Here is a 143,167-nt window from a genome sequence, read left to right on the forward strand (position 1 = left end):
TTAAATAAGCATGTAATATAAGAAAGAAAGAAATTAAATGAAATAAATAGAAAACTCATCTTATCGCATTGATGAAATTATCGAATTAACTTAATTTTATAACATTTTTATCATGTTTCGTTATTCGAAGAAAAGTGTCGTTCTTTATATTTGCCCAATCAAACTAATTAAATTGATTTGAATTTTTAGTCCAATTAGATTCAATTTCAAACCAAACTAAATTAACCAATATTTTAAGTTGACGTAATGTAACTCAGTCACAATAAAAATATACTGTTTTCATTTTGGAGTAAATGATCAAGCATATATATATATATATATATATATATATATATATATATATATTTTAATTGTATATTTTCGCAGAACATTAAATTTTGATTGAATTGATTTAGCTTAGATTGTGTACAGAGAATTGATGAATTGGGACGAGAATAGATCCGGCCCGGCCCGGCCCATGAAGTGATATTTAAATATATTCGGGCAGTGGCAGTGAAAGAGATTACTCTACATCCAACTGAGGGCGCAATCGCTCCGCAGAATTCTTTCTTCAGACAAAACAACAAAAAATAAAATACACATCAAATCCCAATTTCCCAAACCCTAACCCTACCTCTTCCACCGCCATGGCCAAGAAACGAAAGCTTCGATCCTCAGACCCTGAGCCCGCCAAACCCATCGAGCCACAGCAACAAGACCAAGAATCAGAAGAACAACTCGACCAGCAAGAGCAACCCAATCCCGAACCAACCTTGGAAGACCCCAACACTATGGCCGTCGACGAACCAACAGAGGAACAGCAGCAAGAACAGCAAATCGCCGAAGGTGAAGAAGAGGAAGAGGAATCAGAGGAGCAACAGGAGCAGGAGCCAGAAACCCTAGAAGAGCAACACGAGCCGGAAGCTCTGGAAGCTGCGAACCACGCCGAAGCAAACGGTGCTGGCGAAGAAGAGAACAACGAAGAGGAAGATGAGGATCTCAGTCTCGAAGACGAGCCCGTGGAGAAACTTCTTGAACCATTCACGAAGGAGCAGCTGCATGCTCTTGTGAAGCAGGCCGTGGAGAGGTTCCCTGAATTCGTCGAGAGCGTTCGCCAGCTCGCCGATGTGGATCCCGCACACCGGAAGATCTTCGTCCACGGCCTCGGCTGGGACGCCACTGCCGAAACCCTAACTTCCGTGTTTGGGAAATACGGTGAGATCGAGGACTGCAAGGCCGTCACCGACAAAGTCTCTGGCAAATCGAAGGGTTACGCTTTCATCCTTTTCAAGCACAGGGATGATGCTCGCAAGGCGCTGAAAAATCCCCAGAAGAAAATTGGTAACCGTACCACTTCTTGTCAGCTGGCCTCTGCTGGCCCTGTTCCGGCGCCCCCGCCGAACGCCAATCCGGTTTCTGAGTATACGCAGAGGAAGATATTTGTGAGCAACGTGAGTGCTGAGATTGATCCCCAAAAACTGCTTGAATTCTTCAAGCAATTTGGGGAGGTTGAGGATGGTCCTCTTGGGCTCGACAAGAACACTGGGAAACCTAAGGGTTTTGCTCTGTTTGTTTATAAGTCTGTGGAGAGTGCTAAAAAGGCTTTGGAAGAACCTCACAAGAACTTTGAAGGCCATACTTTGTATTGTCAGAAGGCTGTTGATGGTCCCAAGGGGAACAAAGGGTATCATCAGTATCACCATCAGCAGCATTCCCATCATCATCACCATCACCATCATCAGCCTCATTATCAGAGAAAGGAAAAGAACAAGTATTCCTCTGGGGGAGGTGGTCCGTCCCATGGCAGTGGTCATTTGATGGCCCCCTCGGCATCTGCTGTGGGGGGTTTCAACCCGGGCGTGCCGGCTCAAGGGTTGAATCCTGCTCTTGGACAGGCGCTAACGGCTTTGCTCACTAACCAGGGAGCTGGATTGGGTCTTGGAAATCTGCTTGGAGGGCTTGGTGGTGCCCCCGTTAACCAGGCAGGGCCACCTGCCCCGTATGGGAATCAGCCTGCTATGGGATATGGGAACCAGCCAGCAATGCAACAGGGATACCAGAATCCTCAAATGGGTCAGAGCAGTGCTGTCAGACCCCACCCTGGTGCTGGCGCTCCTTACATGGGTCATTAGGTGAGTGCATCCCTTTGCTTCTTGATAATGCTTTTGCTGCCAAATGGGTGACATGGTTTATAGGATAGCATGCCTGTTGTTAAATTTGAAGGCTCCTTGTTAGAAATTAGGAAATGAACGATTTGGCGGTATTGAGATTAGTTAACTCATATTCAGGATGACATGAAATTAGCCTGATTCAATCAGGCTTCCTTCTCTCGTAAGTGAGATCACGTGTTATGCCAGTTTTATTTGGATGCATTGCACGTGAATAATTTACGTTTTCTATATATTTTGTTTTGCAGTTATGCTCCTGTCAATATCTTGGTTGACGAACTACTTTTGACATGTGTTTTTTATTGTTTCAAATATCGTAACACTTAAACATGATGAATGCTCATGCTTTGCTGTTTTATATATTGGGACTGCATACTTGCTCGTGTTGAACTGTTCTGAATTAATTGTCATTATTGACTAATTATGTTTTATGTTGTAATGGAAAATGAACATGAAAATTCTAATTCATAACTGTTTATTTATTCTGAGCTCCATATATATATATGTATGTATGTATGTATGTATGTATTTCTTGATCTATTCATCTTCTTTGAGTGAACTTTATCGGGGTTTGCATATAACTCTTCTATTGTCTGCTCTGCCCATTTTGTTTTTTATTGTAAAAACAATGACTTTGGTAGCAACTTTTTTGAATTTTAATAAAATATAACTCTTGAAAAACCAGTTTTGCAGTACAAGAGGTATGGCTTTTTATTATTTCATTTTTGTTCAGTTTCCTGTAGAGATATTGAGTTTGGATTTAGTTTTTTTACTCATTGTATTCAATGTGCAGATACCCTCATAAGATGCATCAATCATTTAGTTTTGGACTCCGCTGATTCTTCTGAAGTACCAGGCACTATTCAAATGCATCTTTTAATTTGTAATTTTAGTTACTATTTGATTACTAAAGAATCAGATTCTGAAACCTGTATTTTTTTACTTCTTATCTTAGTAGGTTTCCCCCTGACATGTTTTTCAAATCTTATTATACCTCAGATTCCTTTATTGGAGTATTGAGGAACCGTGAATTTTGGGGCAGAGAAAACTGTTATAATAATTTTCAAGTGTGTTGTGGACCTTTTTTTATTTACCTTTGGGAAGCATAACTGTCACGAGTACAACTAACTTGTTTTAATTGTCTTGTGGCATTCAGCCTTGATTTGTGGACCCTCTGCATTCTTTTTAAGAAATATAAAGTTCCTATCCTTAAAAGGGAAATATACTATGGGATTTGATGAAACTTACGTTGTCATTTTTAATGGTTATATTGTTATGATTGAGTTGCTTATTAATTCTTGTGTATCATTTTGAATATCATTTGTTTCTTCTGGATTCTTTCCCCAAACTATTTTTTTCATAGGATTTTCAAGGGCTTGAAAGTGAACAAAATATGATGAGAATAACATTAAACAAGGTGTTGATTTTTTCATGGATTGTCTTTTGAACATTCTTCCCCCACGACTTGTCCCCTGTATGCAATTTTCTATATTCAAAGATCTTGATTGTGAAAACCATTGTTCTTTCCCCCTTCCTCAATGAAGGATTGAACAGCTTAAGTGAACTGTTGTCCTTCGCCTTCCGTCATCTTTTTACCCCGTTTCTTCTGGAAATAAGCCCTCAGTTTTTTGGGTGTACAGTAGTTTGTTTTCTACATCTACTTTATTATTATTACTAGTGGATTTTTTTTTTTTTTTTTGTTTAATTTATCTTGACAACTGATCTAGGCTTGTCATACCATACACTATTTGCTTGAGGGTTGGCTTGCTGACATATAGGTCCTTGCCACAAACGAATGCTTGAATCTGTTTCTAACTTGTGTCATCTGCATCCACTAATGGAGCTTGCAACCTTCCATTCACTTCTTTGGCAAGAAATGGCCACACTTGGTGGGTGGGTTGGCTCTCACTGTATTCAAGTGTACCGGGGTTTGGAGTGAATGTCAGAGAAGATCAGATGGGTGCGATGGTGTTATCATCTTTGCAGTTATCCATGGGTATGATCTTTTCTTTTTGCTATAGATTGCCTTGGAAAGTTAAGTTCGGACACCTTCCTTCTTTTTCACTTACGGAAGCTTTTATTTCCAAGTTGGGCTTCTGGATTTCGCCTGGGATTTTCAAATTATTTTTACGTACAGCCTTCTTGGTAAAAGACCCACTTTGATATATTTTTCGTCTTTGGCGAAGGTTAATAATATCTTGTGAAGTTGCGAAAAGGAAGCATTTCATAAAATTTTAACACCAATTTAAATTGTTTTGCAAAAATAAATTTTGAAAATGTTTTTTTTTTTCGTTTTTGGCGAAGGTTAATATCTTGTGAAGTTGCAAAAGAGAAGTATTTCATAAACTTTAACACCAATTTGAGTTGTTTTTCGAAGATTTGGAAAATGTTGTAGTAAGTAACATTTGCTTAAGCGCTAATGCAATAACAAAACTGGGCAAAGGTTACATTGGAGTAACATTTGCTTTATGTTTTTATCTGCGCGAGAATGAAAACATTTTTCTCCTAAAGAACTAATTTTATGGATGATGCTTGACTTTCTGGATGTTATAATGAAAGCATACTGATATTGATCACACAGCTTGACAAGGCAATTGGCACAAGCGAGAACTGCACATCTGACTGAAACAACCGGAGGTATTATATGGCAATCAAGAAGATTAGTGATAATATTTTGAAAACAAAATACTTAATGTGTTGTTACATCTTGTTAGAGCTCCGATAAATTTTGGGTGGTTGATCTTGGACGAGGTGTAACATTTGTTTTACTGGGAAATTTGAAGTTTCGTCCAACATTTGGTCTAACCATTCTCCTAAAGTAGGTATAAAGATACATAACTCCTGGATGATCGACCAAAATATGCAGATTTTTTCACGCACTTCTGTAGCTATTTGGTATATGAACAATTTGCGTAACACTTTTCGTTTGTGTGTTTTTACTTGTATAATTTGTCACTGACTGAAGTGTAACAGTTTAAATTCAACTTTCGATATCGATATGCTAAAATTTGCAAGTGGTCACGGCGGTAATATCGTTATAACATGTTCATATTACTGAGTGAGAGTTTGAAAAATCCCTACTGGGTCAGAATAAAAGTAATTTTGGGTAGGGTTTGAGAAGTACTTTATCTGGTGAGCATGTTTGTGCTAACTGTTACAATTTGTAGTAGCTGTTACTGAAAACTATGAGTAAATTATCTTATACTTAGTTTTTATGTCTTTTTAATCTTGTGTCGTATTTAATAGACATCAAATTATTAATCTTTTGTGATCAAGATAAGTTGACTTTGAGTTTGAGTGTTTATGTGTATTGTCGAAAACTGAGTTTGAGTTTGGTAGAGGGAATGGAAAAAGAAGGAAATGAAGAAAAAGATAATGGAAACTAACATAGATTAGATTAAGGGGAAAATAGTGAAAGGGTAAGAAAAATGAAAAAAAAAATTATAAGACATCGTAGATGATTAAATTAATATATTTAAGCGTAATTTAAAAATTGATTAAATAAAAAAAAACAAACAAAATTATGTTAAAATTTACATTCTATGTAACCGATGGAGGTGGAGGAGAAATTCATCCAACCTTTTTTCTTTTTGAAATATTGCTCGCGAAAATAAGATTATATAAAATATGATTAGAGGTAAAATGAAAAAAAGTTATTATGTGTTTTCACGATGTAAATTGTTATAGATTAATAAAAACACCAAATGGCACTTTTGTGAGTTCGAGTTTGCTTATGCTATTTTAATTTAATATTATACCAATTTTAAATTTGTGTAGTTTTTTGAAAATATGTATTTGTTACGTTATTATATAATGTGAAAGTAATGTGTACTTAATAACATACCTTCGTTTTCTTTTTTCCAGTTTATTTAGTTGTTTTCATAATGGTTGTTATCAGCTATGAGTAGAAATACTTGAAGACTGGTATTTGTTTTCGTATGAAGTTCAAATAAAATTACAAAATTAATGTAATGATTTAAGTAATACAACATATATCACATAAAATGTGTTAAGGTAAATAATTTATTTAATTATATTAGATATTCATTAGTTCATCTTAGTTGTATTTGAACTCGAAATCACACAAATTGAATTTCAAACAATTTTTTTTATTAAAATATATTAACATAATAAATTTAAGATCTGAACTTTAAATAAGACATTATATGTATATATATGAGATTTAAAAAATATACATAGAAAACTTAAAAAGTAAAACGCATCTTATATATTATGATTTAAAAAACATATAATTAATTGTTTTTATATTGTTTAGTTAAAAAATGTTAATTTTCAATACATACAGTTAAATTGTATGAAAATTTTCAATTGATTCACATTCTATAATCTGTCTTTTCTCTTTTTTTAATGATATAATTTCCTTTAATAATTTCTTACCTTTTCGTCAAAACAACTTCTAAAACTGTCTATATCTCCATGGTTTCAAAGTATTCATTTTTTTTTGTAATTTTTATAATACTTCTCGTCATTTTAATCATTTATGAAAATTTAAAAGTCAAACTCTATCTTCATTCACACTGATTCATTACATAAAATTTATTCTCATATATAAAACCAAAATGAAAAAAATAAATAAATAAGAATCTATGTTAGTAAATTTTACATTAACTTTCTTGGTTTTTTATTGTGAAAGTCTAACACTAACAAGTCTTTTATCCTAATCATTAGAGTCCTTATGTGATTTCACATTTTTAAGAATTATAAAAACAACAAAAACATGAGACTTTATTAAGCAAAAATGGGCAATTTCTGACGGCAAAGTGGACATGAAATGTTTCCATTGTTCACCCAAGAATTAATGCACACGGAATGAAATACATGAACACATACTCCAAATGGTTGAACGAAGTCTCCATTCTTAAACTCTTCCAAACAAATACAACAATCAGATTGAGATTCTTTCCTTTGATCCTCACGAAAGCATTTACTGGGAGGCAGGGTTATCGTGACTTTATTGATAACGCAAACTTTGATTTCTGAAAGCTCCATTCTTGTTTCGGGAGTCTCACTATTTCCAACTTCTTCATCATCATCATTATCATCAATTGATGTAAACATTTCTCTACAACGACAAAAGAACGATAGCAATATATTACACCAAATAAGAAATCCTACCATGCAACTCAACACCACCTCTGTTCGAGATGCAGTTACATCATACAATATGGAGACTAAAACATAATAAGACACAAATGATGCCAATAAAAGAGGCATCACCAATCCCATAATAAGAATCATAATATGAGAATGTGAACTTTGAGAATAAACAGAGAAATAACCGAATATACTAATTAAGAAACTCACTCACTTTTGATTCATTTATATAAGGTCAATTAAGTTCTCAATCTTTTTATACATGTACTTATCTTTATCTATTATGATTTTTTTATTTATTTATTAATATCTTTATATTTTATGGTTATATTATGTAATATAAATATATTTCTTTGAAATATATAATATCATGAGGGAAATATTATTTCTTATCTTTTAATATCTCGTGTAACATTTTTCTAAGTATTGGATTTGAGCATTCCATTTCAAAGAAAATAATCGAAAAAATAATTATCCATTTCTTAATAGTTTACACTACATATAACTTTTTATTATCTATTTTTTTACTTCTTCAGATTTTTGTATGACTGTTTTTCTATTTATCAAAATATCTATAAAAAATCTACAAAAATATAAAATAAAATATATTTATTAAACTGGACGACTTGTAGGAACTATTTTTAGAATTGTTTAATAGAGCCATTGTTATCCCTTTGATATATTTAATTATCTTAACAAGATATCTCTTTCAGTTTATCATCTGTTTATACTTTAAATTAAAAGTTAATTTAAAAAAAAAAGTGATGAGAAAGTTAAATATAATTTTTATGACGATTCTATAATTCTTCTCAAATTCGAATCATATTTTACATCTCCTATAAGAATTTTTTAAGATATATCTTTAAAGTATTCACACTATATTAATTTATAAAAATGATTTGTGATAAATGATTTATATTTCACTAACGATTTATATAAATGATTATAAACACTTGTTTTTTCATGAAACAACTTTTTTTTTTTATATTTTTAATATTCAATTTATACCATAAAAAAATTATCAATAATATTATAAGAATTGTAAGTATTTAAGTATTTACTTAAATATTGTGTTATTTAAATATATATTATAAACAATGTCTCGTTTATTTATTTTTCTGAAAATCATACTACTTAAAAAACAAGTAATTCAAATTTTATCATAAGTTACATACTTAACTGCGTAAATATTACTCAACATATTGCATTTAAAAAAAGTCAAGACAAATTTGTAGTTTTCCTATAATTTGAAAAAAAAAATTATAATGATTTAACTATCGCAACTTAAAATAGATTATAGGTATAAAATACACTTAAGCAAATTTAATATCATTACCTAAATATACGGATTTACAAAATCGTATACATATGAAATTATAAATCCCAATATACACTCGATTATAATAGTACATTTTAATTTTTCCTACTATCACATGTAATGTGACAACACAAATTCTATTATTACTCATCTATACGTGTATATTAATTATATTAAAGTTGATTTTTCTTAAATTTTTTTTAAACTAAAAACCGAAAGAGAAATCATTCGAAATCATATATTAATTGTACAATTATTTGGATTTTTATGAATGATGATAAGATATACTAATAAAAATAGTAAATAATCATTTTTATTTTAAGAAATATCTTTTAATACCTATACTTCCATTTGAAAGACAACGAAAGCAAATATTTATTATTCTGAATTTTTCTGTTGTTATCTTTAAATGTTTATTTATATTTTATTAAATTTCGTTTGACATTTGACAAAAAAATTTGAATTAATTAAAAAAAAAACTTTCGAAATGAGTGTTTTTTTTAATCTTAAAACTTAAAAGATATAAAGAAAATGCTATTTAAAAAAAATAAAATCGGGTTAATTTTTAAAATATTTTGAAAGTAATTACAAAAGATAACTCCAAACAACCGTGCTTTAGAATTTTTCTAATGGAGATTAGATGATATTTTATTTTAAATAAAAGTTGGTACAGCTTAAAACAAATTTCCAATTTATTAAAAGCACATTTATTACCATAAAAAAACACTCACAAGAAAAAAAATGCAAAATAATTGGGTTTCCTGAAAATTAAAGAAAAAAAAATACATTAAATCATTTTGGTTTTTTATTCATAAAATATTTCTTTTTTTAATAATATTATATTTTACTTAAAGATATTATGAGTATATTTTCAAAAGAAAAAAATATTTTATGAAATATTAGTTACTGCCATTATCACATCAATTAATGATAGAGATATATAGTTAAGATTTGACAGGGTGCTTCCAATGGAACAAAATAAGCCAATCAGAATGTTGATGATATGTGTGTATATGTCCCTGTACATATATATAAATGTATGTATATGTGTGTATATGTGTACACACAACACACTAAAACGTTGTCCCTCGCTTTTCATCTGTTACCCTCGCAACTTTGTTGGCGTCTGTTAACATTGTGGTGCTGTCTCCAAACACACTCACAACACATAACAAACTCATTCCATCAACTCACTGTCCAAAACCCTAATCTTTCACTGTTCTCCTGTTGTCACGCTGACCCAACACTTTTTTCACTTGAACTTCAGGAAAGGAACCCTTTTTACCACACCCACATGAAATCATCGTCCATTCAGGTCTGGGTTCGTTTGCTCAATATCACTGATTCATTTGGCAAGTAAAGGTTCAATCTTTTTGTGTCTTTGTGTTTTTGTTGAATCTTTTAGCATCCATCAGGTTGATAGTTTAGGGAGTTGTGTGTTTGGGCAAGTGGGGTTTAGAAGGGGAAATCTTGGGAGTTGGGTGGATTGGTGAGAGAAAAAGGCAGTTATGGTGACTGCTGAGACTGAGATTGGTGGGGATCAGAAGGGGATTGCTGCTCCTAAGTCTCCTTGGAAGACTCCTGCTGGTGATGGGAAGGGAAGTGATGTGTCTGTGATGATGGGCACTGAGTCTTGGCCAGCTCTCTCTGATGCACAAAGACCACCCAAAAATGTTGAGATTGCTGCTGCTTCTGTGGCAAATGTTGGTGAGGTTGCTCCTAGACCTCCTTCTATGCAGGTTAGTATGCTCTCTGTGGTGTAATTGCGATACAGAAAATGCCGTGCATATATTATTTGAAATATATTATGGTATTGAATTTGTATCTATCTTTTCTGTTGTCTTATATTGTTATAGAGTTTACTGGACTTTGTGATTATGACATGTAAAATGTAATGCGTAGGTTCATAAAAATGTAATATGTAATTTAGTTTGTATATATGATTTTGCTGTCTTCTATTTTACTTGAGTTTGTGATTACGACATGGAAACTGTAATGCATAGATTCATAAAATGTGATGTTATTGAGTTTGTCTCTATATTTTTTCTGTCTTTTATTGTTAGAGAGTTTACTTGAGTTTGTGATTATGACATGATAATTTTAATGCATACATTCATAAAAATGTAACATGTCATTTAGTTTGTATACTACTTTTGCTGTCTTGTATTTTTTTTTTTTTAAATTTATTTGTTCATGATAGAAATTTGTGTCTAATTATGATTTTCACGATTTGCGGAAATTTTGCTAGCATGAATTTGTGGTTATTGATTAACATTGGATGATATGTAAATAAAAGGTAAATTTGATTGCGTTCCTATGGTTTAACAGATAGCTTAGGTGTTTATTGTTTTTTACCCATTAATGCTTAATAAAGCTTGTATGCTTAATGCGATAAAAGTTTTGTTTTTTGGAATGTAATATATATTTTTTATCTGTGTGTTGTTGTTTTGATTTAATAGAAGGTGAATGGTTCTGGAAATACTAACCCGGTACATAAGCTGCCATCATCCCGTCATCCAAAGCCGGGTGCTAAGCGAAACTCAAGTGGTGCGCCTCCCTTTCCTGCTCCACTGCCTTATCTTCAGCCAGTTCCTCCAATTTTTTATCCTATGGTACCGCCTCCACATGTTGCTGTTCCTGGTTATGCTTTTCCACCTGGTCCAGGACATTTTCCGGGTGTAGAAACTCCTTTGGGGAAGCCGGTATCCCAGCCACCACCAGGACAAGCTTTTGCTCCGCCTGCTCATGCTGCTGATCCCAAAAGCACTCAGTCGCCAGTGCAAGGGGAGCCAAATGCTTATGCTGCTAATTTTTCTAATGGAAGACCAAACATCCAAGAACAAGGTGACCATCTAAATCCTGCCTGGCATCATCAGAGACCTTTTCCTTCCAGAGCTAACATTCCTATGCAACATGGCTTTGGACCAAGGCCATTTATACGGCCTCCATTTTATGGTCCGCCTCCGGGGTACATTGTTGGTCCAGGCTTCCCAGGTAAAAATTAAATACAGTCCTCTATTTATGTTTATGTATCTATTATTACAAGGACACACATATACTTCCTTTTTGTGTTTTGGATTTCTCAACTTGAATGCTATTTGAGGATTTTTCTTTAATTTCTTCATTCTCCATCAATTAGTTCTTTAATCCAATTTTAATTTTCTGGATAGGATCTGCCCCATATTGGGGTGTCACTATGCCACCTCCTGGCTCCATTAGAGGACCCCATCCTCGGCAATTTGTTCCATATCATGTCAACCCTACCCCTCAGCCACCGCCTCCAGACACTGCATCTTTGAGGACTAGTATTGTCAAACAGATAGACTATTACTTTAGGTATGTACTTTCGTTGTTTTGGGTGACTTTATATTATATTTGGTGTTAATTGTTGACCACAGTTAAATATATGTCTTTGAAGACCTGATATGATAAACCTTTTTGTGGAAGTTCTTTTTATCCCGCATCATCTGAATGATGTTTCTGACTTTCAATTGATGACATTGTTCTGTTATTTTGTATGTTTTTATTGTGAAAGTGCTGTACATGTACATTCATTGATGCCAAGCCTGTATCTCTTATATTTTGACAATTGCGTAAGTTTAACATTTAGATGGTATTGTTGAAGAATTATTGACAGACATGACAAAGTGGAAATGATTTTTACTGTTTGGAGTTTGGAGAGCTAGCTAATGAACATCAGGAATTTCTTTGGAAATTCTATGATAATATCTGTTTATTCCAATTTTTTTTTTCAAGTTAACGAAAGTAATTCATATGATAGAGTAGTTCATTGAGCAAACTGCTGACTCCCAAGCCATCTTTTGGCAGTGACGAAAATCTGCAGCATGACCATTACCTTATTTCCTTGATGGATGACCAAGGATGGGTTCCCATATTCACTATTGCTGGTTTTAAAAGGGTATGTCCAAAGTATATTTTACCTCCCAAATCTACTATAGCGTTCAGATGTTTTGTTTACTTCTGGTGAATTCCTTGTTATTTCCCCTTTATCTTGCCTTAAATGATTTGAATTATCTTGTTAGGTCAAGAGGATGAGCTCAGACATACCTTTCATCCTTGATGCACTTCAGAGCTCTAATAATGTGGAAATTAAGGTTATTTTGCTATTCTGGTTTCCTCTTTTACTGCATATGCTTTTCATTAACTCTAGAATCTAGTTTGTTGCTTTGATTACTTTTTCTCCTGAGCAAATTTATTTTATGGTACTCTATTTTTTTCTTGGGAGTTGGTAATTTCAGATGTTTATGTCAGGAGTATAGATTTTCTTAAGAAATATTTTAAAAGTAATGCTATGTGGCTTTATGTTTGTAGGTAGTTTTAAACTCTACATCTTTTTTAAGTAATGAGTTTTTTCTTTCCACACAGACATGGACCGACCTTAATCAGCCGAATTCCTGAGCCCTTTTAATTTGGTCAACTGATTATTTATATACTATAGATTATTTTTCAAAAATAATAGTCACATACATTTTTAAAATCAGATTATAGTGTTTTTTGTATTTAACATAAATCAATTATGATTTCAGAATATTCAGTCTCTATTTTCTTATTTATCTTCCCTAACCTATATGTATAGACTTTCACTATAATTAGTTTATTATAAGGCGGATCTGGTACAATGGCAATATAACCTTGCCATTGTGCCAACACTCACCCTCCAATACTGTTTCACTATATTTCTGAAGAAATTCTGTTTTGAAATATTGCATACATATACATTAACTCATAGTAGTCAATAGCACAATTGAGTGGGACATTGGAGTGGTTTTTTAAAAGTGGATGAGTGCAATAGTTGGCTTTTCATGCCCTGAAATTGTGTGCTACCATGTAGGCTTCAAAACCCCTTATTTACTCCTCGAACATCAATGTTTGGGTTGTTTTTAGATAAGATATTCCACAAAAGGTTACTTATATTCCCTTGCACATTATAAAACTTTTTTATTGTGTATTCCATTCTTTCTTCTTTAGACTTGCCAGTTCACATTTTACTATTTTATCTATTCTTTTTTCTTTTCTATTAATTTAATCGTCATTCGTTTGTTTTGTCTTCCCTTAATAAGCTCTCATCGCTCCGAAATTGATGTGATAGTGTGTACACCAAGAGTTATTATTTTCCATCAATTGTTTCAATTTTGGGTTTTATTTATATAGTATAAATTATTTAGCTTTTATTGCAAAGTCAGTTGCTGTTCACTGTTCTGCTACATAATAATTCTTGAGTCCAATGCATTTGTAACATCTGTAGTATAGATGTGCTGAGTTTATGAAAATTGCATCGAGCTAGTTTTTTATTCAAGAGGACATCTTTGTTTGGGATCGTTTCTATATTTTTTTTCCAACTTTTCCTTCATTATCTTAGTTGCCTCACTTGTAATTTGCTTTATTTTTATAGGGTTACAAAATAAGGAAATGTGATAATTGGTCAAAATGGATTCGAATTTCTTCAGGAAATTCAGGATCATCTACAGCTCAGATTGAGCAGAACCAACTTATAGATGGTGCTATCAATTCCCTTGAGAATAGTGATGCTGCTGGAGATAACACAATAGAGACATCTGAGGCAAATCCTAAAGATGTTGTTCATAACTCAATTTTGGCGGAACACAATCAACTCAATGAAGATAAGTTGCAAGTTTCACATGAAAACCAAGGAAACAATACGGAGAACCATTATTCCAATGGTAAACCGATTGTGGCAAGTGGTGAAAGTGTCAAATTGTGTGACTTTGACACAATTAGTAGTAATTTACGTGATCTACAAGAAACTGAGCCCAAAATATTTGACAATAATGAGACTAGAAACCTGGATGCATTGAATGATATGGATGTCCAGGACCTTACAAATGATTTTGGCAATACCTTTATGCTCGATGAAGAGATAGAGCTTGAGCAGAAGATGATAAAGAAGAGTGAACTTTCTTCTAGTGGAAGGTACTTCACAGTTCTGTTCTACCGTATTGATATATAGTGGAATATGCAACAAGTATTTTTCATAGACTGACAATTGTTGCATATGCCACTCTCTTTATGCTAAAGACGATTTTCTTTTTTTTCTTTGTAATAATAAATTCAAAGATTCTTTTCTTTTCACCCTTGACAAAACAATGTGTTTATATTCTGTTTGAGATGTTAAAATACTTCTCTTTATTTTTCTGGTCTGATGCAGAGAATAGTATTAAGAGATTTTTGTGCCATGTTTTGCATATTCTCTCCTTTTTGTTTAAACATTCATGTGGTAGAGTTTTTTTGCCTAAAAGGATTGAGGATGAAGATGATGAGATGGCTGTCATTGAACAGGATGTTCAGAGACTAGTAATTGTCACCCAGGTATCGATATTGCTAATTTATTTGAAAATAAGTTCAAATGTTTATTCATTCCTCTAAAGTGGGTTATCATTCAAATTAGGTTTCAATTTTATAGTCAAATTACCCAAACAATCATGCTGATGGAAATTAAAAAACAAATTAAGGGTCTTCTGATTTGATGGATGTCAGAGGCTGGAACTACATAACTATAATGCATTGTACACTGCTTACTTATAAATTATAACTAAAAGACTACGTAATTCCTATTTTTTTGGTTTTAATGAACAAGTTGGAAACTGATTTAACCATATCATGTTAAAATGTTTAATTACTGTGAACTGATTATTTAATAATTTTTGTATTTTGATGTACAGAATGCTGATCCTAAACAAGGATATAGAGGTGGTGGCAAAGAATCAAAATCCATTTCCAATGAGCTTGCTTCTGCAATAAACGATGGGCTTTACTTCTATGAGCAGGTAAAGTCACCATTCTTTTATGTTGCCAATTGTGATTTATTTTTCATTTTATCATCATCTTTAGCAAGTTTTGGTTGCCTCACCTAATGATCAACAGGAGCTGAAACATAGGCGGTCTAATCGTAGTAGAAAGAATAACTCTGATAGTAGAGATCGGAATATCAAATCTCCTAGCCATAATTCGGGTGTGTCAAATCTAAAGGCAGTTGAGAATATTGGTGCAAACAGTGTTGAAGAGTCTGGAAGCAATACTTCTCGAAGGAAACAGAAAGTATTTCACAAGCAACCATCTTCCCTTAAGCAGCGGTTTTTCTCAAGTAATTTTAGAAATCATGGAACTAGTCGTAATTCTCATGGAATCATATCTGAAAGTCCACCTAGTAATTCAGTCGGATTTTTCTTTGCTTCTACGCCTCCTGAAAATCATGGGTCAGTTCAAAAGTTCCCAGTGCTAATTACTGTGATATGGCTTTTCATAGCCTTGTTTTTCAATGAGCATGAGATGACATGATTGTTTTATTTGACAAATGAAAAGCCATTTCACTAACTATCTTAATTTTGCAGTTTCAAGCCTTCCAAATTGAGTAGTTCACCTCATGGGGGCCTTTCTGGTAGTCCACATGGGGGATTTTCGGGCAGTCCACATGGAGGTTTTTCGGGCAGTCCTCATGGGGGGTTCTCTGGTAGTCCACCTGTGGGTTCCATGCCAAAGTCTTTTCCACCGTTTCAGCATCCGAGTCACCAACTCTTGGAAGAAAACGGTTTCAAACAGCAGAAGTAAGTGATAATGCTGGTGTGCACAAGCAGTAATGGGATATATCTGTATTGTTTGTATTTTCAAAATTCTTCATATGATTGTTCTTCATTTCAGGTACTTGAAGTATCATAAACGGTGTTTGAATGATAGAAAGAAACTTGGAATTGGTTGCAGTGAGGTGAACATCATTTCTTAATTTTTTCAAGAAATAATATATGAAAAGGTGAAATAAATGCTTTGTTGTGTCCACATTGGTAGTATAAAGATTGAAATCACTATCACAAGTACTAATGCTTCATTATGTTCACTTCTATTTTGCAATTTGTACTTATGGTTTGATCTATTTCCCACCTTTTTATTACTTAATTGTATGAATTATATTGCATGCATTGATATATTTTTGGCATTTTTTATATTAATTTGCAGTACTCAGCTCTTTCTCTTTGACTTAAATTAAATCCCATCATTAGCAAAATCTGTCTATCAAAATGAGATTGGCTGCAGTTCTATAATCTTCAATTTTGCATTTTATTTTTCATCATGCACTGGCTTATTCTGCTAAATTCTTTTTGTATGTCTATGCAGGAAATGAATACATTATACAGGTTCTGGTCTTATTTTCTTCGGGACATGTTTGTGCCTTCTATGTATAATGAATTTAAGAAATTAGCTAAGGAAGATGCTGCTGCTAATTATAATTATGGCATAGAGTGTCTTTTCAGATTCTACAGGTATCCATTTCAAATTTTTGTTGGGTATAGTAATTTGCGAATTCTCATGTTTTCTGAATTTTCATCTACTGTTTCTTTCAAGAGGCTGATATAAGTTGCTTTATTTCCCTTGTGAGACATCACGCTCAGTTGTTCTGATCTTTGAATAATTTCTTGTTCAGTTATGGTTTGGAGAAGGAATTTAGAGATGATTTATACAGGGATTTTGAACATCTCACTCTGGATTTCTACCATAAGGGCAACCTGTATGGCCTGGAAAAATATTGGTAAAACTGATTTACTCTTATTATTTTTTTCAACTGCACATTAAGTTCAGTTCATGCAAGATTGGTCGTAGTGAAAGAAGTAAATCATATCGATTGCCAATGCAATTATAAACTAAAAAAAATGTTCATTGGTCTATGAAGTTTATTTACATAACCAGTTAGGTATATTTGATAATTTCCTGTTCTAACTGACCACAACATTGAACTGTGCTTTAGCTAATCCAAATTAAATCACCATATTAGTAATATATATGTTAGTTTCCCTCTAACAATGCTACCCTGTTTTTAAATAGCACTGCATTTCTATAATTTGGGAAGTGGAGGTGCCACAATCCAAAAATTGATTGTCTTCTTAACATCATCATCATCATACTCCAGTCCAGGACTCATGCTATGTTCTTTACATATGGCATTGGCAGGGCATTTCACCATTACCGGAAGATCCGTGACCACAAAGAACCTTTGAATAAACACCCTGATCTGGACAGGTTGCTCCGGGAAGAGTATAGGGGTTTGGAGGATTTTCGTGCCAGAGAAAAGACTGTAGTGAAAGAAGATTTGAATTAAGTTGAGTGATATGCCTGGTAAATAGACATGGCATAGAGTTTTGATGGCATTCCCAATTTTGATGAGAAGTCTTGACAACATAACAATAGAGTTGTTGTGAAGTAACCGGCCTGCATTTTGGTTTGAATGGAAAAAAGAGAGGAAGATTGTTTGTTTGTTCTCTATATTTGGTGAGAAATCTCATCAAGAGGATTGCTGATTGCCTAGTGTTTTCAGATTTCTTTGATGATGATGATGATTGTATATGGTATACACCACTGCATCCTTTCTTTGGTGGATCTTGCAGACTTTGGGAGACACATTTTCTTGTCTCCAAAAATGTTGTACATAAAGATGATAGAGACTAGAAGTTGTGACATTACAGCATAAGAAAAAGAGGTTCTTGTTTTTATTTTTGGTGGGGGGATGAAAAAGGGGAAAAGGGTTGTACTTATATCTTGCCAAACTTGAACAATAAGAGTGAGAATCTTCTTACTGTACTTTGTCTTCCTCATTTCATTTATCTGACAATTCTTCTCTCACCAAATTGGTATGCTTTCAAAATTATGACATTTTTGGTACAACTAAAATGGAACATGTTCTTTCCTTTGATTTTGGGAATTACTTTTTGTTAGCCTTTTGTCTATGAATAAGAGTAAATTGTGCCAATATTCCTTGATTTTGTGAAATAAAAGAAAATCTTAGTATTTTTATTTATTGACATATAACGTGCTTGGTTAATATGGTTTAATTGTGAAAGAAGAAACACTGCAGAAAAAGTTCTTCTAAATGTTAGCAACAGTGAGAATTAGTATAATTTGGTCCAAACATTGAGAGATGTTATGAAAGTAGGTAACGGTGTATACAAACTTCGTATTAGACATACGTTTTCTTTAGATATAAACTAGTAGATAACTGTGTATATCCAAAAAAAAAATGTATTACAAAAACATATTAATATAATAACAGTGTTTTATTTCATATATTAATTATTATAATTATTGAAGTTTATAAGTAAAAAGGAACATAAATAAATTTAAACAATTTTTACTTCATTAAATATAATAATAGTATAATTTCTGTGTTAGAATATTAAGATTTGTTAGCGACAACTTTACTTTAATAAAATATCACTTTCTTCTTAAGTATGATCAATTTTAAAAATATTATTTTGAACATCTTGTAATTTGAATATATATATTTTTTGAAGGAACATAAATACATTTCTAAAAATATAAAATATTTAATATTCAATTACTATTGAAAAAGGAATCTTACATGAAGGAAAAAAAGAAAGAGAGAAGATCATCAAGGAACACTACTTTTGCCTAAATAAAGTATAAAGAAACCATGTTGGTACGAAACTGATCAAATCTTATTTGTTAATACCATAAACATTTCCTTCAAAATCACTAGTAGTAGAAGGTAGAAAAGGCAAGATTATCAACAAGACTGTCTCTTTATGCTCTTTGATTTGGAATAGCATGCATTGTGAAATATGATCAAAAGGCACCCACCAAACAACCAAGAATGAACGTTTTCATCAGTAACAACAGAATAACAAAGAACAATTTTTTATGTCTTTTTATTCAGGATCACATTTTAGAACCCACGATCAATGACTACAATTCTCCATTAAAACACAAACAACAACTGTAGCAATTGAAGGTCTAACAGTCCCTTGCAAAAAGGTATTAATGACTAACAGTTAGGACCCTGAAGATCTGTTACGGCTCCTTGTGTTGCTCTCAACGTCAAGGTTGGTAACAAAGCCACAGCCTCACCATCAATGACAATAAGTTCACCATTCTTCAAGCACCTTGTCTTAAATTTTGCACTGAACATCGATAAACACTCATTTAGAAACTTTAATCAGTCTCTGCTTAAAAAAGAATGTATAAAAATACCAAGAGGACTAAACTTACAGATATCGATTTCTATTTGCTCTAAGATTAGTTGCTTGCACTTCAACAATAATCTGATCTCCAATATAGACCGGGAACTTAAAATTCAAGTTTTGAGATACATACACAGCTCCAGGCTGCAGTTATCCATGATAATAGAAAAGTCAAGGGGCCAGGGAAGAATAGGAGTTTCAGAAAGTTATCACAAAGAATCAGAGGGATTGAATAAATAGCTTCATATTATTGTCTTAATTCTTATAATTTGTCAAGCACTTTACAAAGTCTATTATTCAAGTTAACCAAACCCAATGACAGGTATCAATGTTCACCCTAATAAAAAAACTTAGTTTTTTGAGATGAGAGAGTTAAATTCCATTGTCTTCTATTTCCACGGGAAGCATTAAAAGTTTGAAGAGAGGGATAGATTTAAACTTACAAAATGTGTGGAGATGATATGGGGAAAGAGAGAAGACACAAGCATCCCGTGTACCACTGGACCTTCAAATCCAGCGTCTTTGGCAGCAGCAGAGTCAAGGTGCAAAGGATTACAATCAAAACTCACCTTGGAGTACTGGAGAACATCTTCCTCGGTAAAAGCCCTTGCTTTTCTCAACACATCCCCAGGCTTAAGTACTTCTTGAGGAGTTACCGATGCAAAACCCCTTAGGTTCAGACACTGAAGTTTGCTAAATTGTAAACTCCGCAGGAGCATTCTTGCAAGAATTTTTCAATTCAACAAAACAAATCCTTGACGTCCTCCACTGACTGAAATTCAAGTGAAATGCACTTTAGTATACCCACAACTAAAGACCAACTATTCTTTTAAAGAAAAATAAACAAGACAAGAAAAGTTCATCAACTAATGTTAAATTAAGGCACCCATTTTCTTTTGTTTGATGTGGCAACTAAAGTTTTAAAAGAGAGCCAAACTGATTATAAACTACAGTGTACTTAAGTACCGCAAAAAGAACACGCAGAACAGATAAGCAATTTTTCTTTTGGTTAAAGCATTTTAACAAACAGCTTCCCTGCATGCCAATAATTGAATATTTGTCACGACAACAAACTAAATGTAACATGAATCGGATTTCATCCAAAACAAAAGTCTACTAAACTGCGATAACAAGACAGCCTTCTATAAACGGACCTTGGCAAGTTTGGACTTTTTTTTGTGCCCCTCCTATTATTTATATAGTATATAAGCCGTTTTAGTAGGTTGTATAAATTTTTGCATAAATAATAATTATTTTTAACATTTAGAATAAAAAAAATTGTCTTCTAAAAAGTGTGTGTGTGTGTGTATATATATATATATATATATATATAATGAAGAAATGTGACTATGTTGACACAGGATAATAAGGATTGAATAGAGATGACAATAGAACATATTATTCCACATATGTCTATTAAAAAAATACCTATTAGGTTGAAATAAGTTCAGATATTTTGAAATGTTGGATCTTGAACCATTCAAAACTTTTTCGAGCCTAACATGACGTTTTTTTTTTTATTTAAAGACGAATAGAAACTTTTATGTGTATTAATACTATAATTTGTCCATATAAATTGAAAACGGGTCAGGATATTTACGTTAACTCACGCATTTTACGATGTTAAAATTGAAAACGCATATTATGTATTCACAAATATTTCAAATTTTAAAAATTTATTTGAATAGTTAAATATTGTAATTAGAACAGTTACAATCTATTTAATTTAAGAGAAGTTGGAAAATAAGGTCGAATAAAAATAGTGATCGAATAAAGACAAGATTGAATATCCATATTCTTTATTATTTTATATTTTATACTATTTTATTTATTACATATTAGACAATTAATTACACGGTTTCTTGTTAAAGTCACACACTATAAAAAAAAACTTTGATTACTTATAAACTAGCATTTCAAACATTTATAACAAATTTGTTTAACCGACCAAAAAATGAGTTATTTTCCCTCGTATTTTCCATATATATTACTAAATTTCTTTTATGTTTGGAATTTTTAAATTCTTCACATTAGTGTATTTTGGATTTGTAAAACTCAAAACTATAAAGTAAACCAGCTTTATGATGTAATTACAGAAATTTTGCAAATACAGCTGCTTTTGAATTCAAATCTTCATCTAACGATTTATATAAAATTGGATAGTTAATTATTTAAAGTAAAACATCTATGTAAGAATTTCCGTATAAAAGAGTTTATAGATTTGTAAAAACTGAAGAAAACACGTAAGAATTATAAACAAAAAACTCAAAGTCAATGAGGAAACTAAGTTCAACTACTAAAACAAAAGAATATAAGAAATTACAATAAAGTAAATGAGGAAACTAAGTTCAAAAAGCATGAACCTCCTAAAAAACTTGGATTAAACAAAATTGAGACATTATGCTTTTCCAGTTTAAAATATCAACCATAAAGCAAAGGTAGGACACCAAAATGCTTTCATATGAACAGTAATACACATTTAACCTTTTGAAAAACAAGGATATTTTCCAATAAAGCAGGGGTCTTTCATAGTGCACATTCGAATACTAAGATATTAACAACCTATCATCAAAATGTGTGGAAGTACTTGATTATAATAGACAAATAGTAAAAGATTAAACACATGTAAACGCAAGAGCAAAATGCTTTAACATGTGCAGTAATCTTTCAAAATCCTAAAGCGCAGCCGTGCGCCAAGTCTAGTCCAATTGTCTTCCCAGTTATAGTCAACTAAAGGGCATAAAAGTTCATCCCTGTTTCCTTTCTAAAGCAGCATTAGGATTTCTTCAGCAAAAGAACATAGAACTAGAGACATTATCATTCAATTTAGGCAACTGAGGGACAGGGTGAGCACCACTATGACTAGAAGCTGTTTCCGATCTTTCCTCAAATTTCATAAACTGCCCCATCTGAGTAGCAGCCAAGTGAGCATAGCAGATTGGAGCAACTGCAGAAGTTTATTCACCAAATTAGGCAAACTTACAACCACAAAAAATAAACAAATAAAGCAAAAAATAATCGAGTGACAAATTACCAACAGATATGGCAGTGGTGCTCCTCTGATACCTGTTTTCACAAGTAAAAAAAGCTTATTCCGACGACTCTAGATGCCAAGAGATTAAATAATAATATATTAAAACAGCAACTTACACGTATGATAATGAGTGCACAAGTTCCTGCAGATCATCAGCTGAAAACCCAATCTCATCTAAGAGAACATGATAATGTGTAGGCCTACTAGTACCCTGAATAGTACGTATTCAAAATAATTAAACATGTTAACAGAAGTTGTGACAAAAACATTTATGAAATTGCACGTCGCGACGACAGCAAACATTTGAATAACAAAAGAAACAGGCACATGATGCGGTCATAATAAAATGTGCACTAAACCAAGATTCAACCACGATTTACAAGTTCTGTAATTTGTGAAATCAGACACAAATATGAATAAAAACGTGCAAAATAAACACTAAAGAAATAAGTAAACGAATGAATCAATAATTATGCATATGTGAATTCACTATCACAGTAAAAAAGGTCAAATTCATAACTAATAAAACCACGTTAAAAATAGCAGTGATAAAAAGTTAACAAAAAACGTCGAATACTCACAATCATTCCAGCATGTGCACACATGTAAAAGTCATAGTTACGAGGATGACAAATTTTGTTATCAATCACAGTTCCTGCACCAAGAAAAAAGATCAAATAACAAAACAACTGAATATTATTGACTCTTGCAAAACTTCCAAAAAGGTAAACTTACCAGGAGGAACATTGTCGGGAGCATCTGCTTGAAAGAATTTGGTATGGTGGTTCTTTTGAGCCACAATAACCAAAAATTTAGGATTCCACTTCTCATCTAAAAACTTGCAAGCCTGATTTAAAAAAGTAAATATTAACCAGAATAAACAAATGCATAGTTAAAATATTGTTTGATCAAGCCATCGAATGCACACCTCTATAATTTGATCGAGCTCGATATTTAAAACTTGATTGAACTGGGACTCACTGACTCCATCCCTAAATAGAGAAAAAAATATAGAAAGTACTAAAAGAATAAAATCTAATCCAATAAAAGAACAATAACTAAATACAACAAATCTGAAGTCTGAGGAAGACGTAAAAAAGCAATAAATATGTATACAACAACAAAAAATTATGTACTACGGCAGAATACGATACGTATGAGTCAACAAAATACAATTTTTTACAAATATTCACGAAATTATAAAAACCAACAGCTACAAAATAAAGGTTTGCAGAGCCCATCACATAGTTTCATAGCATAATTCTGAAATAAATCATTCAATTAAAAAAGGGAGATAGTTTAATGAAGCCATACATAGACCTAGAACGAATAATTTAATCAAACATCAAAACAATAAAAATTAGTACAAACGCAATTTAAAATTTGGGAAAATGTTAACCTGAATATGATTATATTCTCAGGCTTTTTATTCCCAGAACTTCTGTAGAAGTCAAGAAGTAACTCCCTGCAAATATAAAATAGAAAAATAAATGTATACCTCCATATAACACATACCTTGTTAAAAGCATAATACGAAACCTTGTTTTCCAATAGCGTCATAATATATTGCAAGAAATACTTCTATAGCTACGGATGAACTTAGAAAAGTATCGACAAGTGTATTAAAGTTAATAAAATCTGCAAACATATATAGCTACAATGGCTATAAAAAAAAAAAAAACTGTATCTATTACGTCTATGAATAAACCAAATTTTAATAAAATCGATGTCATAATAAATAGACAAATTCACGAACTACATTGCAAGAAATACTTCTGTAGCTACGGATGAACTTAGAAAAGTAACGACAAGTGTATTAAAGATAATAAAAAACTGCAAACATATAGCTACAATGGCTATAAAAAACTATATCTAATACGTTTATCAATAAACCAAATTTTAATAAAATCGATGTCATTAATAGACAAATTCACGAACTACAAACAAATATAGGCTTACCTAATTATGCCTTCATCCACCCCATCGGAGACTTTCTTAAACAAATTGTCAATCATTTCAACCTTCGGAGACTGGGTTCGTACACATGCTCTATACTTTGATATTAGAGGCCACTCCAGAGAGCTAACCACCTAAACATAAAGATATTACTTGTGCAATGTTAAAGAATTATAGATTTTAAATAAATACGCATCACAACACAACACACGACCCCTAAAAAATTACCGCTGCAATTGAAGGAATATCGGTTTGCCCTGGGGAGCCATGAGACACGTCCATGCCAATAACAATGGTGGGAGCTCTGGAAACAACTGGGATAGAAGGAGCATGTTCAGCTCCTAAAATAGAATTCAAGCCTCCAAGCTGCACAATGAATAAAATTCAGTGATAAAAAACGAAATGCAAGCAGAGCATAAATACAAGCAAGAGCAAAATATCAAACCTTGGCATTGATCTTCAGTAAAACATTGGTCAAATACTGATCATTGACCCTTTGAGGTGCTATACACTGTGTAACAATCCCAAAATCAGCAAGATTCCTCTTCTTCCACGGACCTTCGAGGTTCAATTAATTTTAATTAATCAATAACGAAACTTAACCAATTACATATGCAATGCAGTAAAATAGAACGAATCATATACGTTACCATATAGTTCAGAATTTTATGCAAAGCAGTAAAAATACAGTTAAGGATGAATCATATATGTTACCATATAGTTCAGAATTTTTCCTATCAGGAAGAAGACAAAGAAGAAATTGTGGAGGCCCTGGGAGTTTAGATTGCACAAACTCAAGCATTTTCTCCACTCTGACCAGAGGCGGGGATCGTTTATTGCGAAAATCTTCTTCAAAGACTTCAAAAGGTTGTTCAATTGTCTGTCAAAAACAAATAAAAAGTGTAGTCAGAATGTTTATTATGCTTCCAAGTGAACATTTAAATGAACACTTACAATTCCTTTCATTTGACCGCACTTTATGAGATCCCTGACAAGTCCTCGTACATCACATCGGGCAGAAAAGTTAACCACAGCCCATTTTTCAATTTTTACCGGCCTAACTAATTTCTGGAGAAAAAAAATCCAATCAACAAATATTCACAACAGTTAACTAAGAACAAAAAAATGTAGATGAGAAGTTTAATTAAATACCTTTTGATTGAAGTTCCACCTCCCATTTCTTGGATTGAAATCCTCGCCGTTTCCAAACTTTAACTGAACATAATGTTTAACTATTAGTTTCAGATTCAACAAACATTGATAATCAATAAATCAAAGTCTACAATTTGTCTTAGACAGCACATAAATATTGATCATATGAACATCAAAAGTGGTATTATCTAATATCTAAATACATAAAACAAAAACGATACCCACAAAAGAAAGTCATCATTTACATTAACTGAATAAACCAAACAAAAGGGGAATGCCATACACATTTCAAAGTACTAGCATAATTATAAAACCATTAAAAAATTTACCCTTGGAGCTTGTAAAACACGACCTTCAACTTCAGTAAAGCCAGAGTTGATAGAAATACCACAATTACGAAGCATGGGTTCAGAGCCATAATTGCTTCGACTCAAAGCCTGAAATAATAGAAATAACATTAGCTTCATCGGTAAATGTTTGCACCATAGCAATTGGTCAAAATAAATTACAAAGAGACTTACATCTGTCAACACTCTCATCCTCTCCGGAGGCTTCTGTCTAGATTTCTCCACCAATGAGGATCTTTGGAGTGTGGTTAGAGCTTTAGTATAGCGTTGAAGGGATACCAAAGAGCAAAGCTAAGCAAAAAATAAGTAAAATATTTTAATCAGTGATCTCAATTTCAATTTCATATTGACTCCGAAACAAAAACAAATCAACACATTATACCTCAAGGGGAATATATGTTGGCCGCTTCGGCTTTCCGACATTAATACATGGTAGATCACCTGAGTAGCGAAGATCTATGTTTCGACGATTAACAAAATAATCATACACGGTCACCTCCTCAGTATCATCACCTTCTCCACCCTTTCTCTTTAATGTAAACCTAAAATATCCACACCAATAAAATCCTAACTTGCAAGATACAATATAACTCTACCAAGAGCAATAACAGAAATCAGGAAAATTAATGAACAATGACAAAAAAGGATAATGAAATACAGCTGGTCTTTGCACGGGAGGTCACTAAGCCCAGTAATTTTATACTCTTGATTGGATGGACTTGCTTTAATCCTCAAATTTTTCAGAGTTCTCTTGGCCTGTTCAAAATAGTTAAATAAAAATGTTATTTCTGAAAATAAAAATCAATGAAACAACAGTGTAGATTTGTCAGAGAATTTGCTTACCTTTACCCAGTCCAGAGAAAACGGATCTTTTACATTCTGATTGGAAATGAGGAAGTCCACCACAGGCCCAGGGGTAACTATCATAGTGGTTGAGACATCTGGAATTATTTTGAATAAGTTAAACCCAATTATGAAGAATCAATTCCCTGCAAAAGTAATCACCACAAGCAAGCAAGTCCAACCAACAGACGATACCTATGTTAAGTGACAAGCCACTCTGGGTGGTTCTAAAACTAGAATGAAATCCCCGACAGCCAAGAACACCTCCTCCTACATCAGCAAAATTCTTGGGATCATTATGGAAGAATGACTGGCGCACAAGCAAACAGCCTCTGCAGATAAAAATTATTGTTAATAAATAATAACAGGCACTATTATCAAAATTCAATAATGATATATATTTATGGAATAGTAAGAATTTGGTATAAATCACACACTGTTTAGCCGCGTGCTGCCTCAGAATGATATCAAGAACTCTTATTGCTTCCTGGTAATTATCAGAATCCTGTCCACGGAGAGCATTGACAATGGCTTGCAGTGGAATCTTTGAAGCAAAATTAATCTCAACTTTAAAAGTTTTAGCTCTATTTGGGCGCCTCATTCTCTTCTTGTCGTTCTCACTGATTTCTCCATGTCCATCAGGGCTGGCATTTCCATTATTTCTATCCATACATGTTCACAGAATTTTAGAAAAAGTTACACAGTAAAACATTTGCAAATAAGCCTGTATTAAAAATGAGAAAACAAAGCATGTCAACCTGCCAGCAGAGACAACGTCCTCGAGAACGACAGTGAACTCAAGACGATTACGAGCAAGAGAGCCAAGGGTAAAAAGGGTTTTCTCGCCATCATAGGCAAAATCCTTCCCATTTAATTCAGAATTATAGGTCTCCTGAACCCTGTCAAGGACCTTTCTTCCCACGCCCTTACCCTCTACAGGGCGTCCATCTTCATAAGAAAGAGATACCTGCTCAAACATAAACAGTAAATACACCATCCAAACAGACAGAAAATTAATAATACAAATTAATAAGACAGAAGAAACAAAAGAAACAAAAGGACATACACTGTACTGAAAAAAGTGACCGTCAGTGTTTCCAACATTCACTCTAAAGTGATTAGTGAGAAGTCGCAACTTCATCCCTTTAGAAGCAAGGCCACGCCTGGCCATTGGAAGCCTTAAGACCTTCTTTTTCTCCGGCTCCATTTTGATAGGCACTACATCTGATGGGATAGCAGGTGGTGGCGGAGGCAGAGAATCCTCAGTGCCATTTGTCCCAAACGAAGACATCTCCTGCATAAACATTATATGGCATTATATGGTCAGATACATAGAATAATGTCTATATTTTCAGATTTCACAGAAAACTAATTAAATTTTCAGACATTACCCACATGCAACATTAACAATTTGCAAAACCCTACAGTATAACGTATTTCTGTAACAAAAAATAATAGATATACTATAAATAATATAGTAAAATAAACCAAATTTAAAAGAGGAAAAATGGATAATGTAGCATATAGTTTCTTTAAAAAAAAAACACAAAAATTCATCGCATAAATAACAGTGAAACAAAATATTAAAATGCCAATGTGTGGAATAGACATACCACCCTAGAAATTCAATTTATTAAAATCATAATACCTCAAAAACTTTAGCAAACTCAGAAAACTTAAACAAAATGTTCAAAAATCAATAAGTGCATTTATTTTCAAAATAACTACAAAATTACAAGATCAAGGCACATGCAGTAGATAAAAACGAAAGGAAGCCACACTTGCACCATACACAACACCAAAATAACCATAAACAGGGAAAAAATGATAAATAAAACAATGAAAATGAAATAAGCCAAAGAAAACAGTCCAGAAACAGAGAACGCAACTTGTTAAATGGAAATATAGCAGCGCAAACAAGGAAGAAAGTTAAGGAAAAGCCAAATTGTTAAAATAGGAGGTTGTTCTTCACTCACCAGAACAGCGCGCAAGCACAAACTCTAATAATTAAAAAACTAGTTAAATCCTCAGATATTAGCGACATGCAACAATAAAAATGTGCAAAATCCTACAGTATAACATGTTTCTGTACAACAAAAAATAACAAATATACAAAATAAACAGCTTAAAAGAGGAAAAACAGATAATATAGCATATAGTTTTTTATTTAAGTTTAAAAAAAAAATAAACCGTATCAAATAGTGAAATGTTAATGCTAAATATTAGAATGAGTAGAATAGACATAACTTCAGAAAAACAAACAAAACTCAGAAAACAAAATGTTCAAGAGTCAGTAAGTGCATTTGTTTTCAAAATAAATACAAAAAAAAAAACAACGATCAAGCTTCATACACATTACAAAAACGAGAAGAAACAACATTTGCACCATACAAAACCCTAAAAAAATCATAAACACCGAAAAAATGGCAAATGAAACAACGAAAGAGAAACAAACCGAAGAAACAGGCCAGAAACAGAAAATGCGGCTTCTTAACTGGAGAACAGAAAATGCAGCTTGTTAACCGGAGATATAGCAGAGGAAAGTTAACGAAAAGGCAAATTGGTAAAATAGAGAGGTTGTTCTTCACTCACCGGAGAAGAGTGTATGCAGAAACCCTAATAATCTTCCAGGCGTCGTTGTACCCCCACTCCTCTTCTTATAGCAGTGGAATGGAGAGAATTATAAACACCTGTTCATCTCCTCGAACTTAAAAAGGAAACGAAAAAGAGCTGACTCCTCTCACACGTTGATCATCTGATAGGCTGACGTGGAGGGCCCTGATCTAAACACATTTTAATGACGGTTACTATACCGTCAGAGGACCCCACTTCTCATTTTAATAATAATTAAAACATTGTCCTTTCAATAAATAAAATAATTATTTTCCCATTCAGTTTTGTTTGTAGATTTGGGTGGGATATAATTCTGTTGTTCAGAATAAAAAAATTAACGTGGATAATCATCAAAGTAAGAAACAAATAAAAATAATAATTACTGCAAGTACATTTTTTATTTGGTCATCAAAGACAATACAGATGAATCAAGTACAAGTTAATATATATATATAGAGAGAAATATCAAAATATACATATAGTTAATTAGATATAACTAAAATAAATAAATGAATTACTGTTAAAAAAAGGTAAAGTGTGACTATGACAGCATGAAAGACCCACTCCTCTCAACATTTATTCTTATTTACTAATAAATTAAAAATTAATTATTACAAAATAAAATAAAACTTGTTCAAATTAGTGGTATGGTTGTTGATAGGAAAAACGTGATCAACCTAATCTAAACTGAAAATTGAATCAAATAATTGTAAATAGCTGAAGGGCGGTTGAGTTCGATTAAAAAATTAATAGAAATATGTTGTGATTTTTTAAAATAATTATTATATTTACCGCTTTAACTTACATCGTATCTATAAACAAACTCTATAATTTATCATTAAAAGTTAGATTTTGTACTTATAATAACATATTTTATTTCTGTAAATAAATATACTAATAACAAAATAATTTAAAAAGCAATAATAATTAAGTCAATTGAAAAGAAAAACAAAAAAATTACGTACCTAACCTGTAGTGTTGACTGCACAATCAAAGTTTCAGCCACATACACATAACTCTTAGTGGGGAAATCCAATATCCAAAAATAATTTAACTAAAAGACATGTATTATATTCTCCCATATTTACACTCTAAAGATTCACCGAAAATATAAACCAAAACAATCACAACCATAGAAAATAAGTGTTACTATTTTTTTTATACATCACTTAAAAGTTATTTTTAGGCAAACACAATAAAACATCAAAATCATCATTCTATCTAACTCAGATTTAGTTAATACAGTAAAATTAAATAATTAAGTGGAGATAAACACCAATATAAGTAAGAGAAAGTAATTTTTGAATACATATTATTTGTGATTCATACACATATTTTCGGTAATATTAATATTAAATTTACTTGATATGTAGTGTTAGATTCATGATGTTAAGAATTTAAATATGGGTATAGTTATCATATTGAATAAAAATGAGAAAATAAAATATTATATAAAAATAAAAAAATATTGTGTTAAATTTTTTGATAGAAATTAATGTTAATCCGTGATTAGGTTTATATCTCATTTAAAAAACACTTGAAAGAAGATGGTTGGGATCCAAGTGTATTTTATTAAATTAAATTTTATATATTTTTTCATAATATTATTTAAATTTATTTTAAAAGTATATAATTTTTTTTTAATATTTACATATATTTTTCAAATTGGTATTCACATTGTGAGAATTTTCATTTTGCAAATCAAAATGCAGATAGACACTGTTCGATCTTAATCCAAATATCAAAATTAACTAATATTTCTTCCTTTAATTAAGTTTGTATATAACTTTGGATACATGTAATTTAGAGAATTTTCTTTGCTCTAATTATCTTTCAAAAACTTTATTTAATTTGTAAGCGCGGATTTATATTTTAATTTTAATATTTAATTTAATTTTAATATATAGTTATATTTGAATTTTAAATTAAAATTTATTTAAATTATAAGTATTTGATTTTGTTGTAATGCATAGATGAGTTTTTTTTATTGTGGATTCTTTATATCTAAATAAAACAGATGTTAATGTTACGGTTATAATCTTAATCTGAATTAATAACAATTATTGTTGAAATCTTCAAACAGATGTTAATGATTATAACGTGCTTCTAAGCATTAACATTTTTAAGTGTGTGGCTAATTTTTTTTATTCCTATCATCTAAAACCCTTTCATTTAAAACCTCTTTTCTGAGAATAATTTATAGCTACAAGAGTCGAGCTTAAAAAAAAATGTGTAAAATCATCATAAGAAGTTAAATGAATAATAGTTAATTTTTAAAATTTCCTTTATCTAAAAAACATTATTCAATTGTTTCAATTGTATATTATAATAATTAATATAAGTTAAAATATTTTCAGACATTTTTTACTATTTTTTATCTTTCATTTTAATAAAAGAATGTATAAATTATGTTATTATATAAATATAATGTTATCAAATTAACAAAAAAGTTATTTTTGTTATTACTTTTGTAAGTGTAATGTTCTATAATTTCAATGCAAAATTTAGTAATATTTTTTTAATTAACTTTATTATAATAGCTAGGTATTAATTACCTTTAAATTTTAAGTATATAATTAGTTTAAATAGAATCAATCTTAAAAGTAATTTATAAATTTAGAAACTCAATTATGTACATTGAAAATATAAATGATTGACTTTCTAAATTTACAAAAGATTAAATATGTGAAAAAATAAAATAGACTCTGTAAAAATATATAAAAAAAATGTATAAATTTGTAAATTTGACTTGTTAAAAATTTATAAAAAAAATTAATATAATATTATTAAACTTGTTTAATTAATATATTTATAAATTTATTAGATGTGTATTATTAGGTGATTTAATCAATATATAAACCTACTTAACTAACAGCCATGATGTAACTATTTTTATTTGATAATGGAGCATTTGAAGATTATGATTTAACCTATCAAAACACTTTTAAATTCATAAGATATTTTATCACAAAAAAAGGTAATCAAGATATATTGTTATGATCATTTATCATTGCAAACTCATATAAAATATTAAAAAACGAAGGCAAAAAAAATATTCACATATAACAAAAAAATAAAAATAAACAAAAAAATCAACTTACTTAAATTAAAATCGATTCAAATTAAATATAATGTTATGATAATTAATTTATTTCTTGATTGTTTATCAGACAAACAAACGAGTAAGAAAATAGAAAAATAAAACAAAAACTTTAAAAAATAACAAAAAATTATGAATTTTATTTTAAAATCTTGTTATTTATGTAATTTTTTTCAATATTAAAATAATTAAGACTTATTATTTTTAAATTATCTTTAATTTTAAATTATTATTTTCTAGATCCTTGTATTTATTATAAATAAATATTTTTTTCTATTTTATTTTTGAAGATATTTTAATGTTACATTATAAAATTTTCCCCTGCAAAATATCAATATAAACAAAATAAAGAAAGTAAAAGTATCACCTCTTTTAATTATTTTTTATTAAATAAAAAAATTCATTTTGTGTATTATATCAATTTCTCTCATGTTGTACCTAACTGTCTAAACATTTCTTGCATGCTGTAATTAATTTGGGTGGTTTTCATTGTTGTTTTCCGAACATTTCTACCAAGAGTATAAAAAAAATCTATTTACTTTTTTTTTTCTCAATTACCTGCCTTATTTTCAAGTTACTAAAATGTTGATTTTTTTTATAGAATATAACATTAAACCAAAACATGGTAAATGATGATGAATTTCCCTTTTACATATATGAATTTCCCTTATATTATTGAGCTTCAATTTGGTAATGGTTACTTAATCTAAAACTCAAAGCTGATCCTTGAATACTTTTTATAGTTTTTTTAAAAAAATCTAATTTTTTATAGTGGGTTTTTTCTTTTTCTATACAGTTTTTCCATCTTAAACTCCTTTTTTTCTCACTTTTGTTACATATGTAGATGTATAAACTATAGTTGTAAAGAACTTATTTTAATCTATTATTTTTAGTTTTGCTTCTAAAATTAAGTATTTTAAATAAAATATTATGCTTCATACCAATATTATGAAGAAATTAATTAATTTAAGATAGTAAATGGTATGTACATGACATATTTTTTGTTTTACAAGGGTGTTAAAAAAATGTTTAATATTTAATTATTATATAATATTTTGAAATTTAGTAAAACTCCGTACGATTTATAATTATTTTTTTATAAAGTTGTGTTTCATGACCTATTGAAACATTCTATTTTAATATTATAAGACTATTAAAATAAAAATATTACATATATGATGATAAAATCATTGGATAAAAAAAACTTATAAAAATGTTATTTATATGTGTAGAACTATTTGATTTCTCATTTGTTTCACCTTCATTTATCGTTGGAACATTTAAAAAGATTGTCTCTTTAAGCTCACACTATTTAGGTGGTCATCATAAAAGAGAAAATAGTACATAGACAAGCAACACACAAGCAAGTGTAAACTAAAATACAAACAATTAATGACATACTGAAACATGTTAAGCATTATACACATGATACACATATCACACCAACCAACCAAATTGATTATACATGATAATACTTTGACTGAACTATCCGAACTTAGCATGAACATCGAACTATGGCGGGTTGTGCACTTGTGGTGGTCACTACTGCTTTGCAAAGCCCTTGCCAATTGGGTTTCACCCTACCACACATCACACGGTTAGTCCTCAAACGCTTTTTTACCAAATGGAGAAAGGACCCTTAGGCTTATTCTCACCACATGCGTCAAATGTAAGACCTGAGAAATTTAGAGTTTATAAATAAATTTTGAGTTATGTTTTATTAAAATTTACATGAGTTCACAAGGTGTTGTGGACTTCAGTTGGTGTGCAAGTCTTGAATAAAACATAAAATTCCATGTTTTATCGATATAAGTGTAACAATGTTATTGTATGGTTGTTAAATGTGTGATATGTTATATTTTAATGTGATGTGTTAACTTGTTGGTAGAGATGATGAGTTTAAATCCTAAAGAAAGGTTTATGTGAAATATTTGTTTGATTTTATTTATAATTTTTTTAAAGGCAAAAATGTCTTTTCATTTTTGTAATTGAGGTGTAGAAATTATAAATAAGGATGTAGAAAATAAAGAAAGGTACTTTAAATAATACAAGTTGAAAATTAGAAAAAAAAAATTAGAATGTTATGTTTTTTTTTTAAAAAAAAAACACTTGAAATATTATAGGGAACACTACCTAGGTGGTTTCTTTTAATTATAATATGATTTATTTAAAAATAAAATAAAATAAAAGGAGGTTATTAAATGACAAATGAAAGGAGAGAATTTTTCTAAGAATTGAGAGAAAGAGAACAAAGAGGATTGTAAGACATAAATTTTCTTTAAAGAAGTGAAATTTCTTTTAGAAGATATAACAAAAGTGTGAAAACCTATTATTGATTGATGTTCTATAATCATGATCAAGGTATGGGAAGCTTATTTTTTATTTATTGTATGATGATTGTGGATATTTTCTCGAGTATCTTTAATGATCTTGAAACGTTACCTTTGCATTTAAATGATAGTTAGTTTAATTGAATGTTTAATACCATGATTGAATGATTCTGGTGTGGTGAGATGATTTTTGAATTTTTGGATGATAAATCATAAATAAATGGCATTGATTATTGCATGTTATTATAATGTTAATATCCATTGGAATTTAAAGCAGTAAGTGAATTCTGATACATAATTGAATTTTGTATCAGAATTTTTTTGTCAGGAGAGATTAAGGTTTTTTTTTTTAGGATATAATAAAGTAGGGTTTTATTGAATGACAATTGCAATAAAAAAGGGTTTTGGGTTATTTTAATTTGGGATTCAACCTTTTCCTTTTTCAAAATAAGAAAACCCATTTTAAGGTCTATTGCTCATCAAAAGCTTCAAGCTTCTTTCTTCTCTCATTCTCTCTTGTGGACAACCAAACCTTAGGACTCTGCATCTCGAGCAAGACACAACCTCACAACGAGAAGGGGCGGCACTATGCGAGGCGCGGTGAGGGCGTCCTGCAGCGTTGGCATTTTTGTAAGGGTTCCATATTCAACGTCTTTGTGATGCAAGAAACCTTGTTTAATGGCGACATTGTGGAGGAGAAGAGCGGGATTGCGTTTGCGATGTGGTGGCCTCTGTTTGGTGGAGCGAGAAAACCCTACTTTATTATATCCTAAAAAGAAGAAAACCTTAATCTCTCGTGACTAAGAATTCTACGTGATCAATTCAATTATAGAATTCAATTGTAGAATTCAATTACATTAACATTATAGTAATACGCAATAATCAATGTCATTTATTTAAGATTTATCATCCAAAAATTCAAAGATCATCTTACCACACCAAAATTATCCAATCACGGTATTAAACATTCAATTAAATTAACTACCGTTTAAATGCAAAGGTAACGTTTCATGATCATTAAAGATACTTAAGAAAATATCCACAATCATCATACAATAAAAAAGAAAGTAAGTTTCTCATACATTAACCAATAATAGGTATTCACACTTGTGTTATATCTTCTAAAAGAAAATTTCTCTTCTCTTCCTCTCAATTCTTAATGTGAACTCTCCTTTCATTTGTCATTTAATAACCTCCTTTTATTTTATTTTATTTTCAAATAAATTATATTATAATTAAAAGAAACCACCTAGGTAATGTTCCCTATAATATCTCAAGTGGTTTTTTAAAAAAACATAATGTTCTATTTTTTTTCTCTAATTTTCAACTTATATTATTTAAAGTGCCTTTCTTTATTTTCTACACCCTTATTTATAATTTCTACACCTCAATTACAAAAATGAAAAGGACATTATTGCCTTTAAGAAATTTATAAATAAAATCAAACAAATGTTTCACAAAAACCTTTCTTTAGGATTTGAACTCATCATCTCTATACCAACAACCTAACACATCATATTAAAATATAAAATATCACACATTTAACAACCATACAATAACATTGTTAGACTTATATCGACAAAACATAGAATTTTGTTTTATTCAAGACTTGCACACCAACTGAGTCTCACAACACCTTGTGAACTCATACAGATTTTAATAAAACATAACTCAAAATTTATTTATAAGCTTTAAATTTATCAGGTCTTACATCAAACCTCTCTATTTGAGAATGTATGACCATTAGAGTGTCAGGATAACCCCCAATACTGAACTTCATACATTCATACAACACATTTGAAACCACCACTGAGAAGTTCCTCTTTGGAACTCTCTTCCATTTCTTTGAAACCATTGATATCACTTCACATTCACATATTATGCCAATACATGCGACTACTGATCGTACATCAAAGAAATAGAAACAACCATAGAAGTCATCAAAAATCACCCAATAACATAATTTATTCATGGCATCTTGATACTCATATTTAGGTAAAGAAAACGACTCTGAAACCTTCACCAATAGTTTTAGATGGGTCCAAAACCTCCAAAACGGACATCCAGGACCCTGAAAACTCCCAAAAAATGTTGTAGTGTTGTCAAGTGGCGCCCAATGCCATGACAGTAGCAAAACCACTTTGAATTGGACCTTGGAGACCCTACTTTCAACTTCTAAAGACCCCTAGGACCCTCCAGAACTTGAGAAAACATAGAGAACCCTGCTATCACTCAATTTGATACTTGAAAACTCACTTTTCACTCCTATAAGTTATCCAACTTCATTTCTATCCTTTAAAACCCTCAAACTAGTTCGCAACCTCCATAAACAAGTTCAATTGCACTTGCTATAACTCTCCAAAACCATTGAATACTCCCAAAAGTCCTACTTCTCATTTTCACCCTTTAAAACCCCTAAAATGGGCTAAAAACTCAACATATGAAGCCATTTTTCATTTTAAAACAGATTTCACTGGTTTAGTCATCTAGACAAGTCTCAATAGGTGTGGTAACACACCTCTAACCTTCCAAAATAATGCAACACACTAACCTTAACATTTCATTACTCAACACCTTCTTTTTACACCAAAAACACTTGAAAACAGTCCCCTTATACCACCCTTTTTAATTTACACAGTTTTTAACCATCTAACCCTCCTAACAAGTTTCAACTTACCTCATGACAGTACCAAAACAGTTCTCATAACATTCTCGTACATATTTCTAAATTTCACTACCAAGACCCCTCCTTTTAAGCTAAAATTATGAGTAACTTGGTTAATACTCTTGCAACCACTTGAATTTTGTTTCAAACAATACAATATCCTTATCACACCCATTTAAAACAGTATATAACAACAATCATATCATCATACTAACTACAATAACACCATATCATCAAAACACTAATTTAACATACGTTAATTTACCCAAACACTAATTTTTACTAAAACGTATAAAATTTACAGAATTATTAAATTTACTCTACAAACACAATCAAGACAAGGTCTAGTTTCCCTTACCTCAAAACCAACTACCAAACTTTTCAAAACGCTCCACCAATTACTTGAACCGCAAGAAATACCTAGACGAACCTACGAAACACCATATTGGAAACAGACAGAGTCCTTGGAACTCTAGGTGAATTAAGAACGTGCAGGAGATGCGTGATTACACATGCAACAACACAAGATTCCTCTAAAACAGATTTGAGAACGCAAAGGAGAAAAATGAGTCAAAACTACTTGCTCTATTGAAAAAATTGATTGGGTAGAAACATAATTCTTGTTGTTGTGGTTGATTAGGTACCTCTTGATGGTTAAAAAGATGACTCAGGAGTTAAAACTCTTAGAGAAAAGGTAGAAAACTCTAGAAAAGTGGTTTCTAGAGAGATTATACGTTTTAAACTAATGAAACCCATTTATAACAAAACCATTTATAATAAAATCGTTTAATATGAAAATAATCGAGTCTCACTATGTTTAGACTACCATCACTTCTAAAAATACTATTTTATGAGATTTTAAATATATTATTTTATTATTTTTATTGTCTTTTTAAATCATGTTTAGTAGCATATTCTTTGATTTTTTATTTTTTTTTTAACCACACTTGGTTTAAAATTTGCTATAGTCGCACGTTTTTACTTTGGTAAGTACATATAATTAAAAAAAATCATAGTTTTTAATCATGATTACCTTTACCCTGATCTCAATAACAACTAAAAGATGATCCTACAATTAAAAACGTCTTAAAAGATAAATATCAGCTATGACAATGATAACAATAAAAAAAAGAGACAACATAGTATGGAGGAAAAGAAATACATGTATATGACTTGATTTCACAAAAATCTATATCAAGTCTAATATAAACAATATTAACTAAATTGTTTTACAATATTTTTAAATTATTCAATTATAATAAACCTGATTAAAAGAATAATAACTTACCACTATTTTTAAAGAATCGTTCAAAAAGAAATACGATGTATTGCAAATACTCAAATACAGAAACACATTATACTTGTATATATCAACACAAAATAATATAAAAAAAATAGACATGACAAATACTTTTCCAAATATTTTTTATCTTAACGACATATTTTATCATGAAGCATTTTAATTTGTTTTATAAAAATAAATTATATTTTAAAATTTTTCCATTCAAACACATTATAATAATGTTTTTTTTAATTACCTCACATTTCCAAGTTTACAATATGTAAAAAAAAAAATTAACATTTTTCAAAAATCTAATATTACCAACTTTTAAGTATTAGATGTTTTCGTTCATAAGTACACATTGCTTATTAAAATATATAGTATAATCTCATGTTTTAAAGTACGATTCTTAAAAAAATTGATTTTGTTATAGATATAATTTAGATGATTATTAAATTTTAAAATATGAAGAAAGACGATAATATCTATCATCATTTTTTTTACCTGCTCACTGTTCTGAAAATAAGTTGTCAATATCATATTCAATGGAAGGCTTAAAATTTCAATTTCAGTATTTTATTATTTACGTTCTTAATTATTTAAATCTGAAAAATTTATCAATTATTTTTGAACTATATCAATTTTGACAAAAATAAAAAATACAATTCACTTTAATAGAAATATTTTTTTTATAATGATTATTATCAAAACAAAATTATAAAATAATATGAAAGAAAAAAAAAATCACACAGTATAATTATTTATATTGGTAAATATATAATTAAAAATTTTAGTTTTAACTTAATTATTGGTGGGTTCAATAATTTTAGAAAATAAAAAACAATATGTTAGATATGCATAATTTATTTTATAATTATAATTATATTAAAATATGTATTTATTTTTGTTTTATTGATTATGGTATAAAATATATAAATTTTGAATATATTATTTTGTTTATTTTGAAATTAGTGACTAAGATATGATATTATGTATATAGATAATACTATTATGAACATTTATAAATCTTTTAAGTATCATGTCTACTATTTTGTCTTTCGTTATATTTTTTCTTTTTTTATAAATATTGTTCTTAATAATAATAAATATATCAAAGAGCAAGTTTCTTAAACTTTACCATCCATTATGAAGTTGTCCAAACCTATATTTAATTTGACTATATTCACATACTATAATTAAATTTTGACACTTTAGTATGTTAGTTATTGTACTTCTTGTGTAAGTATTATTTCAATAGAAACATAGCCTGTAAAACAGATTGATCATATAAATAGAGCTAATATTTTCTAAATGTTATTCACTATCTTATAAATACTTATATTCATTGTACACATAAAGATCCTAAATCTCTTAGTGGCTTGAGTGTGGGAGAGTATTTTGCAGGTGGATCTTCTCAATATAATAGACATATTAAAGAGCATAGTCTAATGAAGCTCTTCAAGCCTCTCCATTATGAAACAATTTAATCATACTTTAATTTGACCATATCCATATTTTATGGCTAAATTTCAATAGTTTTGTATGTTAGTTATTACTTCTCATATGAGTATTATTTCAATAGGAACATGGGTCATGACCCATGTTTATCTTATAAATACAACTAGCATTATCTAAGGAATATTCACTTTCTCATAAACACTTACACTCGATTTACACATAATTCCTAACTATCTTACTGACTTGGGCGTGTGATAGCCTATTATTGGTGGATCTTTCTCCCTTCAACAACCTGCCATCAAACCTCAAGGCTAACGATCTCGAATAACATAGTTGGAACTTTACCTTTATTCGTTAGCTCTCACCGACCTTAGTAAACAAGCTGGCCATGATGCCGAACCTAGCCTTTACTTTGGCCACCTTTTACTTCCTTCAACAAATAAGCGAATTAAAAAGAAGAAGACAAAATATGCGAGGACAAGTTAAAAGAGGGCTAAAAATAGTGGGGATTACTTGAAGTGAAATAAAATTATAGAAAACAAGTTAAAATCATCATCAACTTGACCAAACCTGCCCAAAACGACAACACTCATTAAAGTTGCCCGCATAAAAAAAGAAGTCTGCATAAAGTTAGTCGTGTGAAAACATAGTTTTCCTAAAGTCGACCACATTAAAAGAGAAGCCCACATAAAGTTGGTCATGTCAAAACGAAGTCTCCTTAAAATCAAAGCATTTAAGCACTACTTAAGGTTGGCAACACTAAGCAGAGGCTGCATGAAGTTCACAACACCTAGCAGAGCTTAACCAAGCCAGTAACCTAGCATAAAGCTTTACCAAAGTCTGCAACACAAGTTGAAAGGGTTATTCCTACACAACAACTTTTGAATGAGCTTTGTAAGAGGGCTAACACACATGCAAGCTCAACTGGAAGGCTAAAACGCATACAATCTCAGTCAGGGGGTGAAATTGCATACAAGCTCGGGTAGAGGGCCAATCCATCGCGAAGCTCGAACAAAGGGCCAATCCACCTGTATAACTTGTCTAAAGGGTCAATCCACAAATAAGCTCGAGTGAAACGTCAATCCACCCAAAACTATAACAAGTTGGCAAAAGCCCTACCAAAAGATAACACACAATCACATACACCAAACTAAATTTTCGATACCGGAAGGACTTATGTTCCTATCCGACCCAATAGACATATTAAAGAGCATGACCAATAAGACTTTTCAAGCCTCTTCATTATGGAACAACCCAAACCTATATCTAATCGGGCCATATCCTTTAAATATCGAGAGTTTGATGTGTTGATATTATTTACCATTATGTTATTATACTCTCGAAGTTATTATTATTCAAATTGGAACATATGTCCATGATCTATGCTAATCCTATATATACAAATAGTATTCCCCAAGAAATATTCACTTCCTCATAAACACTTATACTCATTTTATACATAAAAATCATAACTTTCTTAATAACATTAGCGTTAGAGAGTCTTTTGTAGGTGAATCTCTCTCCTCTTAACAACAAGGAATCCAGTCCCAAACCATACTAAAATATCACTGCTTATTTCCAAATCCACACTTAAACTTCAATAAGATGAAATATAAAATTTATTTTTTTTAATAACTAAAGTTTAAAAGTTAGTAATTATTAATAAAAAACATTTTTCTTTGTATATTTCTAATGCAATAAACACTTCTTACCCATTATTTTATCTATCTATACCATTTTAACCTATATATTGAGAAATAAAAGTGGCAGTTGGAGAATATCAGAAGATGACGATCCTTGTAACAAATATAGTGAATTGATCCGTTGACGAAAGTCACGATGTGCAGCACCACAGCCATAAATTATTAAACCAATTTGGATCCTCCCAACCACTTTAGGTGGTGTCAATAATGGTGGTTGCACAGACTTGGCATTATCACACAGAATACGCCACTCACCATTACACCACTTACCATTTCATTTTTCACCACTTTCTTTTTTCTACAACCATCGACTTCCTCTTTCACACATTTTTAGATGAATTTATTCATCTGCATTGTAAATATTTCCAGCTTAAGTAAATATTTATCGTAATTAAATAAAGAAGAAAATTTACGTTTTAATGTATAAAATTAAGAGAATTTCCTCTTCTTTTTATCGTTTCGTTATGTGTTTTTAGAGAAACCATTATTGTTTCCCTCTCTTCAGTGCGTGACATCCGCTAATGACTAAGTACCGAAAATTGTCCATAAAGGGAACATCAAAAGTCAACAAAGAAACAGAAGAAAAAACCAAAGATAGTGTGAAAATAGAGAGCAAAAGAAAATAAACTTTAATTAAAATAGTAATCTTTTTACACCACCAGTTAATTATATATATAAATAATTATACAAGTAAGTGGCAAAACAACGAAACCTTTATTACAAGTTGTTGTAAATGGTAAATTTATTGTTTTTATAATAAAAGTAGAATAAGGAATTTCAATTATTAATGAGGGAATTCTTATTATTAATAATTCATAATGTTTCGAAAAACCATATTTAACTTATAAGAAGTATATCAAGAATTTTAATTTTTTACTAATTTTTTTAATCTATCAAAAATAATATATTTTAAAAGTAATGCAAAGGAAAACACCATAGAGTTCATCAGAAAAACTAGATCAGTAAAAGACTGGCTTTAAATCTCAGAAAAAAAAGAAGGAAAAAATAAAAATAAAAATTAAAACATATTTTAAAAAAAATTAAATTTGTAATACATTTTAAACTGATTTGAAAAACTAAAACTATATAGTATATTATAAAATCGAAGCTCGGCATGTTTTACTGCTCCGTGTTATTCCCAAAGCCGATACTTCCTTTTCAAGTCTTTTCTCTTTCTCTCTCACAAGATTCTTCCCTCTTCCTTCCTCTCTCTCTGTCTCTTTCTCTCTCTAGAACTTCGTCCTTTGCTTTCGTTCTTCTTTGCGCGGTCGTTGCGAACCGACGAATAAGAGCGATAACCCTAACACGGCAGTAGAGGTGTACGGTTGAAGCTCAGATCAGCCATGGCAGCAGCAACCTGCACTTCCATGCGGTTCCTACTCTCCGTTTCCCTAACCCTAACTCTGCTCCGCCTCGGCGCCTCCAATTCCGAAGGCGATGCGCTCTACACGCTCAAACGGAGCCTGTCGGACCCGGACAACGTCCTTCAGAGTTGGGATCCCACGCTCGTGAGTCCTTGTACTTGGTTCCACGTCACCTGCAACCAGGACAACCGAGTCACTCGAGTGTATTCTCTCTCTATCCCTCTCTGTTTTGTTTGTTTCTGCGTTGTTAAGATTTTTTAGTTCCGTTTCGGTGCTCGATTCTGCTTAATAGTTGGCATTTGTTGCGTTAATCAACACTTCTGCTGCTACCTGTTTTATCACGCGGTGTTGATTTTTGATTTTTGTTATTTTGTTAATTGTTTTATAAAATTGAAGGATCCTCCGCGAGGTTGCAGGATTCACTGGTTGCGGTTGGATTCGTTTGTTTTTATATTCAATGAAACAAACAAAGCCGCGTTTTCGTCAAATTACTTCCTGTTAATAGTTAGATTTCCATATTAACTTACCTGTTTCTTGTGGTGTTTATGTGGTTGGAATTCTTTTTATATAGTTTAATTATATGCTTTTCTTTGCTGTTTTACATTTTGGGGGTGGGATTATTGTTGCCTATGTTGCATAAATATTATACACAATGCATGTATAAGTTCGTAGTTGAATAAATAATCCATGTATTGAATGTTAAATTTGGCGTCGACCAATAGCAAATAGAAAAGTTTGTTAACTATTATAATAATTAGCTTAAAAGGTTATATTAGCGATGATTTGTGATTGAATATGGTGTTGACTTATAACATACGTAAAGTGCGCATTTAGATGTGAACAAATTCATAAAACTTAATAAATATGCATTGATATTCATGCTCCTATGTATCGTATGTAGCTGTATTAAATTAAATTTTATTGTCTTTTATTAGTAGTTTTGACATTTCTTCTTTCACTTATACGAATTAATAGAGTATAGACATGTATTGGATAAGATACGAGAACAAAAGGAAAACATTGTTCTTCATAGATGGTTGCTATTATAACTGGTAATATCGGAAATCCAACTAAAATGTGTTGGTTTGACTGAATCTGTTGATATTCTCTCCACATTTATGGTGATAATTATGTTGCTTTCTACAGGGATCTTGGTAACTCTAACCTATCTGGACATTTGGTACCGGAACTTGGGAAGCTGGAGCATCTGCAGTATCTGTATGTTTTCTAAAATTTGGCTAATATTTTTTGCCTAGTGTCACTTAAGTCGTTTAGATGTGCTCGTATGATAAATACAATATATGTATTAGATATGATACATATTTGATATTAGATTCGGTGATATAATTATTCTTAAAAGTATTGGCCATGCATGTGAGATACTTGTCAACAACATAAATGTAATGAATTATTGTCATCATAAATCGTGTTCTATTGTCAAATGGGAAAAAGAGAGGACTTTAAGTCTATTTAATGTGCTCTTATGATGTATAGATATAATAAATGTATCAGATATATTTATAAAAGGCATCCTGTAATACTAATATTCTATAAATGTATCTAGTATGTCTGAAACATGTCTAGATATGTATAAAAAATATAAAAAAAATAGATAATAAATATATTATTGCAATTATGCAAATCCAAATTAAGAAAACTTTTAGGACATTACTATGAACAAAATAAAAAATAAATTATTGTAATCATAAATTATTTCCTTTTATCTTCAAGTAGGAAGGATCATCTATAAAGTGAACAATTTCCATTTTTTGGTTCATTAAGGAACACTATATATGATAGGTAGCTATAACAGTCACAAAAAATATCATACATTGTTCATATATATGTTATGTGGCTATATTAGATTTTCATAACTTTTATAAAAGGCTTGTGTGCTTCATAGATATATTTCATATTGTACTCATATTATTACTACAATGATTGATCTATTGGCATTTGCTGTGAACTAAAGCACCTCATATTTGTGTGTTTCGTGTTCTTTTTCTTAATTGGATGCAGTGAGTTGTACAAAAACAACATTCAAGGAACTATTCCTCCAGAACTTGGAAACCTAAAAAGTCTAGTTAGCTTGGACCTGTACAACAACAACATATCAGGCACCATTCCGTCTTCATTGGGGAAATTGAAGAATCTTGTCTTTTTGTAAGTCTGCAATAGCATATTAAGCATGACTGGACTGATCTGTGGCCTTTGCTTCCGCTATCCTTTCATTTGAATTTCTCACAAGAGTTTGAATGATGCAGGAGAATTACAAGAACATTTGGATAGCTACTCATGGACTTTGGTGTTTTTCAATTATACATTTTATGTAAAGTTTGGGCATGGACAATTGTGGGCTTTGTGGTTGATGTTAAGATGTTGAGCAATAGTGCATATATTTGATGTTAAGACATCTGAAATATGACAGTATACATGAAATGAATTGCTTCCAAAATTCACATGCTCATATCCAAACTTAAACCTCACTCATGGGAGAAATATTAACTGAGTGTTTAGTTCAAAGGAAGGGAGGGAAGGGAAAATAAAATATTTTACTATATTATCCTTAAAATAGACAAATAAAGCCATTAAGTAAGCATACTTGAGTTTAATCAGTGTTAAGAAACAAAATCTCCCCCTTTAAAAAGAAGGGAAGAGACTCTAGTATGACTAATTCTGATTAGATTGAGATGATTTCAGTCCCAACATTCAGTGGTGTGATTCAATCTATAAACAATGTAAGCAACTTAAAGGATTCCTATGTAGTATGAAGGTGTCCAATCTATAAGTTTTGATGGACCATGTCTGGGCAACATCAGAATCCTTCATGAGTCAAACTACATGTAGTGAATGAATGACCTATTGAAAAATGCTTGCATTCCCAGAGCCTGAAATTTATTCAACCAACACCAGGAAGCTAAGTTCAAATCTAAAATAAGTAGCAATCTTATTTAGTAGTTCCGTTTTTGAAGTGTTGGAAGCTGTTAGTCTATAAATATGAAATAGTTTAACTTACCGGATTCTTAACTGGTAAAGCCTTTGATTATTATTTTGTGGAATAAAATATTCCGTACTCGCATGTTCTCATAAATGTTTTCTTTCAGACGACTAAATGACAACCGACTTACTGGCCCTATCCCCAAGGATCTTGCTGCTGTTTCAAGCCTTAAAGTAGTGTAAGTAAAAATGTTGTCTATATAAGATAATCATGATAGGATTATTTGGTATATGATGAAGACGTGGGCTTTTGGAGAGACTAAACATTAGCTTATTTTCAGGGATGTCTCCAACAATGATTTATGCGGTACAATTCCTACCTCTGGGCCATTCGAGCATATTCCATTGAATAAGTAGGTCTCACTAAATCTCTCCTGAACTTTTTATTTATATTTTTATGTTGGGGTGAGGGAAGGGGAGCAACAATGAGAAACCTAGTAACCTTTCTGCCATGCACTGCTATATTTATCACTTGCAATTTTTTCTGCTTTATGAGTATGGTGTTAAAGATGTCTTGTTCACATTCTGTTCCCGAAGGTCCTTTTAAACTGTTATTCACATTCTATTTATCGAACTGTTAAATTGTGATGGTAATATTAAGTTGTTATTTATTGTTGTGTGTGATAATGATATAGCTGCATGTGGTAGACGTTCTCCAATCGTTTCATGAGATGTTAAGAATGCAAAATTTTGATTCAACTAAATCCGCTGCCCTGTACCAATGTATTTGGGAATAGTGATTGCGGTGAGTTTGATTGCATCTTATCTGTCCTATACAGTAATTATACTCAGCCTTCCTGCATTTTTCTGGTGCACTGATTCTGAAATAATTCCAAAGTTTGAACTCTAGATTATTAGCAGTAGAACATGTTTTCTGCTATCTGGTTATCATTCCTGTTACCTGTTGAATAAACTTTTTTTTTTTTTTTCAATGCTGTAGCTTTGAGAATAACCCTCGTTTGGAAGGTCCAGAGTTGTTGGGTCTTGTAAGTTACGATACAAACTGCTCGTGAATAAGGTGATGTGGTAGGATCTCTATATATATTCTAAAATTCAAGTGTATTACCTCATAGTGTAATGGGCAGTGGTAAATGTAATCTCTGGTATATGTAAATTTACATACTGAAGAGCATTGGCATTTGTAACAATGTTATGATCTGACAATGATGTTGAGACTTGAATATCTATTTTATGTAATACTAGAAAAATTCGACTTGGTTACTCTGAAATTATTTGAAACTCATTCCTTAGTACTGTAAATTAATACTTTTTTGCCAGTTCTTATTGCAAGCCCCGTTATTGTTTCTTTGTCGCCGTGGCATTCACTTCACATATATAACTTTTGCTGGCTGTGAGTGAATATATCTTGGGCAAGGAGAAAATCTTTCTTCAAAGATGGTTTACTTTCAAAGGTGGATCATGGTACTTGAAATATTCTCTGGCTTTGCTTTTCTTTCAAAGGTGACGCTTATGAGGCAAAGATGGAAATGGTAAACAAGACCAGCAAATAGGGTCTTTATGCTATTAGATGGTTCGAGTTAACGACTCAACTTTAAATATAATTTAGATGGCAAAAATGAAATTGCGCGCAGATAGAAGGGACAATTTAATTTAGGGAGTGATTTACAGGATTTTAAATAAATAGCACTTTCCTTCGGTTGCTTACATTGGATTGAATTGGTAATTAATTAAGACACGTCGATTCGAGAACAGGGAACGTTTAGCATGCTGTAGTCAATGACGTTGATAAAGAATTCACGGCAAGCGCTGGTAATGAATTACAATGCAACAACAACTCAATTGTCATAACGTATTGTTTGTTTACGTTATGCATTTTTTTGAGTTCTTCCAATAGCTTCATGCACGACTTAAAAAATTGTATAATAAATTGAAATATGCCGGCCTCCTTTTTTATTCCCTGCTTCTCTTATAAATTATGTTTGCTATAGCTGCATTCAGAATTTTCGTTTTGTGCTTAAAAAAGAACAAGCGAATTTATGAAAGTTTTCTATAGAACTAGTATCGCAGCACAATTCCACGGAAGCACTTTTAGAAGGTCGGATTCTAACATTTTCATTATACTATTCTACTCATGTGTCTCCGCTCGCACAAAAAAATTCCATCAGGTTTGAAGTGTGCTTTAGTATATAAATACTTTAGTATGTGCAGAACAATCAGCAACAAGTCAGGATGGCCGAGTGGTCTAAGGCGCCAGACTCAAGTTCTGGTCTTCGAAAGAGGGCGTGGGTTCAAATCCCACTTCTGACAAGTATTTTAGCACACAAATATTGATGGGTAATAAATTTTTGTTTTAAACCCTTTTAATGAGAGAAAGATTAGTTAGGATAAAAATGTAAACCAGATTGCATTCAGCAAATTGTGTTGGGAATCAATGGCCATTTTCCATACCCCGCTATCAGAGCTCATGTTTCAATTTATATCATATTAAGCTGAAGTTAATTTTTTTTTTAAAATATAATATTGAACTTTTACCAAGTTGATCTGACTTTTTCATATTTTTCAGAGGTTTTTTGCACCATTTTGATACATTTGAAAGAAAATTGCATCATTTTTTATAAATTTGAAAGAAAATTGCACCATTTTCGGCATAGACGGGATAAAATGACGTGAAATAATATAATGGCCTTATTTGTATAGAATTTAATAATGCCATGAGATTAAAAATAACTAATAAAAAGTTCGAAAGTATTTTGAGAAATATATTGTTCCCTTGAGAATTAAATATCTGTCTACAAATTAAAAACTTCAAAAAACTATAAAAACTATAATTATGTTTGAATGCAAATTACAATTTAACCATACTATTAATTTCAGTAACGTTTTTTTACTTATGTAATAAAATTAAAATAAAACAATAGTTTTTAATTTTTAGGAAATAATTTAAGACTATTCAAGAGCTCACGGTAAGTAAATATATTAAATTTGTGAAAATTTATTCAATAAAAAAATCAGTAAAGCACCCGTACGTTGGGACAGTAAAAAGTAAAAATGGCGATTTTTTTAGGTTGAATAGAGATTTGAAGAGATGAATGCTGGAATAAACTCATGTAAAATGTGAAAGAGTATTATATTTTTAAAATTTTTGTTTTTAAATTATATTTTTTTTTTATAAGTTATTTACCTTTAAAGAGTATTATTTTTAAATATACCAATAATTTATTCTTTCAAGGAGAATATAAATAAATATAAACACATCTAGAGTTAAAATTCAAAATTTATGAAAGATTCCTAGCAAAACTGAGAAGATGAGGAGGGAAGTTACACCAACCAAAACAAAATTATATATATGGCCTTTTAATAAAATATATTTTTGTAATTTTAATTAACACTTTTAATTTTATTTTAATATAAATTTTATTAATATCACATTTATCTTTAAGAATAAAATACTAATTATTTAATTTTATTCATTAAAAAATTTAGTCTATCTTACACAAGCTTTTATCTTAAATTCACTCAAATCATACATTTTTTTTCTTTAATTTAAACAACCATACTTTCACTTCATTTTCTTTTCAAATTTATTCTTTCAAATTCAAACACACAATAGTTGATATTGAATTATTATTGTAAATTTAGAAGTATGTACTACTCCTTTGCTAAATAAACTTGCAACGAACGTGTTTATAGTAAGAAACAATCACATTTTTTTCATAATAAAAGTAAAATAGTAAATACATATTTACTTTTACTTTTGTTACATCTTTATTTTATTTATATCTATTATGTTTTTATTTTTTTTCTAAATTTATTTTCTTTACATCATATATTTCCGAAAGGTTTAATTGCTTCTTTTGTCCCAAGTTTGATTGAAGTGTGTCAAATTCGTTCTCCTTTTAAAAAAAATGTCAATTTTGTCCTTATATAGAAAAAATTTGTGTCAATCAAGTCATATCCGTTAAAAATCATTGCTTTCAAAACTCACCTTATCCACTGCAATATCAGAGATCGGACCCATGAAGTGGTTATTATTCAAAACTCACTTTAAGTTTTTAACACCATTAGTTTGTATTTAACGGAGATGACTTGATTGACACAAATTTTTTCTACATGGGGACGAAATTGACATTTTTCCAAAAGGGAGACGAATTTGACACACTTCAACCAAACTAGGGACAAAAGAAGCGATTAAACCATTTCCGAAATTTACAATTTCCATTCTTTCTAAATTTTCTTCCGAGTTTAAATTAAGGAGCTGATAAATATTTACGTATGCATAAATCAGTTTTCAACTTTATTTCGAACAGAATCTATTAAAGTACATCTATAGGCTCTTTCTATATATTCAAAGCTACATGCTATGGCTTAAAGCGCAAGTTATGTAGTTGATGAATAAGTAAGTTGTAATAGATATCTGAGAAATTTGGTAGTGGTGTGGGTGTACGAGGAAAAGCAACAACATAATAATGAGCTTAATAACGTTGTGGTGTGTTTGGTTGTGTTTGTGGGAAGTATCATGGGGAGCTGTAAAACAGTACAAGTTTGATGTAGAGTACATGTATGGTGAACCAGATTGCGTGGAGCAAGTTGTGATCGGAATCAATGGTCATTTTCCTGGCCCGACCATAACAGCAGAAGAAGGAGACACCCTTCATATTATTCTCACCAACAACCTATTCAGAGAAGGAACAGTTCTTCACTGGCATGGAATTAGACAGGTTTTTATACACTACTTTTTCATTTTCTTTTTCTTCGTTTCGAATAAATTTTTCTATTTAAAATATCAAAATATCATTTCTTAATAGAAAATGTAAAAACGATTTTTTGGATGTTTTGTGTTGCAGTATGGAACGCCATGGGCAGATGGAACTGCTTCCATTTCTCAGTGTGCGATAGCCCCAGGACAAACTTTTCATTACAGGTTCACAGTTGATAGGGTACGTATTTTGTAACACTTTTTTGATTGAATAAATGATTTTTGTATGGAAAAAACTTAGATGTTACATTTTTGCATGTTTTTATGTGTTTTGCATATGATGTTTGAATGATCAAAGTATGAGAATTTGGTGGTGAAAATATGGTGCAGGCAGGTACATACTTGTACCATGGACACTATGGTTTGCAGAGAACAGCAGGATTGTATGGTTCTCTGATAGTGAATTTAGCAAAGGGAAAGAAAGAAGCATTTGACTATGATGGTGAGCTCAACCTTCTCTTGAGTGACTGGTGGCACAAAACAACACTAGAACAAGAGGTTGGTCTCTCCTCCATCCCATTCAAATGGGTGAATGAACCTCAGGTAAATCATAACATATACATATATATTTTATGGATGATGATATTTTGATAACTTTTTTTACAACGGAACACGTGTCATCATTTTATTGGTCTATTTAAATTTATGTTTAAAAAATATTTAAAACGGATCAATCATAAGCTGCCACGTATGCGTTGTCAAAAAGTTGTTAAAAAAGTGTTGTGAAAAGAAGTTTTTCCATATTTTATTTTGGAAAAAGTTTCTTTAACAACCCTTTTCTTGATAACTTTTTGACAACACATACATGGTAATTTATGATTAATTCGTTTTAAATATTTTTTTTAAAATAAATTTAAACCGACAAATGAAATGATAACACATGTCGTCTTATCAAAAAATTGTTAAAAAATGTTGTTAAAATATCATAATCCTTTTACTTTTTAAGATGATATAATTGAATTAAAATAAATTTAAAGTATATTAAAAAATAAACTTAAAATTTTATTCCATTTTACAAATGAAGTTTATATTCACTTCTATATTTATTTTAAGTGACTGGTTCATATAAAACTTTTAACAAAATACACTTTTATACAGAAAGGATAACCATTTAGAGACTTATGTTAATAAAATGCATTATTTGTTAAAATGTTAACATTGATTGTTGAGTTATTATCAAATCAATGATAAATATCTAGTAATAAATTTAAAATTTAAGATGTGCATATATTAATACATTAATATGAGAAATAAGTGTTAGAAAGGACACACCTATTATTATAAAATAAGTGAACAATCAATATATTTAATTAAACATTTGTCTCTAAATAATGGAAGAAAATGAATAAATTAATATTTATGAATAAAATGAAAATAAATTTAATGTAAATTTGATGGTTACTTGTAAGTATGATCTAGAGTTTGTAATTATGATTACCAAAACTTAAATTAATTGTGAGAGATACAGAAAGGAGAAACTAATAGTGCCCTGGTTATTCAAATACCTTCGTTTTGATGAAGTGGTCCAAGATTAAAAATATCTTCTACTTTTTAATATTTAATTGAGTACATATAGATTTCAAGGTGTGGTTAACTCTAGAAGTAGACGAAAAAAAAAGTATACCCACACTACTTAATTAATTTATGAATTTCAGCTTATAAAAACCATTTAAAATATTAAGAAATAGATTTTAAGTTTATTTTAATTATACAAATTTAATTTATAAAAAGAAATTTATATTTATATCTTTAATGGATATAAAAGTTGAAACAGTCTCTGCTTATAAATGGAAGAGGACAATACAACTGTTCGTTGGCAGCTAATGTTATGAAGACGTCCTTGTCTGAGTGCAAGTTCAAAGGCAATGAAGAATGTGCATCCCAAACTTTTGATGTTCATCCAAACAAGACCTATAGAATTAGAATTGCCAGTGCCACTTCCTTAGCATCTCTCAACTTGGCCATTGGGGTAACTTTTTCTTATTGCTCTATCCAATTTTTTTTTATCGATAATGATATTTTAGCAATATTTTGACGGTAGAATACGTATTATTATTTTATTAATATTTTCGAATTTGTTTTTAAAAAAATATTTAAAATAAATTATAATATATACATGGTAAAAAAGTTGTTAAATAATTGAAAAAAAAAGTTGTGAAAGAAACTTTTTTTCATTTTTTATATATGTATCTTCACGTTAGTTGTAAGTATATTTTAATCAATATTTTTAAGAAAAAAAGCATATGTTTTATTCGTATGTATTTTTACTTTTTTATTATAACAAAAAAAAGTTATAATTATAATAGTAAATGTAAATAACTTCTATGATAAAAAATAATTTTATTCATTTTATAGGTAATTTTTTTGTTATAAACCGTTATTTTAGTTTTGAAAAAGATCATTATATAATTAATAAGTTAATTATTTTAATTTTAAAAAAAATTACTTACTAAAGAGTAAAACAAGAAAAATAAGGTGGATATCAGAATGAATCCTTTTTATATAAATTTTTGCTAGTGATAATGAAAAATATAAGTTGTACAATTTTACGATCAACTAAATTTATCCAATAATATCATTTAAAAAAAAATACGCTCACATATAAATTTTGTTTTTTCTGTTCTTGTGTGGTTTTGGGTGATATCTAAAGTTCCCTTAAGCTGATTTTTTTGATTGACTTGAATTTACATATTTTCGAAAACACAATATTTTATATTGATATATAATTTTTTTTTGAAATATTAATTTCATAATTATATTTGTAAAATAATATATCTAACAATATTTAATTATATTAATATATATTTTTTGAAATATTCAACAAAATAATAATAATAACTTGAAATACCTAATAGTTAAATTTATATATTTCAGTTACATCATCCCAATCATTTATTTGGATTAAATAATTTAGAAAACTAATCCAACAAAAAATTTAAAAAATGTTGGAAAAAATATTTACATCAAATTAATGGAGAAAGATAGTAACATCATGGTATACAATAGATTATTCGTTAATCCCATTGATTACTACTCATAGTTTTAGAGTTCACATAATATGATTTTTACCTACAAATTTGACAAAAATATCTACTTGAATAATTTGGTTCTAATATTTGATTTTGTTTTGGTTGAAGAAGCACAAATTGGTGGTGGTGGAAGCCGATGGAAACTACGTGAAACCATTTACTGTTGATGACATAGACATATATTCAGGTGAAACCTATTCAGTTCTCCTCAGAACAAATCAAGATCCAAAGAAGAATTATTGGATTTCAATTGGTGTTAGGGGAAGAAAACCTAACACCCCACAAGGATTAACTATCCTAAATTACAAAACAAACTCTGCCACAGTTCTTCCCACTTCTCCACCACCAATAACACCACAATGGGATGATTACAATCGTAGCAAGACATTCACATACAATATTTTTGGCCTCAAGGGAACCCAAAAACCTCCTAAGTATTATGATCGTAGACTTCTCCTTCTCAACACACAAAACCTCGTTCGTGGTTACACTAAGTGGGCCATCAACAATGTCTCCTTAACATTGCCATCAATTCCTTACCTAGCCTCTGTTATGTTTAACGTTAATGGCTCCTTTGACACTAAAATCCCTCCAAACACATTCTCAGAGGGTTATGACATCTACAACCCTCCCCTGAACCCTAATGCAAACACTGGTAGTGGGGTTTACATGTTCCAGTTAAACCAAGTGGTAGATGTGATACTGCAAAATGCCAATGTAATGAAGGGGCAAAACAGTGAGATTCACCCTTGGCATTTGCATGGGCATGACTTTTGGGTTTTGGGGTATGGAGATGGCAAATTTCAACAGAGCGATGAGAGAAAATTCAACTTGAAGAACCCACCATTGAGGAACAATGTAGTGGTATTCCCATATGGTTGGACTGCTTTGAGGTTTAGGGCAGATAACCCTGGAGTTTGGGCCTTCCATTGTCACATTCAGCCTCATTTATACATGGGAATGGGTGTCGTTTTTGCTGAGGCTCTTTCAAATGTTAAGCGAATACCCAATCAGGCTCTAGCATGTGGCCTTCTTAGGAATGTGTCAATACATAAGAAACATAACTAAACCTAGTACTTCCCTCTCATGTTTGTCGTTAGTTAGTTCAGTTTGTGTTTCTTTTGTATTTTAGTTTTTTTGCTCATCATTCTATTGGTGTATGTTGAGCTTTTAAGGGTTAGAACATTGAAATTTGTGGATAAGTTATCTGTAGTTATTGTTAATCAAATATAATGAACTCCTTATGGCATGTTGTTTGAGTTCAGTTATTACATTTTTTAACACAAAACTAGATGCAACATAGTTTGAACATATTCAAGTCAGACATGGTTAGAGTGATGTTAAACAATAAAAATAGTCTTTAAAACAATTTTCTATAAAAGGAGACTAATTTAAAAATTTGTAACAGGGGGCAATACACAATATATAGTGTTGAACAATTAAACCAATAAATAGTAATAATTACAAAATTTAACTTGTTTTGTTGGAAATAACTTAAGAGTATGTCATGCACATTGTGTTTATAAAAATTATTTATTTTAATTTTTTTAAATGATTTTTATACCCCCAAAAAAAAATCAGCTGAGTGAAAATGCAGTGCTATCTCTGCAGCATAATTACAATCCTCCATGACACTTTTACTTGGTGGCCTGTGCAATTACTTTACTCAATGAACTCGATTCCATTTTGGCAGTTTCCACTAAATCCTCCTACACCACAAAATTATAATTTTTGAAACATTAAGGTGCAACTTCTCAAGTATATTTAGTGTCATTCTCTAATTATTGAAGTAAAACTGTCTGTGATCAATGAACTACTTTGCATGCATGTAATTTTTTTCTGCAATACAATATATAAGCAATTGAGAGTAGAATGATTGCTTTATAATGTTACCTGTGCAGCTATTAGTCTCAGAGTTTTTCTTTTGCTAGTCTCTTGCATGGCTCCAGCAAGCAAAATTTCATCCAATATAAAATATGCCTGCAAGGATCAAGCTCAATTTTAACCTCTGATGCAATACTAAGATTAAACAACATTACCATTCTTACTTATACAGGACTTTCAAATTTGTTTCAGAAAAACACAAACAATCACCAAGTAACTGCAAACTTGTGAGGGATCCTAGTCTCATTTATCACAGAAGCTATCTTGTTTAATATGACAGCAGATCACCGATTTTTATGTCTGAGAGGATATTCAAATAGAACTGTGTGCATTATTAGAATGAATAATAACTAAAGAATATAGTTTGTAAGAAAATGAATTACCTTATGAAAATTAAAGATTAAATCCAACTCACAAACCTGGTAAGAGAAGCAAGAGAGAAACAAATTCAGGTGGTTTTGAAACATGTGTAAAATATATTAAGAACTTCATATTTTAGCATTTATGGTACTAACACTGCCAAAATAGCGATCCAAAGTCTCAACATAATGATGAATAATGGTTAGAGTCTCCAATTCATTGTCTTCCTCATCATTACACATGCAGAAGTAGAGGCTAGCATATCTGAACAATAATTACCAAAATCAAGAGTCTCTCAATTATTGTAGTTCAATATACAAAGAAATTTCTTAGTCACTTAACAAATTTTTCACACCTTTTGTAAACAACTGTGAATCCCCTCCACTCTACGAAGTTGCACAACTTTGGTGCTCGAGAGATAATTAGCCCATTTAATTCTCGAATTATCTTCCAAAAAAAGTAGATTAATCAATGTTTATGCATAATTCAGGCATAAGAAAACAAAAAAAATAAGCAAAATTATTGCCAAATGGTAACTGAACACTTTGAATATGTTCCAGTGCCTATACCTATCAGGATATATAAAACATTAACGCTTGATATACAAATATTGGATGTTTATGAAATATGCCCAATTGTAAACTAATTTTTTTTAGTTCCAAAAAATCACATCCTTAATAAAACATGGAGACAAATATCAAACAAGTGATATGCATAATAAATAAACTCATTAACTAATATGTAAGACATTGTAAATCCAATTACCACGATTCTATGCATTGAGCTAACATTAGAGACAAGTACCTGGGATCTCTCCTTTTGAGAGTATGGTGAATACCATTTTGTGAGTCTCACTTTTCCTTGTCGACTAATGAGAATCACAAACTGAATCTGTAATAGAAAAAGAATGATTTTTTGAAACCATTGAATGATAATATATATATATATATATATATACACACACAAATGTGCAAACACATGATCTGCATAATTTCAAATCGTATCCATATGAGATGTAAAGGATTAAGCTAACATCACAAATATGGTGACAATAGAGGCAGAATGGGTTAATGAGGAAAACACATAATTCTATACAAATATATATGTAACATTTTCACAAATTGAAAGAACAAAAGAGAAAATAATTGAAAAAGGAAAAACAGGTACCATTATGTATTGAGATGAATTTTCTGAGAACGAGCACAGATAAATTTGTCAGAAACTGCTTTTCATCTTAAAAATGAAACAAAGGTAATTCTAATAAGAAAAACAAAATATTTTAACACAATTTTTTTATAATATTTTTACACTATATTTTTTAATTGATTCTTTATTTGTTATTGTGCTAACATATTTTAAATTCAATGAAAAAAATGACATATATAATGTACCAAAATGTTTGTATTAATATATCATTCTCCTTCTCACAATCTATACTTTTGTATAAAACAAATATATTATTTAGTAATTTTATTTGGTATCATCTTTTAATAGGATAAATTTTATCTTTTAAAGAGTAAAATATAATTTAATAAAATAATAAAATAATTTTGTATTTCAAACAATTCAATATTTTTTTGAATAGCTGCTGTATAATTTTTTAATAATATTTTTTCAATTAATTATTCATAAAAATAATAAAATTACTATTAAAGGGTTTTTCTAGAATACATGTTTAGGTTGAATGTTAAAGGGAAAAGATATAAGAAGATCTTTTAATAAAAATTCTAATTAATATTTTGTAAAATAAAAATATAATTATAAATCAACATATATGTAATAATTTAATTTTAATAAATAGTCTATGTATACTCAAAAAAAATTATATTTTTTATTAATGAAAATTATGATAAAAGTTTAATAATTATTCTAAAAGTTACTGTAACAAATTCGAATCCATACAGTTTTTTTTTTTTTCTTTAATTTATTTTGAAAGAACATAAGGTTATTTCTTAATACTTTATTTTTTGTAATATTATATAAATATCTTCTCTTAATTTTAAAATAAAACGTCATCATTATTGTCCTAACCATATTTTCAAGGATCAACATTATCAACAAAATCCAGTCCATAAATATAAAACCCATGATCCACATGCTTAATGCGTTTTTAAGTTTCTTTTTTTTTTTATAAATAGTTAAATTGTATTCCAAAGTGTATCTTGATGATAGTTTAATTTTTTTAATTCAGGAAAATATGAAATTAATAGTGAAAATAAAAAGTTGTTAACAAAATTATCTTACAATTAGATTTTATTAACATGTAGTTATAACATTTTGAATTATTGTTAAGAACAATAATAACACATTTTTACGTTCATTTTACACAAAGTATAAAAGTAAAATAGTTATAAAAGTGTAAATTTTTGTATTTTTTTAAAAAAAAGAAGAAGTAAAAAGTAAAAAAAAAAATAATATGAAATGAATGTAAAAAAGTTAGGTGTGTTAAAATATTATTTCTTTTTTTAAAGTATTTTTAGATTAAAAATATAAAGGATCCTTTATTTAAAAGTATTATTTAATATATATTTTAAACAAAGTTTATGTAATGTCTACTAATGGGCCTGGGCCGGATTTGAAATCGTGATCCAAAAACTTACATCATCAATTTGTATTATGAAGATAAGGGAAAACATTATTAAGTTTCTTCTCATCCTTCTCCTTTTACCATGATTACGACCTATCATATTTTATTATTATTATTACTATTATTTTAATTAAAAATATCTTACAGTATTTTTATTATTATTTTATTAGTATCCTTTTGACTAGGACATTGATGATAATATGCTAACAGTGAATATATGATAGAGACGTGACTCAATGTTCTAATTTTGACTTTTAGGTTTCAATTATAAGTATATTATACAATGCTCAGAATCAAGACAGTAATTATTATATTAATTAAATAGCACATGTTTTGTATATTTTATTGCACAATGTGTGTTTACTTCACCACATTAGCTGGCATATTATTTAATCCAATTATTTAAATTTTATTTTATACTCTTTTTTCTCTCTCTTGCATTATTATAATTTTTTATAAATAGTATTTTTATTGTTTGAGTTTTCTTCATCAACATTGAAAAAGCATAGGTCTAGAAGCTTATTCTCTTTTATTCTTTATTATAATTATTATACCTAACTATCTTTTCAACTTTTTATTTAAAAAAATTCTCTTCAACTTCTTCATATTCAAGATACCTTTCAGTTTCAATAGAATAATTGATAAAACTAGGCTACCTTAGGGAGAGTTGGTAGGTTGCATCTGAAATTATTTAGCAGTTCATATTTTCTTTTAATATTTTATATAAATGTCTATTCCAATTCTCACATCACTGAATAAATTAAAATAAATCATTATTAATCATTCCACACATTCATTATGGTGGCTTCAGAACAAAGTTCATATCCTTTTGGGTATTAGGTATTTGTTCCATACTTACAAGATACATCAAATTAAGTGTTATTAAATAAATATTTAAAGTATTTTTTGTACTGTAGGACCGGACTGACAAGTTACTAAGAATGCTCGTCTATCACGTCCGGTGCGGTTGCAACATCCTTTCATCGGTAACATATTAATTTTGTCTTTATTTGTCCAATTTTATCGAATGTTTCCGAATAGACGCCTGTTCACTGTGTTCGGTGTGACCGCAACATCCTCCTTCTGATAAAATAAACATGGATGGACGTCTATTCGAGAATATCTGATAAAATTGATGCAAACAAAGTTAACATATTATCGGTGGAAGGATGTTACAACCACGCCGAACGCAGTGGACGAGTGTCCTTAGTGACTTGTCACATGCTGCTAGTCCCTACAATACAATTTTAAATTTGAATTTGTGTTTATTTATTCTATCTAATTGATGTTTATAAAAAATAATTGTAAAGACCAAATTGATGATTTAATAATAAAAGTTAGATAAGAATGGATAATTGAAAAGATGGTAGAAGTGTGGAAAAAAGAAAAAGATGAAAATTACATGAAAGCTTTTGAACTGGGATTTATCTCCTTTCCTTAAAATCAATTTGATAAGAGGTCCCTCTAGAAAAGTGACACTTTTGGAATCTCCACATGATATTTTGAAGTGTGTATGAATTTAATTTAATATATAGTTTAGATTAAAAAAGAGATAGTTTATATATGAAAAGGAGGTTTGGCATGAGCATCTATGATGATATTGGGAAAGGTGGGGTGCATGAGTGCTTAATCTACAATGTCACATCTTTAATTTCTTTATGCTAAAGTGTTTTTCATGCCTCCAATAATTGACTCCACACCTTTACCATCATTTTTTCGATTCTTTCATCTACCTCCATACATTATATCGTAACACTATTTACATGTACCATTTCATAATTCACTTTTTAAACTATTTTCATCACTTTTATATTCGTATAAAAATTAGAAAGTAAAATAGTTATAAGAATTTAAAAAATAAAATATTAAAGTTATAATTGTTTTATAATGAATATTTTAATATTAAAATAATTTAATAATATAAATACAATTTCATATGTAAACTGAGTTTTAAGATCTATTTTCTGGTCATTTAAAACTTGTTTGGACGTTGCGTTAGTATAAATGTCATAGAAATGGTTGGTAGTCAATATATAAATGGTTTTTTAGATGATTTTTAATTCATTTTAGAGGTTTTAACTAGTGAAATTATAAAGTATAGGGTTTGTGCCAAAGTGAAGGGCTTGGAATATGTTGTTAAGTCATATTTTATTTGTTTAAATTCTAAATGGTCAAGTTTTATGTTAGAAAAGATGAAATTGAGTTATGGTCTATAAAATGGTGTTTTAATTAAAATAAGTGTAATAGGATCTGAGTTGATTAAGAAATACTTGAATAGGTTCAATCGAGTTGTGAAATATTAAATGGAAGTAATAGATACATGAGGAAGTATGAGAGTTTGAAAATGTGAGAATATGAGTATAAATTCTCCAGAAAACCAAGAAACCACTTCTCACACCAATCAAATTCTTCAGAAAACTACTATAATCTTTATAATTATTTATATTTATATTCCATATATTCTAAATGTAATTAAGATAATAAATTATTTGTCATTAGTTATTTTTCTTGTTACATATCTAATACATCAATTATGGGAAAGTATTTTTATAATAAAGAATTCTCTTCAACTTGTTCTCCAATATTTGTACTTGAATTTTTATGACTGGTATAAACATTAAAGTATGATTTGCAGAAAATGTTTTATTGGGTATTAAAATATATTGAGTTTGATGTAAGAAGAGAGCAGAAAGTAGAAATGCAGCTGTGTTTCTTTCCATTTAAGACAAAGCAAAACCATGAAAAAGCAGTGGCTGGGAATACCTTGCTTCCCCACATAACATTCAGATCATTACTAGCCACACATCCTTTCACCTTTCACTCATTACTTATATTTTACAACACATCATGGTCAACTCTTTCTATAAATAAATTATAGGAAGCAAAAATCTTCCCTTTTAAAGTTCTACATCTCCACATCAAAAAATAAATAAATAATAAATGTGTTTTCTTTTTTAAATTTAATTTTAGAAAAAAATTATTTATTCATTTTCTCATATGCATGTATGTATATGTTGCAGCATGTTTTCCAAGTTTGATGTTTATAGTTTATAGTTTACCATGTATGTGTAGGATAAAAGAAGAAAACATCTCTACCTAAGAATATATTAAAGGAAATGTATTAAAGAAAATGGTTGTATTTCGAACAACTAGGGTTGAGAAACTTTGCATAGCCTTTTACATTAAAAACTAGTCGGTCGTTTTTTTTTTATTTGTATTAAAAAATTAATATGATTATTATTATATTAAATAAATAACTTATTTTGTAATTACATAAGTGTTGTAGTAATGAATAATTATAAATATAATATTTAAATACAGAATTTGATAATATAAAAAATTAAATAATTAATTATGGGTTTTTATAACCAATTAAGTAAAAGTAATAATATTATTTTAATATTTTTTTTTTTTATAAACATAGAAAGTATAACTAATAACCCAATAATAATAATAGTAATGGATTATAATAAATAATATTTGCATATGAATATATTTATTTATTTTAAATTATAAAATTGACATAATAATTTATTATGGTGCGTAGTAAAGTAATATTGTTATATAATTAAAATTTTGAATTAAATATTATATTAAAATGAAATGTGTATGCAAGAATTTTTAAAGTAAAATGTAGACTTATTATGAAATATGGTTTGTACAAAATAAATATGACACAAATTAATGTTAAAATTTTTTTATTTGAGTGACTCATGCAAATATTACATTATTAGATGAAAATTTCATTTCTTTCAAATTCAATTAGTCGTTTAAAGTTTTTTCTAACACAATATTGTTCGTCATATTTCTTGTAGTTACCATGTATGTTTATGCGTGTTCACTCAAGTCCATAATAGGTACCAAAATATTTTTGCAAGACCAATTAAGTACTATTAACTCGAAAGTGATTTAATTCCTAACTTTCGGTTTGATGTTTTTTCTACTCTCTCCACAATTGCCTAAATGGTTTGATCACTCCAATATTAAATGTGGAAATCAATGTCCTGAACTTCCTTAATTGGACCTTCTATATATACAAATTATATTTCACTTGTCTAAAACTTAATCATGAATCAACCACACTTTAATTCTAAAGATGATTTGTGTTAATCTTTGTAGATGTTTTTAATCGCGCTATAGATCAGTTCGTAACTCAAACAACTAATCAAATTCTTTTATAAGACAATGTTACTTTATTTATCTCACCAACTTTTCAGTTCAATCAGTTTGATAATCTTATTTCAGAATTAACATAACAAGTCTATGTTAAACATAATATGTAATATAAAAAAAACATATTTTAAATAAAATTTTCGATCATATAAATAATTTATATGAAGTGTACATAAAAAATGTATGTATTTAAGTCTTTGGCACCCTTACATTAAAAGTTTTAAAAATAATATGACATGTTAAAATAAAACTTCATTATTATATTACATTCTAGATTGTGTAATATTCCTAAATTGCTTGGATTTTCCAATGTTCACACCTTTCAACACACTACACTTAGTTATACTCTCCTTTCAAACAATTAGGTGATTATTAATAATGCTCTCCATATACTTTGGGAAACTCTGAACTAAAACAAGGGGGGAAGAGGTGGGTGCAAATTAGCTAACATTCCTAAATTTCCATCAACTTGTATAAAATCTACAAAAAATAATTATAATTGTTTTTAAATATTCCATTAGACTTAAAAATGTTAAATTCTCTACACGTCTTTTTATAACTTTAAAGTTTTCCAAAATATCACCATAAATTTTGTCTAAAAACCTACTATTTTAATAGGTGCCAAAATAAATTTTATTAGTTTAAGAAACTACTTAAATATATTAATGTAATTTTTTATTTGTTTTAGCTTTTATATATATTTTTTTATTCAATTAAATCTAATTAAATAAATCTATTATGATCCATTTCATTAAATTACCATTAATAAAAAAAGTTCTACAGAACCATGCAGATGATGAACACTTAGTGCAATTAGTGATGCCACCCTTTCAGATCTTTTGGTTAACCTCACTAAATTTGGTGACAATCATGTAACTGAAGACGATGTTTAGCAACAAAAACCACTGATATGAACGAAATGAAGGTGCTTTGCAAAACATTAATGTGGCATTGGCACGTAAACTAAGCAAGAACAGGGACAGAAGCTTAACAGTGTGAAGTGATATGATCCTATCCCTGTCTCACAAATAGGCAATTTCCCTTTCAGCACTGTGAGTGAAGAAGAGGAACCATTGCAATGCACGCCTAAGGATTTGACTGGCGACTGCTAAAAAACAAAGACAACGTGTCCCTATGAAAAGACCCCACCACACATTCAACTCCATCACGCAATTGAAAAGCCTCAGCCATCTAAATTGGCATCTGCCAAACAATCCCTGATGGGACCATTTTAACTGTGCAATGTTGAAAAGAAAAGCATATTGAGATGAGAAAGATGCACTGTTCTCATCCCACCTAACTAACTTTTGTTCCCATCATAGTTCTCACCCATATATTCAGATTCCTTAACTATGAATGCCGAGCATTGAAACTGAATAAAAAACTTTATTTAGATAACAGTCGTACTTTGAGTAGCATAGTAGGGCTATTACATAAAAACACACATAAAAGAGTTACATTATGGGAAACACCCCCTGATGTTTTTTATCCATAACACCACCTGATAAAGATCTGAGAAAGCATATAAATATCTGGACCTAAACATTCAATTACATATATGAAGTAAAAATGCAGTAACTGCATCTGGGTCAAGAGATTTTTGTGTAACCGTTTCACACAATGAAAGTCCTAGGAATACTTGTTTCCTCTTCTCATTTTCACTCGAACCAAATTGAAACCTCTTGCTGCTGTCTGTGACCGGTATCCATTCCTCCCCCTTGTATATCCTTAAAATCAAAAGACGACAAATCACACTGGGGGCTAAACAACATGTGGTTGGTGTCAAAAGGGGCGTTCATGTTCATGGCTTTGAACCTCTCAAATTGTCCTTCCTCACGTGCAAAGAAATTTCCTTCTGTCATCATTCCTTGGCCAGTGAAATAATTGTCACGACGACTGTCCTGTTGCTGTTGCTGTAACATGGTCTGAGAAAAGTTTTGATTTTCTGCGGCTACAAAGTTGTTGGAACTTAAGTTATTGTTTCCTATAATATTTGTGTCATATATTGTCATGAGGTCATTTATCATTTTTTGCCCATCTTCCGGAACTCCAAGCCCAGATACAGCAAATGAAGGTTGAACCACATTTGCAGCCTGGGATGTAGTGTTGGGTTGAACAAAAGACTGAGGGAATATGACTGGCTTAACCTCAGAATCATGGAAGTTGGAACCACCACCATAATCTGAAGAACTGTTTCTGTATGGACAGTTCAGTTGATGATTGTCCCTAGCCGACCTGTCAGGGAAACCAAGGCGAGGTTCATTGTAAGGGCATTGAGGATGCTCACAAGTATAGATTTTGGGATCCATCATGAGGTTGAAGTCACCAGGAATCTTCCTCTTCCGGATGAAATCAAGGTTTGTCACAACATCTCCCTTAAATGGATGAGAAATTTGTAGTGGTAGTCTTCCGGTGATTCTCTCCATCCCAAGATTAGATGGATGAAGAGGATCTGGCTTCCGGTCCTCCACATCAAAGTTTGGTTCTTCCTCAGCCCCATCAACATCATACTCACTGCAATCGTTGATGACCATGGAGCCATTACCTGCACCAGAGGAAAATGGGGGGCAATAATCAGGATAAAGCTCTCGAGCCAAGGCTTCCTCTTGGTTGATGATGGCAAGCCATGTTGCACTCTCCTTTGCTGTCATTTTGTCCTGAAGGCATTTAGACTGTCTCACGAGCTTCCGAATCTTGGCTATATCAGGAGACATGTGCTTGATGACAGCAGTAAGAACACCTACCTTCCATGCCTTCTTGAGGTCATGAGGTTTCTTGTAAGGTGGAGGGCCTTGATCTTTGGGAAGACCAATTTGAGGCCACCATACTTCATTCCCAGTGGGCCACCATGGTGGAGGAACACCCTTCTCTAATGGGAACCTTCTCTGAGGAGGATCACAGTGCTGCATAAGTGCTGACAGAAGAGAACCCAGTGTTGTGTCCTGTAACTCCTGCAATGTGTGTGGAGTTGGACCAATGGAATTGCAACCATCATTCTTCCCTGGAATTGCATTATCAGCCTGATACTTTGCTATTGCAGCAGGGCCATTCCGATCAAACCTCACCTTGTCCTTCCACCATTCGCGAAGATTGTCTGATGCTCCAGTCACTGGCTTCCCTTTCTCAGGAATTATGCCATAAACAAACCCTTGTGCTTTGCAGACCTCCATCATCTTCAGCATGTACTTTAGTATCCCATCCTGAGCTCTTGACATCTTTTTCCTCCTAGCTTGCTCTTGGGATTGCCTTTGCTTCACTGCATCTGTCCCTTCCTTTGCCTTCTGTTGTTCTTTCAATCGTTTGTGCCGCACTTTGTCCCTCCACATACGTTTCTCCAGCTCATCCACATCAATTTCTTCATCACTGTAATCATCCTCAACCACAGGATCTGGATCTGTGTGTCTCACAGCAACAACATCCTCGTCCCCAAGGGGACAACTCAACAAATCCAAATCGCCACAAAACCCAATGTCCTCGAACATCATCATCTTTTCTCAGAAAAAGAAAAAAAAAAACAGCCCAAAGATAGACCAAGTCTCCAGGAAAAGGGGTTCAATTCAACCCACCAGCTTCAGATGAAGTGAATAACAAACCGACTTTACGACTGTAGAAAACCAAAAACAAGGAATAATTGTCAATTGAGGCGGTGCAAAGATCAAATGATACTTTCCAGATATCTAAAGCATAAAATCTGTAGCAATATCTTACAAGATTCATTAAGCATGTATTTTGACCGCAAAATTCTTCTCTCATTCTCATCCACTATATTTTTTATATAAGCAAAAATTCCAAAGTCGATTTCTCACCTATGTTGAATTGATACGACTATTGAGTTCGTTTCACATCTAGGTCATCAGTTCTATAGTATTCACCAATAAAATAAATACAAAAAATTCAATTGAAACAATCAAAAGCCATTCAATTATAAAGTAACTTTCTTGGATCATTACTTTTTTCCATGGGGATTCAATACAGAGGTGTGATAAAACTATGTTTTAATAATAAGAATATATAAGTACTTATACTTTAATAATATAAAATCCAAAAAATTAAATACGTAAAAAAACTATTAATATATTAAAAATATAAAAGTAAACAAGAATTTAGATGAATAAAAAAGAGAGATCAAAAGTAAAAAAAGTTGACACCCTGCAACTATGGGAGAGTCTGGGACGTGTCTTACTGGATTTGAAAGAAGGAGGAGAGTAATGAATTTAAAAAATTCCTACTATTTTGGAGGAATTTCAAACAGAGCATGTTCCTGAATAAATTTGAATCCCCTAAAAAATTAAACTCCTCTATTAGAGTGCTTCATCCAAAATACGAGTTAAATGCAATATCAAAATTATGGTTTATATTAAAAACCTAATTCATCAAGAATAGATACTAGATCAGGGATATCCTGATTGAACAGATCCAAATCAACCGCGAAATAAGAATGAAAATATAAACACCAAAAACACATAGCATAGTTCAAAAATGATTTAGAAAAGAAAAAAAAAAACAAAGCACTCGTCAACTATAATCAAACAGAGACTATTGACATGTTATATAAAAACATATTACTCACCCAAACCATAAGAGGAAGCAATCAAACCAGTCATGAACACGGGATCTAAGGCCAAACTAATAGCCAGGAAACCCCTCAACACCTTAATTAGCAACAGTAAACACAGAACAGAACATGATATATATGTATACATATATATATTTCCAAAGATCAGAAATCATGAAAATACTAAAACTTAACAAATCAATAGTCTAAAAACAGTACCCAAAAAGAAAAGGGAAAAGTAGAATAAGAAAGACCCAGAAATTTATTGACAAAGCAGAGATCAAGAAGGAAGTGAATTGTGAAAAAAAGAGAATTTTTTTCATGAGAGGAACCTTACCAGTTGCAGAAGAGGGTGTAGTTGTAAGATGAACAGGGGTCAATTTGTAAAGAAAAAAAAAGAGAATTTTTATAGACTAAAAGCAGAAAGAGGAGGAAGAAGAAGAAGAAGAAGAAGAAGAAGAGTGTAGGAAGATGAAAGGTGAGAGAAAACGGTGAGTAAGAAAAAGGGACAGAGTTGTGAGCATTATCTTGGTTTTATTTATTATTGCTGATGGTGGTGCCATTGGTGAATGTGAAGTGGGGTGTCATTCATTATTGGTAAGATTAAAACATTGATAAAAAAGCCTCAATTGGAGGAGAAAGTGAACTTCCACATACATTTATAACAGAGGTTAGGTTAATCCCATCCCAACCTCCCATTAATTTTTTTATTAATATTTATTAATTCATTTATTGTCATATAATGTGTGAATATGATTAATGATGCTTCTGTTTTATTTTTCATTTTATTGTTCTGTTTTATTTTCTTTTATATGTGTGGTATCCGTGTATGATAACTTTAAAAACTACCTAATTTTATTTATTTTTTAAACACAATAAACAAAATACAAATACAATTTTTCTTTATTTTAGTAAAATTATATAACATTTTTTTCAACTTCTCATCTCTTCCTTTTTTAAATTAAACAATATGTTAATTGAAATAACAACCAAACAGAATATACTTTCTAGGATTTTAGATGTTTAAATTTTTATCATCAATTCATTGTCAAATTATTTGTGATTTTCAATTTCAATTTATCTCAACTTTAGAGTAATTATTCTCTTTCATTTCAAGTTCAAGCTGCATGTATTTCTTTATGTAAAAAAACATGTGCACTTCTTAATTTTTATATTTCTATTTTTTTAAATTCATTTATTTTAAATTATTTTATATTTTAAAGTAAAAGTATTATGTTGTTAGTGTTGAATAGATGTTGAATAAAAATTGAGATGTCTATCTATCGTTATCCTTTTCTTTTTATTTCTCAAAAAAAAAATGGAACAATTTATTATAGTTTTCTTAACATAATCATCAAAGAGACAAGACTATCTAATATTGAATAATGATTAAAAATGTTAATATTGTTATCATTAAACTCTGATTTTTATATTAATTAAATCCAAATATAATTACTTTTGTTGATTTGATAGTTCATTTATTTCATTATAAAATGGGATCAATTATTTTAAAGTTATTAAAAAGATATAAAGTTTTATGAATATTGTTATATATAATAATTAATAGTTTAGTCCTCTCACACGAATTTATAAACATTGGGATGTTTCTTTATATTTGTTTTTATATATATATTAAAATACATGTTTTATTAAGAAAAATAATTTTTGAAGTCAAAACAAAATAAACATTTCATATTTCCTTAATTTAGAAACTGATTGTGTGAAAACATTAAATAAAGAAAGATTAACTTACCTTTTCCAGTTTGTCTTGTGAGTTAAATTAATACAAGTAACCTATTTTGGCTGGTTTTGTAAATAAAATTGGAACAAGTAATCTTTCAATCCACTGATTAATTCCATAATATTTTCTCTATTTAAAAGAAAAATAAATTAATTTTTTAACTACACTTACAAGAAACTTGGAATCCCTTCCAATCTTTCAAGTGAATATTAATTTATTTTACCGTTACAGTATCCTTTTCAATCTTTTGAAAAAAAATATATTTAATAAGATGATTATTCATACTCTATAATATTAATTATTGAAATAAAAGCATATTGATTGAGAATTAAAACTAAATGTAAAGTATCTAAAATTTATGATTATCCTTTCATATAGATTTTTATTTTGCTCTGGTTGTACTTAAAGTTACTTAAATGGAAAATGATATTACTAAAATATTTAATATGAATTCGCATTTGGATGCAAATGTTTAATGTCAATAAATGTCCGACTTATTATTAAAAAAAACATGATATTATGATATTATTATTTGAACACATTTATTTAGGACTAAAAACTATTTATTTAAATTATTTTTTTGTTAATCTTTGTCCTAAATTTTTTTCCACCTTGATAATGATATTAAAATGAAAGATTAAACAACACATAAGGGTATAATTAACATATATTTTTTAACTTTGCAAATAGCAAACATATGATAAAAAAATTAAATGAATTGGTATATCTGGTAAAAGTTTTAAGATATTAATTACAACCCTGAATGAAATATTATGAATTATCATTCCCATAAATGTTGTATATTTATGATATATAAACTATTGGGATTCCTCTTTCAATTAATGAAGTTTTTATTAGAAAGAGTTATTTTTAATGAATGAAAAGTCACATCTCTTGATAAGAAATAACATGCATTTATGAATGAAGCCTCATTTCTATATCTTTATGTACCAAGAGTTACATCTCTTCTTAAAAATTCACTTCTTCTTTTTCATGGATTACTGATTTTTATATATAATTGTTATCATATATATATATATATATATATATATATATATATATATATATATATATATATATAACTAGGATTTACTCTTTAAAAAAACTAAAAAAAAAGGTAATCAATTTTCGGTTGTAGTTTGTGAACAATTGAACACAATATAAAATTTCAGTTGAAATAAAATAATAATAAAGTCTTTTGACTAGGTATACTTTGGTCCATGAATTATATGCACTTTATAGTTAATATTAAAAAATAAAAAAAAACATGTATGATTTGATCACTTCTATCCTTAGTTTTTACTTTGTAGCCTGGGCGATTATATTGCTCAATGAACTTGCTTCCATTTTAGCAACTTCTACCAAATCCTCCTGCAATACATTATCATCAAAAAAATGATAAAATAAAATAAAATAAAATAAAATTTATAAAACAAAAAATAGAAGAGGATTTTTTTGTTGTAATATTATATACTTGTGCAGTTATCAGTCTCAAAGTTGTTCTCTTGCTAGTCTCCTGCATGGCTCCAGCTATCAAAATTTCGTCCAATATAAAATATGCCTACCAACATCAACTTCAATTTTAATCATTCATGCAAGATAAACATGTTGTAAATTGTTAAGTATATAATTCCAAATTATACTGCACTTTCAATTTTATATTGAAAAAACATTATGATTCATAATGGAACAAAACATTAAGTTGACAAACAACCAGGTTGAAAAGATTAAGGATATATCTGACAAATATAATAAAATCCGAATGATAGTTTGGTAAAGGAACTTTAAAATATAGGCCACATATGATCACACCATAGTAAATGAAGAAGAGATTGACAAATTGTTTTCATTAGTGATCTTGTTTAATTATTTCACTCCATAAAATAACATTAGATAATTGTATTGGAAAATATTAAAGATTATTTTGAAAAATATTTTAAAATCTTACATATATAACAATATAAAAGAATTTAAAGTATGGATGGAACAAAGAATGTGTATTAAAGTTTCTTCTCTAAACATCACTCCGATATAAGAATTAAATGAAACTATATGTAAGTGTAAAAATAGCAAAAGAGAAGGAAAAAAACTAATAATAATAATCAATTTAAAAAACAAAGTGAATTCTTGTTCAAACAATTTGATATTCAAATTATGACTTTTTCTTATGAGAATGTCGAGACAATTATCTTTCCTTTTTTAAGTTCTTATTTGTTAAATAAATGGGAAACAATCTGAGTAATTGTAAAATCTCTTAAGTTTTGTTCACTTGAATGAATTTGGAAGAGTGATTGAATGGATTTAAAATGATTTGAAGATAATCTTTTTGTTGTTGTTTATTTGAATGGATTTAGAAGTAAGTGAGAGTGGATTTGGAAGTAAATTTTTTTAATAATCTCCAGAAACTTTACTTCCAAATTCACTCTCACTTACCTCCAAATTCACTCAAATAAACAACAAAAAATTTACTTTCAAATCATCTCAAATTCATTCAACCACTCTCTCTCAAACCCATTCAAGTCAACAAGACATTAATTTTAGGAACTGCGGAACTCAAATAATATATTAATTGCTTAAGCAGACAATAATGAGTTATTCAAAAGTTAAATGTTATATCTATATGTACATGATTAGATTACATTATATATTATAGATTTTTTTTTTTAGAAATTATATGAATGATTTGCATGGAGTTATGCAATGATTTGATTAAAATGAAGAAAGATAGATATTTGAGAGTGTTTGATTGAGTTGTAGTTTTTTGTTTTGAGTAAAAAACTTATTAAAGAAGGAAGCTTGTTATTAAGGTAAATTACATCGATCTAAGATTATAAGTAAAAAAAAAATTAAAGAAGTTTATTGCATAACTTTTATAGAATGAGTCAAATGTGTTTTTAATTATACATATTTATACCATATTTCTAAAAGATGTAGAAATATAACGAAACAATTTTATTTAGATAGTAACGAGTCATAAATAATTTCATAATTAGTGTAGTTACTTAGATTTTATAATAATAAGGAGATAATATTTAACATGACATTAGATTATAAGATTTAATGTTCTTTAGGAACATGCAAATATAGTTTAACTATGGGTAACATAGTTTAAGAGGAAACAAATTACCTTATGAAAATTAAAAATCAAATCCAGCTCACAAACCTGATAAGAGAAATTAGAGATAAACATATTCAGGTCATGAGTAAAAATTATGAAAAATTTTATAATTCAAGAGTATTTGATACTAACACTGCCAAAATAACGATCTAATGTTTCGACAAAGTGATGAATAATGGCCAAGGTCTCTAATTCGTTGTCTTCTTCATCATTGCAAATGCAGAAGTAAAGACTAGCATATCTAATCAATAACCAAAACTAAGACATTGTCAATTTTTACAGTTCAATGTATTTTGTTAACCATACGCATTCAAAACAATAAAGTTAACCTTTTATAAACAACTTTGAATCCCTTCCACTCCACAAAGTTGCACAGTTTCGGAGCTCTAGAGATAATTAATCCACATAATTCTCTAATTATCTTCCAAAATATAAAGAAAAAGATCAAATAAAATAAGAATCGGGTTCAGCAATAATGTTGTATACACCTAATTTTAATACAAGAAAAACTACATTTATGACTTAATCTGAATATTCGAGTTGTGACCGAACTTCCAAGGGATATAACATTATCAAGCCAACCATCAGATTTGGATGGTTGGTTTGGTGATCGACCTGGATAATCAATATGGTGATCGACTTAAATAGTCACTTTAGGTGATTGATTTGGTAATCAGTTTGATGATACCAAATCCTTTGGAAGTTCAACCATAAAGTACACGAATAATTATAATTATTATGAGTTATCGTTGTAATTGATGACAGATACCTTGGATCTCTCCTTTTGAGAGTATGGTGAATACCATTTTGTGAGTCTTACTTTTCCTTGTCGACTGATAAGAAGCACAAAATGGATCTGTAAAAAAAAATGTATTACTTTTTACATCATTAAATTATAATATACATAAACATATAATCATGATTTACATCACTTGAAATCAAAATCAAACCCCTATGCACAATAATTAAATGTGTTAGATATTAAGCCAACACCGTATCAAACCCAAATAAGTCTAAATCTCAGAATGTGTTTTCTTCAAATATGTAACATGATTTCCCTGATTCAACAAAAATAATTTTACAAATAAGTAAACATCATAATTGAAAAGAAAAACATTTACCATTGATGGTTGATTTTGAGATAAAAAAGAAAACTACTTGAAATTGTTATTTTTCACTTTTCAGACAAGAAGGTATATTTCGAGTTTTATGTGTTTAAATTTTAGTTATTTAGTCCTAGTCTCATTGCTAAAATTGTGGATCGAAGTTAATTAAGCTTTTGATTAAATTTTGTAGAATCTAAATTGTATATCTAACTTTTTTTTTTTAAAGGGAAAATAAAATTTTCAAATAAGGATTAATCATTTTCTGAAAATAATGAATTGTTAGTTAGACGTCCTATGCAAGCCTAACTATGATTTGTTTGATTGTAGGATATTTTGTGTGTAACTCTTTTCTGGTTTCTCCTTAATGATGTTATATCACAACATAAGAAAACGTGATTAATTATGCAACCATGCATATTATAAGATTAAATTTTCATCCTCTAACATATTAATGAAATACTAATTCTATTTGAAATTTTATAACTTTGGTTAATTGAACAAGTTCTTGCACATGACGGAAATTGAATAGAATTTTTGTATGACATAGATCATTCCTTACAAGATGTGAGTATTGTTGGAAGTCTCACATCGACTAGAGATAAGACCAATTTATAATATATAACTGCGGTGCAGACCTCACCTTACAAACCGGTTTTATGGGATTGAGTTAGGCCTAAAACTCATTTCTAACATGATATCAGAGCTATGGTTAGAGTTTATCCTAACGACAAGTATAAATTGTTTGATTCATTAAACAAAATCTTTTAAAAAATCTATTGATGTATTGACGTGTACTAAACTTGCCACCTAAATGGTTGGCCAACAAAACATGCCACCACACGTTTTATTTTAATTTTAATCGGGTAATTATAATCGAAAAAAAAAGTACGAATAAGAAAAAAAATGAATAAAATTAGTTCAAAAAAAAATGGTAATTTTTTTAATAAGATTAACTCTAATCAATATTCCATGTAAATCATAATATAAATAAATAATAAACCTGTATTTGAAAAGACTGCGATATCAAAATAATAATATTAAATATTTTTTTGTGTTTAATTTGTTTTAAAAATTGTACTGATGAAAATTATGTAAAATATTTTTCAGTTATTTAAATGTAGAGATTATATAACTAAAACTTTATTTATCATATAAAAAATATTTTATATGTCATTTATTAAAAATGAAATTTTATATTAAATATAGATAAAGTGGCTATAGAATTTAATTAAGGATGAAATAAAAATTTGAATACAATTTAAAGGAAAAAATATATATTTAATCTATAATAATAAATAAATAAAAGAACTATTAGTGGAATTATTATTAAGTAAACACAGGAAAATCGATACTGATTGATACTGGAAAGATGTATAAACAAATGATTAAAAAATATAAATATTAATTATAATAACACTAAATTAATGGATAATAATAATTGATTCTTTTGGTTTGGTCAGAGTTTTATTGTCTCTAGGTTGAGTTAGGAACATTTATAAGTTCGAAAGTTTTTTGGAGTCTAAAGCTGTATAGAGCAGTTCAAAAGTGAGAAAAGCTAATTCTTGCATTATATAGTTTGTGTTTTTATTTAAATAGTTGACTTTGATTTCATATGTTATGAACTTAGTTCGAGAATTTTTATTTTGGGTTGGAATCGCAATGAACTTTGTTTGTTGAATTTGTCATATAACATATAACTAAATTATGCTAAATTGTGTTGTTTGATTTGTTCTTTGGTTTTGGTATATTGTAAATGGAAGAATTTTGGATTGAGAAATTCGTTAAATTAGTGTTATTTAATAAGTGTTTGGCAATAACTATAAAGTAAAAAAGGGTTAGAAGTGTCAATTTGAGCAAGTGAACAAGCTAAATTTTGTCAATTCATAATTTTGTTGTCATGGTGTTAAGTCGTAGCATTGTGGCATTGAACGTCAGTTTTAAAAAAGTCAAAGAGTTCCAATGGCTCTAATGTTGAATGTTGGTTTTCACTGTTGAGCGCTCTCAAGTCAGAAAGTTCTAGATGTTGTTAGTGTTAAGCGTCAGTTTGTGCAGCAAGTGCTTCTTTAACAACGAATTTCTGTAAGTTTCAACGTTGAGCGCGCCTTGTTACTGTTGAAGCCAGTTCTGCTGTGTGTTCTAACACATTGTTTGTTGTATTTTTATTTTGGTGGTTCTAATATTTGATATTATTGTTGTTCGTGGTTTTAATGGTGGATATAACTAATGGTGGGAAAGTTGTATTAGATACATGAGTTTATGAAATTAAAAGGAATTCCATTGGAAAAAAAAATCATATATTTGTCTTATTTATGTAGTGTATGCATTGTCGTATGAATTCAAACAAGGAGATATTGTGGCATTCTAATAAGGTTTAAACCCTCTAATCGTCCCTATTTTTGGAGCATTTTCCCAATTTCATCCCCTTCTTATTAAAACTCCCAATTAGGTCCTCTTAATAGCTAAATTCAATCAATTTAGTCCTTTCCGTTAATTAAATTTAACGGAGTTAACTTTTTATACAGCACGGAGGATGACATGTTATTTTTGTAAAAATGGTTAAAAACGTGGCATGGACTAGAGATGAAACGTGGCATACTGGAGTTCATCACGCTCCATCACTGCTAGCGATGCTCGTCTCCTCCACCACCTCGCCACCGGAAGGAAAAGCATCGTGAGTTTCATTAGAACCACCGTCAAATCTCGAAACTTGTAGTGTAAAAACTCCAAAATCACAGCGTCACCAAGAGCATCACCGCGAAACGAAGCTCCTCGCTTCATCTCCTTTATCACGAAACACTTTCTTGTAACCTGCAAAATCTGAAACACAGAAAGCCCCAAATCTCTACACACCAAAAACCCTAAATTGCGATTTTCGCTCATTTTCCAACCACCAAGACAGAGCCATCATCTTCGCAAACCTTTAATCCCAAACTGATTGAATCCCAAATTCAGTTTTATTAAATCCTAAATCCCTTTTCAGAAACCTTTGGAGGGGATCCACCACAAGCGTGAGGTCGGAGAAGAGATTCTCGTCAAGGGGCTGCGATGTTGTCAGCGCATCACTACCATTGTAATTGTCTTGTCGGACCTCTGCTTCAACTCCAATTTCAATATCGGCAGCAGGGTTAAACAGTACCATCCCGTCAAACAGCGAATCCATATCATCGCTTTTCTTCCCATCTGAAGCCATCGTCTCACTTCTTACATCCCCAATCTCCTCCCCTCTGATTGCAGAATCTTCCTAAATTAACTCCCTTTATATCCTTAGCTCTAATCCCATTCTATATGCATGAAAAACATCATCGGCTTTCTGCGTTTTTTTTTTATTTGGGAAGGAAAAATAGGATGAAGATACTGTCTCTGTGCAATAATACACATTCACCATCACACCCAACCACAAGAACAAAATGTCTCTATGCAACCTTTATTTGGTTCAGTTTCAGAGGGGAGCGAGGAAGCAAAGCCAAAGGTTGGTCTGCCACAAGCGGCAGTGACGCTTCCGTCGCAGGCAGCACAGCCGACGATGACCCTTGACTGACCAAACGGAGGTGTGGCGGCGCCAGTCGAAACTGCTATTCGGAGAAGAGACAAGGAAGGAGAAATCTGTGTATGCATGGAGAGGAANCTGGTGCCTCTCTAAGGTCCCTTTTCTGCAAAGGAGGCTCTGTGCTCTTTGCTCAAGTGGAGGAGGCAGAAACCTAATTGGTTTCTGGTTTGAAAAAAAAAATATTTTAAATTATTAAATTTTGCTAAATGCCACGTGTTTCATCCACGTTACATAAATAAACACCTCATCCATCCCATTGTACAAAACTTCACGGTGTTAACACTTTTTTAACGGAAAGGACTAAATTGATTGAAATTAACTCTTATAAGGACTCAATTGGGAGTTTTAATAAGAAGGGGATGAAATTGGGAAAACGCTCCAAAAATAGGGACGATTAAAGGGTTTAAACCTTCTAATAATCATTTACATTCATATAGAATATAATGGATTATCTTATGAGTGCAACAAAATGTCTTAGTCTGAATGGAGGATAATGGTCCATTACTTGAAAGAGATTAACTTTCTGAGTGATAAGGTGAATCCCATTAGCAATCACCACAAGTGGATGTCTCAAATTATCCTGACATTAAATGCACGTATCCAAATAATTAAGTTTAGATAAGTTATTAATTATATGATTTATATTTATATGATTGTTTAGAGTGCATTGTATTGTGATACAATATGTTTTATTAATATATAATTTTCCTTTCTTTAAATTAGTTCACTCTCTTACACTTGTTTGTCTTGTGTTTTTACAATGATTACTTGATTAGTGACATGTAAATATGTAAGTTTAAAGTCATTTATGAAACATGAAAAATCAACTATTAAATTTTTGAGATGTTTTAAGAGCATTGTTGATTAGTTTTGGCATAAAGTTTTGTTAGTTTAGTGTAATTGTATAAAGATCATATTTTTATAGTAATATACTTCATATTTATTTTATTGGTTTTATGTACTAATTAAATGGAATGATATATAATTAACTTTTTAATCAATAACAAACAAGTACATTACGGATATAATATTTTCCTACTTATAACATCGTAAGAAATTCCAGAACGTTTATCATAAGTCTTATCTAAATCTGGCAGTCTTTCCATTCAGTTTTGATTTATCTTACCTATTTCAACCAAAGTTTTTTTCTGAAACATAATATGGATCAAATATCCTATGGCAGCAGCAGCAGAGGGAACTATAAAACAAATATACAATGCAGGTATTGTACGTAGTAGTGTTTGTGTTAGGTGGTGTAGATGGTAAATAGTTTTGGGCTTTTAATTAGTTTGAGAGTCGTTGCTTTCCACACCACTTTAATTTAGACCTGCAGTCCCATAACTTTACATTTTTTGAATAAAATAGAAATTAAAGTACTAAAATTACAAAGTAAGGAAATTTGAATAATAGAGGTTTTGAGTGAATTAGCGTAAAGAAATTGAAGTGGGGTGGTAGTAGCAGCACATTGTGATGTGACATTGTAGATTAAGCTATCAGCATATGATAAGTGGCACCATCTCAACTTAAATTCACCATAGATGATGATGACAACCCTTTCATAAAGTGTAAAGTCCTTTTCTTTTACTTTTGAGTTACTCTCTTCCTCACTCATTCTTCTTTGTAGTTTGTGTTCACTCATCAAGATGAATTTAAGAAAAAATAAACAGATGAATTTGAAAATAAATATATGTTGTTTTTTTATAATTTTTTTTAAAATGATAGAAAATAAATTTGAAATTAAGAAATTTGATTCATGTTATAGTTTAAAAAGATATTTTAAAAACTAAAAAATGATAGATTAAAAATTCTTTTTAAATGGCTGTATCTTCAAAGTTTTTCTTTTTTCTATTTATTATCTTTACGAAACTCAATATGAACTCTAATATACCAATTTTAAATAAAAACTTTATTAAATTGATAAAAACAAAACAGGTTTATCACTATAGTATTATTATAGTTATCTAAATTAAAATAATCATAATAATAATTATATTTCTAAGAACTAAACTTAACCACTAAATAATCAAGAAAACGTTTTCCAACCTCACCATTCTTTGTTAATACATATCCTTCATCTGCTCTCACTAATAAAGTGGTCATAGCAAAAAAAAAAAAAGCACACCAAGAATAACAAAAGAGATAACACGGTGAGCTAGTGCTCAAAAGAGAATTTCATGAAATTTTTAATACATCACATATTAATTCAACATCGAAACATTCTATAACTCATATAAACATATATTCATTTAACTCTAGACTCAATTATCTGGATACGATGTTTTGACATACACTTCATTGAAGGCCTGCACCCATGGTAGTATTTATACTCTACAAAGTTATAAACAATGGTAACTCGACCTACTACTCATAAGGTTAATCTTTTACTCATAAGACTCAAAAGTCCAGGGTAAAGACCTCCTGTCATTCTTTTCGCCATCACATTCACCTCTACATGAGCTCAATGATTGGTACCCTCTTTCAAAAATCTACCTATTAAGCCTTCATAACTACTATCTTAACCATAAAATTTCTCCTTCGGATTCTTCTCACATTACATATCATCCTTATTTATAATCATGTTTATATCGTTCAATAAACATCAAATCGAGTATATTATAACTCAAAATCAAACAAGATATAACTCAGAGAAATCAAGAAAAAGAACAAAAAGAATCGTAGACAACAGGCACCATCGCCAAGTCTGGCGCCCAACGATCCAAAATTCTTGCCCAACGAAAACAAAAATAGAAGGTTCTCTTCACCCAACAAGAACTCTCACCCAGTCACTACAGAAACAGTGGGCTTTGCTTGCCCAATGGTAACTCTCGCCTAGTCACTACAAAAACAGTAGGCCTTGCTTGCCTAGTGGGAACTCTCACCCAACCAATACAAAAACAATGGGCTTTTCTCGCCTAGTGGGAACCCTTCCTTCCAGCCACTGCAGAAACAATGGACTCTGCTCACCTAACAAAATCTCTCACCCAGCCACTTTGCATAATTTTGGAGAACAACAATTTATGCAAAATTATGACTAGATAAACCTCAAATCCCTACCTTAATACATCCATAGACACACAATCGGTATAACCTTACATCCAAAACACTTAATTGGATTTACCAATAAATTTATACCTAAACTCAAGTACCATTTAGATCATTTTACCCTTTATTCAGACTCACTTACTCCAAATCAACCTCGAAAACCTCCCTCTCAATCTCTACACATTTCAAATCATATCCTGGTAAAATAAGTATGCAAACAAGTTCTAAATCACCTAACAACAAAGCTTAAATTTCAAACTTTTCCTAGTAATCACTCCTCTAGAATTTCACATGTTAAAACCTTATTCTAATCTTAAAATCCACCATTTTCTTTAACCTAATATCAAACCAAAGTTCAACGCTTACTCAAATCAAGATAACCAATATAAAATTTTCAAATCCTTAAGAATCAAGTACATAAGCAATAGTTCATCTACACACAAAAATTCATCAAATTCCACTCAACATACCAATTTCATCAAGCAACCCAACATATAAGATTTCACGAATTAATTCAATTTCACATATCAACAACCACACCATCATACAAATAATAGTAATCTGTAGAGGGTTTTTATAACCCCCGCAAAATAACCTCCTTTAAATGTCACTTTTTTTGTAGTGCAAACATCACTTAAGACCTATCTATAAGTTAAAATCAAAGTAACTAACTCCCTTTATCTGTTAACTACACGACTTTATAGAACCCCAAACAAATGTCACAAATCAAAGGATATTATCTGCACCTATGAACAATAAATAATTAGGATACACTATTAAGACTATTGATTCATTATAGAATTTTATAGAAGACTTAAACTTAAATTGAAAAACACTAAGACTCATATACAAAAGAAACGAGACAGACAAAAAATAAAAAGTAAAAACTAATTCAAAGAATTCTATGAAAATAGTTTATAGAAAGATGGTGTACTTTTAAAATAGTGAAATTCGTTTATAACGAAACTATTTATATTAAAAATATTTAATATTAAAATTATTGAGTCTGATTATTTTTAAACTATATATTATCACTTCTAAAATATCATTTCAAATTATTTAAAAAATCTTATTTCCAAATACCAGGAAATCTGTTATGAAAAGCTTGAAAAGTTGTTGAAACATATCTTCCAGAAGTCACTTCTGGAAGAGTAAAATGGTTATTTTGAAAATTTGCGAGGATGCACGAAGAAACTGTATTGGTGCAGGAAGTGAAATTCATTGTTGGGCAGACTTTTCATTGTTGGGCAGACTTGTAGGCTGTTGAACTCTATAATTCCAGGGCCAATTTCATTTGAAACTTTGGGCCACAGTAGAACACTAATTTTTACTTTTAAACTAAAAGAAATACAGTAATATTTCCTTGATATTATAAAAATATTTATGAACCCCGTGAGAAATGTAAAAAAGTTGATTAAGCAATTTATTTAGAATTCACGTATTAAAAATGTTATGATGTTTTCTATTTTTATAATTCATTCGATACAAAGTTAACTTCAGAGTTCTTCATAGAAAAATAAAATTATATATACTAAAAATTATAAAGTTAGATTACCAAAAGTTATAAATGTTGCTATGAATAATATGTCAATGTCAATCATTTAAAGGAATATAACATAATTAAAATAACAATTTTTGATATGAGACTGAGTATTTTATTTTAAAATAACCTTATAATATAAATAAAATTTTATAAAGTCCATTTCATTATCTAAAACATTGTTTATCTCTTTAAATTCTTTCCTATTCGTTCTCTTTTCCTTCTCTATACTCTTTCTCACTCTTAGAATATCTATTCGATGATCAAGAAGTGTCTAGGCGATCTTGGCATCGATGACTACAATTCCTACCGATTAATTTCTTGATTTGAGCCGGTAAGCTTGTTTCCCTCTTTCTTCACGAGTTCTTGAACCTTGATCATGCAATGGATTTTGTTTGCATGCATCAAATAACATTTCCTTTCAATTCTTGACTTCAATTAGGGCTTAAGGTTCATTTCCTATTTGTAGGTGATTCTAGAGTTTCCTTGCGGTACAAGGCACGATCAGAGTAATTCTTGAACAATGCAAGCTTGACTGAGGTAAGGGAAGCTAGAAATTCTTTAGTTAGTAATTACTTATGAATGTTTGGTAGTTTATGATTTATGAATTGATTAAGCTGAATTCATGATACTTAAGTATATGAAAAACATGTAATTTGAATGTTTAAAGGTGAAATTGATGAATTGTGAACATAAACTGAATCGAATGATGTGTGATATGTTATTGGTTGTATGAAATGTGATAAATCTGTTATAATTTTGATTAATTATGAATAGAGCCATATTGTAGTGATTTGGTATTGTTTTGAGGAAGTGGAGTAGTGAAAATGTGAATTTGGAGTTAGGCAATTTGGTCTATTGGGATAGTCTTAGTAAGTCAAATGAGACTTATTTGAGTCCCTAAATTACTCAAAACAGTGTAAAAAGTGGTAGAACATGATTTGGTCTCTAGGTTGACGATTTGTGGATTTTGAAGAGTTAATTGCTTAAGAAACACTTTAGAATGATGGTGGTGAGGTTTAGAAACACTTGTTCAAGTCTAATTAAGTGTATAACACAATTTAGGAGGATTAAAAGTTGGGAAAATAGTTAGAATTGGTAAACTTGGAGTAGGTTGCGTAATTCTGCAGATTTAATGTTGTAGATTATGCAGACTCGTGCGAGTGGTCATGGGGGCTGACCCTCTATTTGTTGGTTCACATAACGAGAAATAGCGTTGAGCGAGAGGTCTAGGTCTGGGAGCACTGTGAATCTATTCGACCAATGCATTGGGGTGGCTGAGCGAGTGAGTTGAGGGTCTGGTCCATTGTCTGATGGGTTTCGCTTAGCCAGCGATGTCGCTGAGCGCGAGTTAAGGGTTTGTTACCACTGGTAGCTTAATTCGCTCAACGAGTTGGGTCGTTGAGCGAGTGAGTTGGAGATTGGGGTCACCGTTAGTGGGTTCGGACAACGAATTGGGTTGTTGTGCAAGTAAAGTCTGTGGTCGCTCAACGAGTGTGTGCGCTGAGTGACTGTTCCAGAGTACCATGTTTTATTTTCTTCTCTACTATTTATTGGTTGGATTTATGAATTTGATTTGTTTGTGGATGATGTATGACTTTGTATGAGTGTTATATGAATATCAAAGTAAGGTTGATTGTTTCAAATGGTGTGGAAGAAAATTCCAAGGAAGAATTTCTCAGTGGTGCTTATCTAGTTTGTAAGTATGAACATGAGAAACTCAGTCTTGAAGTTCGTCTGACATTCTAATGGTCACCTATTCTTAAGTAGAGAAGGGCGAGACATGTCATGAGAATAGTAGGAGGTCTTAGCCTAGGGGCTTTTCCTTGGCCTAAGGTGAGTGATACTGACTAATCTTATGTGATAGCTTGGGGTGGGCCAGCTATTTCACCACAATAGGTGCATGAACTGACATAACTACATATTCATACTAATCCGGATTGTTAAGTCAGTGGTCTGTAAAATATAAAGTGTAGTTTGTTATGATATGTGTGTATATATCTTACATGAATATTTAATTGAATTAATATATCATTTCTTGTTTTACTTCTAGCTTACCCTTCTGCTTGTGTTTGTTTTGTATGTTTCTTTGTTTTCTCTCTTTGCTATGATCATCCTGTAGATGTGAGAAGAGGGATATTAGGTGTCATTGGAGCAGGCTCTTGAAGGAGGTGATGTTGCATAGTAATTTTCTCCGAGTAGTATCTGTAAATAGTTTTGGTATAGGATATTTGTATATATAAAGTTTAAATTTTATAATTATTTTGAGATGACTGTAAAACTTACTTTATATGTTACTTAATAACTGTTTTTATCATATCCTTATTGTGATGACTCTTTTATATAGTATTATGTTATATTTTTGGGATGTTACATTATACATGTTTATTTTTATTTGATAATAAAATTGTTATTAATATAATTATAAAATATTTTTTTTAGAATTTTATTATAAATAATTTTTATTTAATTTGTAAACAGTTTTATGATTAAAAATTGATAAAATTTAAAGAACCGATTAAATAGAAAAAAAAAGAACGGTTAAATTTTAAAAAAATCATTTAAAAAGTGAAATTGATAAAATAATTATATTTTAATTTTAAAAATTATTTTCTAAGTAATAAAATTGAGAAATAAATATAGACATTAAAATAGAAATTTCCTATAAATATATATTTTTTATTATACTAACTTTCATACCAATAATATATTCCCTTTTTCTATTGTTTAATTATTATTAATCATTATTAATCATTATTGGGCTAATTGCAAGATAAAGAAATTGGGCCAAAAGCCCATGAAGAAGTTTGGAATTTACCCTGAAAAAATAATTGTCTCGATTGTGGTGCCAGAAGAGAGGTCAAGTAGATCGTTGACTGTTTCTTCTCCATTTCCTCGAGATCTAGTTCGTTTAAAAATATTTATTTATTATAAAATTATCTTTTGATATATTATTGTAAAAATTAATATTTTTTTCGTATATTTGATCTACCATTGGAAAATAAGAAAGATTGTTTAGTATAAGTAATCCAAATCAAGTAGTTAATATTTAAATTTAAATTTCATAAGATTCAAAATTCAAAATTAAATTATATATTTAATGAAATAGAAAGTAATTAATAAAAATATATACTTAATAGGAGAAAAAATTGTGAGGCCAATGGGTACAGGTAATAAATCCTTTAAATGCTTCTGCTCCAAATAAAGAAAAAATGAAGTATAATATACAAATATACTATTCCACATTTGACTTTTCCTATGTGCTAGGACCCACCTAAATTATAGGCCAAATTAAATTAGATAAAAGAAATATTTTGCTAAAAATATTATAATATAAATTTTATTTTTTTCAACATGAGTTTCCAAATATTTCTGACAGTAACAAGTAATTTTTAAAAACACATTCAAGTTTTAAAAAGTATTAAAAAAACTCATACTTTCATAAAAAAAAAAATAGTATATACATTATTTTACTCAATCATGTTTCAGATGTTTTTTTTTTTTTAATTTGTTTAGATTTATTTAAAAATGTATGTTTTTACTATAACAAAATTGTCTTTTAAACAAGAACATTTTATCAAATAAAAGGAAATGGGTGTATAATATAGTAATTTTATAATGTATTTTTAATATTTATTTTTATCAAATTAAGGAACTCATTAAATGAAGATGCTTTAAGAAATATATGACAAATCACTTAAAATAGTTTGTTAAAATAATAAAAATAATTCAGACTTATTATTTTCATCAAATTTCCTAATTTCCATTAAAATAATATTACTGTTTGCATCATATTCATACCTTTTCTCCCCTTCTATCTATTAACAAATCACCCAATCTAAATTAATCTTTAAACAATGAAGTCTTCGAATAATTCTTCAAAATTGTAAATATGAAACATTTGTGTTCTTGAAGAACAAACATTCATCAAGTATTTATTTAACCTATGTTTTGATAAACTTTTATATAATATTCATAAAAAACATTAAACTTTGAAGTTTTGTATTTAAATTATAACATTCCAAATTGTATAGTTTTATTAAAAGATACAAATTTTGCAGGTTATTCTCATAATATATATATATATATATATATATATATATAATTTTCTTATGATTAAATAAAATAACAGTGAGAGTTGGATAATAAAAAATTTATTTTTGTTATTTGTGTTTTGATAAAACGTGGGACACAAAATAGTTAGCGTTGAAAATGACAATACGCGTCTTTGCATTGGATGCTTAGAAAGTTGTGGTTAAAAGTGATTGTGATGTACTTGTGCAATAACACGTATAGTTACTTACATTTTCTACAAAAATTTCACATCATTTTCGCATTAATGTTAACATTCGGACCAAAACCAGACACATCCATAGAGTCAAAGGTACAGCTAACCAGGTCTAATACTTCATTTGTATCACAGACAAAAACACACCTTGTCTCTCACACGACACTCAAAAATTATACTTTTACATCGCTTTTAACTTCCTTTTTTTTCTTCTTATTCAATCACAAAATCACAGTATTAAAATATTGTAAAAGAAAAATTTTTCAATTATCTTTAAACCAATGTGAAAAAAATAAACAATGATTACTGAAAAAGTTATAGATAAAGGGAAGAAATAATAATATATGTGTGTGTATGACTGTTTTCTATTAGATATGATTTTTCTGTATATGATTTTGTTAATCATGACATGATAAAACACCAACCTACCTACCATGTTTCTCAGTTAATGTTTTCCTCATTCTTCTTCTTCCACACTCTATTCTGCTTCTACCCTTCTCTCAAAATCATAACTTTTCCTCAATCATTTGTTTGCCACATTGCATTTTACTCCCTTTTTCAGATTTATATCCTCATCTTCTCAGAAGCATTGGTTTTTCAACAGCAGAAACATACTGAGGTTCCCTTCTTCTGAATTTGTTCTTCTACTCAGCTTGGTTAGCAATTGTTGCTTCTGTTACGCGTATATGCTTCGTTACTCAACTTTACTTCTTGTGAATTACGAGGTAAGAATGCATCATTGTTTACCTTTTTGCCTTTTTTGTTGGGCGGGGATTATGATTGTGCAGCAACAAGACAAGGTTACTTGTGATAATTCTTACGTTATTGTTAGTGATGCATTTAAGGTTTTTCTATCTCTCTTTTTCACCTGAGATTCGTAATTGTAGTAACAAGAAGTTTTTTCAATGTTGCGTTACATCGTTATAGAATAATGTGCTCTAAAATTAATCTTTTGCCTCAAATTTGTGTTTACAGTTGCCCCTTTGCTCTTACTTCCAGTGGCACATTCTCTCATATAGTTGGAGTAGGAGCTACAAGGAAAGGCATGCAGGCTATCTGGTTGATGCTATTTTTGTTGGTGGACATTGCATTGGGGAATTCAGACATTGATGCTCTCCTTGAATTTAAGAAAAGCATTCAGAATGACCCTTCTGGATTAGTTTTTAATTCTTGGAATTCCAAGTCTCTAAATTCTGATGGATGTCCTAGGAACTGGTATGGAATATGGTGCAGTGAAGGCAGTGTTATATCAATCACTCTGGACAATGCTGGTTTGGTTGGTGACTTTAATTTCCATGCAATTCTAGGCCTTGCAATGCTTCGCAACTTGTCAGCTGTGAACAACCAGTTCACTGGAGAACTCTCACATGCTGCTGCAATGGAATCACTTGAATATCTTGATTTGTCCCTCAACAAGTTTAATGGACCGTTACTCTCTAACTTGGTTCAGTTGCGCAAGTTAGTATATCTGAATCTTTCTTCTAATGAACTTGGAGGCCCTCTTAGTATAGAGTTTCACAAACTTGGGAAGTTGAAGTATTTAGATTTGCACATGAATAACTTTTCTGGGGATATAATGCATATCTTTTATCAGATGGGAAGTGTGCTGTATGTTGACTTGAGCAGCAACAGGTTCTCTGGTGCACTGGATTTGGGACTTGTAGATGAATCTTTTCTCTCCTCAATTCAATCTTTAAATGTTAGCCATAATTCCTTGAGTGGTGAGTTATTTGCTCATGATGGTATGCCATACCTTGACAATTTAGAGGTGTTTGATGCTAGTAATAATCAGTTAGAGGGTAATATACCTTCCTTTACTTTTGTGGTATCTCTTCGGATACTTCGACTTGCATTCAACCAGCTCACTGGTTTGCTGCCAGAAGCTTTATTGAAGGAAAATTCAATGATGTTGTCCGAACTGGATCTTAGTCAAAACAAGCTTGAAGGTACCATCTATGTTTTGTGTGTGAATTGTATCTGTGTTCTTTCTTTAAGGTTAAAACTTTTGCATTTTTTATATACCCAAACGCAAGATGCAATTGAACTGGTAGACTACTCCCATTGTGTTGCTGTCAGTAGTGCTAATTTATTCATAAATGAAGAATTTGGTTGTTAAAAACTACTGCCAATAATAACCTATATCAGGCTTCTGTTTAGTTACTGAAATGTGAAACTGCAACTGTCTTTCTAGTGCCATTTTTAAGTATCTTTGGGGATTGTTCTTCTGTGGAATAAATAAAATATTTTTCATATTCTCGATGCCATGTCTTCCAAACGTCTTATTCAATGAGTTTCTGCTTACCATTTTCTTCACAATTTGAACTTTCTTTGTAGGTCCCATTGGAATTATTACCTCGGTGACTCTGAGGAAGCTCAATTTATCTTCAAACAAGTTGTCTGGCCCCTTACCTCTCAGGGTAGGACACTGTGCTGTCATAGATTTTAGTAATAACACGCTATCAGGTAATTTCTCAAGGATTGGATATTGGGGTAACTATGTGGAAGTTGTTCAGTTAAGTACAAACACATTGGTTGGAATGCTTGCAAATGAAACTTCTCAATTTTTAAGGTTAACTGAACTTAAGGCATCCAATAACTTGTTAGAGGGCTTTCTCCCACCAAATTTGGGAACATATCCAGAACTCAAGGAGATTGATCTTAGCCTCAACCAGCTTTCTGGGTTCCTCTTACCAAGCTTTTTTAACTCAACCAAATTGATTAATCTTAACCTCTCCAACAATAAGTTTTCTGGATCAATTCCAATTCAATTTCAACCTCCAAATACTCCTTTGGTTTCTACTGAAAATATTAGTCTGGTGTTTCTTGATCTTTCAAACAACAACTTGAGTGGGCCTCTTCCTTCAAATATGAGTAGGCTTCACAATTTGGCATATCTCAATTTATGCAACAACAAATTGGAAGGTGCTATTCCAGATGACCTTCCAGATGAGTTGAGAGCATTAAATGTGTCCTTCAATAATTTTTCCGGTGTGGTACCTGAAAACTTACAGCATTTTCCCGAATCAGCATTTCATCCAGGAAATACTATGCTGGTGTTTCCTCATTCGCAATCATCACCAAAAGATGCTTCCAACCTAGGTTTCAGGGAACATCGGTTACATAGAAGGTCTGCCACTAGGATAGCCCTTATTGCATGTTTGGTTGCTGGTGCTTTTGTGATGGCTTTTGTGGGCATAATAGTTTACTATAAGGTTCATCATGAAAAAGAAAGGACTTGTAAACAAAATGAAGCTAGAGGTATCACTCAAGAGGGTACTTTCACATCAAATATAGAGACAGTTTACAGAAATTTGGAAGCATTACCACCTTCTCAAAGGGGCTCTTCTGATGCTGCAAGAAACATTCATCCAGTGGGAGAGGAGCCTATGGGTCTTGGGCGTAGTGAATTAGGTAAAGACGAGGAAGAAATGTATTCCCCAATGTCTATTTTGTCACCTTCAAATCCTTCATCTTCTAAAAGCTACCAGTTTGAGAATCCTGATTCCCTCCAAGTATCATCTCCAGATAAACTGGTTGGAGACTTGCACATATTTGATGGGTCCTTGGTACTAACTGCCGAAGAACTTTCATGTGCTCCAGCAGAAGTTATTGGCAGGAGCTGTCATGGAACACTTTACAAAGCAACACTTGACTCTGGTCATGCATTGGCTGTCAAATGGTTAAGAGAAGGAATAACCAAAGGAAAAAAGGAGTTGGCAAGGGAAATAAAGAAACTTGGGACCATCAAGCATCCAAACCTGGTTTCTGTTAAGGGTTACTATCTGGGGCCAAAGGAACATGAGAAACTGATCATATCAAATTACATGAATGCACAATCTTTGGACATTTATCTCCATGGTAACCTTAAGTTTATAGCTTCATGTTTGATTGCAGCAATAAACCTAGGCTTTCTGGTTGTTTAACTGTTTGTTTCTTTACTTTTATGCAGAAGTAGATAAAGCAAATCTCGATCCTTTGACTCTTGATGAAAGGGTAAGGGTGGCTATAGAGGTGGCACTGTGTCTACATTTCTTACATGATGAGAAAGCTATACCTCATGGCAATCTCAAATCCACAAACATTTTGCTAGAAACTCCCAACAAAAAGGTTCTCCTCACAGACTACAGCCTGCACAGGATACTCACGGCTGCAGGTACTACCGAGCAAGTTCTGAATGCCGGCGCACTCGGTTACCGGCCGCCGGAGTTTGCTAGATTGAGCAAACCATGCCCTTCCTTGACAAGTGATGTGTATGCATTTGGAGTGGTGTTGTTAGAGCTCATAACAGGAAGAAATTCTGGAGAAATAGTTTCTGGGATTCCAGGGGTAGTTGACCTCACTGATTGGGTGAGGTTTTTGGCTGAACAAGAACGTTGGAGCCAATGCTTTGATAGGTTTCTTCTAGTGGAGAAACATAATGGGGAAAAACCCTCAAAAGTACTTGATGAAATGCTAAAGGTGGCTCTTAGATGCATCCTTCCAGCATCTGATAGGCCTAACATGAAAACAGTCTCTGATGATCTCTCAACAATAATAAGGTAGAGTTGCTGATCATATCATAGCCTTAACCACTAACATCATCATCATTATCTATATAGCTGCTTAATTTCTTCAAGTTGCTTTTCAATTTTGTTGAATTTTGGTCCCTTGATGACAGCACTCAACAACAGGCATTATAACAAACAGGTGAGGATATGAAACGAAATTCTTTATCAAAGGACATTCATTTTTTTCAACCCTTCAATGGGCAGCTTCTGTATATTGATGATTTTTGCTGTACTGTTCTTTGTAATAATTGATAATGCTAGAAGACGTTAATCCATCATTTTCCCATAATGCTGTGATCCAAACTCACACTAACTTCTCTTCCTTTTGTGCTTCATCATGAAAATGTGAATCAATGATTTATTATTTTTTTAATTTCAATTTGATTAAATAAGTAGGCTACAAAATTTATTTCTCGACCATCTCAATATTCTCTTGTCCTAAGATTTTTCTCTGTATATCATTTGGATATTTTTAAGAATTTGTTTTTCATTAGTTTTACAAAAAAAATATATTCTTTTAATTAAATTAAATTTATGAGATTATAAATAGAAAATTAAACATTTCGTTTTCATTTTCTTATAAACGTTAATTGAAATAGATTGATTTACTTGTTCATTAATATGATCCATGATTAATGTATACATTATACAAAAGAGATTTACGGTTAAAAACGTAACTATCAATCTTAGTCACCTTTAAATTTCCTAATAAAAAAACAGTCACCTACATTTATTTTAATAATTGTGGTTACTGAAAACAGTTTAGTCATGAATGAAAAAATTTATAATTTGATTTGATTCATCTTGATTGATTAAGTAGATTATCTCATTTAAGAACTTTTCATTTATTTATTTATTTTATATATTTATGATAGAAAGTTTTACGTACTTATCAAATATTATTATAAGTTAAAATTATGAAAAAATGGTAAAAGAAATAATAAAAGGTGATGGGTGATAGATTGTGTGAAACCATTTCAACACAACTCAAATCAATTTAACTCATAGTTTAAGTGAATAGAGTAAACTACACTCATATTCTAAAAAAATATTTTTTTTATTAGCCATGTTATCTCAGAATTGTAGTACATTTTGACACTTTGTATTTCAATATCCAATTATAATAATAATTACTTTCCTTTTATTAAAACTAAATTAATTATAATACATTTAATTTCTTAATTATAATCAACTTAATTATGGTATGTCAACATTATTTTAATAGTAATTGAATCAATTATTACTAGGTTGGACAAAATTAATTAAATTAATATGTTTTCAAATTATACTAATTTTGAACTCAACTTATTATTTTTTAACTGAACTTATTATTCTATTTAATAGAATAATTTTTGTATGATATCTGGTTATTATCATTATCAATAATTCTGATTTTTAGTTCAAACAATTTAAAAAATAAAAAAGTATTTCTTCTTGATTCAAAAATGTGTACCATTAGGACCGATCGGTGTATATAGTACAAAAATGAAATGTATAATCCAGTTAACTATACTGCAAATAAACAAAAATTAATATTTTTAACCTGAACTACAAAATGATACAATTATTTTTTTATAAAATAGTTTAGTTTTTCTAATATAATAAAGTATACATAATTTAGTGCAATTACGTTAATTATATCCAACCATAATTATTAGATAAAGTAGATTTGCAATAATAATTAAATTAAGTTGAAGAAGTTTGTTAGAAGCAAAAGAAGGAAAGAAATAAGAAATGTGGAGGCAAAACAACTCTACTGGGTATTTGAAGCAAAGGGAATGCGTATACATTAAGAAAAAACTCTCTTATTTTTAAAAATACTTTTTAATAATTTTTTTAACAATAATACACGTATCACCGTTTTATTTATTTTTTTAATTTATTTTAAAAAAATATTTAAAACAAATCATTCATAAACTTGTTGGGATAAACTTAAATTTAGAGATTTATTATTTTATAAGTTTTGAGTCTAGTAATATTTGGTTTGATTTGATATAGATGAAATAAGAATGGTAGTTATGATTTTGATTTATCTAGGTAAGATATTATTTTGTGATAAATATTTTATTATTAGTTTTTATTATTTACACCAGGTTGCTAAAGTTTAATGAAAATCACAACAATGAATTAAAAAGTAAAATTATTTGTGTGAATAATAAGATTTTCCCAACAAAACTATTATATATACATTATTAAAAAAATATTAATTTTTTTTAAAATAATTAAAAGAAAAAGGATAGAAAGGGTTTATTTTTGCCAATCCATAAGAAAAAACAAAACCGCGTCTGTCAAAACGCCAACCAGCAAGTACCCAAAACAATCCCACTAAACAACCTTTGTCATCCAAATGGAACATCCAAACACACCTTTTCCTTTTTATTCCTTCTAAACTTGCCAACTGTACCCCATTCATTCCCCCTTATCAATCTTAATTTATATTGGACTTTTATACTTCTCAAAAAACTTATATTTCCTATTATTAAAATAAATTCTAAGCAATAAAACATGCATATTTTTTTATCAATTTTATTTAAATATTACCAATATCCAAAGCATAACTTCTTCCCAATTCATGTCATTTGTTCAAACTTCTGTCTCGTGTTCATATTTTTTTTCTAACAAAAATACAATTAAAAACTCTATTAATAATCACCGCTCACGGTTTGAATTAATTTTGCAAGATTTTCAAAATTACATAGCTATTTATTTGTCACTTATCTAATAATAAATTAATAATTAATAGCGCACGACAGCATTATGATCTGGCTGTTATTTTTTACCATATCATTAAAAAACTGTTTCAAATTATTATTATTTTTATTAAATTTAATCTTAACAAGCCCATTTAATACTTTTTTAAAACTATATTTTGATCTTTTAGTTTAATTTTAATTTTAGTTGTTCTTTTCTTAAATTTTTAATGATACTTTCTCAGAATGTAAATGCCATTTAATATTTTTGAAAATGAGATAATTTTTCTTTACTATTTTATACAATATTAATTAAATTTCATATATTAATTTTTCTAAACCGCGTGGATATTCCACTGCACGCGTAAACCGTTTGCTTCATATACAGAAGCACCTGAACAAGCTGCAACACTCACTCGTTCTTCTCGCTTCGCTTCAAAGTTCTCATTTCAATTGCATTCGTGTTTGCAGAGATAGTTTTTTGACTCGTCACTGACTCACTCAATGGCTGACCGAGTTCACCCCCGCGACTCGCCTCCCATTTCCGCCGAGTCACAATCAGCTTCGCCTCAGGATTCCTCTGTCGTTCCACAAGCGCTGCGGCCACCGCCGTCGGAGAAGCCGGTGCCTCCACCTGGAACCTACGTCATCAAGATACCCAAGGATCAAGTCTACCGCGTTCCTCCGGCCGAGAACGCCCGCCGCTACGACCAATACACTCACCGGAAGCACCGCCGCAGCCGATGCTGTTGCTGCTGCTGCTGGCTCATCGGAATCCTCTTCATTTTGATCGTGCTTCTCGGCATCGCCGCCGGCATCTTCTATCTCGTTTTCCGTCCGGAGGCTCCGAAGTACACCATCGAAGACATCGCCGTCAGAGGAATTAACGTCACGTCGCCGTCGTCCGATGTGACAATCTCGCCGGAGTTCAACGTCACCGTCAAGGCCGATAACCCTAACGACAAGATCGGAATCTACTATTTGAAGGATAGCTCCGCCGAAGTATTTTACAACGACGCGAGGCTCTGTAACGGTGCAATCCCGGCGTTTCACCAGCCGTCTAATAACGTGACGGTGTTCGGAATGGTTTTAAAGGGTAACGGAATCGAGCTTAGGAGCGAGGACCGAAAGTCGTTGGTGGAGTCGCAGACCAAACGGAAAGTACCGTTGACCGTTAGAATTAGAGCGCCTGTTAAAATAAAAGTTGGGTCTGTTAAGACGTGGAAGATTACCGTTAAGGTGGACTGTGACGTGACGGTGAACGAGTTAACGGCGCAAGCAAAGATCGTTTCTAAACGTTGTGACTATAAGGTGGATCTTTGGTAATGAAAAACATGGACAACTGGAGTCATTTTTTTTTTTCTTTTAAAATTATCATTACTCTGTCAGAGATACACAGAAACATTCCTGAGATTATTATACATTGTTTATATTTCAAATAAATATTGCGAAATTATAAAAAAAATACATTTCTTTCTTGACCATTTCTCAGAGTAGAGTAGCTAACCTTTCATTATCAATTTATCAGTAATGGCAATCCAATAAAACAAATTGGTATACTTCTAAAAGACATTACTAGGTTTCGATTCTTTTACAGTGAGACTTCACTTTATTGGTAAATATTTGATAATTAATATTCAAATCTTATTTTTCATCAACAACTAAAATCTTAAATCACTAATTTTACCTCATTCACAAGAAGAATTACATTGGATTAGTAACGTTTTTTTTTTATTATTATTGTTTTTACTAATTGTTGAATATCCATGAATGGGAAAAGGTCCAGATTTTGCGTAATCAATTAGTGAAATTAACGTGCAGAATTGAATATACGTTTTGTTAGGTGGATGATTGAGAAATGAGCACTGGATTAATTAATGTATTAAAAATAATTTAAAATTTAAAAAGTATTTTTTTGTGAACATACTATTAACACCGTCATTACCGGTGCATCTTTATCAATCTAATATTTCAACATTTACTGTTTCAACAGCGGCACGTAAAATTTATTACTTATTTCCATAAGTCAAACCTAATTCTAACCACTAGGTGCAAGAGTACAATGGTGAGATATTGATTAAAAAATTAAGCAAAATTAATTGTTTTACTTTAATATATGCTTTTATATCCTATATTAAAGTAATGACACATAATTTATTGTCAAAAAATTGTTAAACATGGTTCTTAATTAAAGTTATTTGGGAGCTATGTTATGTTATATCATATTTAAGCAAACACTTTGTAACCCAAAATTGCTGCATCAATACAGAGATAAAGAGGGGTGTTATTCTTTTGATAACCATTTTAATATCTTTGTGCCTAAAAAGAAGATTTAATGGCCTCAAAAGCAGCTAGGGGAGTCGAAATTATGAACACTTTTTGAGACATTATCATCGGTGTTCAACTCGTTTATCCCAAAAGTTGTATGAACAATTTATAAATGCAAGTTGTTCAAAATGACAATGTGAGCTATAAGACTCTTGGTTATTTGAGTGTTTCTAGAATTTAAACAAATATTGTTAACTAATAATTATGTACACATAACATAAATGAAAGAAAAATGACACCAGCAATGAAAATGAAGAAGCAGAGCATATGTCATGGTAGAAAACCTTTATTAGCAAAAATTTGCACCCAAATCTTCACCATCATAATCTCATCAGATGAATCTATCAGCTCCTTTTTCTTCATTCGTAAACTAAGGTATTCCAATGCCAGAAAGCTCCTTGCTATGTGAAGGTATGAGAGTGTCATTGTACACACAATCTTATCATTGCATTGCATATACAAAGAGACTGCTTCTTGATTTGAAGATTTGAACACCAAAAGGAGTAATTGAACAATAAGTGTGGCAATCTGTATGGTCTTTATTACATCCTACCATGCACAATGCTCCATCCTGTGGACTTGTATGCTAAATATAAAGCTATAACTCTGCAATTCCACAATGTTTCATCGCAATTCTCTTATCATGTGGATGCTTATTTTCAGGCTAAACCACTTGAGATTGTGACTTTGAAGGATCAACTTTGAGGTTCAGAATTCTGCTGACCATCCTGAGACTGAGAATTCAGATTACCGTTTTGAGACTGTGAATTCAACCGCTGAAACTTTTTGACCTCCTGAATGTTTTGCCTAAGTTCTGTGTACATTTTGACAGAACAACCAGACAGATTATTTAATTGACCGAGAAACCGAATCAAGCTTCGTCGAAATTGATCAAGGCCTGTTGCCCAGTCCTCTGATATGTCATCTGCCAATAAACCATCGGCTGATTCGCCACCCGTATCAGCCTTCCATGTTTGCATATGAGGATGAGCACCTTTTCCTTGATTCTTGTCTTGGTGTGGTAAGAACTGGGCAGTATCTGCTGCCAAACTCTTAATGGAATCTGCAACATCCTTTACTGGTAAGGAACTGAGCTTACTCAACCAGAACTCACAAGTGACATATATTGGAGGACCATAACGGATAAGGTCAGGTTGATGCCTCTTTTTTCTCTTAGATGATTTTTCTTGAAGAAGAACACATTTGTGAAGCCATCCGTGTATGGCCTCCAAGTAGAATTTCTGAGCTCCCATCCACTTGGTAAAGCTTGATGACAGAAATTGGAGTTCATTTTCCAGATAGGCAGTGATTTGTCTACGTAATTCAGAATGCATGGTGATTCTAGCATGACTGTTGTTATATGCTGCTGACATGATTTGAAACTGAAGTTTGTGGCATTCATGCATCACTTCCCACATCCTACACAACCTGTCAACAAAGCATAACAGAAACTGATGAAATAACAAGCAAGAGGTTGATATCAATCAGCAAAAGTAAATTCACATGTGTGAACCATCCATCTCTGTGACTGTGAAAGCATAAATTGCTTACAGATCGAATCTAATAAACTGATATGAAAGGTTGATCTAGTTAAGAAAAAAGGTTTTGATCTCTGTAGTCTTCTGGTAAAAAACTCTATACTGTTTAGCGTGCAAAAAAACTACTATAGCAACGTGCTATACCTCAGTCGTTAAGTTCATAGAGACATGATCCATAGTAAAAAGGATCTTCTGATTATACCCTATTGATAAGAACTTAAACAAGGGTGTAATTCAGTCACCTGAACTTGATATAGAATGACTTTCACATAAGCTAAACAATGTATTTAAGTAATAGAGCTATTGATTATTGATTATTGCTTTTTGGTTAAGGAAATTCATAGCTTCAATACAAAAGAAAAAAAAAAATACCAAATGGACTTATCAAATATAAACAGAAACTTGCTAATAAACTTTCTTATGCTATTCATGTTTGGTCTTCTCAGTGCATATTGTATTCACTCTGGTATTTTTTGTATTATCTAGGCAATGCATGTCAGCATGAAATAGATAGTCAATAAAACAAGAAAGAGCTACAGAATCATACCCTTCAATCAACTCCTCAAGCTGTGGTTGAAGCTCTTTGTCCCGTAACTCTTCAATCCTCATTGATATAGAGTCTATCCTGTGAATTGCAACTCTGATTCTTGAGTGCAGATCCTTGACTGTTGCACGTGTTTTATCAACCTTAGAGGTTTTTTCTCCTTTTGATTCCAGTTGTCTTAAGATTTTACATTTCGTGTCATATTCTTTTCTGACAATCTCACTAGCCTGCTCACAGAAAAAACAATGATCTTAGCAAACAGACAGAGAATAAGATATGTGCCAACCCATTCAAAATATTTTACTGTCAACTGATAACTTCAGGATTTGGTCTAGAAAATTCAAAACAAAGACTTCTGAACATACTATTGCGGAAATATAACATCCACAAAATATACAATGGTTGACAAAATTGTTGATAAGAAATACACTGTACCTTCACTTCATCATAGAGTTTCCTTTCCCAAGCATATAGCCTATCCAAGGTAGATGCATGGCTTCCAGAAATCATACAAGAGCTATCAAAGAGATTATTGGTATGGTCCTCAACATTGTCGATTGAATTTGATGCTCCTAAAGGGTTTCTGGATGAGGAGGAACGGGATGATGCCGTCCTGTGCCACGTTAAGTACTTAACCGAGTTTTGAGCAGGTTCTAGGAGGATGTAAAAAAGGAAAAGTTAGATGTTGAATTAAAAAACCAGGTTTCAAAAAATGTAGGAATGAACATAGAAATTGCAAAAAAAAAAAAATAGACAGCAAAAATTTATCAGATGGTCAGGTATGACCTTATGTTCTGAAATGAATCACTTTTAATGGCTGACTACAGAATTTTGTTTTTGTACTTGCAGTATGTAAAAGGAAAAGAACTCAATGAATTTTAAAATAAGTAGGAAATGAACAACATTAGTTACATCTCATAAAATCCAATTCTCTAAGCCACAGAATACACAACATTCAACAATTTCATGGCCAACACCAACAATAGGCAGATTTAATAATAGGATTGGCAATTCGAATCATTCCTGCTGAAGAAAATATGTAATTCTTAGGGAATACTTTCAATTTCTAACTAAAAGATTGGTTCAACCCCACAAGGCCAGCAATGTCAAGCAAAATAAAAGGATAAACTGTAAAAATGACTGAAATTACCTTCTGGAACCTGGCTTGGGTCTTCTCCACATGAGAAACATGCCTTCAATAACGAGGATACCACAGAACCATCTGTTACAAATAAGAATTCTCTGGTTTACATTTTAAAACATTTCATTTTGAAATAAAATACACAACAATGAAAAGAAACATCCAAAAGCTTCTTTGAAACAGAAAGTGAAGTTTTCTCTCAAGTCAAGGATATCACCAAGATATTTTAGTAAAATATGTAATGTACCATAATCTTTGTTACTGGACATTCATGCAAGGAGTGCCTTCCGTGGCCTAGAGTATATTCCTTTTCTATTTTTGGCCAAGTGTCTAGAGAGTATCTTAAGTTTTAGCATGAACATGGGGGAAAATTGCATTCCAAAAATCTCATCTTTATATTTTACTTGCACTAAAAGTAAGAGCTGCTAGGATTTTATATTCCCAAATGAAAACTGATTCAGAGACAGATAGAAAGAAAAGAAGAGAGACAGCAAGATTACTTTCTTTTCCCGGGAATATTGGACGAAAGTGAAATTTGTTTGCTTCAAGCATCCTTGGAACCTCTTTGCCAGATTCTGAAGCTTTATTAAAGAGCAGTTCAATATCTCTCACGCTTGAAAAGAAATTCTTTGGGGTGACTTTATTTTCACCATGACTTTCCTTCTCCATTGGTTTATTTGTCTCAGGTGGAGGCAAAGCTGCCATAGGTGTTGTCTTTGATGTAGATAAATTAGCAGAGTTCCCCTTTTCTCCATTTACTGACTCAACTTCAGAAGCAGAATGTCCTGACAGAGGCTTGGTTGTGGCAGGTAAAGCATCTGCTTGAACATTAATTGAATTAGCTCTATTCAGATTTTCAAATCTTTGGACTAGAGTTTCTGCAGTAGGCTCTTCATCAAATTCATCTTCAGAGTCCCTAGAGTGTTCCCTTCCATGAGATGAAGACTTCTCTTCATCATCTTCTAATTCTGGAATTCCCTCTTCCTCTCTTAGTCTTTGTATATCATCAGCATTCCCCATATCTTGATGCATACCCTTCCCATCTTGAAAAGAAAATTGATGGTCAATCGGATGAAAGAGACCAAAAAAATCCCACTGTGGCGTTCCAGCTGGAAGAGAAGAATCTTCAAATACTACACTGGCATTTTGTGTTGTAGTACCTGATGATGTTACTATTCCAATAACAGGTACGGGTGGTCTTTCTTCGATTTTCTTAGAAGAAATAGTGCTATGTTTCATGTGATTTGCTCTGAACTTACTAGAGGAACTAGGAGGGGAGGGAGTTGGGGAGAATGTTTCATTTTCTGCTGCATCTATGTGATGTGACACAGTCGGTGAAGAGAATGAGAGGGTCCTTTCAGTTAAAGCAAGTGGTTGCTCTGGTGTTGCATTAGTGTACAAAGAAGGCTCAACTGGTCCCTCAGGTTCTGTGAATTTTCTGAGAGCTGTTCCTGTATTCTTCAGTGATTGAATATATGAAACATGAGCTGCTGCTAATGAGCAACGCCCATCAAGTGCTTGTCTCACAAACTTCTTCCTTTCACGGCATAGCTGCAGTGCCTTGTCATCCTCCATTTTGGAGCTTGAGGACCCCATTATGTCAAATCTAGTTGAATTTGGCTTTCCCTTAATGGAAATCCTTCACTGAAGTTCTATCTGTAAATTCATCAAACAGTAAATGAATAGGAATAATAAACCAGATCAAATCTCTTTTTTAAGGACACAAAAGCATGATTTTCTTTGTAAGACATTAAGAAGCAGGACAATTTAAACAACTGGTGGAAATGATAACCATCAAAACAATAAAATGTCACCATCAATTTTCATCAGGACACACAAGCAAACAAAAATTGCTTCTGATCTGAAGAATATGCTGGGAAAAACAATGCAAGTGAAACCACGGCAAAACAGAAGCAACAATTGAAGAGGGAAAATCAGCTCAAACTCCAAAACAATCAAAGAGAAAGAGCATCCACTATCCAAAAGACAGCAATAGTTCGAAGGGTGAAATTGAAAGCCAAAAGACAGTGTTCAAAGCCCAATGAGAGACCCAGACAGTGAGTGAGTGCGTGGGTATGCAGAAAGCAACGAAATTTACAGTAAAGGAGACAAATTTCAAGGAAGGGATAAATTATCCAACTACAAAATAGAAAGTGAGAATTGTTTTGAGTAACTAACCAAAAGAAAAGTTGAATTAGACCCAAAAACAAATTATGTAGCAGGAACAAAGAGGGTACCCATAAAGCAGAAACCACAAGAAAATAAAAATTGGAATTTGCAAAAAGATGAAAAATTTGGTGGGTACCAACTACCAAGGCTGCAGTGAAGCAAAGCTGCACGATGTGAACTTGGATTTCAGCAAAGACCCAGGTAAGAGAATCATTGACAGAAACGGGATTTGGGAATTTTCAGAGTAGAGAGAGAAATAAAGAGAGAGAAAGAGAATAATGTTAAGTAAATGTATTGTGATGAATCTTATTACCATGGCTGCTTCCATGCAAAAGAAACATAGGAGGCCACAGTGAATCACTGATGCCACCTCTGCGCGGGTCCCACTATGTGCCGAAAGTGGAGCGTGGGAACACGCGCTTGGAGCATTCAATACTTCAATGCACAAGAAAGCAAATGGTACTATATTATCTTTCTTTTCAAAGGCATCTAATTTTCCATGGTTCATTTCCCATCTTAAAAAAGTGTCTAACTTCTTATATCTACTAGTAAAAAAATACCCATCAAAAAAAATAAAAATCAAAGCTTTAATAATAAAGGTACATATATGTTGTTGGTTGAAGTTTAATATTCTGTGTCTGATACAGTTCAGATGGGTTAGCATAAAAGTACTGTGTGACTGTGCAAACTCGTACATGATTGTTTGTTTATTCGTATAAAAGATTAAACAAAGTTGGAATTTTTCTTGGTTCAAAGTGTACTTATAAACAAAGGGGTAAAATGATATCAGATATTAAGGTATAAGATATTCAAGATTTGCAAAAGGGTGAGAGGAGCTTATGTGGTAAAGTGGAAGATGATGAGAAGAGGAAAAAAAGAAAAGTGTATGAAATGTGGCCATGTGATGAGTTTTTTGGCTTGATCATATCTTTTCTGGGTCATGCCTCTAATCGATGTTTTACTTTTCTCTGTAACCCTAATTCTAAATTTGTCCTTCAAAATTGTGGGGCCACAATAAGTGTCACCATATTCTTCAAGCATTGTGTCAGCTTCTTCCTTACATTTAACAAAAAGTAATCATGCAACCTATAAATTTAATACTTTAAAGATGATCTTTCTCTAAAATATGGTAGCACCATAACTTTCAACCAGTCAAATCAAGAACGGAACTTTATAGGATTAAAACATGAACCTAACTGTCATGAAGTGTGTGAATCAGAAAAATTTATAGCTTGCAATAATTTTACTCAACTGAGCTAAATTTACCACCTTTTATGTTGTTGTCCTTGTACTCATAAAAAATAGAAAAGCATCAACCTAACAACAGTTACTTTAAATGAAAAAAAATAGTTACTAAAGAAATATTAATGGTATTAAAACTTTTGTCTTCTGACCAATAATGATTACTGAGAAATGAAGTAGAAAAGAATAATTATTAAAAAAAATGACATTTTCATTTTATTTATCAGAGGATTCAACTGTAATAAAGCATGAAGTTACATTTCTATAAGAGAGTGATATTATCTCTAATTTAAATATTAATATAATGAATTTTGAGTCTTTCAAAAAAAAATTTATATCCATCTAATATTAATTTTAAATTTATATTTGAATTCTCAACCATTTACCATATCAATTTACTTTGTTAAAAATTTTAAAAAAGTTTCTAATATTATAAAAATTTGTTTATAATTAAGTGTGGAGGATCTCGTTAGTAAAAATAATGAAATTAAACATAAATTATGAAATTGAGAATTACATTGAACATTCGAATAAAAAATTAATCTCACATTAAATATAATTAATAAATATAAGAATTAAAAATGGTATTAAGTCAAATATTTATTGTAATTATCATATTCTGTAATACATGTAACATTTCATTTATACAGAAATTATATAATATAGAAGTCATCAAGAATTACTAGTGCAAAAACGCTGTTTAACGTCGGTTAATTTGGATTTTTAATGTCATTTTCACATCCGACATCTAAACGGGTGACGTCTATGGGACGTTGCAATTCCTCAGAACCGACGTCTATATAAACGTCGGGTAACGATACCCACCGACGTCTATATAGACGTCTTCTTATACTCACACCGACGTCTAATTACTCTATATAGATGTCTACCTTTGCTTAAACCGACGTCAACATGAATATATAAAGAGGTTTTAAATGACACTAACCGATGTCTACGTTGTTATAGACATCGGACATGACTTTAACCAACGTCTAACAACAATTTTGTGTTTTAGTGCAGTTTTGATCCAGGCTTTCGGTAGCATTGTGTAACACTCTCCTCTCGCTAGTTTCCCCACAAAAAAAGTTTGCGTCTTTTGAATCTTCTAGTTCTTTCAACCTAAAACCGAACCTTGGTCCATGGCTACTTCCCATTATTCAACCGTAACAGAAAAAAATTATGGTGTCGAGAAGTAGACAAGGACCCAAGTTCCATTTGTGTCGGAAGAATTAAAAAACTCAAAAGATCGCCGCTCTTCTTGTGAGGAAACTAGCAAAGGGAGAATGTTGCACTATGTTACCCAAAAAGAGGATCAAAACTGCACTAAAACACAACACAAAGAAAACAAATTTTAATCAGTTGAACGACAAGATAATCGATAAAAAACTAAAGAAAGTTTAAACGGTAAGCATAAAAAAAAACCACGCACCTGGGATGCAAAAGAGAAAAAGGAGAGGACGAAGACAATGACGTTATGAGAAACGACAATGCAATGCCGCAAGAGATAAAAAGTAGAGGCGCACAAGCGAGTAAAAGAAGAGGAGAAACAGAGAAAAAGGAGAAGAGATGAAGACGCGATCAGAAACTGAATGGCGAAAAGAGTCTGCGGTCTATTTAAAATGAAATGGGGCGTCGATTGCTCCTAAAACCAACGTCTATAGACGTCGGTGCTTCAGGGGATCCGACGTCTAGGAAGCTGAAAAGATTGACGTTTGATTTCCTGTCAGGGGTAGTTCACGTAGGTGCCCCTCCTAGCCGATGTCTAAACCCCTCGAATTTGGTGAAAATAATCAATTACAGGAACTTAGACGTCGCTTACGTTCAGAACCGACGTCTTAATTGAAGAATTTTTGTCTATGTGACGTCGACATTTGATTATGTGACGTCTAAGCGCCTAGGAATTAGGTGAACAACATTAATTGTAGCCCAGTGGACGTCGAGTTTTCAGGGGATCCGACGTCTAAAGCTGACGTTTGATTTCTTTGAGTCACTTGAACGTCGGTGTCCTTTTCTAGCCGACGTCGAATTTACTGTCTTATCACATACCTCAGGGTCTTGGACGTCGGTTTGCGGCAGGTGAGACGTCTATGATGTCATAGACGTCGCCTAACATCGAAACTGACGTCTAGTTTACTATTATATTTACGATAATGTCACCGTGCAGTAATAGACGTCGGTTTTTCACGAAACTAACGTCTTATGGGTGACGTTAAACAATGTTTTTCCACTAGTGAACAGAGACTTGCGTATAAATATAAAATATTATAGTCATCTAAAAGGATTACATAGTTTAAGCTTTATACACCATAGAGTATTTCAAAAAAAAAAATAGACAAAAGGAGATAGGCTATCTATCTAGAGCTAAGCATCAACGTTCTCGCCCTCCAGAACCTGCTACAACGGCACCACATTAACCCGTGCTCACATCCCAGGGATGATCATTGCAACAGGAAACACCAAACATACAAGCACACAAGCAAACAAATGGGTGAGCTAGATAAACAAACAATAATCATATAACACAATTAATTAGTATCACCATGTTTACTTATCAAGAGTCAAAGATATACAATTCTAACCATGCATCAAACACTCAACACGACTCATCCGGATTTGTATAACTATCAAACTATTGATAGTCTTTGCACTTGTATAGTTTAACTGACACTCCCCAACACTATACAAGGTTAATCCTTATACCAGTCTATAGCTCAACTCTAAGACTATAGACAAGGATCTCCTGCTACTCTCACCACTTACATCGTTCTTCTCTATTTGAGCATGAATGATGCTTAGAGTGTTGGAATAAACTTACCATTTCAAAACTCCATACATTTATACAAGACAACAACCTTATCCTTTACAATCACTTCCCAGCATAGTGCACACAGTCGCACAGCGAAACCAGAGGATTTTCGCATAGCGAGCACAACTCGTATAGCGAATCCTCAGATAGAGGCCACCCCTTCCCAGACATTCGCACAACGACTTAACTTGTGCGAATTAACACACAGAAGCTCCAGACCCCTAATCCCTCTCATAGTGTCTCAGATTCGCCCCTCTAATTTATCTATATTTTTCCACAGTTGTGTCAGTCGCAAGACGACCCCGATTCGCTATGCAAATCATCAAACAGGGAGTAGAATTGTCCAGTCACTTGCATAGCGTATCCTTTCACATAGCGAGTGACTCAAATAAAGAGCACTCTCCAGTGAGGACTCGCTATGTGAGACCATTCGCATAGCGAGTCTGCATAATCTGCAGAACGCCAATTTCTACATAATTATGCAACTCACTCACTCCTTACCAATTCCAATTATTTTATCCAACTTCTAACACACCTAATTCATGTTTTATACCTAATTAAACTCGTTTAGATGATTTTAACCCCCATTACTACAATTCTAAAGTGTTTGAAACCCAATTTCAACTCCAAACCACCATTTTCCACAACATATAGATCCAAATCCCATTCTACTACTTTGCACCTATTTTTAACCAATTTTATGATCCTATTAAGTCACAATAGACTTACTAACACTATCCCAACAGTCCAATTTTGTCTCAGACCCCAATTGCCCAAAATCACCATCTCATTTTCTTTAAACTCACTCAAAACACTAAAATTCACTTAAATTACTACTTATTAACTAGTATAACATGTTTCACCTCATTAATAAGTTCAATTCTAGCAAAACATCATACCTAATTCAAGTCATAACCATCAATTCATAGTTTCACACTTCAAACATTCAAGGAGCACATGATTGGTTATACAAACATACTAAAATTCCACTCAGACAGTGTCACAACACCAAAACACCATTCATACCTACATAATTCTACAAATTTAAATAAAAAGCTAGCTCCCCTTACCTTGAATCTTCTCAGCTCAGCTCAAAGACCTGCCTCTACAATACCCAAAATCGTAAAGAATCTAGACAGCACCTTACAGACCACAAAACTGTGATCAAGAACAACTCTTAAAACTAGAATTGAACAGGAATTGAAAGAAAAAAAGCAAAATGGCACATGTAACCAACAAATTGCATGGTCCAGGTTTCGAAACAGAGAAGAACAATAAAAAAAACGACTTACAACTAGAAATCCAGAAATTAATTGATCCAAGCCGAAGCCCTCTATGCTGAGGCTTGGACACCACCTAATCGAAAATCCACTGACTCGGTTCATAGCAAGAGGAAATGATTTAAGAAAAGTGAGTAGAGCTTTTGAAAATTCCATGTTTTATACTGTTATAAAAAGAAAGGCTCATCTCATTGTTTTAATTCACTTCTCTATTCTATGACTATACTCCTCTAGGTTCTTACCGTACACAATTTATTTTTATCCCTGACTTAAAAGAGTTTTCTAAAAGGGTTTATTTTTTAATCTATCAACTAAGGATTAAATTGATAACCTAATATAAACACAGCAAATACAATTATGGGTGAAGAAATTATGAATAAAAAAATCATCTAAAATTTATAACTTTGCTGAAGTTCGTTTGTAGAACTTTTTTACATCAACTCAACAATGATATTACAGGATAAGGACATGTGATTTATTCAATCAGCAATATAACTGACCAGTATCTAAGCTGATTAAACACTTTAACAAGATAATCTTAATCTAAGCCAAAAAAAAAATCCCAAATTAAAAACCTTAATTTCAAAAATAAAAAAATAAAGTTCAACAACTGTGAACCTTGAACTGTCTCTGCTCTTCTCTCTCGAGGATGATGAGGTGGATTTCTAGATGTGGCACCCCGAGAAGAAGATGCATACGGCTAAGGGAAGGAGTAGAAACAGCAGAAGCAGCGACAACAGCGCGTGACGAAGGAGCAGCGGAACGAGCGGCGTGGACGGTTAGTTGCGGAAGTAGTTGTCTCCATTGAGATGAAGCGAAACGAAGCAAGGTTGACCAAGGAAGAAAAGAGAATTGTGATAGTGATGAAGAAAAAGAGAAGGTAATGAATGAATAAGGAGAGAAAAGTGGGTTCCAATGGAATCGATGCTTATGCAATTTAATATGTACTTAAAGTTTTAATTAAACAGTTTTATATTTTTTAAGTCTGGGCCAGAAGTGTTGAAGGCCCAAACGCAGCCTAGAAAAGACGAAGTCCGAGGTGAAGTTGAGGTTGTTGCTTGTAAATGGCTCCTTCGTTGTCATTTTGGGAATACACGGTGATCTTCTTTCTGCGCCCCCTTTTCGCCATTGTCTTCGTTCTCTTCTTAATATCTTCTGGTAATTCTTTTATCTCTTGATTTTCTCTTCATCGCGTTGATTTTTTGAGTTGAAAAGGGAACACGGTGGTGTAGGTTGGTTTGTGGCATGGAAACTGGTGCTGGTTCACGTTCCTTTGGTGCAAGAGGTTTTCGGCCTCAAAAAGAAACCTGTTCGAGTGAAGCCCCAAATTGGTCGCTTCTCCAAAATTTACAGCACTCTTCATGCCCAAAACTCACCTCCCACAAGGTAATTTCTCAAAAAAAGAAACCTTTTTCTTTTTCTTAGAGATTTTTATTTTCATCCCTTTGGCAATTATATGTAAGGAGGATTTTGTTAGGTAAATTTGGAAAAATTGAGTGCTCCCTCGTGCTTAGTTGTGATATCAATATTGGATATGGACTTGTGTTTTTTTTAGGACAGAGCAAGTTTGTAATTGTGCTGACTTGTCTATTTATCTGTTCGTTAGAAAGAATCACAAAAGGGTGGAATTGAGTGGACATTAGATTGTAGATTACTCTGTTTGAAATAGAATGAAATGGTTCAATTCAATCCTTCTCATTCTGTTCTATTCAAATCATCATTGTATATCCAAACATATCTCAATTGTATTCACTTAGTTGTTAATTCATTGGTATCATTTTGTTTCCTTCAAAAGTTTCTGTTCAGGTTTTAGGTATGATATGAGTTATTTGTCTTGCGATCTTCTCTTTTAAAAGGCCGGTTTGTATTTGCATGATTGAAGGTTATTGTAGATGGATTGAAATAGAAAGGAAGGTTTCCAAGTATTTTGACCTGATAATGTCTAGTATCTTCTGTTCAGTAGGTTTGATCCTCAGTCAAAATTTTGGAACACAACATAGTTGACAATATGTCACTACTAATTTGAGATATAGAAATCATCATGAATTCTCATGGTTGCTTTCTTGCAATTGCAGATAAAATCGTTAAATTGTCAAGAGGATTGGAATGAATGAATATATTCCTAGCATGTAACGTGTTTCAGAAACAGTAGATTGTGATTATTAAAACCTTGTATATAACATGAGAAAACAAAGCCATCAATGGTTTTGTTGTGGAACTAGATTATCAATTTCGAGTGATGATGAATTATGATTTTTTTTTTTATGATAGTTTTTAGCCTTATATTGTATAGAGAATGTTAAAGAACCAACATTATTATAACATGGTTTGGTTGTGCTTGTGTACAAATACATGGTTAATGCAGATAATACTGAATGCAAAGGTGTTTGACTGTTAACGCCATTGAAGCAGATGAATTGCTTAAGTATAAAAGTCTACCATCAAGTTTGTGGATTCATTTGAGTAAGGATCTCTCCCATACGTAAGTGTGTGAAATAAAAGGGAATGTCATAATTAAATTTAAGTTAGGATTATGTTATATTATTTAAATTATTATATGATGTATAATGAGAACACCCAACATTGTTTAACAAAGAAAGAAAGTTAACATTGTCTGAATAGTTATTTCTTGTATAAGAAAGTGGTTATGCTAGTTCAATAAGAAATAATTTTTTCTTAAGTTGTTAAAAAGACGAAAATTAAAACAAAAAAAAAGTTTGGTAGAGAGAATGAAACAAGAGACCATGACAAAGATGCAAAGAGGAGTTCGAAAACGACTTCTCATTTTAATCTCATAATTTTCTCATTATCATTTTTTTGTGTGTAGTAGTTAACTTTTTTATTGGTTGAGATTAGAGGTAATTAATCTCATCTTAATGTAATTCTTTCTTTGCAATAAAAAACTATTTTATGACTTTTATATTCTTTCTTTATACTTCATGTTACATGATTGATGATTTATGTTTTTTATTTATTTTATTAATTTTTTTTTTGAAGAAATGTATTTCTTAACAAAACGATATTGAAAGACGTTGTACTCAATAAATCATAATAACTTAAAAAATAAGTAACTCAGTACTACACATGCTTAGAAGTTGAACAGTCGTACAAATAAAGTATTAATATATTATCAAATTACTAATAGAAATTTTTGATGCTGTGAATGTTCATGTGTTTATCAATAGTAACATATTTGTGAATTACTTTACTACTCAAGATAATTGTATTTATACTCTGTTTGTAATTGAATTACATATTATAGGTTAATTAAAACTATTTAATTTAAAAAAAAATTAAGGGATAAAATATGAAATTAAATTTTTATGATAAGAATTGAAATTGGATATTATAAAAACTAAACTTTATTCAATCTAACATTATTAGGAATACTCATTGGATTGGGTTAGACTATAACTCAATCCAATCCAACGTGATTCAATTAGATTCAATTTTATTTACAATTGGGTTAAATATGATTTAATTACACTCAAGACCTAACAGTACTTGTGTTATGGAAAAATTATGTATTATGTTTACCTTTTGAATTATAGTTTGAATAAACTTATTTTAACTTGACTTATTGATTTACTTTCTTATTTAAAATATTGAGTTAACTTTAAAAAATGTGTTATTTTTTTAATTAGAATGATACTTGAAAATTATAACTTTTAACAAAAAAGAAATAGAATTTTTTTCAAAATAATGACTTAATTGAGCCAACTTGATTAAATGGTTTAATATTGGTTTAAGTTTACATTAAAAGAATCATAAACTTAATTTAGTTTTATCCAACTCAATATATCCTTAGTAACTTGAGTAATGAGTTTGTTTAAATCTTACTTTGCAAACACCCCTAAAAGTTGTATATGGTCAATCACTAAAATTATTGGTGGAGATCTTGAACATTAACTGTAACATCCCAATAAATATAACCAAAGCTATAATTCATTTTCAGGAGTTAACATGAACAATAAAGGAGAACAGTAGAGAGTAGGTATAGAAGTATGAAAGATACTTAAAATTTTAAAACTGAACAATTGAAACGTAGATTACAATGTTTACAAAATGGACCGAACGGTCAAGAATACGGTGGTTCCTACACGGAACTTCCACGAAATATCAAACAAAGAGAACCACTACACTAAAGACCGGACGATCCTGCATAACTCTCGGGTACGGATTCCACTGCGTCTTCCTGAGTATTCTCCAAAGCAGCTTCCAAGGTAACTTCTAAGTTATCCTCTGCTCACACCCGAAAAGGATGATCATTGCAATGAAAAGAATGACCGAACGGTCGGTAACGTGGACAAAGATAAAACAGATAAGGGTAAGCTTATGTAAATTTAATTAATGATTTCAACATACATGTAAACAGATGAACTGAGCCAAGTCAACATATTATACACACAAGTACTACACATGCATACTAAGTTCATCAATTTATGACCGACCACTAAGACACTGTCCGGACGGTATGAACATGTAGCTCGGTCGTCCCTAGCACCCGGTGTGGTGTAGTAACTGTCTCTCTTATCAGCTGCCACCAGAGGTTAGTCCTCAAACGGTTATCTATTCATATAACCGCGGACCTCCTGCCATTCCCACGCATGAGTGACCTTTCTCTACTTGAGAAAGCGTCCTCACGGAATATCAGGATCAAGGACAACACCTGAGTCATTCCCACATTCATACTTTACCAATCAATACCAATTCATGAGTTATTCCGCCAGTGGAATTCTCTTACTTAGCCAAACTCAACCAATGTTCATTATTACTCCCAAACTATTAGGACATTGAGAACAATACCATATATCCAATACCGAATCATAACCAATAGTGACCGAAGGTTTATATCAGAAGGGTAAGATGAGTATCAAGAACTCCATTAGCTTACCNGACGGTCATAGCAAAGGTAAGACTGAAAAATCAGATATGTGTCAATGATATGCATATATAGAATGATAAGATAAAGGATGAGGTCGAAGCTTAAGGATTTACTATGAATGATAGTCATCCGAACGGTTTGACGATAATATCATAAAGTAGGANTTAAACTGGTCAAAGGTTGGTCTATGACCAAACACTTATCAGGCCGGACGGATCAATAAAGAAGAAATTCTTTAAAGGAGTGAAAGAACATTAGTCAATTTAAACCGGACGTTTCAATACATAGAGTCTCACTAGACCATTCAGTCATTAAGTGACCGGACGGTTTCAAAAGGAAGAATATCATATTGTAAGTTTCAAATGTTAAGTGCCAGCCTAAGGCCGAACACTTGTAAGGCCGAACGCTTGGTTTATGACCAACATTCTTAAATAGTCATCAAAGAAACACTTAAAGGAAACCAATTTAGTTTTAGTAACTATACTAGGCCGATCAACCATAATAGACCGAACGTAGCAGGGAAAATCGAACGGTCCTAATGACCTTTGATCTCAGATTCACATTTTCTCTAAGTTTCGTACATACTCTTATCAACACAGAATTCATATTTCATACTTATCACACAACTCATACAACACATACCATATTCAAATCAAAAGAAATCAAACAACATACTATAGATGTCAACATGCATTGAATCAGATATACTTTCAACCCTACAGAAAATCATAATTTAAACTTTATAAGCTTCCCTTACCTCTAATTCCAGCTAAGTCTTGAAAAGCAAGTTGGCAAAAACTATTCTTCTAAGTTTCCAAGGACAGGTACAAACTTGAAAACTGGACGGTTTAAGTGAAGGAGGAGACCACCAGGAGTCTTCAGGTGTGATCTGAAGGGTGATCGGATCAGTAATTGAGTTAGAATTTTAGAGAGAAGGTAAGGAGTTTTAGAGAGAAGGAGGAGAGTTTGAGATTTTCAGAAAGTTGAGTTTGAGGAAGAAGATGAAGTCTGCATGCAAAAGTGGCGTCAGTTCTTCACTCTTACCTTATATACCGCCTCCAGTGCGAACGGTTTGGCCAACTCTAGCGTGACACCTGACTTCCACTTCCAGGGGTTCTCTGCTATGCTGCTACTGCACGGATCACGAGGGGAAGGGAATTAAAAGGTTGGCAGAGTTTGTCTCCCACTCACCAGGGAGAACCGGACGGTTTGACAAGTGTCCCCCACTAATAAGGGTATTTAATGGGGTGTGGCATTCCCCCCAACAAGTAAAAATTTTCGACCTCGAAAATTAAGACTTACAAGAGAAAAGGTGCGGGTAGGACTCCTTCATAACATCTTCTCGCTCCCAAGTCGCATCACCCGTTCGGTCATCCCAGATGACCTTGACGAGAGTTGTAGCTTTGCCGGGCGGACGTTTGACCATTAGTCCTTCAACTCGCACTGGTTGCATCTCGACCGAACAGTCTTCCTTAAGTTGAATGTTGTCAGCTTCAAGCACATGAGAAGGGTTCGCAATGTACTTCCGGAGTTGAGAAACNATCTACTCATATAACCGCGGACCTCCTGCCATTCCCACGCATGAGTGACCTTTCTCTACTTGAGAAAGCGTCCTCACGGAATATCAGGATCAAGGACAACACCTGAGTCATTCNCACATTCATACTTTACCAATCAATACCAATTCATGAGTTATTCCGCCAGTGGAATTCTCTTACTTAGCCAAACTCAACCAATGTTCATTATTACTCCCAAACTATTAGGACATTGAGAACAATACCATATATCCAATACCGAATCATAACCAATAGTGACCGAAGGTTTATATCAGAAGGGTAAGATGAGTATCAAGAACTCCATTAGCTTACCNGACGGTCATAGCAAAGGTAAGACTGAAAAATCAGATATGTGTCAATGATATGCATATATAGAATGATAAGATAAAGGATGAGGTCGAAGCTTAAGGATTTACTATGAATGATAGTCATCCGAACGGTTTGACGATAATATCATAAAGTAGGANTTAAACTGGTCAAAGGTTGGTCTATGACCAAACACTTATCAGGCCGGACGGATCAATAAAGAAGAAATTCTTTAAAGGAGTGAAAGAACATTAGTCAATTTAAACCGGACGTTTCAATACATAGAGTCTCACTAGACCATTCAGTCATTAAGTGACCGGACGGTTTCAAAAGGAAGAATATCATATTGTAAGTTTCAAATGTTAAGTGCCAGCCTAAGGCCGAACACTTGTAAGGCCGAACGCTTGGTTTATGACCAACATTCTTAAATAGTCATCAAAGAAACACTTAAAGGAAACCAATTTAGTTTTAGTAACTATACTAGGCCGATCAACCATAATAGACCGAACGTAGCAGGGAAAATCGAACGGTCCTAATGACCTTTGATCTCAGATTCACATTTTCTCTAAGTTTCGTACATACTCTTATCAACACAGAATTCATATTTCATACTTATCACACAACTCATACAACACATACCATATTCAAATCAAAAGAAATCAAACAACATACTATAGATGTCAACATGCATTGAATCAGATATACTTTCAACCCTACAGAAAATCATAATTTAAACTTTATAAGCTTCCCTTACCTCTAATTCCAGCTAAGTCTTGAAAAGCAAGTTGGCAAAAACTATTCTTCTAAGTTTCCAAGGACAGGTACAAACTTGAAAACTGGACGGTTTAAGTGAAGGAGGAGACCACCAGGAGTCTTCAGGTGTGATCTGAAGGGTGATCGGATCAGTAATTGAGTTAGAATTTTAGAGAGAAGGTAAGGAGTTTTAGAGAGAAGGAGGAGAGTTTGAGATTTTCAGAAAGTTGAGTTTGAGGAAGAAGATGAAGTCTGCATGCAAAAGTGGCGTCAGTTCTTCACTCTTACCTTATATACCGCCTCCAGTGCGAACGGTTTGGCCAACTCTAGCGTGACACCTGACTTCCACTTCCAGGGGTTCTCTGCTATGCTGCTACTGCACGGATCACGAGGGGAAGGGAATTAAAAGGTTGGCAGAGTTTGTCTCCCACTCACCAGGGAGAACCGGACGGTTTGACAAGTGTCCCCCACTAATAAGGGTATTTAATGGGGTGTGGCATTAACTATAGATAAGACAAGTTTAATTAAGACAAGTTTAAGTGGATGTAAACTTCATCTAATAAATTGATTTTGTAGGGTTAAGTTAAACTTAACTCTCACTTCTTAATATTGCATCAGAGTTATGAATTAGAGTTATCCTAATAAGATTTGTTATTTATTAAACTTATTGTGCTACCTACTATGCTATTGAGAGATTTGTTGTTTGTTGAATATACCGTTTCACTTATTATATATCGAATCATTATTAGACTATCCATTAATGTGCAGTCTCATGCTTGATATGCATGTCTCAGCTTAAGGGAGTGTGTTGGAGATCTTGCATTTATTATAGATAAGGTGCATTTATAATGTCTAGATGGATGCAAATATCATTTTACAAACTGATTTGTAGGGTTAAATTAGACTTAAAATTCACTTCTTTATAATTTTTAACTAAAAGTATATTTTTTTTTTCAAAATAAGGACTCACTTAACTTGGCTTAATTAAAATTATTTAAAACTAAGTTGAGTTTAACATAAAAATATATATAAACTCAATCAAACTCAAACCCAACCCAATATTTTCTCAGCATATTGAATAGCGAGTTTGTTTAACTTAATTGGATATAGTCTATCACACAAAATTATTGTTATATGATTTTTAACTTAATTATTATAAATTTCAATACATTCTTTACATATCTCTATATATAATTTGTTATGAAAGGAAACTTTAAAGTATTTATAAAAAGACGTAGGTTTGCTAATAAAATGATTTTTTTTTTTTTTTTTACATTTATGTAATTTTGTACCGTTTCCGAATAGTTGGAAGGTGAAGACAGTTTAATCATCCAAATCAAACAAATGAATATTTATATCTATTTTAAAGTTTTTCCATAGGATTAGTAGTTTGTTGAATGAAACAAATAAAGAAAGAGAAAAGAAAAAAATTGCATACATATATATAAAAGAATATATGAAACTGAAAACAACAAAACATTGAATTGTATGAGAAGGAGAACAAGAGAAATGCATAAAAGAGATACATTCGTAATGAGAACTAAAAACATACATAAGACATTTTAACATTATTAATCCAAAGAAAGATATACAACATAGCATTCAAATGCATAATGAAAGATCTAAATTTTTCTTATCTGTATTATCTTTTTCATTCTTGAGGGTAGAAAGTGGATGTTCCTCATCCTTAAAAAGAAGCAACTCTTGCAATTGCTTTCCTTTTGGCCTTTTTGAAGCACTTGCTATGCTCTCAATGTCTTCAAATTCACACAAGGCTCGTTTCATTGCCCTCTCACGACTTAAATCCTTCATGCCATGAATAATGGTGTTTCTGTAAACCCTATTAGGGTTTGAATGGTTTAGCATTAAAGGGTTATTATTCCTTTGATGATATAGAGAAGTTGCTCCGTGAGGATGACTTGAAAAACCACTTTTTTCATCATTCAATGTTAATTTCTTATTTGAGTGTGATGGAAAACCTAAACCCCACATTTTACCATATGCACTTGATGCCATTAATGATGCATTTGTCGTGCTGTTGAAGGACAAACCATAACCTCCCATCGATTCAGTCTTCGAATCTACAACATTGTTAATTTTGTTGGTAATTTTCATCTTTCATCTCAAAAACCTCATATTCAAATCAAATTCAAAAAAAAAAAAAAAAAAAAACCCAAGGCTTTAATGAAGGTTTAAACATATTTCAATCTAAAAAAAGAATTGGAGTAAATTTGTTTTTGACTCTGAAATTTCAAATGTAATTAAAAAAAAAAACCCATTTCAGTTGTTTGGTCTCAAATAGCTTGACTATTGATTATATATGAATCATTTACCGACAAACGTTTTACCATGAGTTGTTTTTCAACGTTGGGAAAAAAAACATTTGGACGAGATTGTAACAAGTTTTTTTTTTTTTTTATATTAAGGTTTAATTCATCGTTTGGTTTTTAGTTTTGAACTTTCTATTCAAAGTGGTCTTATTTTTTAAAAAAGTACAGTAAAATTCTATATTTTATAGAAAACGGTTCAAAATAGTCCTTTTGACTTAGGACATTAAAAAGATAACGGTAAAATTGTCCATCTAGCCAAAAGTGAATGATATGTATAGTTTTTGCAATACGTGACAGTTTGATATGATTGAAGGTGTAAATGAAAAAAAAAAATGAATGATGTGAACAAAGTTTAAAAATTTGGTTAAAAGAAAAGAGAACTTTAAACAGAAAGTCCAAAACTAGAGACTAAAATAAGTACTAAACCTTATATTAATTACAAAGGTTAAAAATACAATTTTTATATTCAAGATTTAACTAAAAATTGGAGAATTAAAACCATATTTATATTAGAAAAAGAATTTGTATACCTTGCACAAAATTTTTAATTGGGTGTATTTGTGAAGGAGAGCTCAGAAGATTACGATAACCAAATTTCAACCCTTGATCATATATTGTTGTTGTTGTTCTTGATGCATGAATGTTGATATTTCTACTTGAAGAAGATGCATAAGGAACCATAGATTGAGTTTTGACATCTTCAACACCTACATTTAAACACATAAAAATAAATCAAATAAATAAATTCATAATTTTTAACACAATACAATATGAACTTTATGAAAATATAAAAATTAATAAAAAAATTTAAAATTTATATACCTTGCATGAAATTGATGAGACGAGGATAATTGTTAGATCTGGGTTGAGGTGCCTCTGAATTAACTCCAAGAGATTGATATTTATTGCTTCCATTCTTTTGAACCATTTCTCTCTTGGGAGACAAAAAGTGATTCATCATGAATGTGAAAAAAACAAAAAAAAAAAAACAAAATCTTAGAGAAGAAACTCAGAAAATGTTATTTTATAATGAAAAATAATTTGCAGGATTATCTCTTATTTATATTAAAATCTTCTTTCAAAACATATACAAAAGGAAATTAAATTCTTACTCTTTACTCATTTATTTGCTTATTTGATATACAAATTATCAAAGGAATAACAAAACGCGTACCTTGGTTAATCTCGAATTTAATAAAGTTGGAATTAATTACAATAAAAAGAGAAAGACTTCAAGGATAATTAACTAATTATCGATAATTTGCTAATTAGTAGTTGTAAGTGAATTCCCGTAAAATGCAACAATTCACTATACATAAGTTAGATCCAATATAGTCATATTAGATTCTTTCTGAATAAGGATGCAAAATAAATAAATAATTAAATATATAGGGCAAAAAAATCAAAGAATATTATGAGTACATGCATTTTTCAAGTTTTATTTATTATGTATTTAATTATATTTTATGTTGTAAATGTTTTAAAGCGACAATAGAAAAAAAGTTGGAGTAGCACAGCAATAAAATTTTATACACAAATATATATGTAAGAAAGGGAAAAAAAAATACAAAAACACTTATATATAAAAAAATAAATATTGGAAAATATTTTTGAGAGATCCTATACAAATTTTTTTAAATATTTATTATTCAACCAACACAAATAATGACTTGTTGACTATGCAGTTGACTAGAGTAATGGGATAGACTTTGTTGTTATTGATACAATTTTTTAATGTAATTTATGATTTAACACATGTATTTGTAGATATAATTACATTTATCTATAAAAAAATACGATATTATTTTTTGAGTAATATCGTTCATTTTTTCTCCTTATATGATTAAAAAAATTGCTTATGGACCATCAAGAAACTATTAAAGAAATTCATTTTTAATAATCTTTTGTCTAAAATGGAAAAAATTAAAGACGAGTATATTAAGTTTTTATAGTTTGATTTAGATTACTCTTTTGATTGAATATTAATTTAATGTTTTTGACAGCATATGCTATCGATTACATAACATTTATGATTTTAATTATTTATTTCACTATTTATAGTAAAAAATCAACTTCCTATATCACATGCATTAATAAAATATATTAATAAAGCCATCAGATTAGATTAAATGTTATCATATTTGATTTCATAATACTATTAATGTCGATTTTGTATCATATTTAATCGTACTTCAATTAATAAAACATAACAAAAAACTTATTCATATGAAAAATACATTAAAAACATTAAACACTAAATTAATATTTGTCCACAAGTTTATTATTTTATTCACTGCTTTAAAATATATTTCTAAGAAATAAAAAAAAATACTGAATATGTTCTATGAATAATAAATAGAATTCGTAATTAAATTTAAAATATATCATAACAGTTTACATAAAACAATATAGAATTTAAGTTAAACGATACTATGATAATATGTTCTTATATCTTTTTCAAATTTATTTTATAACAATAATAGTAATAGCATGAATATGATTGAATATTTATTGGTATTAAGTTTTCTAATAACTATATGTGTATTTTTTATATTTGAAATAGATACATATATTTCAACTTTTATATTTTAAAACATGTTTTATATAATAATTTTGTAAATTTATATTACACTTTGGATTAAAAGTCTCAGCTTATAAAATATATTTTAAATAATAAAAAACACTTCATATTTTTAGTGTATAATTTGATTTTCATATATGTGTATTAAATACTGTAATAATGATTAATACACTTTTCATATACATATAATCATATGAAATCGTAAATTTAATTATTGAAATGAATCAATCAATATTGAAATTAATAAAAATATATGAATTTATAATAATACTAAAATTAATTATGCATCATACTTAATAAATATAAAATTTAATGAAATATAATAAAAATATTAATTTATTGAAACACTGAAGTATTGACATTAATTAATTATATGATATCTGAATTAATAACATTAATTAAATATCGTGTTTTATTAATATAACAATTAATAAATAAGACAAAATATTAACTTATATAAATACTGATTTAATAAGATTAATTACTACTTTTGATGTGTGGATCTCCATATTACTGTCAAACTATTTGTTATCCAAAACAAGGCAACATCAGTTTCTACATTATTTTATGCTTAAGATTTAACTTCTTTAAAATGTTTTATGGATGATAAAGATAAAAATATAATTTATTTTCAATATATTAGTAACAGTAAAATAATTTATTGAAATTTAACTAGAATAAAAATTAAGAATGTAAATTAAGAGAGTATAATCATACATTTTTATAGATTTTGTATTAATATATATTTCAGGTTTTATATTCCTGGCAGAGTGTGTAAGGGCTTTTGCACTATAATTTTTTATTTTATATTTTGAGTAAGTATGTTAATAAAAAATTAATTTTAATATGTTTTATATATTTGACATTTTCTAAGTTTTTGTATATTTATAAAAATATTATCAACATTGTCAATAGATTTTTTTTAAGATCGTATTTCTAGTATAAAAGATTATCACAATAATAGTTTATCGATAAAAGTATGAATATGTTGTATTAAAATACATATTAAATTTTCAAATTTGAAATACACTTCATAGGCTACTTTTAAAACGATAATGAAATTAGAAAAAGAAAACGAAAAAACTTGTAATGTGTCATTTAAAATAAAATATATAGGTATTAAATTACTTAACAGTTATTATTTATTCAAACATAATAATTTAATATACATGGACTGAAAAAGTAATAAATTTAATGAATTTGTTTGACTAATTAAAATTAACCAATATATTCTATTTATAAATATTACTAATGTTAATTATCAATAATACTTAAGAAATACAATAATTAATTCATTAAATATATTTTTAATTTTATGCATACTACATTAGCACTTTTTGAATAAAATAGATTAAGTGTTTCATTTAAATAGATTTGACCAATTTAAAAAAAAAAAAACTCAAACTTAGTCTATTTGGTGTCTTAGATTACTTTTTAATATTTTGTCGTTTTTTTTTAAGTTTGACTTAGCATACTATTTCATCTTAAAAGAAATTTACCTTGGCATGTCATATTTATAAATAAACCAAACTGCTACTAAGTTGATAGATTTTTTTTATATAAAATAATTGTAAACTAAAAAAAGATAAAATTACTTCTACTTAACTTAAAAGAATTTCAAAATATGTTCAGGTCAACGGACTGCATTTACTGGTAGCGGGTTTGGGTTTTACAGTTTTATCCTGAGTGAGTCAGATCCGAACCGAACCCATTTGTGTTGTTATGTCAACCCACTTATTTGGCGGCAATGACAGCAGCCGCATCAGTACCAGCACCAATGGATAACCATGCAGTATATGGTTTTTGGTTGAACTTACTATTTTTTTTAAATTACTACTATTAGTTTATTATAGGTTGAGCTTACTTTTTAAGATACTATTACTCAAGTTCACAATAACTTTTTTTAAAATCAATTTTACATACACATTTTTAAATAAAATCCCAGTATATTATTCAGTAAAATATATTCTTATATGCTTGATTTTTTTATAAGGCTATCTTACCTAATATTTAAACATATTATCATGAAAAAAGAAACATTTTATCTCTTTTTAATGTAATGTATCATGAAAAAACTTACTATGTTGACCATATGAAAAAAAAAAAAACTTCAATGTATCATGAAAAATATATTCTAATGTATCATGAAAAACTTCTGTCTTTTTTTTATCATGAAAAATATATTCTAGTGTATCATGAAAAACTTCTATCTCTTTTTAATATAAGGTATCATGAAAAAATCATGAAAAAACTTATTATAATGAGAATATATAAAAAAAAAATCTTCTATCCCTTTTTAATCAAACAACATTTATTTTTATTGTATTTCTCACTCATTTCTCTTATTTTCTTATATCAAAAAATATGGCTTCTAGTTTCTATCTAAACTAGCTAGTTTTGTTAATAAGACAAGTACATAATAATAATAATAATAATAATAATAATAATAATAATAATAATAATAATAATAATAATAATAATATTATTATTATTATTATTTATTATTATTATTATTATTATAAAAGATTAAAAATGAAATTTACTTACCATTCTTTTTAAATTGTCCTGCTCTCATTTCATTCCTCGCTAATCTCTAAAATCAACTGTTTAAAGGAGAGATCTATCTTGTTCCTACTTAACATAGAACAAATAGTAAAATTTAGATAAAATGTTTTCTAGTCTTTCTAGAGAGCACTTAATATTGTTTTAATTTCTCGCTTTTTGTTTACCTCAATTTTTAATTTATTAATAATAAATTATATCAAATTAAATCCCATCTTTAATCCTATCATCATCAAATATGCATAGAAATAAGTTTTATAAATTACAAATATTAAAACCAATTATCCTCGCCAATATCTTTGATTTTTTTTTTTTTTTTCAGAACAATTTTCTTCATGGCAACCATGAACTATTTGGATCGTACAACAAATAAATAGAAACTTATAAAAATATGATAAAAGTAAATTAATTATGGACCTCCCAGTCTTACTCATCATGCCACTAATAATTTGGTTCCGGGAGAGACAAGTAATCCGAATGTATAATTTCTTTTTGGATCTGTTGGGTTTCTTGGCTAAATCCTCACGTAGTTTTCTTTTCTTCAGTAGCATGATTTTATTTCTGATCATATCTTAGACTTATCCTCTTATTCATAATATACTATGGTTGTTAAAATATTCTAAAACTAAGAAAGAAAAAAATGTAAAAAGATGTGTGTACGTAATTTCTTATATGCATGTAGAAGGACCTACACAGTTCCTTCTGTTGAAAAAGAAAATAAAATGAACAAAATAACTCATGTACTCCCGTAAAAGAATATGGCTTCTAGTTTCTATCTAAACTAGCTAGTTTTGTCAATAAGACAAGTACATACACATATGGTTAAGAAACTCAGGCTGAGAAATTTGAAGGACTTGATCTTATTTGTTGGTATATGGTTATGAATAATTCTTCCTCATAGCTAATTGTTTCAGGTGTAAAGTGGTGCTGAGCATAAAGATTGGATGGACGAGATCTGGATCGCTCTAGGTAGTATGATTGTTTTGGGTGTAAGTGGTGCCGAGCGTGACCAGATGGACGAGATCTAGATTGCTCTAGGTAGTGTGGAAGGCTGAACGGTCTGATGAAGGCGGGATGATTACCTGTTGAAGGCCGCCAAAGACACTCCGAAGCTCAGTAAATGACCGAAGGGTAATATCTAGGGGTGAGAGTAATATATAATGTGTAGCGAGTGCAACTTTGAAGACATACCTAGTACCTTTATTTATACTGGTTGTAATGAGCTTTTATCTTTCATGGGCCTTATAACGGCCCAATCACACCTTAATCTTCATTAAGCACTTAATAGGTCATTACCAGCTGACGCGATATAGGTGGACGGCTATGGAGGGACGTCCTGGTAGTTTGACCTGGAAGGATAACCTGGGAAGACCGCACGAACAACCATATAAGAGGATCGTGCGACTACGTGGAAGGACCGTACGATCATGGGAACTAATCATATTACTTATACCGTTGCTTGTATCTGAGTTTAGCTCTCAACCCCATCAAGTGCAGAAAGTTAGAAAACAATCTCTATATAATAAAATCTACAATGATAAATGTATAGTAGGGAATAGGACGGACGACCGTACTAGAGCAGGGTCGGCCGGTCCGAAACATTTTCCGTCGAAACCGGCCAACAGAACCCTAACGAAGCTCGGTGACCATAACCGGGTGCAACCTCTTCACAAGAAAAACCTTGAAGAATCCACATGGATTTTTATCGCCACAAGATAACCCCACATTCTCCATGCTGAGAGACGAAACGTCTAGTATGACCAAGGCGTCGAGCTTCCGCGTCACTATCGAAGCCGTACATGGAGCCGTCCGAAGCATTCGAGACGGACGGTCACACGGAAACCAATCTGATTTCAAAATGAATTCCCACCAAAGCCCCGGCGTGACGGGCGGCAATGACGCCCGGCGAAGGAGGGAAACCAGAATATAATAAACTCAGGATTAAGGTAAAACCAGATTAACTATAACGGACCCGCTATTGGGCCATGATTAAGGTTTTGTTAATCATTGGCCCATGAGAAAAACTATAAATATGAGTCTAGGGTAAGAGGTAGGTGATTCCATTGCATGCGGATTTATTTCACTCTCTCTCTATCTCTACCCCTTTTATCTAATCACTGAAACTGACTTGAGCGTCGGAGTGTCATCGACAGGTATCCGGGCGGATTCAGTTGAAGTTGACGTTCGTCAGAAAGAATCTTAAATAGCAGAGGTGGAAACCGAACGGCCTGAAGCGAGAAATTGTGTAAGAAGACTCGGAAATAATCCCAACCGAAACAATAAATATATATGGTGTGTAAACTAAGAGATAAAAAAGTACCTTTATTCTGAGACTGTCTCATTGATTACTATTGTAACAAGGTTGATAAATGATTACTATTGTAACAAGGTTGATAAATTAGTAAATCAATTTGGTTCATATCACTAAACTATGTTATTAGTTATGCTGCAGGTTGTTTGATAAAACAGTTATTTTAATAAGTAAATTTCATTTTATTGGTTGCTTCTGTGTGTTTGATATTCCAAAGCATGGGTTTTGTCTTTTCTGTGCCGTCTAAATTCCAGCACTATGGTGTCAAAATTGTATTCTTCTAATACCAATAAAGCTCAAAAGTTAAAAACTCTAATTTCTTGGAGCATGTCTAATATTGGTGATAAACTGAGTTCTTTAGTATAAGTAAGCCCAATCTTTATTCATGGATGGAGCAAGTTTATATAAAAGCCACAGGTATAAATTGAAAAGGACAAGTCTGCTTTATTTTCTCTTCTCAGATGACATGATTGAAATAAATTTCTATCATTATAATGTTCAAACAATAATAGAATATAAAAAATTCAAAAATAAAGTTTCAAAGTAATACTTAAACAATACCAAGTTAAAATAAAATTAAGACGTAAAATTCTAGCATAAAAATTACGTTATCCAAATTCAACAAAGAATCATTATAACCATATCGAAGTTAAGCTAAGAACATTATCTAAACAGTTAAATTAGCAATTAGGTCGCTAAATTGATAAGAATTTTGAAATTGATCTCTAAACGTTTTTTCAGTAATTATCTTAAACAATATTGGTTGTAGTTTTCAAAAGAGTAAGCAGAATATTAATTTAAAGAAAATTATTGGTCTACTTTATTAATTATAAACTTCAAATTAAATAGTGTGCCTTTTTCATTCTCTTATGAAATAATATATCTTGTCTATATGTTTGCTTCAATCATGAAATACTATACTCTTTGTTAGTACTTGTGCATATATATAGCATTTTACAAGTCATGATTTGTATTTTTCCACCTTTACACTAGCATTATTCTTACCTTTGTAGACGTGTTTTAGACCAATAGCTTTATGCCTTTTGGGAAGAGTTGTTAGTTCCAAAGTATCATTCATTTTAGTGTTTCTCCCTGCACCTCACTTCCTTCTTCCTGCATCTCTAAATTTACTCATTTATTCTTCGTTTAATAAATTCAAAGCATAATTAATGATTATTTAATTATATTCCAACCTTCATGCACCTCACACCTCCTTCCTATCAGCCTTCACTTTTATAGCATTTCTTTCCCATTCAGTTTTACTGTTTATACATTGCTATTTTTGTTTCTGATCCCTGGTGTGGTGGTGTTTGCTGGTGGTGGTGATCTCAACATTGGAGGAGAGGAAGAAGAAGAGACAACTCCTAAAAGTTGCAAACTGCGTTTCACTTCAACCGCAATGTGAACTGCGGATGTGGCACCCCTTAACTGCATTTCGAAGTGTGGTTGGTTTATTTTGGGGGTGCATCTTCGTTGTTGTCCACAGTTCGCATTGCGGTTAAAGTGAAACGCAGTTTGCAACCTTCAGGAGCTGTCTCTTCTTCTTCTTCCTCTCCTCCAATGTCGAGATCACCACCACCAAGTATCACTAGGACCAGCAAGCACTACCACATCACGGATCAGAAACAGTAGCAATGTATAGTAAAACTGAATGGGAAAGAAATGCTATAAAAGTGAAGGCTGATAGGAACGGGAAGGGAGTGTGGGGGTGCAGGGAGGTTGGAATATAGCTAAATAATCATTAATTAATTATGCTTTGAATTTATTAAACAAAAGATAAATGAGTAAATTTGAAGGTGCAGGAAGAAGAAGGTGAGGTGCAGGGAGAAACACTCCATTCATTTTTCTTTTATATTAAATGAATCTCTTCCTTTGTGCCATGTCTCTACCTTTTATTCTTTACAACTTCTTTAAAATGCAGTTGCTCAGAGTTTATTTGAAGGAATTATAATTCTTTAAGATTACGAGTGATTTCATCATACTTTTCATAAATATCACAGTTTATTATAGGTTGAAAATGAAATATTTGAATTTGTGAATTGATTAGAATGACTTTAAGAATTCATTTTAAAATTAAAATATTTTTTATATTGATTAAATCTAATTTTAATCAATTCTTTTTTTTTAATTATATTCTATTCAGTAGATAAATCCATTTTTTTTTCATGAATTATTATGCAAATAATAGATATTAATGTACATATGTTCTAATTCCATTTATATAATTATATTTATATAATTTATATAAATTTATAGAATAAGAAAACTCAAAATTACCTTCACAATAACTTTTTTAAAATCGATTTTACATGCCCTATAATATCCTTCAGTAAAATATATTCTTATATGCTTGATTTTTTTATAAGCCTATCCTACCTAATATTTAAAGATATTATCATGAAAAAAAAAAAAAAAACCTTCTATGCAAAATTGATAAGGAAAGAAATGAAGAAATGAGATGGGAGTCACTTCTATTTCTTTTTAGTATAATGGATTATGAAAAAAATTCTCTCTTTTTAATTTAATATATATAGTGAAAAAACTTATTATAATGATAATATAAAAAAATATCATATCTCTTTTTAGTCAAACAACATTTACTTACCATGTTTATTTTTATAGTATTTCTCTTTTATTTCTCTTATCTATTTTTTTTAATTTTCACAATTAAGCATTAAAGTTTATCTTTTCTTCATTAAGAGAGCGGCTCAGTTGGGATGGTTAGTGTAGAATAACTTACCAAAAGGATTTTTAAATACCCCTTTTAATTTTTACTGAATTAAACTTAGTAAGCAAATAATAATAGCAAATAACAAGAATAAGGTTGAGAGAATTTTATCCTGGTTCGGATTTTACCAATCCTATGTCTAGTGGTTTATCTCGAAACAAGATAAACAATTCAATACTAACAAAACAATTACAAATTACAATGACAAAGAAACAATTTGTAAAAATTTAAAAAACACCTTTCTTGATACCACAAGAGATGAACCTCCTGCACCTCTTTTGAGTCTTCACAAAGGAAACGCTTTCTCCCAATACTTCACGAAAGATTACTCCTCTTGCCCAAACACGTCCTTAGATGCACCAAAGATGAACCTGTTATTCTTATGTCACCGTAGCAGTACTTCACCAACTCCACAGATGAGAGTTTCTCAAGCCGAACAAGAACACACAAGTCTCAATGATTTTTGAGTACTAGAACACAAGGGAAGAATTAATGTTGAAGGAAAATGAGAGCCTATTTATAGACTCAAGTAAAAACTCTTTCGTTCTTCGTTTCCAGTCATTTAACGTTTTTAATCGATTAATATTCTTGTTAATTGATTAAAATGAGTATAACGACTAGTTCAACGGCTAGAAAACTCCAACGATCACCTTTAATCAATTAATTTGTGAATTAGTCGGTTAACTAATCAATTAAAAGGTATTTCAGTCGATTATTACAAAGGAAAATTGAGTTTTCAGCTCTTATTTTGTTTAATTAATTAATACTAAGTTTAATCGATTAAAACAATACCATTTTGACTCTGAACATCAATTACACAATATAAAAATACATGAAATCAAAACCACTAAAAATTTAAGTCCTAAACATTAAACTACAATAGTTACAAAAGTTTTCTATAACAGTACAAATCTTCAAAGAATATTCTTGAATCTTGATATCTCCTTACTTGAATTGGAGATCATCAAAACTTCATCTTCATCATTTCTCTAAAGGATCGGAAATCATTTATTAATTAAATTTTCACTTTCTTTGTATCAGATAGACTTTGACATATTAGATGAGGTAAAATAATAGTTTGACTTTTTTTAATCCCCACATTTTAAAAACATCGTTCTGGTTAATTAAATATAGTAAAATCTTATTTTAGTTCTTAATACTAAATTTGACTGAAGATAGTTTTACATTATTTATCTTACTTTTTTTTCAAATTTAATGTTTAGAATCGAAAACTTGCTTTATTTTATTGAGGAACTAAAATAAATATTTACAAATTGAGCATCAAGACATAATACACTAAATTTAAGGATCTAACTCTTAATATAAAATAAGGTACGTGGTTAAACTCATTTTTATAAGCTAATGTTGATAAATTTACCGTATGTGCCAAAGTGAGGCTCTAAAATTACGTTGACAGATTTTTTATTTTAATTGTACAGAGAGAGAGGAGTACTTGTTTGCTGGAAACAATAAGATAAGTAGATTATAAAGATTTAAAATGAAAACAAGTAAAACGAATCAGTACTGATAAAAAATGCTTATCTCAATTATAAAACATTTTGATTCCAATACAAAGTTTAAAAGCACAATAATCTGTCAGAGGACAGTGAAAGTGAAATTGGGGAGTGGTCATTCTTTCAGAACTAGACTAAACTAATTGATAATTTTTTAATATTCATTAACTTCTCACTGTAAACTCAGTATACAACTGAACAGAAACATCTGTTTTCCTTCTTTTCTTTTCCTTCTACTACAAGATGAAAACACCACCTTGGCGATGCTCAAAAACATGTAATTACAAAACATTTATAGATCTCAAAAGGAAATAATCTTCCTATGTGAGTGCTGCTCTCCAATCGAAATCACGTCTCCATGATCATGATCATGGAAAAGTAGGGTCAATACTCCAACTAAACAAAGCACTGAACCAACAAGAAGTTTGTCATACCGCTCCACCCAGTGAAACTTCAGCTGACTGGCTCCGTAAAACGACAATGCTACCAGCGAAGTCATCACAGTTATTGTACTGTAAATGCGACAAGTGTGAAGCTTGATAAAAGTAATGAAAATCTGAACATTTTTTTAACTTGATTGGCATCTAAACCAAACTAGCATCAGACCTGATTAAGATATTATAGACCCTAAAAGATTTTTTTATTGCAGAACAGCATTAGAAATTATAACAAAAGACCGCAATCTTATTAGAAGCCTTAGCATACGTTGTCATAAAAAATGGTTTGCACGATGCCATGTTATTATAACTTGACATTCCATGTATTTCCATGCACTTTAAGCAAATGTTCAAGCCATGGAGATTTTGTTGTCGGATTCCAGACTAAGCAGTCCAACCAGTTTTAACCATTAATTGGACACTTGTTCAATTATAATTCAGTCTCAAAACTGATTTGACAGTCAAACATCTTATGTTATGACCTGTTAAAATTACTTAACCTGGTTTAACCTCCTGTTCACATGTCCTAAAAAGTTGTATAAATTGTATATTGTTTCATGGGAATTACAACTTAAAACTCAAGTATTAAGTATTTCCTAACGTTGTTGGCAAATGTTCAAGCAACCCAATTGGTCTAACCATGATTTGTCACTTGTCTGATTATAATTCAATCTCAAAACTGAGGTGGTGGTCAAACAACTGCAGAAAACTTTAAATCACTCGACCTGGTTTAATCAATTTACTTTTTCTAAAAGATTTTGAATTTTATAATGTTTCATGTAAATTATTCTAACGATGTCCTAAAGATTCAACCAGCTAGTTAAAACAGATCAACATGAACTGGAATCTCCCTAATCCCAACCTAGCACTTTTTGGTTCACTTTTAACAACATTGAATAGAATGTATTTCATTAGCTTCTCAATTGTGAAAACACATTTTCATGATCTGTAAAAAATTTCTTGGGGACCTTTGCTTTATTCGATGTCATCGTCAACATCAGAATTTTAAACATTGATAATCATTGATACCGTTTTCCAATAAATAACATATCACTTTAAATAACAATAGGTCAACAAAGATCCACGAAGCATGCCTATGGAAGCAGAAGACGAGTATACTCATTTGAAAACAAAGCATAAAATAGCAGGACGGAAAAAATCCTATTGTTTGAGGCAATTAACTCATACCTGAACAATAGTACTACGATGGCAAGCACCATCATGGAAGATGAATTTCCAACTGCGAGAAATACTGGGAGAGTTGTAGCACAAGGAGACAAAGCGGGAACAAGAATAAGTCCAGCTACAGCCATTTTCTCCATTGGTTGGTTGTGTGAATGACTATGGCCACCCTTTCCCGTCAGAAACAACAGTATATAACTACCACCCAGAAATACAAGCAAAAGTGAAGCAACCTTATGCACTGTTTCTTCACCAGCAATGGTGTTCGCCATGGTAATTGCCGTTATACCAAGCAGTGAAGTGGATATTACATGCAAAATTGCTCCAAGAGCAGCTGCATGAAACAAAATGAATAAGGTTAAAAACCTTTGTCAACAGAATCGTAGAACAATCATCTGAGTCTTACTATAAGTATAAAGGTAAAATCAAACACCATAATAAGCTACACAATTATTGAAATCCTTAATTGCTGTAGCTGAGTTGATAGTGCCAGAAGTAAGAATACCACGATGTCAATTGTTCTAGAAGTCCACATATGAAATTCATTTGAATGGTTTTCCCAAACAATTTTCCAATTCTTATATTAATAAATAGTCCTTGAACATGACAAGGAAAACGCCCATTTTAAGTCATGTGAGCGCAATGATCCAGCATCAAATGCAGCCATAAACAAAAATATAATTAAATGACCTCAGGCGTGACCCAGCCTTCTCAGCTGCATTTTCCAGACAGCAAGCCAGATTCTTCTGAATACAATCTCTATTGCACCGTTTTCCCCTTTTGTTGCTTCTCTTCTATTGCTCTGTTTACCCACTCATTGTCCAGCACGCTGGGAAATGGGAACCAACTCTCTTGTCCAGTACGTTCTTTTCTTATAATTTTTCTGTGTTTTGCTGTTTGTGATTCATTTAAAAGAAAAAATTCCTGGTGATTTGGTTTCTGGTGTTGTTGTTCACTTTGTTTTGTGCTCCGTTTTTCTATATATATAAAGAACAACAATTTTTGTTTCTGAATTCACATTTGATTTTCTTTTCTCTTTGTTCTTATGATTTCTAGCATTCCGGTCCATTCCTTTTTTGAACTCCGATTTTTTTAAAGCATTTATGATTCAAAGTGCTTTATCAGTAATGAAGATAGGAAAAAAGAAATTTTGGCAATCATTGGTTGAAGATGAGATTGTCGACTTTACCATCCATTACATCCAGCAAGTCATTTTCCAAATCCTTAGTTCTTTTACAGCCATCCAAGAATTGATCTTGATATTGAAGCGACAGAAGGCACTTTATAAATGCAATGGTAAGTTTAGTTAAAATGGAAAAATCATAGGTAAGACTTTAAATAGCTGATAATGTATAAGATAGCCAAATTGCAAGTAGTCATAATAAAAACGCTCCTAGTAAGTGAATGTTCGTTTTTTAAAATTTAGCAATAAGAAAAAGTTCCATGTAAATACTAATGCAAATAACGTTTACACCAAAGTTGAGTAGTAGAGGATGTACGGATCACATATACCAAATTTGTAAAGACTTTCCATTACTGAGCTTGACTTGTAGTTTGCCATAATGTGAATATGTAGGTTAATATTAAATCATTTACATTTGTAAGTTTAGTATATAACATTACGAAATTAACATTCATTTTTTTCTAAACTGTAATATAGTTTATTCAAATAATAAGTAGGCTTGAGCATAAAATGTTGCAAGACTCAGGTAAGAGATCTATTGAGGATATATCACAAACTCCAGGTAAAAATCAATCAGTATTTGCTAACAGCAATGAAACAGCGTGACAACAACAATTACAATACTGAATAAGAAATATGGAATATAATCCACTTAGGAGAAATCAGCGTAAAAGTGACTGAGAATGACGATGGTAGCTCAGAGAAAGGAGTCAAGTGTCAATGTCCGCCTACTCTTTTCTCCAACCCTATATGTCTAATATATCACACATAGTCAGCAGCATATTTTCAGTTAATCTCTCTCTGTTGATTGTTTTAATCCCTTATTATTCGGATCATCAACCACGCGTTCCATTGCTTCAACCAAATCATTTTTACCAGCTGTACTGCTGTAGCTGCTGGTATTTTCAGTCACAAAAACTTGGTTTGTATTGAGTATAGTATAACCAAGCTAAAGAACACTTTGAGTGATGGTGTAATTGATCTCATTCTCTTGAATTATATTGATGATAGCAACAAGCGGTTAGTGAGAGAAAAGGGTGGAGATGGAAAAGATGCAGAAGATGATTTGATCTTTAACGATGATACCGTGACTTAGAAAGAATCTATAAATGCAACTAGCGCTGGTAAGCCTTTAACCTACCCTAGGCAGAAAACAAGATTGAAGCGGGTAGCTACGTTTAAGCTTGCAAGCACTTGGGTAAAGGGAAAAGAGGTGATAATAAAACTCCAGTAGCAATGAAAATGATAATAAAACAGAATTAAATCTTTAAGAGGATGATTGAAGATTCTAATTAACAACTTTTACTGGAATCTGATGTTTTAATTACTTCAAACCTTAGACACTTAAACTTACTTATTACCTTATTTTTGTTGGTATACTTGTTTATTTTTCTTAAAAACATACCAATCTTATTATTAATTATGAATTATGAATATTTCCTAAATTTGACTCTCTTTTTTTTTTTTTTACTTTATTTTCCAGCACTGGTATAATTAATTATCTAATATCAATATAAAAGCTCAACAACATTAATCTCCCCATCTTGCTATCTCATTTCTGCGGTCGACCTCTTCAAATATCTGAATTGTTAATTAGGTAATAAACACATATAAGACAAGGAAAGGAACAAATACACACAAACGCACAGAGAAGTGGGAAAATATGTAGCACTTCAGAAATCCGTATGCATTCAGATTCCAGATAATACCATCGAAAGGGAAAAGAGGATAAGGAAACTCAATCGCATCACTAGATTTCACCTTTATACAACTCATTTATGAGAACAAATTTTTCCTCGTCCCATTCACTCTACTCGCATCTAAACAAGCAAACGCCGCAACAGGACAATGCTAAAGAAAAGCCCAATCCCTAAACCCTAACGAAGTTTCGCGCACCATACACAACAAAAAAGCATGGCAAAAGAAAACAATGAACTAAAATAAAAATGTCGGTGACCTAAGTTGCGCAATTAAAGAGAAGAGTGATGAAAGGAAGAACTTACTGACGATAAGAGTTGTGGAAAGAGTCCATTTCTGCGCTCGACCAACAATGGAGAAAGGAAGCCAGTGAGTGGGGATGAATGAATGGAGGAGTGAGACGGTGGCGATTCCGCCGATGGTGGACAGATCTTCAGCGGTGAAGCCACCCATTGCCCACGAAAATGGAGAATCAATCGTTCAGATCTGTTGTGGAACTCCACAAACATACAAGCACTGTTTCCGATTGGGATGAGAATAACTAAATCTCAATAAAATGGCGAAAAAAGGTGGGAAAATTTATTCTATATGTATGGAATGGAATAAAATATTGCGGTTTATTTTTAAAAATAAATCATATGTGGGTTACTTCAACCTTATTTTTGAATTATATTACAAGAAAATAAGAATAATATTTTTGAATTATATTACAAGAAAATAAGAATAAGAAAAGAAAGTTATTTAAATATATATATATATATATATATATATATATTCGTTTATTTGATAAAAGAAATTTATACTTAATAATACATGTGAGTAAAATGCAGTTTGTTAAGTTTGTTAAAAAAATCGATGTTACCTTTTTTTTTTTCACGATACAACAAAAATTGCAATACTTCAAGAAACAAAGAATAATTGAAGAAAACATCATAATCATTCTCCATGGTAGTGGCACTATTAACTACTATGGTCGGTACATCTACCATTGTCCTTGGGGCGTGTAAAAGTGCACTGGCACCCCAACCCTGGAAAACATGGCAGTCTCAATGTCTTTGTGATGTTATCACTGATTGCTTTGTGTTATTTCGTTACTTTGTTAGTGTTTTTCTTCTCAATACTCACGTCTCAGGTGAAGGAGTACGATTTTGGCAAATATCTATTTTGTTGTTGATGTTGGAAGTGAATTGTGTGTCTAAAGCAAACTACACAATATGTATTTATAGAATAATTCAAATTTGATTATAATATATTTAATAATTATGAATCAATCACTTTAATTTTTTAAATTATGTAATATTTAATTTTCTATAAATCTATAACAGTTGATTTGATTATGTTTTAACACTTCTATTCAAGTTGGAGTATACATGTCATATTACAAAGTTTGTGAAGGATACATGTCACAAAATCCCAATGATTATGACAATGAGCATTTAGAAATTGACTTACCACATTAATCTTAAAAGTGATGTTAGGTCTAGTGACAGTGAGATGGTTAAGTCTACCTACCTACCGATAAGAAGCGTGATATTAAGATCTACAAAAGTATCACAAGGATAACAATCAAACATAGCAATTTTAGTAAAAATGTTCAAGGCATACTTACACTGATTAATCACAATTCATAACTAGATTGAGCAACTTCGATGACAAAGAAATATCTTAGAGGGCCCATATCTTTAGTATGAAATTATTGTGAAATGTGCTCTTAAAGTTGTCGAATCCTAGTCTCATCATCACCTATAATACAATGTCATCAATATAAACAAGGTAAATGCACTTTCCAGAAGAGGAATGAAAAGAGAGGACAAAATGATCAGCCTCACACTTAGTCATGTCAAATTGTACCAAGACAGAACTGAAATAACCAACCCAAGTCTGACTACAAACCATAGAGAGATCATTGAAGCTTATAAATAAGACGATAATCGTCAAGAAAACTAAGGGGTTAATCCATGTAAACTTCTTCTTGCAAATCACCATGTAAGAATGAATTTTTAATATCTAGTTGATGAAGAGGCCAATGACGAATAACAACCATAGCTAGAAAGATATGAACAAAAATTATTTTGGCCACATGGGAAAAGGTGTCCCCATAATCGAGACCAAAACTTTGTGTATATCCTTTGGCGATTAAGGGAGCTTTTCATCGATCAATATGACCATTAAGTTCAATTTTCACTGTAAACCCAATGACAACCAATAGTTTGTGTGACATCCCATAAATGATATGGTACAATATAATATAACAGGATATTATCATTATAATATGACAGAGCAGTATGAAGATGTACTTAGAAATTATAATCAGTACAGTCATCCAAAATGAACTGTAAACTTAAAACTTTACATACAAAGGAAGTCTCTCATAATGGTATAAAAATGTCTAACATAAAACCTGGAAAATTAGATACTACAACAAGATTATAAAGTCTCTCAAAATATATAGAGATCTAAGAACAATAATCAGAAATTAAGTAAATACAAATAAACTAAAAAGTTCCTCAAAATATAGTAAAAGAATCTAATAGAAAGGGTCCTAAGAGGTAGTGGCTGGATCCTCTGTCTCCAAAGCTTGCTCCAGGGAAACATCCTTTGACTCTGCTCACATCCAAAGGATTGGATGATCATCGCAAGGGGGAGGGCAAGCACATACAACAAACACAATGCAAGGGTAAGCTAGGTATAAAAAGCATGTTATCAATCAAGTATATCAAGCATGTAATGACAATAATACAACACAAACTGTAACTGAATGCATTTTATTGATACCAAGGACAGACCACGTGATTTGACCATGCGGACTAGTATGAAATGTCGAGTTCCAGGGGTTTGTGCACTTGTGGTGGCCCTACTGCTTTGCAAAGCCATTGCCGAGGGGTTTCACCCGACCACACACAAGTGTAAGTCCAACCAAACTCATCTTGGCCCATATAAAATGGAGACACCCAAGACTAGAACCTCCTCCTATTCTCACCACATGACTCATCACTCTCTAATTGAGCATGGATGGTCATTAGAATGTCAAGGTAAACCCCATCCTGAACTCCGACCATTCATACGGTCAATCACAACAACTACAGGGCACCACCATGTAACCTCCCTTGAGGATCATGGAATTACGTCCAATAACCATAATTTTCACTTTAAACTTAACTTATGTCAAGATAAATCGAATACTGTAATATTATAGCATTGAATCCATTCCATATGCATTAACAGACAATAATAGTCCAAGAAAACCACTAAACAACCCAATACCCTTAAACTCATACTTAGACAAAGAAAAAGACTCTTAAACCATCACCAACAGTTCCGGAAGGGTCAAAAACCCCCAGAACGACCTAAAGAACGTCCATAAATGATACCCGGAACCCCTAGAACCACTCAAAACTGTCTTGGATGATTTCCTGACAACAATAATCGATTATCACATATGATAATCGATTATTTACGTATGATAATCGATTATTTACGTATGATAATCGATTATTACATATGATAATCGATTATTTAAGTGAACTTTGAAGAAAATATGATGTTCTGACTAGAATAATCGATTATCAAGTTGGATAATCGATTATTCTTATCAGTTTTTGATAGCAACCTATTTTTTCTGGTTTTAGTGCATCTGGGACACTTTGATGAGTTTCTAACACTCCCAACTCGATCTATATGATGAATTAAAATTGTCTAAGGGATTATAAACGTTCTTAACATTATTCTCTAATGAATAAACATTGACTCCTAATCTAGAAGCTCAAATTTCCTTCTCCAAAGAACCTAAATTCAATTCTACCATTTTTCTCAGTTTTTAGACTTTTGTAATGACTCAAATAAGTTCTAATTGACCTATCTATCCTATCTCCACCATCCCGAACAACTTACAACTCAGTTTGCCTAATTTGACTACCTCACTTCCTCTCAATTACTTCTTAAAACCAATATATCCAATTAAACTAACAGCCTTACTATTAAAAAATATTTTTATACATTCAAAATCAGTAAGAGAGAATAATTTCACATATAATTGAATACATCATTCACCATCAATCCAGTTCATAAGCACCCATTCACAAACAAAAATAAGACTAATCAACAGTACGGGTTCTACTAGGCAGAATCATCATCTTCAATTCAACTATTATAAAAATCTGACATACAATCTTCTCATGCATTCAAGAAATTTACATAACAGAGACAAAACCCCAGCTTCCCTTACTTCTAATTGGCAGTCAAGCTCAAGGAGACCCCAAACACGCCCTTTCTACTTTCAGAATGGTAGGCCACCTACGGATGATCTATTGATGACAGAGAACAAATTTTAGAACTAAATTGAGGCTAGAATTGGGAAGAGAGAAACACCATGGGCTACATGCAGCAAGATCAGTTGAATGTTCACAACCCAACAGTTGCACGAGGAAGGGAAAATAACGTACTGGTGAGGAAATTGAAGAATTGATCGGATGGAAGCAAGGCCTTCTACTCCGTGATCGCTAGGACACTACCAAAACTGAGATTCACTGGTTCAGATTAGGGAAAAGATGAGAAGGGACAAAAGGAGAAGCAAAGGAGAGAAAGTTGGCTTTGAAGTTTTAGAGATGAAAATGGGAGTGCTTGTTAAGTTACGTTTTAATAACTTAAACTATGTTTTATTTTACATATATTTTCTTTTAACCACCACCCATTCATCAACTGCCACGTGTGCTCCTTCTTTGGCTGACTTTTCCAGTCTTTACAGTTTGCTTGCTTGAGGTAAAGGAATAAGTTCCCACGCGCCATTAGAATGTAAGGTTGTCATCTCCTCTGCCATTACCTGACGCCAGTTGGGATTAGCCATAACTTTACATGTAGTCTTATGAGTAGAAAAAAAAATCCAAAGAAGAAACAAACAAGAAATATGATAGAAACAAACGATGATAGAGTAATGATAAACATAAAAAAAGATTGAGATTATGAGAGGAACAAATACCTTTTTGTATCGTAATAGGAAGTTTAGTTATCTTAGATCATATGTATTTATTAAACAAGAATTTAGAACATAAAAAAAAATGTTAATATAAGAAAAAACTGTAAATTTCTCAACTACATTGAAGTAGTTTGTTCTTAACGCACTAAAGGCCACACATTGTTTATATATGCATTGTGATGTTCTTTTTTTATCTTTTTAATTTTAGTGAACAAAAAAGAATTAATTTAAAAATTCGACTTTACGATTTTATTGTTTATGTTACTAATCATCCAAATTTGAACAATTTATCAAGTTTGAACTATGTCAATCTTTGTTAATATAGGGAAGTTAAGGACATTTTGCTTCATTAATCACTTAATTCATCTTATTTTGAATATTGTTTTCTTAGATTTATAACAAAAAGATCTATTTATACAATAAAACTTGTCAAAACAATATTACAAAACAAAATGCAAAATAAATTTCTTACTAAAAATATTGTTATTTATATTAAAAAACAAATAGGTGATAATTTTAGTTCTAATTTAATTATCAAGAGGTTCAAAATTTAAAAAAAAATATATTTCTATTAAAAAATGACAGCAAATTTTAATTCTAACTTAATTATTGATGATTTTAAAAATTAATAGTGACTTTAAAAATAAAAAATAATAATAATAATTCTTTAAATATATATATATAATTTATTTTATAACTATAATTAAATTAAATTATATACACATTTTTCCTTGTATTAACAACAATAAATAAATATATAAATTTTAAATTTTAACCATTGGAAAACATTGGTCAAAATCTGCTTAGGATCATAAAAGTCAATTTCATTAAATAATATTTACACTAAAAAATAAATACCTGATAAATTTATTTTTAATTTAATTATTAATGAGTTCAAAATTTTAAAATTATTTATATTAAAAAAATAATTGTAAATTTTAATTCTAATTAAGTTGAACCATTTGAAAGAAAAAAGGACAACTCTTTATTTATATGTAGCTTTTTTATATTTATAATTATATTAAATTATGTATTTCTTTATTATTAACAGTAAATAAATATATAAATTTTAAACATATTATTTTAACGGTACAAAATATGTTAGATCATAAACCTCTATTTCATTACATAAAATATGTTTTTTTCTAACCTTATTACAATTTCTACTGATATTCTGTGATAAAAGTTATGTTTAAAGAAGATCTGTTACATCACTCTGCAACTTGTATTTAATCTCTCTCTGTTTTTAGTTCGTTGTTGTAAATGTCCTATGTAATACGTTACAAGAAGAGACATAAATGAATTACATGTTGCGCTGTTAAAGTGGGTCACGACATTCGGGTTGACCCGTTGATTTGGTGGATCTTATGGAAGATTTTAATGTGGTACGCTGTTTTATGCATTTCACCTAATCCATTGAATTCGCATGTGAAAGTTAGGCTGGGAGGGACCTGTCGTTGATTTTTTTTTTCAAATTTAATGTAATATATTTAGTTTTGATATTATATTAATTCAAAGATACAATTAAGTAATGAGATGGTAATTTAGATTACTGATAGTTATAATTAAATTTAATTATTAGCTATAATATAATAATTCAATATTTATATGATTAAATAATACAAAAATATGAATTAATTCATGAGTTTATTCATTGACGAGATAAATCAAAGTATTTAACTTATGGTTTAAACCTCTTTTTGGTCCCTAAGTTATGAGCGGATGTTCAATTTAGTCCCTGTTTTTAAAATGTAAACCTTTGATTCTTAAATTATAAAAAAATATTAAATGAGTCCTTTTTGGATGTTCATGATCAAAGTACAAAGAGTAATCTAAAGTGTTGTTATTGTTAAGAAACAAATGAAAGCAATCTAAAGATGTAGCAGTTGTTAAGAAACAACCAAAAACAATATTTCAAGTCAAAAAAGGACTCATTTGATACATTTTTTTTATAACTTCGTGAATATGTCAGCCTCTTGTTCATCTGTCTTGCAATAGATCAGTTCCAACTTTCCTTTGCTTACTTGATCTCTTAGGTAGTGATACTTTGTCTCGATATGCTTGCTACGCCCATGAGATATTGGGTTTTTGGCTAGGTCAATAGCTGATTTGTTGTCTATTTTCAAGCATGTTGGTCTNCATTNTTCGANCTTCAAATCATGTAGTATAGCTTCAATCCATGTGCATTGGCAGGCAGTCTCGGTTGTAGAGATGTACTCTGCTTCGCATGAGGAGAGTGCTACAACAACTTGTTTCCTTGAGCACCATGAGACAGGGGCTCCCATTAGTTTGAATATGTACCCGTAAGTGCTCTTTCTATCTACTTGGTCTCCGCTCCAGTCAGCATCGCACCATGCATCCAAAATATTCGTTGACATGTCATTTTTCTTAGGAAAGTAAATACCGTAGTCAATTGTACCTTTTAAGTATCTGAGGATGTGCTTTGCAGCTGCCATGTGTGATTGTCTGGGATCCTGCATGTACCGGCTAATGAGACCCACTTCAAAGCTTATGTCTGGTCTGCTGCTACAAATGTAACGCAATGTCCCAACTATTTGTCTGTACAGCGTTGCATCAACTTTGCTTTCTTCTTGCTGCAGCGAGAGCTTTATGTTGGCAATGACAGGAACAGGTGCGCTGTTGCAATCTTTCAACTTAAACCTCTCCAGAGTTTCGATGATATATTTCCTTTGATTCATATGTACTCCCTCTTTGGTTTGAACGAATTCTAATCCAAGGAAGTATCCCAGAACACCAAGGTCTGTCATCTCCAAGTCATTCTTCATCTTCACTTTGAAGTTTTCGATCTCTTGCACTGAGTTCCCCGTGACCAACAAGTCATCCACGTATAAACACACCAGCAAGGTACCTGTTTGTTCACACAATCTGACATATATTCCATATTCTACAGCACATTTTTTAAATCCATACCTGATGAGTAGTGAGTCAATATGCTTGTTCCATGCCCTTGGTGCTTGACGAAGACCATATAGAGCTTTGTTGAGTTTATATACCTTCATTTCATGGCCTTTCTTGATAAAACCAGGTGGTTGGCATACGTAAACCTCTTCTTCGAGGGGACCATTGAGGAATGCAGATTTAACATCCATCTGGTTGATGCTCCAATTGTTTGAGTTGGCAATTGCAACCACGATTCTCACCGTTTCCAATCTAGCTACAGGGGCGTATACATCTGTGAAGTCAATCCCAGGTTGCTGCAAGAATCCTTTGGCAACCAATCTAGCTTTCAACTTTGCTATCTTCCCATCAGGTTTGTATTTNGTTTTGAATATCCATTTTACTTCAATAGCTTTCTTATAGTCAGGCAAATTTACCAACGTCCACGTTCTGTTTTTCTCTATATAAGTCAATTCCTCAACCATAGCTTCTCTCCATTTATCATCCTTGATAGCTTGTTCCCAAGTTATAGACTTTGTACCTGCAAGTAAAGCATGATGTACCAAGTCACCTGTGTCTGTTATCTCATTATCTCTGAATAATTCATGATTTGTAAGCCTCGTTGATGGAAATCGTATCCTCCTTGAGCGTCTAGCATTCATTCTTCTGTGACAGCTGTTGTTTCATTTTGGTCACGACTTTTCTCTTCCAGTAAAGTGGTAATCACTGCACTAGGAGTGTCATCTGTGCTAGTCTCACCACCATTCCACTTGAATATAGTAGATTCATCAACAATCACGTCCCTGCTAATCANAATTTTAGATCTTATCGGGTCATATAGTCTATATGCTCCAGTAGGATGATATCCAACTAGTATAAGTGNTTCACTTCTGTCATCCAGTTTCTTCCTTAATTCACTTGGAACGTGCTTGTAACAAATAGATCCAAAAATCTTCAAATGTCGTACATCAGGTTTGTTCCCTGACCATGCTTCCTCTGGGGTGTTGCTTGGTAATGCCTTGGTTGGGCTTCTGTTTAACAAATATGCAGCAGTCGAGACTGCTTCTCCCCANAGGTAACGCGGAAGATCTCTTCCTTTGATCATGCATCTGACCATGTCAAGAAGCATACNGTTTCTCCTTTCAGCTAGACCGTTATGTTGTGGGGTATAGGGAGCTGTGACTTCATGTATTATTCCTTTTTCAGTGCAGAACCTTGCCATATCTCTTGAGTTGAATTCACCTCCTCCATCGGTACGAAATATCTTGATCTTCTTGCCCGATTGTCTCTCGGCCATGGTACAAAAATTGATGAAGTTGGTGTAAGTTTCACATTTTTCTTTTAGCTAATAAACCCAAAGTTTCCTAGAAAACTCATCTACAACCAATAGAAAGTATTTATTACCTCTTAGAGAAGATATGTCAAATGGTCCACACAGGTCAACATATACCACTTCTAGTAATTGTCTCGCCCTTTTGTGAGCATGCTTCTTGAATACAGAACGTGTTTGTTTTCCCATAGTACAGCTTTCACAGACTTGCTTAGGTGCCTNAATTNCACTGATTCCACTCACAAGCTTNTTCTCTTTAAGTTGCTTCAGACTTCTAAAGTTTAGATGTCCATAGCGATAATGCCACAACCAATTTTCTTCTATATTTGTAGCTTTCATACACTGAATCTNTGCNGTGTTCANATTTACACGAAATGTGCGATTACTGGCTATGGGGGCTTTGAGTATCATCCGTTGCTTTTTGTCAAACACCTTGATATGCCCTTCTTCCATCTTCATGGTATACCCTTTCTCGTGTAACTGGCCAAGACTAAGAAGGTTGTTTTTCATAGTAGGAACATAAAGAACATTGTGCATGTAAACTGGTCTTCCATCCTTGCGTGCAATCAGTACCTTACCTATGCCTTCAGCTCGGACGATACTGTCATCGGCAAAGCGTATTACGCTTTTCACACCAGTGTCTAAGTCGATCAGCCATTTTCGATTCCCGGTCATGTGATTAGAGCATGCTGAGTCGAGATACCACAACATATCCTCCTGCGTGTAGTTAGTGACTCCAGCTAGTGACACATCTTCATTTAGTGGCATTGTGACGCATATTTCGTTTGAGACGGCTCTCTTCGACACTTGTTCCTCTGCATGTGTCGTTTCTCCAAGCGATGACACATGTTCCTTTTGGGACACATTTCTTTCATTTCTTTGACACCTTTCTTTGGTACTGCCAAGCGTATGATGTATGGAATCACCACGTGATTTCCTCTTACTGTCATGTCTTTTATCCACAACAATATTCATCAATGCTACATGGTCCGAATCCGAAGTTAGTTCTTCCTTTGCAAGATTCACCTCACCACCTTTTTCTTTCTTATTATCTTCATTATGCCAGCACTCACTTGAATAATGACCAAACTTGTTACATGTGTAACATTGTATACCTCTCTTGTCAGTATTCCTTTTACCGCCTCTACCTCTTGTTTTTCCTCTGCCTCTGCAGCTGCCATGTTCATTATTTTCAAGATCTTTGTTCTGTTCCAAATTATTAGCGGACCTTCCTCCGTTTCTGCCTCCACGACCACCTCCTGTTCTACCTCTACCTCTGCCAAATCCACGACCCTTTTGCATCTTGGCTTGTAATGCTTGGCTGATTTGGATCGCATCTTGTTCCGCAACTTTTCTTTTTAACAGTCTCTGTTCGTGAGCCTCCAGTGAGTTTTGTAATTCCTCCACTTTCATTTTCTCAAAATCTCGACTTTCTACAATCGCCACGACAATGTGGTCGTACTGGGGTGTTAACGTACGCAAAATCTTATGAACTATTTTTTTGTCCTTGACGATTTTATCGCATGCCCGCATTGCGTTGAC

General features: G+C 31.2%; 14 protein-coding genes and 1 non-coding gene across 33 annotated transcripts; 8 read left to right on the forward strand and 7 right to left on the reverse strand.

Moving 5' to 3' along the window:
* Window positions 1-493: 493 nt before the first annotated feature.
* Window positions 494-5,161, forward strand: LOC106764780 (UBP1-associated protein 2B). Of its 7 annotated transcripts, XR_002668129.1 has the most exons (5): window positions 494-2,111; window positions 2,941-3,003; window positions 3,991-4,143; window positions 4,729-4,784; window positions 4,862-5,161. XR_002668129.1 is itself a non-coding variant. In XM_014649173.2 (2 exons), the coding sequence occupies exon 1, from the start codon at window positions 627-629 to the stop codon at window positions 2,109-2,111; it is 1,485 nt and encodes a 494-aa protein (XP_014504659.1). In that variant the 5' UTR covers window positions 494-626; the 3' UTR covers window positions 3,875-3,891. The 7 variants fall into 7 exon arrangements, 3 of the variants coding, with proteins under 3 accessions (XP_014504659.1, XP_014504658.1, XP_022637658.1); XR_002668128.1 differs by having other exon boundaries at window positions 4,729-5,157; XR_002668131.1 differs by lacking the exon at window positions 2,941-3,003 and having other exon boundaries at window positions 4,729-5,157.
* A 4,466-nt stretch (window positions 5,162-9,627) lies between these two features.
* Window positions 9,628-18,233, forward strand: LOC106764902 (la-related protein 1A). The gene is made up of 14 exons (XM_014649339.2): window positions 9,628-10,319; window positions 11,040-11,574; window positions 11,751-11,916; window positions 12,409-12,499; window positions 12,624-12,695; window positions 13,994-14,532; window positions 14,859-14,928; window positions 15,282-15,386; window positions 15,484-15,815; window positions 15,951-16,163; window positions 16,258-16,321; window positions 16,729-16,874; window positions 17,036-17,140; window positions 17,560-18,233. The coding sequence occupies exons 1-14, from the start codon at window positions 10,089-10,091 to the stop codon at window positions 17,705-17,707; spliced, it is 2,817 nt and encodes a 938-aa protein (XP_014504825.1). The 5' UTR covers window positions 9,628-10,088; the 3' UTR covers window positions 17,708-18,233.
* Window positions 18,234-19,205: 972 nt separating this feature from the next.
* On the reverse strand, window positions 19,206-21,029 carry LOC106764375 ((R)-specific enoyl-CoA hydratase). 4 transcript variants are annotated; one of them, XM_022781649.1, is made up of 4 exons: window positions 21,012-21,029; window positions 20,027-20,355; window positions 19,612-19,727; window positions 19,206-19,523 (listed from the first exon to the last, which is right to left on the reverse strand). In XM_022781649.1, exons 2-4 carry the CDS (start codon window positions 20,300-20,302, stop codon window positions 19,388-19,390), a joined length of 528 nt encoding a protein of 175 aa, XP_022637370.1. In that variant the 5' UTR covers window positions 20,303-20,355; window positions 21,012-21,029; the 3' UTR covers window positions 19,206-19,387. The 4 variants fall into 4 exon arrangements, with proteins under 4 accessions (XP_022637370.1, XP_014504149.1, XP_022637369.1 ...); XM_014648663.2 differs by lacking the exon at window positions 21,012-21,029 and adding an exon at window positions 20,738-20,852; XM_022781648.1 differs by lacking the exon at window positions 21,012-21,029 and adding an exon at window positions 20,706-20,742.
* Window positions 21,030-22,022: 993 nt separating this feature from the next.
* On the reverse strand, window positions 22,023-29,618 carry LOC106765072 (protein argonaute 4). Of its 3 annotated transcripts, XM_014649566.2 has the most exons (24): window positions 29,508-29,604; window positions 29,371-29,409; window positions 27,982-28,209; window positions 27,674-27,882; window positions 27,353-27,577; window positions 27,111-27,247; window positions 26,916-27,013; window positions 26,731-26,828; window positions 26,455-26,614; window positions 26,247-26,363; window positions 26,055-26,162; window positions 25,726-25,788; window positions 25,528-25,641; window positions 25,288-25,453; window positions 25,019-25,131; window positions 24,802-24,939; window positions 24,577-24,707; window positions 24,017-24,082; window positions 23,546-23,609; window positions 23,353-23,464; window positions 23,199-23,272; window positions 22,734-22,828; window positions 22,618-22,649; window positions 22,023-22,530 (listed from the first exon to the last, which is right to left on the reverse strand). In XM_014649566.2, exons 3-24 carry the CDS (start codon window positions 28,204-28,206, stop codon window positions 22,370-22,372), a joined length of 2,706 nt encoding a protein of 901 aa, XP_014505052.1. In that variant the 5' UTR covers window positions 28,207-28,209; window positions 29,371-29,409; window positions 29,508-29,604; the 3' UTR covers window positions 22,023-22,369. The 3 variants fall into 3 exon arrangements, with proteins under 3 accessions (XP_014505052.1, XP_014505053.1, XP_022637659.1); XM_014649567.2 differs by lacking the exon at window positions 29,371-29,409 and having other exon boundaries at window positions 29,508-29,618; XM_022781938.1 differs by lacking the exons at window positions 29,371-29,409; window positions 29,508-29,604 and adding an exon at window positions 29,411-29,506.
* Window positions 29,619-43,190: 13,572 nt separating this feature from the next.
* Window positions 43,191-47,670, forward strand: LOC106765156 (leucine-rich repeat protein 1). Its single transcript, XM_014649671.2, has 6 exons — window positions 43,191-43,633; window positions 44,577-44,648; window positions 45,450-45,593; window positions 46,535-46,606; window positions 46,709-46,780; window positions 47,368-47,670. The coding sequence occupies exons 1-6, from the start codon at window positions 43,410-43,412 to the stop codon at window positions 47,438-47,440; spliced, it is 657 nt and encodes a 218-aa protein (XP_014505157.1). The 5' UTR covers window positions 43,191-43,409; the 3' UTR covers window positions 47,441-47,670.
* A 941-nt stretch (window positions 47,671-48,611) lies between these two features.
* TRNAL-CAA lies at window positions 48,612-48,695 on the forward strand. The gene has a single exon. It is a non-coding gene; the product is annotated as a tRNA-Leu (tRNA).
* A 2,159-nt stretch (window positions 48,696-50,854) lies between these two features.
* LOC106763261 (L-ascorbate oxidase-like) lies at window positions 50,855-55,241 on the forward strand. The gene is made up of 5 exons (XM_014647465.1): window positions 50,855-51,106; window positions 51,233-51,325; window positions 51,475-51,687; window positions 52,919-53,113; window positions 54,282-55,241. The coding sequence occupies exons 1-5, from the start codon at window positions 50,855-50,857 to the stop codon at window positions 55,239-55,241; spliced, it is 1,713 nt and encodes a 570-aa protein (XP_014502951.1).
* A 346-nt stretch (window positions 55,242-55,587) lies between these two features.
* On the reverse strand, window positions 55,588-57,643 carry LOC106763262 (AP-1 complex subunit sigma-1). Its single transcript, XM_022781650.1, has 7 exons — window positions 57,585-57,643; window positions 57,222-57,308; window positions 56,773-56,864; window positions 56,573-56,681; window positions 56,441-56,476; window positions 56,067-56,153; window positions 55,588-55,882 (listed from the first exon to the last, which is right to left on the reverse strand). The coding sequence occupies exons 1-7, from the start codon at window positions 57,585-57,587 to the stop codon at window positions 55,811-55,813; spliced, it is 486 nt and encodes a 161-aa protein (XP_022637371.1). The 5' UTR covers window positions 57,588-57,643; the 3' UTR covers window positions 55,588-55,810.
* Window positions 57,644-64,543: 6,900 nt separating this feature from the next.
* Window positions 64,544-68,305, reverse strand: LOC106764931 (ETHYLENE INSENSITIVE 3-like 1 protein). Of its 2 annotated transcripts, XM_014649374.2 has the most exons (2): window positions 68,070-68,305; window positions 64,544-66,781 (listed from the first exon to the last, which is right to left on the reverse strand). In XM_014649374.2, exon 2 carries the CDS (start codon window positions 66,663-66,665, stop codon window positions 64,836-64,838), a length of 1,830 nt encoding a protein of 609 aa, XP_014504860.1. In that variant the 5' UTR covers window positions 66,666-66,781; window positions 68,070-68,305; the 3' UTR covers window positions 64,544-64,835.
* Window positions 68,306-70,772: 2,467 nt separating this feature from the next.
* Window positions 70,773-76,887, reverse strand: LOC106763263. Its single transcript, XM_022781702.1, has 8 exons — window positions 76,630-76,887; window positions 76,307-76,514; window positions 73,361-73,467; window positions 72,921-73,012; window positions 72,724-72,832; window positions 72,601-72,636; window positions 70,948-71,034; window positions 70,773-70,844 (listed from the first exon to the last, which is right to left on the reverse strand). Exons 1-8 carry the CDS (start codon window positions 76,885-76,887, stop codon window positions 70,773-70,775), a joined length of 969 nt encoding a protein of 322 aa, XP_022637423.1.
* A 9,599-nt stretch (window positions 76,888-86,486) lies between these two features.
* Window positions 86,487-91,025, forward strand: LOC106765286 (probable inactive receptor kinase At5g10020). Of its 2 annotated transcripts, none has more exons than XM_014649854.2 (5): window positions 86,487-86,839; window positions 87,090-88,060; window positions 88,449-89,972; window positions 90,064-90,652; window positions 90,772-91,025. In XM_014649854.2, exons 2-5 carry the CDS (start codon window positions 87,160-87,162, stop codon window positions 90,791-90,793), a joined length of 3,036 nt encoding a protein of 1,011 aa, XP_014505340.1. In that variant the 5' UTR covers window positions 86,487-86,839; window positions 87,090-87,159; the 3' UTR covers window positions 90,794-91,025. The 2 variants fall into 2 exon arrangements, with proteins under 2 accessions (XP_014505340.1, XP_014505341.1); XM_014649855.2 differs by having other exon boundaries at window positions 87,114-88,060.
* Window positions 91,026-93,748: 2,723 nt separating this feature from the next.
* LOC106764104 (NDR1/HIN1-like protein 13) lies at window positions 93,749-94,835 on the forward strand. Its single transcript, XM_014648330.2, has one exon. The coding sequence runs from the start codon at window positions 93,856-93,858 to the stop codon at window positions 94,675-94,677; it is 822 nt and encodes a 273-aa protein (XP_014503816.1). The 5' UTR covers window positions 93,749-93,855; the 3' UTR covers window positions 94,678-94,835.
* A 1,110-nt stretch (window positions 94,836-95,945) lies between these two features.
* LOC106765103 (nitrate regulatory gene2 protein) lies at window positions 95,946-101,486 on the reverse strand. 5 transcript variants are annotated; one of them, XM_022781940.1, is made up of 6 exons: window positions 101,385-101,486; window positions 99,403-100,558; window positions 98,912-98,983; window positions 98,197-98,414; window positions 97,765-97,988; window positions 95,946-97,107 (listed from the first exon to the last, which is right to left on the reverse strand). In XM_022781940.1, exons 2-6 carry the CDS (start codon window positions 100,496-100,498, stop codon window positions 96,375-96,377), a joined length of 2,343 nt encoding a protein of 780 aa, XP_022637661.1. In that variant the 5' UTR covers window positions 100,499-100,558; window positions 101,385-101,486; the 3' UTR covers window positions 95,946-96,374. The 5 variants fall into 5 exon arrangements, with proteins under 5 accessions (XP_022637661.1, XP_014505089.1, XP_022637660.1 ...); XM_014649603.2 differs by lacking the exon at window positions 101,385-101,486 and adding an exon at window positions 101,215-101,375; XM_022781939.1 differs by lacking the exon at window positions 101,385-101,486 and adding an exon at window positions 101,212-101,375.
* A 5,287-nt stretch (window positions 101,487-106,773) lies between these two features.
* LOC106764011 lies at window positions 106,774-109,018 on the forward strand. 2 transcript variants are annotated; one of them, XM_014648206.2, is made up of 4 exons: window positions 106,774-107,279; window positions 107,384-107,557; window positions 107,632-107,785; window positions 108,475-108,649. In XM_014648206.2, the coding sequence occupies exons 2-4, from the start codon at window positions 107,464-107,466 to the stop codon at window positions 108,476-108,478; spliced, it is 252 nt and encodes an 83-aa protein (XP_014503692.1). In that variant the 5' UTR covers window positions 106,774-107,279; window positions 107,384-107,463; the 3' UTR covers window positions 108,479-108,649. The 2 variants fall into 2 exon arrangements, with proteins under 2 accessions (XP_014503692.1, XP_014503691.1); XM_014648205.2 differs by lacking the exon at window positions 108,475-108,649 and adding an exon at window positions 108,765-109,018 and having other exon boundaries at window positions 106,781-107,279.
* An 18,918-nt stretch (window positions 109,019-127,936) lies between these two features.
* LOC106762960 lies at window positions 127,937-132,991 on the reverse strand. Its single transcript, XM_014647098.2, has 3 exons — window positions 132,731-132,991; window positions 129,551-129,878; window positions 127,937-128,437 (listed from the first exon to the last, which is right to left on the reverse strand). Exons 1-3 carry the CDS (start codon window positions 132,876-132,878, stop codon window positions 128,227-128,229), a joined length of 687 nt encoding a protein of 228 aa, XP_014502584.1. The 5' UTR covers window positions 132,879-132,991; the 3' UTR covers window positions 127,937-128,226.
* Between the last annotated feature and the right edge of the window lie 10,176 nt (window positions 132,992-143,167).

The sequence above is a fragment of the Vigna radiata genome, chromosome 6 (assembly GCF_000741045.1).
Source record: "Vigna radiata var. radiata cultivar VC1973A chromosome 6, Vradiata_ver6, whole genome shotgun sequence".
Classification (NCBI taxonomy): domain Eukaryota; kingdom Viridiplantae; phylum Streptophyta; class Magnoliopsida; order Fabales; family Fabaceae; genus Vigna; species Vigna radiata.

What these genes read in the sequence shown, in the direction of transcription:
- LOC106764780 (XM_014649173.2), top strand. Translation starts at nt 627, where the DNA reads ATGGCCAAGAAACGAAAGCTTCGATCCTCAGACCCTGAGCCCGCCAAA.
- LOC106764902 (XM_014649339.2), top strand. Translation starts at nt 10,089, where the DNA reads ATGGTGACTGCTGAGACTGAGATTGGTGGGGATCAGAAGGGGATTGCT. An exon ending in CAGATAGACTATTACTTTAG is followed by an intron (nt 11,917 to 12,408) that starts GTATGTACTTTC and finishes ATCTTTTGGCAG; the next exon opens with TGACGAAAATCTGCAGCATG. An exon ending in CTAATAATGTGGAAATTAAG is followed by an intron (nt 12,696 to 13,993) that starts GTTATTTTGCTA and finishes TTATTTTTATAG; the next exon opens with GGTTACAAAATAAGGAAATG.
- LOC106764375 (XM_022781649.1), bottom strand. Translation starts at nt 20,302, where the DNA reads ATGCTCCTGCGGAGTTTACAATTTAGCAAACTTCAGTGTCTGAACCTA. An exon ending in ATATCATCTCCACACATTTT is followed by an intron (nt 19,728 to 20,026) that starts GTAAGTTTAAAT and finishes GGATAACTGCAG; the next exon opens with CCTGGAGCTGTGTATGTATC. An exon ending in GCAAATAGAAATCGATATCT is followed by an intron (nt 19,524 to 19,611) that starts GTAAGTTTAGTC and finishes ATCGATGTTCAG; the next exon opens with TGCAAAATTTAAGACAAGGT.
- LOC106765072 (XM_014649567.2), bottom strand. Translation starts at nt 28,206, where the DNA reads ATGTCTTCGTTTGGGACAAATGGCACTGAGGATTCTCTGCCTCCGCCA. An exon ending in CTCCCGTGCAAAGACCAGCT is followed by an intron (nt 26,615 to 26,730) that starts GTATTTCATTAT and finishes TGGATATTTTAG; the next exon opens with GTTTACATTAAAGAGAAAGG. An exon ending in GGTGGAACTTCAATCAAAAG is followed by an intron (nt 25,642 to 25,725) that starts GTATTTAATTAA and finishes TTTTTTCTCCAG; the next exon opens with AAATTAGTTAGGCCGGTAAA.
- LOC106765156 (XM_014649671.2), top strand. Translation starts at nt 43,410, where the DNA reads ATGGCAGCAGCAACCTGCACTTCCATGCGGTTCCTACTCTCCGTTTCC. An exon ending in GACAACCGAGTCACTCGAGT is followed by an intron (nt 43,634 to 44,576) that starts GTATTCTCTCTC and finishes TGCTTTCTACAG; the next exon opens with GGATCTTGGTAACTCTAACC. An exon ending in GTTTCAAGCCTTAAAGTAGT is followed by an intron (nt 46,607 to 46,708) that starts GTAAGTAAAAAT and finishes GCTTATTTTCAG; the next exon opens with GGATGTCTCCAACAATGATT.
- LOC106763261 (XM_014647465.1), top strand. Translation starts at nt 50,855, where the DNA reads ATGAGCTTAATAACGTTGTGGTGTGTTTGGTTGTGTTTGTGGGAAGTA. An exon ending in ACAGGTTCACAGTTGATAGG is followed by an intron (nt 51,326 to 51,474) that starts GTACGTATTTTG and finishes AATATGGTGCAG; the next exon opens with GCAGGTACATACTTGTACCA. An exon ending in AATGGGTGAATGAACCTCAG is followed by an intron (nt 51,688 to 52,918) that starts GTAAATCATAAC and finishes AAGTTGAAACAG; the next exon opens with TCTCTGCTTATAAATGGAAG.
- LOC106763262 (XM_022781650.1), bottom strand. An exon ending in CTCAAAAGGAGAGATCCCAG is followed by an intron (nt 56,865 to 57,221) that starts GTACTTGTCTCT and finishes TTTTTTTGGAAG; the next exon opens with ATAATTCGAGAATTAAATGG. An exon ending in TTCACAGTTGTTTACAAAAG is followed by an intron (nt 56,682 to 56,772) that starts GTGTGAAAAATT and finishes ATTATTGTTCAG; the next exon opens with ATATGCTAGCCTCTACTTCT.
- LOC106764931 (XM_014649374.2), bottom strand. Translation starts at nt 66,665, where the DNA reads ATGATGATGTTCGAGGACATTGGGTTTTGTGGCGATTTGGATTTGTTG.
- LOC106763263 (XM_022781702.1), bottom strand. Translation starts at nt 76,887, where the DNA reads ATGGCTTCAGATGGGAAGAAAAGCGATGATATGGATTCGCTGTTTGAC. An exon ending in CTGAATTTGGGATTCAATCA is followed by an intron (nt 76,515 to 76,629) that starts GTTTGGGATTAA and finishes TCTGTGTTTCAG; the next exon opens with ATTTTGCAGGTTACAAGAAA. An exon ending in TAGATCGTTATTTTGGCAGT is followed by an intron (nt 72,637 to 72,723) that starts GTTAGTATCAAA and finishes TTCTCTTATCAG; the next exon opens with GTTTGTGAGCTGGATTTGAT.
- LOC106765286 (XM_014649854.2), top strand. Translation starts at nt 87,160, where the DNA reads ATGCAGGCTATCTGGTTGATGCTATTTTTGTTGGTGGACATTGCATTG. An exon ending in TAGTCAAAACAAGCTTGAAG is followed by an intron (nt 88,061 to 88,448) that starts GTACCATCTATG and finishes CTTTCTTTGTAG; the next exon opens with GTCCCATTGGAATTATTACC. An exon ending in TTTGGACATTTATCTCCATG is followed by an intron (nt 89,973 to 90,063) that starts GTAACCTTAAGT and finishes ACTTTTATGCAG; the next exon opens with AAGTAGATAAAGCAAATCTC.
- LOC106764104 (XM_014648330.2), top strand. Translation starts at nt 93,856, where the DNA reads ATGGCTGACCGAGTTCACCCCCGCGACTCGCCTCCCATTTCCGCCGAG.
- LOC106765103 (XM_022781940.1), bottom strand. Translation starts at nt 100,498, where the DNA reads ATGGGGTCCTCAAGCTCCAAAATGGAGGATGACAAGGCACTGCAGCTA. An exon ending in AACTCTATGATGAAGTGAAG is followed by an intron (nt 97,989 to 98,196) that starts GTACAGTGTATT and finishes TTCTGTGAGCAG; the next exon opens with GCTAGTGAGATTGTCAGAAA. An exon ending in CTTGAGGAGTTGATTGAAGG is followed by an intron (nt 97,108 to 97,764) that starts GTATGATTCTGT and finishes CTTTGTTGACAG; the next exon opens with GTTGTGTAGGATGTGGGAAG.
- LOC106764011 (XM_014648206.2), top strand. Translation starts at nt 107,464, where the DNA reads ATGGCTCCTTCGTTGTCATTTTGGGAATACACGGTGATCTTCTTTCTG. An exon ending in TCTCTTCTTAATATCTTCTG is followed by an intron (nt 107,558 to 107,631) that starts GTAATTCTTTTA and finishes ACGGTGGTGTAG; the next exon opens with GTTGGTTTGTGGCATGGAAA.
- LOC106762960 (XM_014647098.2), bottom strand. Translation starts at nt 132,878, where the DNA reads ATGGGTGGCTTCACCGCTGAAGATCTGTCCACCATCGGCGGAATCGCC. An exon ending in TTCCACAACTCTTATCGTCA is followed by an intron (nt 129,879 to 132,730) that starts GTAAGTTCTTCC and finishes TGTTTCATGCAG; the next exon opens with CTGCTCTTGGAGCAATTTTG. An exon ending in ATCGTAGTACTATTGTTCAG is followed by an intron (nt 128,438 to 129,550) that starts GTATGAGTTAAT and finishes TCGCATTTACAG; the next exon opens with TACAATAACTGTGATGACTT.